Below are 131,306 nucleotides of genomic sequence, written 5' to 3'. Positions count from 1 at the left end.
CCCCTTGCCCTCACCTAGTGGGGAATAACGGGGGCGCTGACCTCACTAGGTTGCTATGAACATGGGTGACGTAATGATTCCTACGACAATGCCTGGCGCGGACAAAGCACTATGTGGATGGTCACTGTTATGATGCTGGATCCTGCTACTTCCCCCTCCTCCTCCCCCATTCTGTCTTTCATACTTCTGGAAGGTTCTGAGGCTCCTTCCTGCCCCATCCACTTATATATATATTTTTGCATCTCTCACAGCCCTCAAGCTCAAAGAGTCTGGCACGAAATGTGACGACCCATCGGCCCCCAGACTCCAACACCCCATCCCTGGGGCCTACTGATGTGAGGAGCAGGAAGGGTTGAAGGGTGCCTGGTGCCTAGGGAGTCGGGAACCTGTGGCAAGCAGCTGCTGCCCACTCAGCCCTCTCCGGAGGGTCTCCCTCCTCTGTGTCCTGCCCTGCCACCTCCCGGAGAGAGGGATCAAGAGGCAAATCCAGAAACGAGGGACCCAGGGACCTGGCAGAGGCAGCTGCAGACATGTGAGTGACCGGAAATGTCTCTCAGCTCCGTCCCAGGCCCGGGGGTATGCAGGAGTCAGGGTCAACACAAACACACCCGAGCCTGGCCTTGCGGGGCAGGGCCCGGTTCCCTACTGAACTCGGAATTCCGAGCTATTCTGACGACACAGAGCCTTGCAAGTGAGCTGAAGGCTCATGCAAACCACCCTAAGGCCCCTTCCCCTGGCCAGCAGGCCTGCTGCCTTGGGCCCTCTGGCAGCTGAAGGCTGGAGGGGCTTTGGGCTGTTTTTTTAAATCGTTTCTCTCTCTCTCTCTCTCTCTCTCTTTCTCTTTTTGTTTTTGTTTTTCTTTCTTTCTTTTTAAAAAATTTCATTTCAATCACAGCCCCAGCTCAGACATTCAAATTCTTGTGGGTTTTTCTGTGGATCTTTCCTAGGACTGGGGAATTTGGCGGGAGAAACCACAGCAGTGTGGTGGCCTCCCCCACCCTCCCCATATCCTCTGCTCCTGAGGATCAGGAAGAAACAAGCCCCTGTGTATTCTGGAAGAAAGTTCCCCTTCTCCACCCAGCCCGATGGAGCCAGTACTCTGAGCAGCCCTTCCCCAATTCAGCAGCTCCGTCTATGGCATGGGGTGGGACGTGGAGGGATTGGCAGGGTCTCGAAGGGAGAAAACCGTCTTGAGAGGTCATGGGGTCCATCGTCCTGAGCGGAGGACGTGCTGGCCAGCCCTCAGCTCATGGAGACGGCTGCTGAAGACCTGCACACACCACCACTAAATCATGGTGCCTCCTCCCAAGCATCCTCCACTGGAAAGGCTGGAGGCTGGGATGAGAACAGAGACTGCCGGGCCTCTCAGGGAGGGGGAAAGAAGGGGCCGGCTGGTAGAACCTTCTGGAAACCTGGACTGGAGTTCAACACAAGGAAGCACGTCTCCCAGAGGTCACTTTCGAAACAGTGGCTGGCTGCCCGGAAAGGGAGAGTGCTCCCTGTCTTGGGAGGTGTGCAAGCCCAGGGAGCCACGTGGGTAGGGATACCAAAGGGTGGGTAAGTACAGTGAGGAAGGAGAGCACGACCCTGTAAGGAGCATCCCCGCTGAAAGCCCCTGGGTCCTGTGAAAGAGGCTTCGGCAGGTCACGGGTCAAAGATGAGGCCCGAGGACCCATCCACCTAGGAGGGGATTTGGTAGCGGTAGGGGTAGGGGGTCGGTGGAGAGTGTGGAACCCCGGGCAGACCGAGGCACTTCGTGCAACAAGAGCCAACCTCCTGATCATGGGGGAAACTTGGCCATGGGTCCCAGCAGGGCCTCAGCCATGTGTCAGAACTTGGAAAACAGGTTGGAAAATGAGGCCAGTTGACAGGCACTGGCCCCACTGTGCCAGGGATGGGCTGGCAGGCAGTGGAGGCCAAGGCAGCCAGCTGCGTGAGGCACCTCAGTCTGTGCAGTGGGCACAGGAGCGGACAGCCAGCCAGCTGCCTTCCCCCGATGGCCTCCCTGCCCCGGAGCAGCAGCTGTTGGTGGGAGATGCGGGGCATCAGGCCAGAGGAAGGCCCCGGGAGCATCTCCACCGCAACGTTCCAGCTGTCTTTAGCAGCAGATCCCAGGGGTCGGGGGTGGGGGGGGTCTTAACCAGGGCCCCCCACCCCGCAGCAGGCATTGCCAATCAAGGGAAGGTGGAGTGCAAGGGTTTACCTCCCCATCAAGGAGCAGAGAGCAGACCGGCTTCCGCTGCATCCAGGAGGCCTTGTTGCCCATTCACTCCTGCCCCGACAGCCAGAACCGTCCAGGGACGAGGCTCCCTCCCCCTCCCACTCCCCTCACCTGCGTGGTTCCCCAGTAGGAAGAGGGGATGTAGGGACTCCTCACCACCTGCCCTGGTGAGCACCAATGCAGGCCTTGGAAGAAAAGGCAAGTGGCGAGTGCGTGTGTGACATTACAGAGGAAGAATTCACTCATGGAACAAGAAGCTTCTCCAGTCCGTGGGAGAAGTAAGAGGCCAGTCCTGACGTCAGGGGGGGAAGGGGGGACGAGACAGGGTAATGAGGTCAGGCTGAGGATGGTCTGAGGCCAGGACTCTCCACAGGCGAGGAAAAGCCTGCCTCCGGCTCCCCGTCCTCCTTCCCCACCTGCTCCCTCCTGCCCCTGACTGAGCCACCGCACTGAGCCATCGGTCACCATCCACCCTGGTGCCCATGACACGGTGCCAGCCAGGAGCCCACCCAAAGCCAGCCATCTTCACACAGATGGGAGGGCGAGTGGAAAACTGGGAAGGAAGGGCCGTGGCAGGGGAGACAGGAAAGCCACAAAGGCTGCCGAGACCCCGAACTTCCACATGGGCAATGAGGCCTAGAGGGTCCTCGGAACAAGAGTGACCCACCCACCTCAAGGCCCTGGGGACTGGTCTGGCCAAGCACAGGCTACTGGCGTCTCCTAAGTCTGGAGGGTGACAGAGCTGCCACCATGGGCCTGACAGATGGGGGCCTGCCCCAGGCACAGGCTTGGAGAGTCAGTCGGCTCCCGTCCGAGTACTGGATGGATGGGACTGTCAATCTAGGAGCAGACTGATGACAACCCATTCTAGAATGCTGTCCTTCTGGACCTCTGTGTGGACACTGGGAGGCTACTGGCACGTGAGGATGCAGAGGCTGTCCGGGGACCTTGGCCTCTTCTTCCTGTCACTTTTGGTCCCCATGCTGGGGCAGGGACCACGGCAACCTAAGGCAGGGCAGCTGGCTCCCTGCCCACGGGAAGCCTAAGGGAGCCTAGGCCTGGCCTGGGCCTCCTGCTCCAGGGCCCCAGCCTCACCTCCCGCCGCTGAGGGGCCCCTGGAGCCTGCGGGGACGTCAGCGGCTCCCAGGCCCCAACCTCCTGCGAGGGCACATTTCACAGCCTAGGACCCAGATCAGATCTCAGGCTACTCCCAGGGTCTGGGAGGGTCTGAGAAGTCCCTCCTCGCTGCAGGCATCTGTAGGGGTGTGGACAGAGCCAGGCTGCGGGCTTGGGGGTGGACCCACCAGTCGGCTCCTGGCCCCCATGGATCCCAGGGTGAGAAGGAGACAGGGGGAGGGACATGGTGAGGGGCTTCACTTGCCTTCTTGACCCAGGCTCCAAAAATGCCGTGGGGAGGGGTGCAGGCTGGGCCCCTGGAGGCTTCTGGGATCCCAGCTAAAGCCCCCCCCAACCGTGCTCCCCTAGTGCAGGGACTGTGCTGCACCCTGCAGGGTGAAGGTTGGGGGTGGCTGCGAGGTGCTGACAGGGGGCGCCGTGGGGCCAGGGAGGGGGCCGGGGGAGGGGGCTGCCGCACGTGTGTGCTGGGGCTCAGGCCGGGGCAGCAGGAGAGGAAACGGCGGGCGGGATGGCCCCCTCCGCAGGGAGACACTCGGGTCTAGACGGCTTGGCAAGGCCGGCAGGGCTGAGTCACATGCGTCTGGAGCTGGAGACGCAGGCGCCAGGACTGGAACACGAACGTGCCCACTCCTGAGGGCCCGGCGGGGGAGGGGGCGCTCAACCTGGTCTCCCCAGAGCCACGCCCCCAGCCGGCACCCAGCCGGATCCCTGCCCGAGCACCCCCTCGCGCCCACCCCGGGGCCCAAGTTATGGGTAGGATCCAACTGGGTTTCAGAGCCGGGACGGAGATGGGCCAGTGGCCCCCACGCACCCCCATTCCAATCATGGCCCTGCTCCCTCATCCCAGCCACAGCAGCCACCTGGGACCTTTGTGGCCCAAAGCCCCCCTTGCCGGACTCCACCCCCTCCAGGCCGCGGGCCACAGGACCTTCCCAGGGATGCCTGCGCCCCAGCAGCTCAAGGCCATGGCTCCTCTACGGGGACCACGGATGCACCTTCTTCTCCAACACCCCATCCCCAGCCATGGCTGGGCTGCTTGGGGTTCTGTGTTCCCCTTGCCTCCTTCCCCTTCCTCTGTCTGTCTGTCCGTCCATCTACCCCCTCCCCGGCTCGCTCAGGAACACCAGGTCTCTGGACGGGCTGATGCAGTTAGTGCTCACAAAAGCATCTGCCAAAAAAAGTTGTTTAATTGGGACCAGATCCTCTGAGGTTTTAATGGCATTGAAACAAGATGGGTTTTCTCTCAGGAAGAAACTGTGGGCAACAGGAAGAGCGCATAGAAAGTTTGGCTCTTTTCTTCTCAGAGCTTGAGGGGGAAACGGCCCGTACCCTTATTTACGCACTACAGATGGTTGAGTGCGCTCCCCGAGAGGCCCTCCCACACATCCGCGTGGGTAGGGCCAGCACCCAAGTGCATCGGCACCTGTGCCCGGGCACACAGGGACATGCTGGTGTCAGTGTGACCTGGACATGATGACGAGGCTCAAGAACAGGCCTGCTCCCTCGTTCGGCGTGGCTCCCGGCCAAAGGCCTGGCACACAGTAGGGCCTTGATGCACTCGCCAGATGACAGGTAGTGGGAGGGCGGGACTGGCAGCCAGACCTTGGCCCCGGGCTTTGGAGTCGTCGTATGCGGGACGACCCTCTGCACATCCCCGCTTGGCTGTCTCACCACCGCCCGCCCTCCACCTGACGGGTCAGGAGGTGGATTCCTGAGCTCGGCCCCGGGCTTACTCGGCACTCAGCTCTCGACTCTACTCACTCTCTGACCTGTGGCCTGTACCCTGCGCCACTCCCCTAGGGGGTGCAGCTGTCTCCACCCTGGCTCCCGTGTCCTCCCTTGTGTCCCCCCACAAGCCGGCCTTCCACCTCCGCCTGTGAAATCCCTTTACAACGTAAGTGGGGTGCTGCGAACCCTCTGCTCCGAAGCCCACGGTTGCTCCCCGCTACCCTCAAGGCCGCAGGCAAAATCAGCCCGCCACCCTGCCCAGGCCTGTCCCTCACTCAGCCTGCTCCAGCGCACCGTCCGCTCGCTGCTTCTCCCGCCCTTTCTGCCTCCCGGCCTTGCACCGGCCACCCTGCCCCTTGGAAGGGAGGACAGAGCTCCAGTGAAGAGTCTCCCCAAATGTCACTTCCTCACAGTCCTCACCTGAACCGCCATCCAAAGCTCCCCTCCGCCCAGTCACCATGATGAGGGGTCCCTGCGCTCCCCACCCAGTGCCCCTCATGGCGCCTGCCCACAGCGGGGGCTCAGGAATGTTCCCTGAGCCAAGAATCCATTTTCGATCCTCCCTTGATGGGAGGAGGGCTCTCGGCTGTGCGGTTCTAAGGAGGCTCGATGGATGAGGAGTGTTGCTTTGGCATCCTCCCGGCTGCCAATCAGAGCGCCCCACTTGTGCGGGTGTACATGTGCGCACGGGTGTGCATGAGTGTGTGGACAGTGGGCCACGTGGAAGGGCAGGGCGGGAGGAGGAGAACCCGGAGTCTGCTCCTTGCCCTTAGAGTCCTAGGACCCCGCGGCTGGAAGCAACCTTGGTCATCCAGTGTGACTCTAGGCCCCTTCCAGCTCTCAGATTCTAGAACTCTGCAGAGAGCGCACACCCACCTCATTAACATGGAGAGGCCGAGGCCCTGCGCGGGGAGACTCGCTCCCGACATCACATGGCCAGTCTGTCCAGGGCAGAGCTGTGAGCCCAAAACTCTTTCCAGCAACCCCCAGGCTGTATCCGTGGTTCCTGGAAAATCCCGACACCCCTCCCGCCCTGCGCTCCAGACACTAGGCTCGGGGTTAGTGTTGGCCGGGGGCCCTGCCTGTCCCAGCCCAAGTCCACGAGCGAGCTCTGTGTGCACGAAGGGTGGGCGTGGGAGGGTACCTCAAGTTCTGCTGAACCCCCACCCCCGCAGGCTGGCTCTGCTCCCTGGGGGGTTGCCTCAAGGTCCCCATGATGTCCAGGTGCCCCAAGACCGGACAAGCAGGTGGCCAGGTGGCCCCTGGGTCCCCAGCAGGAGGACAGCAGGACAGGACTCCATGGGAGCTGGGGATTCGACGGGGCCCAGGCCTCGCCCCTTCCTGCCTAGGTGGGTAGAAGCGGGGTCCCTCCCTCCTCCAGACTGCTGTGCCAGAGAAACCTGGGAGCAGGCTTCCTCCCACCCCCAGCCCAGCTAATGGGAACCAGATGGCAGGATGTTTAGTCAGCGCCTGGGGAGCGGCACGAACAGGGGAAATGGGTTGGGGGCCAGGATTCCAGAACCAGGCAGGGGGAGGGTCAGAGCAAGGGCTCCAGCCACAGTCCGGCTCCAGGGGCCCCCTCACAAAGGGTCCTACCCCTCCTCAGGCAATGCCCTGACCTGGGCAAGCCCTACCCCTGCCCCCTGCTTCCTTGTCTGTACTGGGGAGGCTGGGAGCACTCGGTCTTCCGGGATCCGCAGGCGAACTCCTCACAGCCTTCCCTTGCCTGAGTGCTCCCCGTCCCTGGGCTTCAGCAGCCCCGCAGCCCAAGACATCCTGTGTCACCCCGGGCCACACAGTCACACTGCTGGCTTCAACCTTGGCTCCCTAGGCCCTTGGTCGTGCTCACTCCACAGACTGTCTCTGATCTGTGAGTGGCACGGTCCCAGATTCAGGCCATAACCCAGAGCCCTGGACGGGACACAGGAGAGGGTGCCGGTGGACCCCGGGTGGCTCTTATGGGACTGTTCGCTCGCATGGGGGCTCCTTGGAGGCAGCAAGTCCCATGTCCCCGCCGCACCCTGCTCTCAGACCTGCGTGTGCAAATGTTGAGGAGCCCAGTGAAGACCCTCTTGCTGGGGCCTCCCCGCCCTGACTCTCCCCCAGCCGCCCCCTCCACCTGCATCTCACACACTCCCCTGTGCCCTGGACAGAGACCTCGAACCCCAGATGGTGGTGGGAAGCTCCATCCAGATGGCCCTTCCTGGCCCTGCTCCCCGATCCCTGCACCCTCCCCAAGCTTCCCCCTCTCCCCTCCACCCGGGCCTTGCCCACAATTAACTCATTTTTTCAGATCGCTTCCAAACATAAGTCAACGCTGGACAGAGCTGTAGGAAAAGCTTCCTCAAAGCTGGCCCCAAAGAGCCATGTGGTGAGACGGGGCCTCTCTGCCAGCCCCCACCCGCCCGCCCGCCCTCGGCTCCCACCGCGGGGCCTGGGGCTGGGGCCCTCCGAGGGTCGGCCGGAGGCCTGCGGTCAGACCCCCCCTGCTTCGCCTCTTGGTCCACCCTGCAGCCCCTTCCCTCAGACCCCTCAGACTGGCTTCCTTTCCACCTTGGCCCAAGCCGATCCTCGAGTGCCTCTGTGACCAAGAGGGCACGCCTGAGGCAAGGGGGCATCCCGGGACCGCCTCTGACAGTGGTCACCTGGACCCAGCAGCCCCGGTGCACGTGCAGGTTAGCGAGGGACGGTGGCGCAGCGGGAGAGGCTGCGGGATGTGTAACCCCCCACTACTTTTTCCAAAGGAGAAAATGGAGTTCTGGAGGGAGGGGAGCTGCTTAGGGGTAGTCAGGGAGCCGCTGGGGGGCCCAACCCGAGGGGCTCGCTACCCTAGCTCTGCCCAAGCGTGGTCGCCTCCGGAATCGGGAGGCCTCGGCACGGGCGCCCGTGGCAGAAGCCCACAGGCTTGGCGGCTCCTGGGCGGCCCTGGCACCTGCCCCCTAGCCCGACGGCCCATCCGCTCCTTTCCCGGCCGTGGACGGAGGACCTGGCAGCCCGGGGCGGGCGGCTCGCCCTGTGGTGGGCCTCACAGGTCCACTGTGTGCAGAGACAGAAACCCCATTCATGGGGGCCACTGGGCCTGGTCCAGTGGAGAATGCAGGCCTTCCAGCAAAAGACCGGGAGCACTGGAGTCCAAGAAAAATCAACATCTCTTTCTCTTCAGGTGCGAGAAGGGGACATGGGGGGAGGTTGGGGGCAAGGCCTAGGAGGTATTTGTTTGCAGGGGGGGGCGTCCTTCCTGGGGGAGGGCTGGGGCAGGTGGGGGAGGCTCCTAGCACTGCAGCCGGGGCCAGGAGCTTAGGGCACAGGACCGTGTGCACCATCCCTCTTGTGTCCCATCCCGCTGTGGCCACCGCTTCCACCTCTCCCAGCTCTTCAGCCCCTCTGCTGGCCCAGGAGGTCTGCGCGGCCCAAGCGAAGTGGCCATGAGGAGCATGATGCTCCCAGTCCTGGCTCTTTGGGTGGGGTGCTGCCCTGGAGGGGCCCTGGCCGAGCAGGGGCTGAGCCCGAGAGAGCCCGCGGCAACGCCAACCTCCCCGGGCATGCTGACCCTGCAGCCCCCACCGCCCAGCTGGCCTGGGCCCCCCAATGGTGAGTAAGTAGGTGGCACCAGGGAAAGGTGGCAAAGGTGGCAAAGGTGAGTAAGTAGGTGGCAGCAGGGAAAGGCTGGCAGGAGGGGAGCACTCTGCCTTGTTATTAGAATCCCCCCTCCGGGAGCAGGGGCAGAAGAAGGCTTGGTAACCCCAAGGCTGCCCACCCAGTGCTCCCCTTGGATAATTCCAAGGGGGCTAGGAGAGACCCTTGGGCCTCAGGGAACCCTCTCTGAGGGTAAGGGGGGTTTGCAGACTCTGGGAGGCCCAGTACCCATAGCCCAGGATGAGGGCAGGGGAGGGAAGGAGACCCCCTAGGAGGGGCCACTGCAGCTAGGGCTGGAGTTATGGATCCAAGTGCCCTAAGACCTCCTGAGGAGACTGGGAGACATGTGGGAGGCTGCAAGTGGGGGACCCGGAGCTTGGGAGGGGTGGCACAAGTAGCCCCGGGAGACCAGCTGTGATGTGACCATCTCACAGGCCAGTGGTTGGCTCCACATTTGCTTGCCCCACCCCAAGGTGCAGGGCTGGGATAAGAGGAGCTGGTGGGTGGGCCCAGGAACCCACCCTCTGCAGACAGCAGGACCTGCAAGGGATGCCCATGGATCGTTAAGGTGGGGCTACCATGTGTTAGAGGGGAGGCAGGCGGGATGACCCAGCCCAGCGGCCGCTGGCCTGCTTATGACACTGAGCAGAACGCTGCTCTCTCTCTGGTGCTTGGGGTCCTCCAGTCTGGGGCCATGAAAAGGCGGGCAGGAGATACTTGGTGACCTCGGGAGGTAGGGGTCTGTGACAGAAGGCTGAGATCTCCTGAGGACAGGAGAGAGAGGAAGAAGTGAGGCCTGGGCAGAGAGGGGAGGGAAGGGGGGCAGCCTGTGGCTGATCCCCCTCTTAGGACAGAGATGCAGCCTCTCAGCCAGGCGGGGGGCCCAGCCACCCCAGCCCATACTGGCTCCTTCTGCAGGTCAGGCGCGACCCACCCTCAGCAACAGCGGCCTGGACAGGCCTGAGGAAGGAGCCCATGAAGCCTGCACCCAGCCCCCAGGCCCCAGCCGGAAGGCCCTTGCCAGGCCAGGGCCGGCTCAGAGGGAGGCGTCGCCCCCAGCAGCCTGGGACCAGGAGTGGAGTCACTACAAAGGGCCCAGCAGCAAGTGGGCCCAGCCACAGGCCGTAGCCGAAGCCCAAGAGCGGGCGGTGGCCACCAGAGAAGGTCAAGGCAGGAAGACAGGAGGCCGGGGGGCCAGGAGAAGGGGCCCAAAGCCCAGGAGGCCCCCCAAAGGTGAGAACTGGCCAGGACGGGAGCCTGCAGGGGGTAACAGGGCTGTGCCCGAACCTCCGGTGGCTGAAGCCGGGTCACATCTCCCGCAATCATACCGGCATCACCCGCCCCTGGGACCGCGCCCGACTCTCAGCGAGCCCAAGCCGGGCGGCCCGGTGTACAGGCAGGAGAGGGGGCTCTCGAAGCCTGGCTCTCTTCCCTGGCCTGGGGGCCCCCATTCGTGCTAAGGGAAGGGGCCCAGCGGCCTGGTTCCGGCCAATTTGCCGGCAGGTCCAGGGGGCCCCAGGTGAGCTCCTGCCCCTCGACAGACCTCTGGTGCCATGTGACCAAGCTGGGGCCACGTCTGTTGTCCTCCAGGGGTCCTCCGCCGACCTGGCTCAGGGAGCCGGCATCAAAAGAAGGATGACAGCCAAGGCCAAGGTGGCGGCTGCACCGAGGAGACCACAGACCGTGAGCGGAAGAGGCCGAGGAGCAGGCAAGGGCACGGACACAGGTTTCCGGACCTGGGTGCCACCGAGCAGGCCATGCCCCCCCTGCCAGCCTCCTGCCTCCTGGCCCGGGCGGCCATCGCCTGCAGCAATGTCAAGATGAAACACATCCCTGCCCTGACTGACCCCGGCCTAGCCACGCTCTACCTGGCCGGTAGGTGACCCCTCTCCCCCACACTCACCCCCGTGGCAGGACTGAGAAGGCCACACACCTGGGCTTGCCCTCTAGTGGGTCCCCAGCCAGGGTGGCTGCTGCGCGGCTGTGCTGGAAGGCCCACCTCCCTGGGGGTCCTGGTTGGCCGTGAGAAGATGCCCCGACCTGGGACAGTGAGAGGAGCCAGCTCCAGGGACGCCCGGGTGGCTCAGTCAGTGAAGCGTCTGCCTTCGGCTCCGGTCACGATCCTGAGGTCCTGGCGTGGGTGCGGGGTGGGGGGGAATCCGTGCTCAGCAGGGAGTCTGCTCCTCCTTCTTGCTCTGCCCCCCTCCGCTTTGGCCCACTTTCTCTCTCTCCGTCTCTCTAAAATAAATAAATGCAAAGAAGAGCCAGCTCCTCCGGCCCAGGTTGGGGAGGTCCTGGCAAAGCACAGGGGGACAAGGCAGCGGGGACTACAGCCACCCTGTGTCTGCACAGAGAATGAAATCGCCAAGATCCCAGCGCACGCGTTCCGGGGGCTGCCCAATCTGCAGTGGCTGGACCTGAGCAAAAACAAGCTGGATGCCCAGGGCCTGCACCCGGATGCCTTCAAGGTGTGCAGCAGCTTCTCCACTTGTGCCGCCAGGGGGTCTAGACCGGGGGCGGCGGCAGGAGTTGTATATCCGAGATGGCTCCCGGTGTCCATGGATGTCCCCCTCACCCCCGATGCTGCCTGGGGTCTCAGGCCTGGAGGAGGCAGTGCTCGGAGTACCCAGCACGGTGGGCCTCAGTGGTTGCGGATGACGCGGCCCCGCGAGGGAGCAGCGGTTCTGGGAGACTAGGAAGCCACAGTGCAACCAGATGGGGTCCCCGGGGCGGGCTCGGCCCAAAGCCACGCCCAGAAAGCCTGGCCTGGCTGGTGGCACCCCAGTCCCCAGCCCCCTCTGCTCCCCCCCCACCCCCGCAGAATCTGACCCGGCTGAAACGGCTGAACCTGGATGGGAACTCGCTGGCCGCAGTGCCAGCCTTGCCCGCCTCCCTGCAGGAGCTCAAGCTCAACGACAACGTCCTGCAGGGCCTGCAGCACAGCAGCTTCCGGGGTGCGGGCAGGCCCCTGGGGCGGGGGGCCTGAAGGGGCCTGGGGGGCTGGGGAGCTGGAGGGCAGAGGAGGGAGCAGCGGCTGGGGAGGGGCACCCTGGAGTCTAGGGGCAGGGAGTCTCCGGAGCCCCGGCAGGTACAGGAGCAGCGGGGCGCCCAGAGCTCTGCGGTCGGCTCACATGGGCCTCGCCACCCTCACCCCCACCCCGCAGGGCTCAGCCGGCTGCTGACCCTGGAGGTGGAAGGGAACCAGCTGCATGATGGCAACATCTCTCCCCTGGCCTTCCAGCCCCTACACAGCCTGCTCTACCTGAGACTGGACCGGAACCATCTGCGGACCATCCCACCCGGCCTGCCAGCCTCCCTGCGGGTGAGCCCCAGGCCGGGGAGGCAGCGCTGCAGGCAAAAGCCTGGAGCACCTGCCACCAGCGGGTCCAGCTGCCTGGGAAGGGAGTTTCAGAGATAAACCCACAAAGCCTCTGCGCTCCCCGGCCTCCTCTCTGGCTGACCTGACGTTCCGGAGGCCCGGAGTTGAGCTTTGGGGGCTGACTTGGACCTTCTGGGTGTCCCTGGACAGGGCTCAGGCCCTCGCCGGGCCACATGGTCCCCCTGTTGGACGGTGCTCCTTGGGGCTGTGTCTTGTGTGGCTTTGGGGAGCCGCGGCACAGCTCCCACACGTTGCTGGGCTCCTTTGCACGTGGCCATGCCCCGAGAGGCACAGAGATGCTGACACCTGGGTCTCACAGACGGGGCCAGGTACAAGGGGAGAGGGAGCCAGGTAGGGCAGGTGGGCCCCTCACCCTCACTGTCAGCCCTGGCCCTAGGAGCTGCACCTGGGTACCAATGTCATCGAGGAGGTGACAGAGGGCATGCTGAACCATAGTCACAGCCTCAGCGTGCTGGTGCTCAGCAACAACCAGCTCCAGGAGGACCGGCTGGCACCCCGAGCTTGGACTGATCTCCCGTGAGTGCTGCCACCTGCCCTGGCACCGCCTGAGCTTTACCCCGACAGGTGCACGGAGGCCAGAGAGGGAGGATTCACCCAGAGGAACCCAGACAGGAGGAGGGGTGGCTCTGTGGCTCAGGTCTGGTGTCAGGTGGGTCATGAGCCTCCGTGCCCAGGGCTCAGGGTGGTCCTGAGCCCCCTATGTCCTCCTCCAAGATTTCCTTATGTCCCTCCCACCCAGCAAAATCCCCAAAGCCACAGGAACCCCTTCCTCTGCCCATACCCGGATTCACCCCACAGGCCCCCAGCCAGCTGGCCTGGGATGTGCCATGGGCCTGGACAGAAGGGCAGTTCAGCAGGGAGGTGACAGGGACAGGAAGGGCACGGAAGAGGCAGTGGGCATGGGAAAGCACAGCATCTGAGCTTCCTGGGGCCACACAGGGTACCAGACAAATACCATAAACTGGGGAGCTTACGACCACAGAGTTTTCTACTCCCACAGCTCTGGAGGCCAGAAGCCTAAAAGCCAAGTGGCAGCAGGGCGTCGCTCCCTCTTCAGGCTCTAGGGGACAGTCCTTCCTCGCCTCTTCCAGCTGCGGGCGGCCCCAGGTGTCCCTCGGCTCCGCTCGTGGCCACGGTGCTCCAGTCTCTGCCTCTGTTGTCATGTGGCCTTGTCTGTCCGTCTCTGAGTCTGTCCTCTTGTGTCTCTCATAAAGACACTTGTCACTGAATCTCAGGCCATCCCTAATGCAGGATGAGCTCTTCTGGAGACCCCTCACTTACATCGACAACGATCCCTTTGCCAAATAAGGTCGTGCTCACCGGTTCTGGGCAGACACATATTTGGGGGCCACTAGTCACCCCACTACAGGAAGGGTCCAGGATGAGTCCTTATGGTCTGGTTTGGATAGCAGGGTGGAGGCGCCAACAGAAGGGGTCCAGGGAGGAGAGCCGGCCGTGACAGGCGCTGCCTACCGAAGGGGCAAGGCTGCGGCCCGGGAAGCAGCAGGAGGGCTGGGGAGCGCAATCCATGGGGTCTGGAGACCACCATGGCCGGGCAGCAGGGTGGCAGGCCGAGGTCAACAGACACTCCAACCTGACATTGCAGGGACCAGCGCCTCCCGCCCTGCACCCTCACGTTCCAGGAAAAAGTTACCAGGACGTTTGGGTTTAATTATTCTTTTTTCCTCTCCCCCTCTTGCCAAGGGGGCAAAGGAAAGCAGACAGCGGCCCAGGGCGGGGCCACGCAGCCGCTCCACTCCCACCGCGGGGCCTGGGCAGGGGGCTGGCGGCCAGTCAAGCCCTGCTGGCGCCGCCCAGCTCGTCCCGGCCCGGGGAAGGGGAGGGGGCTGCTGGCAAAGCAGGCTCGGGAGACACTGGAGCCCCGACCCCCGGGGGCTGGGGGCCGCGTGGGCCCCAAGGCCAAAGGGCCGACCTCAGCCGCAGGAGCTGGGGGCATCGCCCGGGAAAGCCGCTTCCCCTGCTCGGCCCCGGGCTGGAAGCATCACCACCCTCCGTTCCTGCTCTTCCCCTGCCCGGCCCTGGTTCCGACCCGCAGCCCGCCGTGGAGCCAGTGACCCGGGCTAACGGCCACCCCAGCCCCACCGCCTGCTCGCCTGACCCCTCGGGGTCCCCGGCCCTGACCCCCGGGAGCCTGACTTCCCTTTCCCTCCCGATCTTTCTTCTGCTTCTCGGCCTGGGGTGAGACAGGAAGATGACAGGAGAGCGTAGGGATGAGAGGCAAGGGCCAAGGGGCCGAGACCCAGGCCGAGGAGGGCAGAGCAGAGACAGGCGGAGGTGGGCGAGCGCCTCACTCGTCCCGTGTGCACTGGAGGAGCCCCTTGGCCTCAGTGGCCCTGCGGTGAACAAGGAGGAACCCCACCCGGATCCCCTCTTCGCAGCCTCTTTAGACAGAGGAGGACGCGGAAGCCAGACAGGGCCTGGCCGGCCTCCCGGCCCTTCCCCACCGCTGGGCGCTGCCGGCAGGGAGCCAAACCCTGCTCTCTCGTGGGGTGTGCACTGGGCACCTGACCGGGGTGCCCGCCGGCTCACTGCACGCCTGCACCCCGGCCCGCAGGAAGCTGGAGGTCCTCGACCTGTCGCACAACCGCCTGGCGCGCGTGCCCTCCTCCCTGCCACGGGGCCTTCGGCGCCTGACGCTGCACCACAACCGCATCGAGCGCATCCCGGCCTACGTGTTTGCGCACATGAGGCCGGGCCTGGAGCTCCTGCGCCTGTCCCACAACAGCCTGCGCACCGACGGCATCCGCGGCGCCTCCTTCCTGGGCCTTCGCCGCTCCCTGGCCGAGCTGCTGCTGGACCACAACCAGCTGCGGGCCATCCCACGCGGCCTCCTGGGCCTCAGGGGGCTGCAGGTGCTGCACCTGAGCCACAACGAGATCCGGTAGGGCCGCCGCCTGCACCCCTCGCGCCGTCCCAGCCCCCCGCACTGCCGGCCGGGGGTGGGGGGAAGGGCAGCGGAGGCCAGGGGTTCCTGCCTGCCAGGTGGGCCCGCGGGAGAAACCGTTTGCTGTCCCCACTGTCCATCACGGTTGCCACCATGGGAGGCTGTGCCCGGTGCTTGGCAGGCCCAGGCAGCCAAGGGCTGCAGATGGCAAAAATCTGGCCGGGGGCTGGCAAAGGGGAGGTGAGAGGGCCCTGGCTGAGCCTCAGGTGAGGAGGTGGCAGGTGCTGGCAGCGACCTGCCTGACCCACTGCCCTGAGTCTGGTGTCTGTGCCTCGGTGGCACCGCCCCCTCCACGCAGAGCCCTCTGCTCCTCTCCTCCTGTGTGACACCTGCCTCCCCTTTCTGAGGTCTTCTCCCCTCCGCTTGACGCTGCCACCCCCACCCTGTAGGCACATGCCCCTGAATTCCATCTGTGACGCTCGAGTGGCTCAGAACTCCAATCTCATCTCCACACACCTGGAGAACAACCTTATTGACCGGCGCCGCATCCCGCCCACCGCCTTCTCCTGCATCCGGGTCTATCGCAGCGTGGTCCTCAGGCCTCAGCAGCGGGAGGGGGTGGTGGAGGGCTCCTAGGAGCCTCCTGCTCCTTTAGGACTGGTGGCAGGGGGTGGGCAGGCCTAGCTCCACTTGATCTTTGCACTACTAGGAGAAAGATCGAGAGGACCCGGCCACTTCAGATGCTCCCACTTCCCACTGAGGGCTGAGGCCCCTTCACTTAGTAAATGGCTCAGCAGGGTGCAGCGCTGGTTTGGACTCGAACATAATGAACATAATAAATGCATTTCATTCAAGCCCCGGAGCCCGCACCAGCCTCCCCCTCTCCCTCCTGGATTTAAGCTGCATTTGCATGCTGGCTCTCGGTGGTGCATAGAGCCCCCAGGTCCTGCATCCTGGACACTGCTCTATTAGCAGAGAGTTAAGAGGGCCTGGTTCCAGAAGCATCTCCAAGAGCCTCCCCACCCCTACCTGCCCTGGCCAGGGTACTGAAGTCACCCTTCACAAGGATGTGGCAGTTCAGCAGCTCAGCTCCGAGCCACCTGGGGGCCAAGCTCAGTGCGGCGGCTCAGGACAGCATCAGTACCTCTCTTCCAGGAGGCATCTGGGTCCCGGTGTGGACCCACAGGGCCTGGCTCTGCTGGCAGAGCACGCTGATGTGGAGGCCCAGGGTGCCCGCCCTTTGTCCTAAAGCCACTCACAGTCACACCAGGGACGCCTTGCCTCCCCCTCTACCCCTAATCCAAGTCCCCGGGTCCTGATCCTGGTTCCCCTCCCCCCATGTCTGGTGCAGGCACATCCCCAGGCCAGCCTGTGGGTCACCAGGGCCGCACCCAAAGTCCTCAGGCAGTGTTGCGGGACCCGAATGTACCTTCATGAGACCCGGTAGCAGGGAAGGGTGGAGAGTGCTTGGTCTGTGGAAGGCCAGGCCTGGCCCTGGAACCCAGCGGTGACTGTCCCCCGGGCCAGACTTGCTGCCTGTCTGCCTGGTGGAGAGGCAGACACGGACACCAGCAAGCTGTGAGAGCGCAGCCCGGCCAAGCCCCGAGGACGGGACAGGGCAGCTGTGCTGGGTGGGGACATGGGATCTGCAGAGCTCCCTGAAGCCACCAGGGCAGCGGGACAACTGCCCTAGTGGCTTCACGGGGTCAGCCTTGACAGCTCACGATGCCACCACACCCGATGCTAGGGAGGCTGAGGGACCAGGCAGGGTTCCGCAACCAGTGGAGAGCACAGCTGAGCCTGCCCCTGCCCTCCCCCTGGGACAGTGGGAGGCTCACAGTGGTGTGGGGGCCAGAGACAGAGCCCGGCGACAGGCATCAAGGATGTGGCGGGAGCAGGACCGGCCCTGGCTTTCAGTGTCGCCGGATGTGGGTGGAGAGAGGGAGAAAGGGCAGCGAGTACCCGCTGCAGAGACCCCGCTTGGCCACCGCCTCTGGCTGGGGTCTGGGCCTGGGAACTCTCTTGTGTGGGTCCCATTCTAGAGCCAGCCCCCCACCCCCCCACCCCCGAATTCTCAGCCCAGAAAGGGCCAGACTCGGGCAGGGGGCGGGGAGAGGCCTGGGAAGCTTGGGGAGTGTTTGCTTTGGACTCATCGGAGCATTCCTTCTCCTCCGGGGCCCAGGCCCACAGATATGGCACATCCTGTTTGGGCTGGGTCAGAGGTCAGCAGCCCTGGAGGCGCTGGCCCCCGATGGGAGGGAGGGCTTGCTGCTTTCCCAGCTCTCATGACCGTTCCACCCCAGCTGCCCGCCCGGCCGCTGCTCCCCTGCTCTGGTCAGCCCCCGTGCCCCCCTTCCCTGCAGTCGCGGAGGTCAGGCCCTGGGAGGCACAGAGAGTTCAGGCTAGGCGAACCCCCTCCCCTGCTGGCCTCTCCCCGCTGCTGTTCTCACCTCTGCCGAGCAGATGGGGGGGCGGGGAGTGGGGGGCGCTCAGGAGGAGTCTGGCCATATCCCAGGTCCCAGGGCCTGCAGTTTGTCAAGGCCACTGGCCTGGAGGCAGGAGGAGGGGCAGAGGAGGGCAGGGGACACAGGAGGTGGGCAGCCCCAGGTGGTTACTGGGGTAAATCCCACTTCGGATCGAAGCTGCTGGGCCCTTGGGGTGCTGTCAGGTGGGCTGAACCCAGGCCTGGAAGCCACGCCTGAGCAGACTGGCACCCAACGTGGCACAGATGCATCTAAGCCCCGAGTGGCTGTCTGCCACTGGGCCCCCCAAAACTGGATTTGCCCCCAGGAGGTTGACTGGGAGGCTCTTGGGGCCACCACCCCGGGGACGGGAGGATAGGAATAGCAGTGGGGGGGGGGGAGATGGCCGGTGACGGATGACGGCCACGCCAAGCCTCGCAGGTGCTCTGGAGCTGAGCGGGTCCTGAGGGGGGCAAGCGGACCCGGCCTGTGCGTAGCCCATTGTCATTACACAGGGGTGCCCGCAAAGGGGCCAGGAGCTCAGGGCAGGCTTGCCAGCAGCTAGAGGCCAGGGGCTTCCGGCCTAGAGGGGAGACTGCCCAGGCGGCATGGCACACCCCCAGGGAGACGTCCCCACGGAGCCCGGCAGCGAACGAACACGTCATACCGGCTGGCAGGACCGAGCACCCCGCCCCCCGCCCCCCCGCTGTTGCCCTGCAGCCGCCCCTTCTTCACCCACATCCTGGGTCAGCCTTGACAGCTCTTGTGCCAGCATGAGAGAGGCCACTGCCCTCCTCTTCAGGGCAGCCACTGACCCCACTGGAGGGTACAGGGGTAGGCAAGGCCCAGTCAGTCACACCCAAAGCGCTGGGCATCTGAGGGGTGACTACAGTCAGATGGCAGGAAGGGAGGCCGTTGTCAGCCCTCCGACTGAGACAGGAGTCCCATGTAGGGGGGAGGCGGAGGGTCAGGACAGTGGGGGCAAGTGGGGACCAGGAAGGGGGACACATAAGCCAACAAGTGCAGTGGTAGGGAACGGGGACAGGGAGCAGAGGTGTAGCCCTTGGGGCTGGACCGATGTCTCCTCCCCAGGACCTCCGTGGAGCCACGCACCTCTGCCCGCCCCGCCCAGCCACAGTCCCGCTGTCCTGCCCATCGCCTTCCAAATCTTCCGACCTGCCTTCTCCTTTCTATCCCCAGCACCCCCACCTGGGGGCCAGGCTCCCTGCCGACCTCTCTGCACATCTGGTTCCAAGCCTTTCCCCTGCCTCGTACCCCAGGTGGTGGCAAGCTTAGCCCAAGGCCCCACCTCCAGGACAACAGGCCCAGGGCGGAGCAAAGCGTATGTGTTGCATGGTGTGCCCCATGCCCGTTCCACCGCCCCCCAGGCCCTGCCCCGTAACAGTTGCCACCATGGCAGGTGAGCGGAGCCAGTCGGCCAGACACGGGCTGCCCAGGCCCCTCCCCTGTGCTGCCCTCACCCACTGTCCCCACCGGAGCCGCCTGGCCCTGCAGGCAGCAGCCAGATGCAGGCACTGCTCCTGGGGGCCGGCCTCCCCCTGGCGGAAGACCAGGGGCTCCCGGGGTGCCTCAGGGCCTCCCTGTGTCGCACCGGCCTGCCGGGCAGCCCGCAGACGCCTCCCGGTGGCACAGCCCCCTGTCCACCTTCCCTCATCTGGCCACACCCCAGGCCATGCCTCTCTAAAGATAGCCAGACACAGGCCCAGCCTCCGTGGAGACCCCTTCGGGCCCTGAAATTACAGCCTGGCGGCCTGGGCCAGAGAGCCGCTGTGTGATTATGTCCTCGGGGGAAGGTCAAAAAAAGCTCTGGCATACAGAGTGCCAGCTTTCACTGGCCACACCTCGGCTATCGGCGCTGGGAAGCTTCCAGATAGTGGAGGCTCGGCTCACTCTGCACTAGTCGGCTCCCTCTTGGGTGCTTAATGTGAGCCTCGGGAAAGGTTCCCAGGCTCCCACACCCAGGGGGCCCCTGAGCTCCATTAGGTAGGCCACGTCTGGGCTCCAGAGGGTTCCGACGCTAGCCTCTGGGGTGGGAGGGGTGGGAGGGGCTGCCCCCCAGTGGCTCGCCCCCCCCCCCCCCCCCCGTCACTGCCCAGCCCCCGAGGCCGTGGAGATGGGGAGTGCAGGAAGCCAGCAGGCTGAGTGAGGCCCATGCACGACGACGACGTGAGCTTGGCTTTGGGGGCTGCGGTGCCCGAGATCCTCAGGGCCCTCTCTGGGATCTCGGCTGAGTTCTGGGCAGGGTCGCTCGCTCAGGATGTGACCTCCGTGTGTGCATGTGCTGCGTCCCTGCCTGGGCATCTGTCCTGGAGGCTAGGGCGTAAGGGGCTCCTCCCTGGGGTGAGAGCACTTGCTCTGGGCTGGCTTTGCAGGAGCCCCGTGTGGCCACTCCAGGGAGAGGCTGGAAGGCAGCCCAGGGGGCCACTGGAGAGCCACCCCTATCCCCAGGAAGCCCTCCCTGCACCCCCAGTGGTGCTAGTACCTAGGCTGGTGCCCCTCCCTCTGTAGCGCTCATCACACTTGGTCACCATCGTGCTTCCTCAAGCACATCCTGGCTTCTGGTCCAGGAACACATGTGCTCGGCAGGGCGGAGAACAGTGAGGCTGGCTGACGCGGTCCCCAGGGAAGGGACAGAGGGACAGACGGGAGATCTGAGGAAAGAGTGAGGAACCGGGAAGCACAGACAGGGAGGACAATGCGTAGAGGCAGAGACGAATGAGCGAATGAGCAGGGGCCCAGGCAGACAGGGCTCGGCAGGGAGGCCAGAAGGGGGCTGGCGGAGGGCCCCTGCAGCTCGGGCCATGCCGCTCCTTCCAGGCCCCGGAGGCTCATGGGACTAGCAGCTGGGTGGGCTGGAGCTCAGAGGGAGCTCCGTCAACTGCTGGTACCTTGGTGGGGGCCCCTTGGAGCCCCTGGGCCTTGACCCACTGGGCCACCTCCCAGCCTCCTCCCCCCACCCCAGGGAGCGCCAGCAGCAGCAGATGGGGGGTTTCAAGTGCAAAGGAGACTCGCAGCCCGCCTGCTGGGTGCCCTGCTTCCTGCCCCGCGTCCCCCTCCGACTCCGAGGGCCGGGCACACACAGCTGCGAGCCAGCTGTCGGAGGACAGGCTGCAGCTGAGTCCAGGCCCTTCGCACACAGGCACACAGGACGGCGGTGGGCTTGGCTTAGACGGCCCTGCCCCAGGAGCCCCTCGCAGCTGCTAGCAGCCCTGCCTTCCCTTCGTCCCAGCCCCCCTCCCTCCTGCACTCGCCCTCGGCCTGGCCCCTGTCCTGTCCCCTGCCTGCCGCCCCTGCCCCGCTCCCTTCGAGCGCCTCGCCCGAACTCTGGGGCCCGGGTCTGGGTGCGGGGGGAACGGGCAGGACAGCCAGGTGAGGGAGCGGCCTGGAGCCTGGAGCAGCAGGCTCAGCCAGCGCCCTGGAGCCCTGGCGGGAAAGCGTGCGGGCTCGGGCGGGAGAGCGCCCTCGTCACCCAGCCCCCGGACCCCCAAATTGGCCAGCCCTGTCCACCACGTGTTCTGGGGGAGCTAAGACAGCTGCGCATGGGCCTCCTCCGCAGCCCGGGGCCTCAGGAAATGCCTGCTCTTCCTCTGGCCTTGCCCCCGACGCCTGCCCTCCTCTGCCTCCTGCCGCCTCCTCCCCGCGCGGGGAGGCCAGAGGGCAGGGGCCCGCTGACTCTTGTGGGGCCGCAGGGACGTGTTGTTCCCAGCTGGGGGGCAGGTTTTTCCTGGGCTCCGGGAGGAGCAGAGGCCTGGGGAGAAAGAGGGGGAAGGGGAAGGCCCGGACTGAGGTGCTGCCTGGCTGGGCTGGGAGTGGCCCCCAAATTAGAGGGCCCGGCCGGCCGAGTGATTCAGTGGGCCTTGGGCCGGGCGTGCAGTCCGGCCTTATTGCAGACTGCAAACCACAGACACGAGAGCCTTCCAGGCGCAAGAACCGTATTTACAGAGGGATTGCTCCAGATGCGTCCCCCAAGTGCAGAAAAGAGCTGCAGGACGCGCAATGGGCCCTGTGCGGGGTGCTGCCCATCGTCCCTCCCCGCGGCCCCTGACAAGCACCCTCCAGGAGCGGGCCTGGCCAACACCCAAGGCTGTGCAGTGTGCAGGGGACACTGAGGCTGCTGGGTGCCACTGTGCCGATTGCCCCCCACCCCGCTGCTCCTTGCCATGTGCTACTCCTTCCACTACCAACATTTGTCTTCCCTCCTCTTTCTCTTGTCTACTCCAAGTCACCTCCTCCAGGAAGCCCTTCGGAGCCTCTGGTGCTGTGTGTGGCCCCGGAGAGGCCGAAAACAAGAGTGCCCCAGTCCCATCCCCACAGGATGCAGGGCTCAGTTCCCGAGCCCCCAGAGTGGCGTCCCCCAGCAGAGCTCCGGCCACCATACTCAGGGCTTTTTGCCCCACCGCGACTCCTGGGGCCAAGGAGCTGAGTGATGGCTCCCGGGGCCCAGCCCCCAGGACGGTGCGGGGTGCAGTGGAGGGCGGCCCGGGGGCCTGAGACCAGCTGGGGCCTCAGGCGCAGCTACAGGCTCCTGGGGCCACAGGTTTGTCTTACGCGGGGTTTTGTGGGGTTTTTTTCATTTTTCAAAAGAGCTTTATTGAGATATAACGCACATGCCATAAAATTCACCGATTTAACACGTCCAGTTCAGTGGTTTTTAGTATGTGTGGTGTGCAACAGCGCCACGGTCCACTTCAGAACACTTCCATCACCCAGAAAAGAAAACTGACGCCTTCAGCCGTCACCCTCTATCCCCGCTTCCTTAGAAGCCGCTCATGCACCTTCTGTCCCTATAGGTTGGCCTATTCTGGATTTTTCGTGTGGAATCATACAATATGTGGGGCTTTGTGACCGGCTTCTTTCCCAGAGCACAGTGTTCTGTGCACGGCCAGGAACTGTGCGTGGGGATGCCGAGGCTCCGTGAGGCTACGGGGGCTTCTACGATCTCGTCTTTCCGCTGCCAGAGAAGTTTCAGGATGTTTCCGAAAAACGTTAAAAACACCAACGAGCAAGCAGACCAATGGCTCCCCCTCTCTAGAAGGGCTTGTGTTCTCGCCAGTCTCTGGCCGGGTCCGGGGATTTGCAGCCATCTCCCCCAGGGAAATAAGAGCTCCCACCCCAGACCCCGTTTTGCCCACGTCTCCCTTCTCCATGGCCTGGAAGCTTCTTGCAGGTAGGCGCCACGGCTTGATCAGGCCACCATGTGTCTCAGGTCCTCAGCGGGGGGCCCTGAACTGACACCGGTGCACATGGAAGGGAGGGGCTCTGGGCCCAGCCACATCCCCAGGCAGAGCCTTCTAGAGCCCACCTGCACGTGGCCCTGGACAGCTTGTCCTCTCTCCATGCACCTTCGTCTCTCGATCTCGGGGCCATGCCCTCCCGTCTTGTTGCCTGCCTTTAGCTTCTCCGGCTGTTCCCTTAGTGGGCCTCCTCACCTCGGTTTCCAGCTGTGTCTACCCTCACCTCGCCGGTGGGAGTCTCCCTCCAGGCCGTGTCAGCCGGTGACAGAGGCTGGCTGTGGCCCCGCTCTGCTGCACGTGGGGTACACGGACCACGGGAGGAAGGGGACCCCACAGGACAGGGAAGACGTGTGCTAAGGCCCTGGGCTCGGGACCGAGGTGGAGCTGGGCTCCTCCGGGCCCTGGGGGAGCAGCTGAGCTCCGCGCGACCACGTGGGGTGGTGGCCGCTGGCGGCCTCTTCCTGGGACCCTTGGCAGGCCCGCCCGGTTTGCCCCTGTACGTGGCCAGCGTGGGGCTCAGCCCCGAGGAAGTGCCCACCCACAGAGCATTCACTGCCTCCTGGGGGACCGCACGGACCGGACGGAGTAAAGAAAGATGACTCACTGTTCCACTCTCAGCTTGCCCGGGCCTCTGCGCCTCGGGGCAGGCAGGCTGGGGAAGCCCCCCAGAGTCTGGGACGCCTTCTCGTCAGGCCCCAGCTGAGCCCCGGGGTGAGATCACGCAGAGAGGACCAGTCCTGCTTTGGAGGGGGGACAAAGACTGCCGAGGGCTGGGGGGCTGGGGTGTCCAGAGTACCTGGAAGCCTGCATCAAGGCCTTCCAGAAAGCCACAGCCGCTACCCCCCCACCCCGCCCCGACTGGGGAGAACCACCTCCTTGTTCAGGCTGGGCTGCTGGAGGTTCTGGGCGGGCTCAGGCCAGAATTCCGGGGGCCACTCACTGGACCGGCAGCCCGAGGCCGCCTCCCCCTCGCCGCCCTTCCCCTTCTGCCCTCCGCCTGCAAGTGCCAGCAAGCCAGCTCCCGCCCCTCTCCCGGCCTCAGTGTCCCTATCTGGGCAGTGGAAAGTTTGAGTGTCTGAGGCTGTGCCGGCCCAGAGACACGGAGGGTCCTTGTGTGAGTGAGAGCGTGTCCCTTCCCCACGCGCCTGGGGTGGGCGGGCGGCAGGGGGGTGCGCAGCTCGCCCAGCCCAGCCGTCTACGAGAAAATTGCTCCCTTTGAAGCTTCCAGGGGGGCCCGGAGGCCGGCCCCCTCCCTGCGTCTTCCCTCCCGCCGCGCCTTCCCTCTCCGCCGGCAGCCCCCTCCCTCCTTTCCTCCCTCCCCGCCCCCTCCCGCGTCCCCTCCCCGGCGGCCAGCCCGCCCCGCCTTTAGCCTCCCTCCCACCGCCGGCTCCCTCTCTCCGCGAACTGCCCAGGAGCGAGCAGCTGCTCTCGGAGGGCCCGGACGGACGGACGGACGGACGCGCTGACTGCCAGACACCCGAGCCTGCCAGCCAGCCTGTGCCCAGCCGCTCGCCCTCCCCAGGTAGGGTCCCCACCCCAGCGCCCCCCACCCCGCTGTGCCCACTGTCCCCCCCTTGTCTCATCCCTGCTGCCACTGCCCTCTCGCCGCCCTGGAGATGCCCACGTCCCTGCTGCCCCCCGCCAGCCCTCCGCATCCCTCCCCTCGGCCCCGCCACGTTACCTCCGTGTCCTGCTCCCGGGCTCCTGTGATTCCCACGGCCCCGCCGTCCCTGGCCCTTCCTGCATTTTCTGCCCAGCCTTCCTCTCCCCTCTGACCTCACGCAGCTCCACTCTCCCTGCCTCCCTCGCCCCCTCGGGTTCTGCCCCTTGCCGCCCCCCCACCCCGAGCATGGCCTGGGCATGGCCCGGTGGCCGGCATCCCAGCCCTCTTCCTTCACTGCGGGTCCCGAGGGCAGCCTGGGGACAGGGCTGGCAGGGCTCCGCGCCGGGGAGCGGTCCCCGGCGGCCAGGACCAGTCCTTGGCGTGGGCTCAGAGACTTGGTTTCCCCGGCACACCCCAGGCAGCCTGCCCAGATATTTCTCCCTTACCCGCAGGCTAATTCCCTTCCTCTGCCTCCTCCTGAGAGAGGGGTGGCTCCTCAAGGCCCTGGCCACAGGGTCCCCTGGGTGCGGCTGCCTGGGGGGCTCGGTCCTGTCTGTCCCCGGAACCCCGTTGGATTGAGACTCAGGATAGGGAGGGGTGGGCACAGAGAGATGCAGGCGACTGTGCCATGTTACCCTGTGAGGCCTGGCTTGGGGCCCTGGAGGGCCCCTGGGGACCCTGGGGAGGAGTGAGGCCACAGGCCCACTTCCAGACTCGGACACCATGGTCCCAGGATGGGTGCCTTTAACGACCGGTGAGGCTCAAGAGCTCGCTGACTAATTGCTCTGTCCCCCAAAAGTAGCCCCCGCCTACTGGTGCATGGGACGCCTCCAGAACGGAGGGTGCACCCCAGGTCTGAAGCAAAACTAGCTGCGAGGTTGCCCCCAGAGTTCTCGGGGAGGGGAGGAGGGGCCCCTGCTGGTCTCACCCTCACTCCTTCCATTGTACAAAAGGGACAACCGAGGCCCAGAGACAGGCAGGCACGTGCCCGCAGTTGCACAGCGAGTCGGACACAAAGCTGGGGCCACGAGCCAGGGCTCCTGACCCACAAGCCCTGCCTATTGACACCATAGCACCCGGGGAAGCCTCGGGGTCACTGGGCCATGGATACTGACAATTGTGGCACCGCGTGGGCATTGGAGAGGGATGTGACAGGGCCCCTGGCCGCTGTCCTGCAAGTTCCCAGGATGGCTGGAGTGCTGAGGGGCCGCCAGGGGACCCAGGACGGGAGACAGGCAGAACGGAGCTCTCTTCCCGGTCGCGGGGTCTCCTGGGAGGTTGGGGGAGGGGAGCGCCCCCCCCCCACTGCTCCGTGGGTGGGGCTGGGCCTGGGCCTGGGCACTGGTTAGTGGGGGCTGCCCAGGTCGGTTCTGCTGGGTGCAGCAGGAGGCCCGGGGTACCCCAGGAGAGGGTGGGGGGCTGGGGCGGGCAGGGTAGACTTCGTCCCGGCCAGGGAGGTTGTTCTTGAATACTTTTGGTGAAGGGCCGCTGGGGTGGCAGATAGGGCCAGCCCCATCCTCTGTGTGCTCCTGCATCTGTGCCCTCCCCTGCTCCCTGGCCTGCCAGGTCTCCGCCCTGGAGGGACCGACTGGCCCGGGGACAAGCTGGACATGCTCAGCTTCCTGGGGATCTCCCTCGGGGGCGCGGGTTGGCCCGCAGTGAGGAGCGCGCAGGTGAGCGCCTCCTGGCGCCCCGAGGCCGCCTGTGCCTCCCCCAGTGGGTGCCTCCCTGGGGAGTTGCCCTCTGCCCCCCCCCCACAGCATGGGGCGGCCTTTGAGGGCGGGACTGTGGGGTGCATGGAAAGGAGGGCGCCCCACGGGACCGCGAGAACAGACGGAGAGCCGGGGGGCAGCTGCCGAGGGGCCCGCCCGCCCAGGGGCCTACCCGCAAGCCCCGAGACCCCGGGCCACGGTGGGCATTAACCGTCCCAGCGCTCTTGTGCCCTGCCCCGGAGCAGGGCCCCGAGTCCCCGTCGCGTGTGTGGGGAGTCTGAAGCCCAGCTGTGGCTGCTGGCAGTTCTCTGCAGGCTCATTTCAGGGGCCCAGAAAGTTGGCATGCCATCCTCTGACCGAACCCGCCCCAGTCCTACCAGTGGCCCTGGCTCATTGGGGGGCGTAAATGAGGAGAGACCCCAGAGTGGCCTTTCCGGTGCCAGTGCCAAGTCCCCAGAAGACGGCAGAGCCTTCAATAGGGCCTCCCATCTCTCCCAGCCGCCCTGCTTCCCGGGCCACCCACTGCCATCCCTCGCCTACTCCCTGGAGAAGCCCCGTGGAGACAGCGCAGCACGGGATCGTCCCAGCAGTCAGTTGTCCTTAGTTGCCCGGGGACACAGCTGAGGCACGAGAGAGTGGCAGTCCCCCAGGATCTCCCTGGGACACACAAGCAGTAGGCTGTGGCCCGGGCACCGTCCACTCTGCACCCCCTCCCCGCCGCGCCCCAAGGATGGTCCCAGCCCTGGCCCCAGCCCCAGGGCCTCTGAAGCCTCATCTGCTGGGCCGCGGGGTCATTTGTCTCACACGTCTCTGCGGAGCTTCCCAAACCCCTGATTGTAAGAAAGCTCTTCCCACCCCACCATGACTCCCTCCCCACCCTCCTCATCAGTCACCCCAGGGTGAGAGAGCTCAGTCTCTGCCCGGAGCTGTCTCCCTCTACATTGGTGCAAGGGAAGCACACCAGCCCAAGGGCTCGGCTCAAATCGAGAGGCTGAGGAGTGATGGTGGCTGTCCCAGGGCACCCTCCCTCCTGTGGGCCTCCGTGTGCGGCACTGGGTGGTGGCGGTGACAGTGAGCAAGGGCTCCCCCTGAAGGCAGAGTCGTGGCAGCTCTGTCCCCTCCTGTCAGCAAGCCCCTGTGGCAGTCAGTGCCCCTCCTCTCCCTCCTGTCCCCTGCTCACACGCTGGGGCCCACACCTTGATCACCCACAGAATGGCCTTCTGGAAGTCCCACCTCCCAGGGAGCAGTAGGAGGCAGGTAGAGGGGCTATGCTGGGGGCGGGAGGGTGTCAGCTCCGCCGCGTCCCCCGGGCCTGAGACCCCTGGAGGCTACACGGCCGGGCCCTTCTTCCGTCTCCCAGAACCAGTCTCCCAGTGGCCCCGGGGGTGGGCGTGGGGCCCGTGTGGCCACCTCCTCTAGGGATGGGTGACTGCGATTTGTCCCCCCTCAACTGGAGCCCCCAGCCCGAGCTTCCCGGGGCCTCCTTCACTCCCTCCGGGACTCCAGCTCCTGGGAGCTGCCCAGAGCCCCCCCATTTGGCTTCTCCTGTCCCCGCCCCCCGCCCCGCTCTGGGTCAGGGCAGATTCTGGGGTGGCCGTGGAGGAAGCCTTCTCGCCTAGGGCCCACCAGCCTCAGTTCCCACGGCAGCCTACAGAGCAGCATCACTGACATTCCCCAGCCGGGAACTCAGATGACTCACCGGCCCCTCCCTGTGGTGACACATCTCTGGGTTTCAAGGGGCTGGGGTCTCTGTCCAGCCTCCTTGCACCCGGCGTTCCCGGTCCCTGGCACCTGAAAGCCAAACTCCACAAAAACACCAGCCTGGGCTGAGCTGCAAGACTCACCCTGGTTTCTCCTCCACCATCCACCCCTTGGGAGACAGATGGCTCAGGGGGACCCAGCACACAGGGCTGGGGATTTGGGGAACTGAAGTGGGACTTGGAGGAGAGAGGGAAGGGGCAGGGAGAGGCTGGCTCCAGCAGCTCTGTCCCAGGACACCAGAGGCAAAGGTGACTTTGATCATCCTTCAGTCTGAGTCCCTGCTCACCCCTGATTATGGTCCAGCAGGGCCATGGAGGCCCCCGGCTGCAAGGCGGGGTGCACTGGGGGTTGCCCAGGGCCGGGTGCCGAGGGCTGGCTCCCACCACCAGCCGGAGCCCCTGGCTGACAGCCGGTGCGCAGAAGGAGCTGCAGGAAACCCTGGGCCCAGGAAGGGCAGGGCCTCACTCCTCACTCCCAGGGGTGCCTGGCCACCGTCCTGCCCGGGAAGCGGGGCCCAGCCCCCTCGCCTCGGCCGGGCTCAGCCAGGGAGCAAGGCGAGGGGGGCGCCAGGCTCTGGGAGCCAGGCTGAGGACATCTCCCTGTGGGGGCTGCTGCCAGCTGGGACCTAAACGGCTCCAGGGAAGCTCCCTGGCTGGCTGGGATGATGGCCTTTCCATGCCCCTGCAGACCCGGGGCACGCCGAAGCCCCAGGCTTGTGGCCAGCCCGCTGGGGGTGCTGGGGCCAGCGGGGGCGGCTGGCCCGAGGCACCCGAAGACCTACCATCAGTGGCGGTCAGAGCCAGGGGCCGTTGTGCCTCAGGAGCCACGATGGGCAAAGGGCCCACAGAGCAGGGCCCTTTGACTTTCCAACAGCATCACCTCCCAGCTCGGGTGAGGGAGCTGCCGGGGAGCCTCGCCAGGGCCCCACAGGCTGGTCCAGCACCCCCTGCACAGCCCAGGGAGTATAGGGTCTCGTGGCTTTGGAACAGCAGAGGATGGAGCCAGACACACAGGCAGATAGACAGATGGACAGACAGGGAGCCCCAGTCCTACCGCTTCCTTACTGTGTGGCCTCGGGCCAGAGTTTTGGGCAAAGTGTGAGCCTCAGTTTACCTTTTCATCAAGTGGCAAAAACAGCACTTTCTTCTTTTGGTCATTGGGAGGGCTACGTTAAGGGATCATTTGAGTCCCCTGCCCCATCCGTGGGAGGCGATAGCATCCACCCTCTTCCTCAAACATTCTAGAATGAGGTGAGGCGGAGCTCAGGATTTCTTCAGTGAGTTGGGAGGAGGAGGAGGAAGGACACCGGGCCCAGGTGTGAAGGGACTGGGAACCTCAGGACCCCCAGCTGACCTGGGTCATCAGTTGCCTGGCCCCTGGCCGGCAGTTTAACCCCTTCCCCACCCCCCCCCGCCCCACCTTCCAGAGGTTTCCCGACAGAGCGGCCGAGGGGCAGAGGGGTGGAGGGCTCTCCCGAATGCTGTGGGGACAGAGGTCTGGCCTCGCCCGCGCAGCCACCCCGCCAGCTCCCCGGTCCCAGCCCTCTCCCGCCAATGGGCCGGCTCCCTGCCAGCTCCCCACGGCCTCCGCCTGCCACGTCCAGTTCGCATCGCTCCCTGAATACCCCGCGGTGCCAGGGCCATGACGGGAAGGAGCTGCCCTGGCCGGCCACGTGCAGGCGTCTGCTCGCCCTGCAGCCTCAGGAGGCTCGGGCACAGGCCTGCGCCCTCGCCACCCCAGCCGCCAGCCCCTCACGCGGTCCCCCCACACGCACACACGCGCACGTGCGGGGGCCCCAGCAGGCCCACGGGTGGCCCCGAGAGCAGGTGAGAGGCTGCCAGAGGGCGGGCGGGCTGGGGCCTGGGGCAGGAGGAGCGGCTGCGCACCCACCTGCGGAACGCAGCTCTGGACGGCGCTCCCGCCCCCCGCCGGCTGTTCGAGGCCGGCCTCCGAGGCCTTTGGCGGACAGAGGGGTGCGGAGGGAAAGGGGACCCCGTGTTGCCCGTCCCCTCCCGCCCCTCCTCTTCCACGCAGCCCCGGGGACCCGGCAGGCTAGGTAGACGGTGGCACCCGCGCCAGAGTTCAGGTCGGGTTGCTGGGGGGGGGACACGCCGGGCTGAGGCCTCGGGACGGTGCCCGGCGTCTCCGACTTGGCAGCTGCAGGCCACACATTCGCAAGCAAGCTCCCAGGGCATGCCAGACCTTAAGTCCTGCTCCCGCCGCCCTTGGCCTGGCCTGAATGCCTGGCACGGCCGCTCCATGTTCTCAGAGGCTGCCAATGCGTCTTGTTTGGCGCGGACCGGGAGCAACCTCGCTCGCAGGACTGCGCCTGCTTTCAGAGAGCGAGACAAGGAGGCCCTATTGGTCTGGGGCGCGGGCTCCAGGAAGCCCGGCCCTTTCCCTCGCTCACACCTGTGGGCACTGGGCCGGAGGCCTCGGCGCCGCAACCACTTCTTGCCTTTGCTGTCAGGGCCAGGGGTCCAGCGAGCTCCAAGCACAGCTTGACAGGGCTCGAGGCCCTCCCCGGAGTCCTCGGGGACACCCTGCCCGGCTCCTTGTCCGGCCAGCCCTCCCCTCCCTGTGCAGTTCCACCAGCTTCCAGAGTGGAAATGAGGCTCTGCTGGCAAGCCCGCCCAGCCCCCACCCTGCCAGCCTGTCCACTGCCCGGGCCCAGCCGGGAGCGGGCGGCGGGGGAACCAGCCACGCCTTGTCCTCGGCCTCGGTCACAGGGCCCTGGTGGAGGGCCTCCCGGCCGTCAGCCTCCGTCCCCCCACCCCACGCCCCGAGAGTGAGCCTGCACTAGAGCCCAGGGCCCCTGCCTGTGGCCCCCAGATGCAGCAACATCAAGCCTGGCTGCTTCGAGCCGAATCATCTCGAGCCCCCACTCCTCCAGGACACGTCCCACGAGCCCACGTGGAGCCTGGGTGGCCAGTCTCACCCCGGTTGGCCTTTCCAGTGCTGTCCTGCTCTACTCTGGTGGCCGGGCCAGATCTGGGGGCGGAGGCTCCCCGGGAGACCCCTGGCCCTTCCCAGCCCCCGGCGGGCTAGAGGAGGCCTGGTCTTGCCCACCTCCCACCACAGCCTCCCCTGGGCCCCCAGGTGAGCCGTGGATCCCAAGGCCTTCCCAGGCTCCCACTGGGCGTTCCAGCCCTGACTCATCCCCCCTGTGAGGTAGCGGCTTTGGCAGGGGTGCCAGGCAAGAAGACAACAGTCTCCTCCCTCTCTCTCATTCCATCTTGCTCTCCTGCCTCCATCCTCCCCTTCCTGTTCTCTCCGACCACTCGTCCTCGTCCCAGCCCCGGGCTTCCAGTGGTTCCCAAGCAAGGGTCCCAAGCAGTGGCAGCAGGCACCCAGGGCCTCGGCCTGTCCTGTTCTGCGCTGGAGGTTGCAGAATCAGGGGAAGAAGGAGGGACACCTTGTCAGGTAGGCAAGCACAGGGCCTCCTCCCTACTCGACACCAGGACCTCCCGGGGGCTCCGCTGGGTCCTGCCCGGCCAGTCTGGGGCTGGCAGGACCTGGGGTGTGATCGTGGCGTCTTGGGGCTTGAGGGAGCCAGGCAGACTGGGTGCTCCCCTGACGTGGGGGACGCTTACTTTGCTGTGTCACCTGGGACAGGCAGGCAGCTTCTCTGAGCTTGCCACTGGGGGCCATGCACTCAGGAGGGCCGCTGGGACCTGCTGGGGGCACTCTGGGGCTGGCCCTCCAGCCGAGTCCACTGAACCATGTCCTGGGTCTGTGACCTCGGCCTGCCCAGCACACTGCACCCCGGGTCGCCAGTGTCCTCGGGGATAGTGGGAGCCGGGGCAAGCTACATGACCCACTTAGGGGATGCCTGGGGAGCATGCAAGGGGCTGGCAGGACTGGGATCGATGGGAACCTGGGGCACAGAGTAGTTGTGCCCTGGCCTGCTGGTGAGAGGGCTCCAGGGGGCTGCGCAGCACCCAGCCCAGCCCCACACCAACTGGGCTCACCCAACAAAGCAGCAGACCGGGCCGAGATGCTCTCGAGGCTTAAATCCAGCAGAGCCCTCCAGTCCCCGGGGACTCCTGCCACGTTTATTTGCAGCAGTCAGGCTCAGAGGTGCCCCGGGCCCCACTGAAGCCCGTCACGGCCCCAAGTGAGGAGGGTCTGCAGGAAGCCCCAGGCCCCCGGCCAGGCTCACTGCCCACAGATGCACGCGGGGCAACCCCGGACACCGGAGCCCGGGAGCGGAGCAGGGCAGGCACACGGACGCCTGCGGAACACATGGGGAAATGAGGCTGGCTGGGACTTTCTGGGGAAATCCGGGAGGGTGAGGGTGGTGGGAGAGGCAGGGGCTCGGCCTTTCCCTGTACCGGACCTTCCAGCAGAGGAGCCTCTGGATGGGGGAAGGAAGGAGGTGGTAAAAACGGGCCCCTGGGGCAGGTTCGGGCAGGGCAGCTTCCCCCTCACGCCCACCCCGCTGCCTGGCCTGGGGGAGACTTCGGACAAGCCCGATCCTGCCTGCCACCTTGGCAGCAGCCGGCTCCCCTCTGGTGGCCTCTCCGGGGGGCTGGGCCACGGGCAGAAGGAAGGCAGGAGCCGGTGTGGGAGCCCCGGGGCTCTGCAGGCCAAGCCAGGGGGAGTCTTGCGGGCCAGGAGAGGGTGCCGAGGCCCTGGGGGGCCTTAGGGAGGGGAGCTGGGGGCCGCGCCCCCTCCCCGGCAGCGATTGGCCGGGAGGCCGCCCCTCTCTCTGTCCGCAGTGCCTCCGTGGCTCCCCCAGGCCTCAGCCCAGCGTGCCCAGCAGGGTGTCTTGGCCTCTCGACTTTTCTTCAGAAAATGTGGGTGTGCTGCAAGGGGGAGCTCAGGCAGGAAAGGAAGTGACTCATGGTGGTCTAGCTCAATGCTGACTGCACCACAGGGCCCGGAGCATGTGGGATCGGCCCTGGCCACAATAGGTTATTCAAATCCCAATTCTTCAAAGCCTTTATGGGGCAGACAGCTGCCTTTCCCTCTCTGCCCCCTCCACTCCCTTCGCTCGCCTCACTGACCCCTGTCCCCAGGCAGGCTGCCAGCTGAGGGGGTGTGTGGGGGGCAGTGGGCGGGGGGGGGGGGTGAGCGCGACTCACTGACCGGCAAGACGACCCATTGCCCATGAAAGCCGTTGTCCTGCCCAGGATCAGAGGGGAGTGGAAGGAGGTGTCTCCCGCCTGCCCACGCCCTGTCCCTCTGCCACCTTCCCCCACGCCGCTCCCGCCTTGGGGTCCGGCTGGCCCCACGTGAGGGATGGTGAACACGGTGCCAACACGTGCGGGTCCTCAGCTCCTGGTGTTTGGAGGTTTTCGGGAAAGGGCCCAGGGGGCACGTACGGGTGCCAGCCGGGCCCTCCTGACCGCCCCTCCTCACCCCAGCCTCCCAGGCATGCCCACCATGTGGCCCCTGTGGCTCGTCGCCTCCCTGCTGGCCCTGAGCCAGGCCCTGCCCTTTGAGCAGAAGGGCTTCTGGGACTTCACCCTGGACGACGGGCTGCCCATGCTGAACGACGAGGAGGCTTCAGGCGCTGAGACAACTTCAGGCGTCCCGGACCTGGACGCCCTCACGCCCACCTACAGCGCCATGTGTCCTTTTGGCTGCCACTGCCACCTGCGGGTTGTTCAGTGCTCCGACCTGGGTCAGTCCCGAGACCAGGGCGGGGCGGGTGCAGGAAGGCGCCGGCCGGCCTCGGTGCCCTACTGGGGAGACACACACCTGCCCGGCGGGATGGCACGAAGGGGTGGGGTCAGGGATGGGGTGACTCCAGCGCGCGGGCGTGGGGAGCCTGGTTTCAGCATGGAACGGTGTCCGGTTGCTCGGCTGCCGGCGAGCGGAGAGTGAGAAGGGCCCTCACCTGTGGCAGAGCCCCTGCACGAGCGCGTGTGTGCGTGTGTGCGTGTGTGTCCCCTGCTCGGAGGCGCTCACGCTGGTGACGGCGGCCCCGGCCCCCAGGTCTGAAGGCCGTGCCCAAGGAGATCTCACCCGACACGATGCTGCTGGACCTGCAGAACAACGACATCTCAGAGCTCCGCGCCGATGACTTCAAGGGCCTCCACCACCTCTACGTAAGGCTGCCCGGGCCGCCGCGGGGCTCGGAGGAGGTGGCAGTGTCAGGGGTTGGGCGCTTACGGCTGTGGGGGCAGATGTGTGCAGTGCGAGAGGGGGCGGGGGCCGTGGAGTCTGGACGAGGGCTCGGTGGGAGTGCCCCAGGTCCCAGGTCACATGTGTGGATGTCAGCAGCCACAAGCACGGGACACAGTCGCTCAGCCCCACTCCCTCTCCGGCTGAGAACTTGCTGTACTGCTGCATCCCAGCGACACGAGAAGGAAACAGTCTCTCACGGCCCGGGTGCCAGCCAGGAAACCGGGGTGCCGCGAGGCGGTGGGCCATGCGGGCAATAATGACATGGCCAGGCCCGAGCGCTGGCTCCGGGCTCTACACGCTGCCCGCAGGATCCCCTCGAGGCCCCACTGGCAGCCCCACTGATCGCCAACCCCGGGCGGCCAGGGAGGGGGAAAGTGGTGAGGGCAGGGCGGAGTGGGGAGCCGGTGCCTTCACGTCCCACGCCCTCCCTGCCCCAGGCTCTCGTCCTGGTGAACAACAAGATCTCCAAGATCCACGAGAAGGCCTTCAGCCCCCTGCGGAAGCTGCAGAAGCTCTACATCTCCAAGAACCACCTGGTGGAGATCCCTCCCAACCTGCCCAGCTCCCTGGTGGAGCTCCGCATCCATGACAACCGCATCCGCAAGGTGCCAAAGGGCGTGTTCAGCGGGCTGCGAAACATGAACTGCATCGGTGAGTGCGGCCTGGCCACCCCCGTGGCCGGCGGGAAGGGCGCAGGGAGAGGGACCTCTTCCAGCCGGCGTGGCCGGGTGCCATGGACAAGCCTGGTGGGCCTCATAGAACATTCCAGAGGCTGGTCTCGGGGCATGCCCCAGGGCTGCCATGGCAAGATGAAGAGAAACCTGGGGTCCGTAGAGAGAAGGAAGGGAAAGGGCCAATGCAGCCAGACGGCCAGCCGGGGTCCACCAAGGGCCCAGCCAGAGGAGCTGAGCAGCTGATCTCTGGGTCCCGTCCCTTTCCTCCCGCCTCCCTTCCTCCCGGAGGCCGATGCCTGGGCCAACACCCTTGGGAGGTCACGGTCTTGGACAGCCAGGAGTTCGCGATCAGCCCAGTACATTAGCAGGGCTGCTTTCTGGGGGAGCTGGGGGAGCCGGGCCCGTCAGGCCAGCCCAAGCCAGGAGGCCAGCAGGACTTGGGGCTGTGCGGGCGGCCACCGAGCGCCGGCGCTGGGGCTGAGCAGGGCCTCTCTCCTAGAGATGGGCGGGAACCCCCTGGAAAACAGTGGCTTTGAGCCTGGAGCCTTCGATGGCCTGAAGCTCAACTACCTGCGCATCTCTGAGGCCAAGCTCACCGGCATCCCCAAAGGTAGGAAGGCAGCCCTTTTCCCCTGCTGTCCAGCGTCCATGGCACAGGTGGGCGCCGGTGGGGGGGCCCGGAGATATCTGGAATCACCAGTCAACTCAGGGAAGGCTTGGGGAGCCCTGTGCTCCCGTCGTCACCCCGCACTCAGACCCAGCCCACACACCTGGCCTCCCCCCCACCTGCATTCCCCTGCAAGCACCCTGTCTTCCTGGCAGACCTCCCCGAGACCCTGAATGAACTCCACCTGGACCACAACAAAATCCAGGCCATCGAGCTGGAGGACCTGCTCCGTTACTCCAAGCTGTACAGGTGGGCTGGGGATCCAAGCCGGGCGCCCTGCCCCCACTGCTCTTCACTCCTCTACCTTTCGGTACATGTCACGTGTCCTTTGCAGGTTGGGCCTGGGCCACAACCAGATCCGCATGATCGAGAACGGGAGCCTAAGCTTCCTGCCCACCCTGCGGGAGCTGCACTTGGATAATAACAAGCTGTCCAGGGTGCCTTCCGGCCTTCCGGACCTCAAGCTCCTGCAGGTGAGAGCCGCCCGCCGCCCCCACGCCGGCTGCCCTGAGCCGGAGGGGCCTAGTAGGGCCTTGCTGTGCCGCTGGCCAGCCGCTCCTGCTCTCCCTGCGCCCCCTCGTCATCTGGAAAGAAGCAATCACAGGGATCCGTGCTGAGGAAGCAGGGAAGGCGAGCGGGGACTGCACTGGGGATGGCGGGCTGGGGGTGCGTGGAGAGGGGGTGCGAGGCGCCTGCAGGAGTTGGCCTGGTAGATTTTGCAGCTGAAGTTTTCGTAGGCGGTGGGACCCCAGAAAGGCACGGCGGAGCTTGGGGGGTCAGGGAACAGCCTGGGCACTGGAGGTGCACAGATCTGCGGCTGGGGGGGTTCAGCTCAGGGCAGGAAGTAGGTCGAGGTGGGAAGGGGGGTGCAGGGTCTTGCCTGGGGTTCTTTCAGGGACCTCGTCCCTGGCTTGGCTTCCAGTCTCTTCCTCGGCCCCATTGGCACTGGCCAGGAGACCTGCCCGCTCACAGGCTGTCCGGACGGGCCCTGCCCCGGGGAGGGGGGCTGGGGGGGGCGCCCAGATGCTGCCTCACGGAGGCCCGTGCCCGGCTAAGCGCGCCCTCTAGCGGCCGCTGTCCGCTCTGCCTCTAGAGGGCGCTGCTGCAGTCTGAGCACCTCCTCGCTTGGGGGTTTCCTCCGACCCCCCATCCAGAGTGGGGCTTCGGGAGGTTGAGGGCTGCCGGAGAGCGAGCGCCCCTGGGGCCCGGAAGGAAGAGGAGGTCATATCCAGGCTCCTTCTCCTCTCGCACCTATGCCACGGGGTCTCCGGAGTGACCGGCTGCGGCCCAGGGGCAGGCCTGGAGTTTGGGAAGCCCGGGGGAGCCCCAGGTGCCCTCCTTCCTGCACCCGAACCCACGTCCCGTGCCCCTCACTTCCCACCGCCACGCGCCGCATCCGGGCCCCGCATCCCGGCCCCTGGCCACGCACCTGTGCCTCCACATCCCAAGCAACACCTACCGGAGAGCCACCCCCAAGCCTCGGTTGGCTCCTCCCAACAATGGAAGGACCACGTCCTGGCCCTCCAAGGGCAAGCGCGGCCATGAAACCCCACCCGTGGGGCGGCCCGGCGGGACTCAGCCAGGAGGGAAGGCCCGAGCCCTCTGCCGTCTGGTCTGCCCGCCACTGGGCGGCCGGCTGGACCGGGCTGGGAGGGCAGGCGCTGGGCCTGAGCCACCCCCTCTGCCCCCAGGTGGTGTACCTGCACACCAACAACATCACCAAGGTGGGCGTCAACGACTTCTGCCCTGTGGGCTTCGGGGTCAAGCGGGCCTACTACAACGGCATCAGCCTCTTCAATAACCCCGTGCCCTACTGGGAGGTGCAGCCGGCCACTTTCCGCTGCGTCACTGACCGCCTGGCCATCCAGTTTGGCAACTACAAAAAGTAGAGGCAGCGGCAGCCGCCGTGGTGGCCTGGGCCGGGTCTCTGGGGAGCACAGCAGACATCCCGAAGGGGAGGGCAGAGCCAAGGAGCCGAGCCAGCGCCCAGCTGCGCCCAACCCAGCCCCGCCCTGATCCCGGACCCCGACTCGCTGCCTCCTGACGCCCTCATCCTGGCTCCCAAGCACGCAGATGGGGCACAAGACCCAGCCGCCCATCACATGCCTGTTGGCCTCAGAGCTGCCCCTGCCCGCCCCCCACCGTCCTAGCCACTCAGAGGCCCCCTCATAGAGCTCTCTTCCCATTCACCCTCGAATCAAACGGCCCAAGGCTCCAGTCCAAGAAAGACGGGCCCTGGGTCTAGGGGTGGGAAGGGGCTAACAAGGATGGACACAGCCCACCGCACCTGCCGGGCGCACGTTCCTCCTTCTCGTGTGCTTCCGGCTCCCAACCGTCCTTGGCCTGGCCTGCTGCTCCTGGCCTCCCACGCCCCCCCCTTCTGCAAGTTCATGGCCTGGCCCGTCCATCCAAGCCCCTTTCCTCTACTGGCCTCCAGACCAGGATCTTCCTCCCTGGCTCGCTCTCTCTCCCTGTCCCTCTCCACGTGTCCGTCTCATCCTCCCTCTCCTCTCTCACATCTCCCAGCTGGGTCCGCTGTCTGTGGCGCGGGGCCTCTGCTCAGCCCCTACCCAGGCAAGCCCCGGGGCAGAGGGCAGCTGCCCCCAAGCCTGGACAGTCCTGGAGGAGGTCAGCAGGTGGAGACGATGCACCCTGCATGCACTCCGCACTCCAAAGGGGAGCATTGGCCCCGGAAAGGGCCCAGCCTCCCACTGGAGCCCCAGCCAGCTTTCATCGTCCCCCTCTCCCCACGAGATGGCTAGCTCTCCCCTCCCTTCGCCTTCTGGCCCCTGGTATGGTGGGGGTTTCTAACGATCACACCCAGCTTGAGGAGGGGCTGCTTCTGAGGTCGGTTGTTGTCTTTCAATTAAAGAAACACTGTGCAATATGGCTTTGTGTGCTGCCACTCGCGGGGTGGCACCGGGGACCGAGCGGAGAGGGGAACCGGGGTGGGCCCAGGCTCCACCTCCTCGTGCCCTCTCCGAGCCGTGGGCTTCCCCTTTGCTGCTTTCCCTGCCCGCAGGCCAGGGTCCTCAATTCCTCCAGGTCTGACTCCGGACAAGGAGATCCCTTCCGCTTCTTTCTAGGCACTTCCATCGCCCCAGCGGTCCTTATACTGGGCCCCTAGAGCGGGCCTGGCTGAGGGAGCATCCGCCCTCCCAGAGCGGAGCATTTGCCAAGCACCTGCCACCTTCAGAGCACCCAACCAGACCCTCGCTCTGAGAGGGGAGCCTGTCCTGATGGGCTGGGGGAGGCTGCGAGCAACGCTACATCCCGGCTGTGGGGGGACCGTGCGCAGCACCCCAGTCAGCACCAGGGGGCGCACACCTGGGCAGGACAGGCCTCAGACGGGCCGCGAGCGCGCACCTGCGCTGGCCTCTCGGCCCAGGAGCCTGGCCCAGGAGCCTGGCCCAGGAGCTCGGCCCAGGAGCTCGGCCCAGGAGCTCGCACCGTGCGCCCGCAGAGCCAAGCCCAGGTTGCAGCGCTCTGCCACTGGCTCCCGACAAAGGATCCAGGACACGGCCTGAGAAGCCTACCCGCTGGGGACACTGGTCTGCCCCGGAAAGGGCAGCACGGGCAGGGGAGGGACGGTCCCCAGAGCAGTGTGCCCTCAGTTGGCAGGCCCAGCAGACTGAGGTGGTGGCGGGCCAGAGCCTGGCCGCTCTTCCTTCATCCCCCACGAGGGCCCTCCGCCTCGGGTGGTGGGGGGCCAGGGCTTCCCCAGAGCCACCGGTCACCCATGAAAATACAGCAGGCGGAGCCCATGACGAGTGCCAGCCCAGGACAGAAGGAGCTCGGAGGCTCCACGTGCTGGCTCCCAGCACAGAGCTGCGTGCCCTTCTGCCTGGCCTGGCACCAGGGTGCCCGGCGTCCCTGAGTTTCCCGTTTTGGGGATGGGAGGCGCCGCTCAGCATGGTGGCCCTGTGATAGAATGTCACCCGTCGGCATCATAGCACTATTCTGGGCCATGTGCTGCACAGCCCAGCAATCTCTGCTGAGCTGGGCAGGCTCAGGGCAAGGGCACTGGCCAGGGGCCAAGAGACAGGGCCTCAGTCAAGTCCCCTCACTGGCTGTGAGGAGGGAGAGCCAGAACTGGGGCCTGCAGGAGCCAGGGACGTGGAGCCCTCAGGCCATTTCTCTGTGGGCCGGCCCGGGGCACTGAACCCTGTCGTGCAGGTCCAACGTAGTCCCCGTAGGTCTCGGTCTTCTCTCCCAGCCTTCCCGCCCTTCCCTTCCTCTCTGCCTCCCTCTCTCGCAGGGACAGAGGTGCCCTGACAAACCAGTGAGACGAGTGGGGCTCAGTTGGTTAAGCCGCTGACCCCTGATCTGAGCCCGGGGACGGGGTCTCAGGGTTGTGAGGTAGAGGCCCCCCTCGGGCTCTGCACTGAGCATGGAGTCTGCTTGGGATTCTCTCTCTCTCTGTCCCTCTGTCCCCCCCCACCCCAGCCACTCACACACGTGTACTCTCTCTCTCCCTCTCTCTCTAAAAAAAAAAAAAAAACTAGTAGGACAACTGTAATAATGCTGCTAGGCTCAGATAAGATCCCGGTGGCTGGGCTCCAGGGAAAGCATCCGTGGACCTTGTGGGTCACCCTGCACAATAGGAGACCATGCCCTGAAGTCGGGACGCACACTCTGCCAAGACCAGAGGCCTCGAGGCACCCAGGGGACCATCTGGGCCCGTGGCGGGAGCCCAGCGAGGTGAACAGGGCCTCACCCCACAAAAGCTTGTGAGTCGTGGTTGGAAAACAGGGTTCTATCCTCAGAGCAGCTGGTCAGAGATGGAGGACGTCGTCTCCCTGTGCTTCAAGTGTGTCGCAAGCTGTTAGGTGGTGATGATGACGATACAAAAGTGGGGACTGATTGGGCTTAAAAATAAAACCCAGGGGGAATCCCTGGGTGGCTTAGGGGTTTGGCGCCTGCCTTTAGCCCAGGGCGTGATCCTGGAGTCCCAGGATCGAGTCCCACATCGGGGTCCCGGTGCATGGAGCCTGCTTCTCCCTCTGCCTGTGTCTCTGCCTCTCTCTCTCTCTCTCTCTGTGTCTCTAATGAATAAATAAATAAAATCTTTTAAAAATAAATAAATAAATAAAACCCAGGGCAACATGAAGGTTACCCCTGCCAGCCGCCAGCCCCCACCTACGGCTCAGGCCATGCAGAGTGCCCTCCTCGTGGAGCTCAGGGCCTGGCCGAGGTCACAGGAAGCCCCAGAGGGCTGGGGTGCCCCACTATGAGCTGTGGGTACGCAGATGGGCTCAGGGGTGCCCGTTTTCAAAGCCTCGGCTATGCCCAAAAGGCGGCAGGAAGGATGCTAGGAGGGACCAGGCTCCAGCCCCTGCACTTGGGGATAGATTGGATGTGGGGTGACAGGAAGGGGGTGGGATGGTGACAGGATGGGGGTGTGGCACCCCCAGGTCCTAGGCCTCTGGAGGCAGAGGAAGGGGAGGCCAGGAATATCACATGAGGACCAGGAGGCCCCCCGGCGCTTTGAGTGTATGGATGCGGCTCAGAGGGACCTAAGGCAGAGAGTGAGCTGAGGCGGGCACAAGTGCGTGCGCGCGCACACACACACACACACACAGACGCACGCGCGTGCTCGCGCATGCACACAGGGCCATAAAAGTCACGGGAGCAGCTCAGTCGCGGGGAGGGCTGTCCCGTGCAAGAAGTGGCTGCCAAGGAGCATTGTCAGTGACACGGGGCCCGGGTGGGGGACATTTCCAAGTACTTACTGCGGGTCAGGTGCCTTCTGAATGCAGCGGGGCCCAGCTGGAGCCTAAGCCGAATCCACTGCTCGGGTTTAGACAAGCTGGGGCTTGTCGGAGGGGCAGCCAGCCAGGCGTCCACAGCCCATGGCCGGGGCTGGGGGCAGGGCGCCTCCGAAGGACAACCCCTCCTTGAAGGACCTGAACGGGCAGGTGGAGGGCTTGCTTCGAGAAGCTGGGAAGCGGGGCCAGTGTTCATTCACTTCTGCTCCCCCTGTGGTCTCCAGGCCCGTCCCCGTGGGCTCTGGGCTCGGGTCTTGGGAGGGCAGGGGCCGCCACCCTGGGCAGCCCAGAGCCAAAAGGCCACCTCCCCCCAGCCAGCCCCGAGCCGCTCCTGAGGATGGAGAGGAAGCCTGGCTCTCCAGAACCTCCGGGGTATCATCTACTGAGGCCAAGCACCCGCGAGGCCCAAGGGGAGGTATGCTGCAGGCAGGGTTCAGGGGCACCCAGGACTTCTTGGGGGCCGGGTCAGGGACTGGTATGAGTTTTCTGCACCTGGCTTCAAACACTGATTGTCTCAGGGCTCAGGTCAAGGGCCCTGCTCCCCCTGAAAACTCCAGGGGAGGATCCTTCCTGCCTCTCCCAGCCTCCGGTGGCCCCGCTCATCCCTTGGCTTGCGGCTACCCCTTCAGTCTCTGCCTCTGTCTTCACGTGGCTTCCCCCTCCGTGGGTGCGTGTGTCAAATCTCTTTCTGCCTCCCTCTTATGAGGACACCTGTCACTGCATCTCAGGCCTGCCCAGATAAGCCAAGATCATCTCTCCACGTCAAGATCCCCAACTCAATCACATCTGCAAAGTCCCCGTTTCCAAATAAGATCCCAGCCTGCTTCAGGGGTTAGGACATGCACAGCTCTTGGGGGGCATGGCAGCCCGCCGCAGGGCCGCAGGGGAGTACCGACCCGGGGACCCCAGCACGATAGTGGCCCCCAAGGCCTTGGGGGTCAGGGAGAGGAAGGGTCTGTGATCTCAGCCAGGGAGACAGGGAGCACTGAGAAAAGAGAGGGCCCCGGGGCCCAGCCAGAGGCCCCCCATGTCAGGGCTGGGCTGAGAATTGCCCTCCCCAGAGGTGGCTGCGGAGGCCCCAGCGAAAGTAGCAGGAGAGAAACCAGGCAGGGGAGGAGGGGCGGCAGCTGCTGGGCCCAGGAAGAGGGGAGTGGGGGACGGTTGGCTGAAGACCTGGGAAAGAAAGCACCCGGCGGTGGGGGAGGGGAGCTGGAGGCAGGTGACAAGGAGGGGGTGGTCAGCAGGAAGGGGGAGGGTGGATTCCTGTTACACGGAGCGTGTGCGGAAGGGCTGGAGGGAGCCGGGCCTGAGGGCGGGCCTCCCGTTCTTGGCTTTGTTTCTTGGGCCAAGAGTGCCTTTGAGACGTCCCAGGAGGAGAGCGGGAGTGAGGGGCAGTGACCCAGGCCCAGGCCCGAGGCTCCCGAGGGGGCAGGAGGGGGCTCGAGCACAGTGCTGACAGGTGTGGGGCTGCAGGAGCCACCAAGGGAGGGTACAGGGAAGCAGGGAGGCCCGGCCCGAGCCCAGCGCCTTCCCCTGCTCACACCCCAGCCGTGGGCCTCCCCTCGGAGCTGCCCCCTAAGCATTTCCAGTACAGGGGACAGGGCCTGATGCAAAGAAGAACTTTCTAGAGAAGCTCCCCCCCACCTCTGTAGAGACGGAGAAGCCAAGAGGGGCTGGCCAATGAGCAAGGGCCATCGCTGACGACGGTGGGACAGTTTCCCTGGCACCCAGGCCCCCTCACTGGCCTGAGACCTCCCTCTTGGCCTCGGGGCCACAGGCTTCGGATCAACTGTTCTGAAGCACAGAAAGGGGGCCATCCCCTCTCCTGGCTCATGAGCTGTTTGGGGCTGGCTGTTAGCCAGAGACTGGGGATTTTCACGACACCCCGTGGAGCTGTGGCTCTGTCCCTTGGGCTCTCCTGAAGGCCACATACCTTGTTCCTTGGCCAGCTGACTTGGGCCACAGCAGGCCTCATCACAAAGGCGTGTGGCCCGGCCAACTCTGGCCTGGGCTAGCCCTTGGCAGTACCCCTAGGAAAGAGGCGGAGGGGTGGTGGTGAGTGCGCCCCGCCTCTCACTTTCTCCCCTTGACTCCTTTCTTCCCCCTGGGTGTTCAAGGGCAACCCCATGCAGAGCAAGGAGGGGGGCCCACGTAACTGTCCAGCTGAGGTGGCTGGCTCCAAGCTCTCGGGGACTTCACGTGCTGGTGCCACTGCCCCCATGGCGACAGCAGCCAGCGGGGAAATGAACGTGTCCCCAGGGGCAATCCATATGTCCGCTGGTCCCTGAAGGAAGGCAGTGACGCGGTCCCAAGGGAGTCTCAGCCCTTCTCTTCAGCCACTCCCAGGCCTGCACGCCAGAGAGCCCCCCTCCAGCTCAGCACCCACTTCTCCCCCGCACACCTGTGCTCAGAGGCTGACCAATAACCGAATGTTTGCTCGGGCAGAGTGTGCGTCCTGCCCCAGGGAGGCTCTCGTAAGGGCCACCAGGGCCTCCTCTGGCTCTGGAGTCAGGGGCCTCGGGCGTGGGACGGAAGGACATGCCACTGGGCCAGGCTCGGTGGCCTGCCACGCTGTGGGGGGCTGAGCAGGGGACCCAGGGCGAGTCTGTGGGGTAGAGGAGGCCACAGGCTCTCAGGAGGCGCTCGCACCCCTCAGGGTTCCTCTTGCCTCGTGTGGCTGCCCCGGGGCTGGGCTGGCACCCCATCTCCTGGCCCCGGGGGAAGGCCCACCCAGCTTCACAGCCGGCTTCAGGTGGGGCCCGGTGGGCGCCCGCTCGGAGGGCGGCACAGCAAGAACAACTCCGAGGCCGCCCGTCACGTGGTGGGAGGCTCCACGGGCAGCCCCGGCCCGCCCCGCCTCTGACGGGCCCTATTCTGGGCACCGTGCGGCGGCAGGCTGGGCTCTGGGGCGGCGGACAGCTGCAGCCGTCTGGGGCAACCCCGGCCGGGGGCCGCCTGCTAGCTCTCCAAGAGCAAACAGCCAGGAAAGGCCCGCAGGAGGTGTGCAAGAGTGCGCGTGAGCGCGTGAGCGTGCGTGAGAACGAGGGTGCAGGAGCAGGGCTGAACGACTGTGCGCAGCCGTGCGTGGGAGAGCTCTCTGTGTCGGGGTGTACGAGAGTGTGCGTAGCTCAATGGGTGTCAGTGGGTGTGCCGTGTGAATAGATGCAAATGATTGTAAGTGTGGATGTGTCTGACTAGATACACGTGTGGATAACTGAGCGTGTCCAAGTGTGTGAGCGCGACAGTAGGTGAGTGCATGTGAAGAGCCGGGTGTGGGTGTGCGCAGGTAGGTTGGCGAGTGCACAGGAGCACGTGTCCGCACGAGGGTGTGTGAGTGACAGAGTGTGGGTTGTGGCAATGTGACCTTGCGTGTGAGTGTGTGTGAGTGCGACTGAGCAGGCATGAATGTGAGCGAGCATCGGTGTGTGTGAGAGAGCACATGTGAGCGTGAGCCTCCGCCTGTGGGGAGAGGTGCCGGGTCTCCAGGGCCACCCTCGGAACCCCACTTTGGGGAGGTGCGACAGTCCCCGGCCCAGGGCAAACCCTCTGTGTCCTTTACGTCTCTGCCTGCCGGCTCCCTGTTTTCTGCGCCCCGCTGTGTCCCCGGCGCCCAGCATGGACCTTGCACACCCGGGGCCCTGTTTGTGCAAGGCAAGAAAGACCGTGTGGCTAGGTCCAAGTGTCTTCCAGGGGCCACATTCTGGGGCTCTGAGCCCCGCCTGCCCTGAGGTGGTGGCGCATACTGTGGGCCTGTCGCTTCTCTTCCCTGCAGACCCGGTCCCCTTCCTAGGCCACCCCAGCCCCCTTGCACTTCTGCGCGATGCTCCAGGAAGGTGGGGAAGGCCTCCTCCGGGTCTGGAGGCGCCCACTATCCCTGGACCTGGGGAAGCTAGGGACTCTCCGGAGGAGCCGCATGGGCCAGCCAGCACCCCCCCCCCTCCCCCCGCTGCTAGGTGTCCGTGGGCACACCCTCGGGTCCCTGGCCGGGGGTGTGCCTATGTGTGTCGGTGGGTGTGGGTGTGGGTGTGGGTCTTCTCCGAGTTGGGGTCTGTGTGTCTGTCTCGGCCTCCGTCTGGAGTGTACACGTCCCCGTGCATGTCTCTGGGTGTCCACCTGCGTGCAGTATCTCGGTGTCCTGTGTAATGGTGTTTCTGTGATGACCTTTTGGGGTCACCAACTTTGAGAACGGGTCATAAGCTCCAGTCGCCTTCCCAAAGACGCCTTGGATGGTCATGCTTCCAACAGCAGGCAGGTTCTAGAGTATCTCCGCCCCCTGGAAAACCACAGGCGCCCAAGCACCCCAGGCTACCGATCCGTAACCCAGCGCCTCACTCCACCTGACTGTTAGGGCGAGGACCCAGAGGACGGGGTCTTGAGGGGGAGCAGCCGCCCTGCGCCCACTCCCACGCTCAGCGCTCTTTCTGTGCGCTCCCAGGTGCCAGGGCCCCCGGGTTTGCAGCCAAGCCCACCTCTCAGCCGCCGGCGCCCTGGCGCCCTCCGGGGGCACGGGCAGGCCAGGAGGGACAGACACCCCCGCGCATCCCGGGGACCGAAGGGCGCGCGCCAGGAGTGTGGCTCCGGAGCCCCGCGGCCCCCGCGCAGCGCGCCGCCCCCCGCGCCCGCTCCCTCCTTCCTCCTCCCTTCTCCTCCCCCCCCCCCCCCCCCCCCCCGCTCGCTCGCTGCCTCCCTCCCCTCCCTCCTCCCTCCCTCCCTCCCTCCCTCCGCGCTCAGAGCTGCGGCTGGAGCCGAGCGCGCCGCGTCGCCCGCCGCCGGTGCGGAGCGTGGGGAGCACTCGGCCGCAGCTCTCGCCTGCCGCGGAGGGTCGCGCCCCGCGCCTCCGGCCAGGCCGCCCTGTGCTCGGGCCTTTCCGTCCTTGGAGCGGATCGCTGCCCGCCGGGCCCCCGCCTGCAGCGACAGCAGCCGCTGGAGCCGAGGCCGCGGCGTTGGCCGTGCCCAGGACCGGGTGAGTGGTGCCTGGGGCGCGCAGGCAAGGGCGGGCGGGGCGGGCGGCCCGGCAGGTGGCGCGGCCGGCAGGTGGGGGACGCGGGTCCCCGCCCACGGCACCTGCGCCCCGCGGCCGGCCTGCGTGTCCTTGCGGCGCCGAGCGTCACCCCGGGGGCCCTGGGCCGGCGGGCAGCGCCCCGCACCCCGCGCCCCGCGCCCCGCATCCCGCGCGCACGCGCATCTGCGCCGCGGTGGGGGGGAAAAGGCGCTGGGGGCTGCGGGCGGGGTCCTGGGCGGGCATAGCCTGGGCGCCGGGGCCTGGGCTGGAGCCAGGCTGCGCCCGAAGCACCCTCCCGGAGTCTCTTGACACCCCCCCTCCCCCCGTGCACCCTCACCGTGTCATCTTCCCCAGCACACCGAGAAACCCCCCGCGTTCCCACACTGTCCCCAGCACGCCCACACAGCTGCCCAGCAGACCCCGCCGCTGGCCCGGGCAGCACCGACGACAAGCCTCCCAGGCCACACTTCGGTAACTCCTTTTCCATCCCTCCACGCACAGCTGTCCTCCCCCTCCTCACCTGTGTGACCTTGGCCAGATGGCTTCTCCTATCGGGCCTCAGTGCTCTCTGGGCTTAGGATTCTGGAATTTGGAGCCTGGTGCGAGCGGCATCTCCCAAAGGAGGGAGCCCTGGGTCTCCGCCTTTGACAGTTAGATCCTCTCTCTAGGACCTGGTCTCCCTCCTTCTGCTGCCCCCCACCCCCCGCAGGCTTAGCAGCTGGCCAGGCGAGGAGGGGTGGCAAGCAGGGTAGAGGCAGGGCCCAGGGCTGATGTGTTGGCAGTGTTGGGGTGCGAGCCTGTGAGGGCGTGGAAGACCCTGGGGAACACTCCCTCAAGGGGCAGGGCAGGGCAGGGCCAGCATCCCTCAGCTGGGAGCGTGACACTCCCCAGGTCCGGGCAGGTGAGTGCACCCTCTCCCACTCCGTATTTCAAAGATGAGGTCATTGAGCCTGGGACCGAAAGTGGATCCCTGCGGGCCACAGAGTCGAGTCCAGCCTTGACCCTGGCCATCCCAGTCTCCCCTGGCCCCCAGCCCGGAAGACATCCCCCTCATTCACCCACGAGATCGGTGCCCTCTCCACGGCCATCACCCTTCACTCCTCTGGGAGCCCTTTAAGGCAGGGAGCACTGGAGTGCCCAGCACAGGCCTGGCTCACAGTGGGCACAGGTGTCTGTGTGGCACGTTGGCGACCTTGACCTCACTGAATCTGCAGAATCACCCAACAAGGGAGGCAAGGCTGGGCTCTCTGTTCCCATTTTTCACCTGGGATCATTGAGGCCTCAGGAGGGGACGGGCCTCGGCCCTGCATTGACTGGTTGGGTGGATGGCTGGGGACACTGCCAGGCACCTGGTGGGACAGAGCACCTCCCACGTGTCCCAGCACCATTCAAAGCAGGTTCCTGGACCCCCCTCACCCCCACCCCACCCCGAGGCCGACTCTGTCAACACCACAGGCCCGCGCTGTTTGCACTGCCCCCTTTCAGGCGAGCCATGTGGTTGCTGAGCAGGCTGCTGGGAGCCCCCACCGACTGGCCCACAGAGAAGAGGGCCGCGGGGCTGCCAGGGCCTTAGCCTGGCGGCGCGTCCGCGGGTAGAGCTGGCCCCTGGAGAGCCAGCCGGTTGGAAGGGGCCGGGCAGCGTCGGTCCCAGGGCATTGATTGTCCCCACTGCCGGCCCAGAGGAGACGGACGGCCAAGGACACGGCTAGTCTTGATCAAATCAACCTGGTCCCTGCCCAGCGCTGCCAGGTGGTTCAAGTGAAGGGGCAGGCAGCTCTGGCACAGAAGTGTGTGTGTGTTGGGGGGGGCGCAGGCAGATGGAACTGGGGTGGCGTGGGAGGGGGCTTTGTGCAGAGCCAGAAGGAAAGCCATGCCTTGGGGATGGAAGCCCCCGAGGCTAAGAGCGCAGGGGAGAGCGCAGCAGAGATGCTGCAGGGGACCCAGGGGCCAGGGACGCTGGTCGGAGGTGTCCTGGCCCGCGGGGAGCTCCACTTTGCTGCCAGCTCCCGGCCTGATGGTCGTCGTGACCTTGGCCAAGTCCCTTCCCTGCTCCAGGCCTGGGGAGGGCGGGGGGGGGGTCTCAGAGGCTCCCCTGACATTTCAGGCTTCTGAGCCCAGAGCTCTGGAGGTTGAATCATTTGTGAGCGAGTGGGGAGAGGCCGGGCCCTGAGTCAGTGCGTGCTCGCCACCCCAGAACATCTCCCAGCCCAGGAAGGCAACCAAGGGTGCTGGGGGCAGCTCCGGCCCCTCCCCCTCCCCCAGCGTGGCTTGGAGAGAGGGGCCCCCTGCCTTCCCGCTGGATGGGACCGGAGTGCCCGGGCCCCTGGGGGCTTTGAGGGCTGAGCTTCAGGCCCCACTTCCTGCTTCCACTTACGGATCAAGTTGTCAGCACGCACGTGGGCTCTGCCCATTGCACTGCCTTCCAGTTTTAAACTCGGGGCTGCCATCTGCGTCGGAGGTCACCGGCCCGCTCAATAAAGTCAGTAGTGACAGTCGTCATAATGGCACTCGTCTTTCCCTGGAGTGCTTCACGCACATTCCCTCACTCCGTTGAAAGGACAACCAAATGAAGCAAGGGCTGTGACTGTCCCATTTTTCGGATGGGGCCCAGAGAGGTTAGGTGACTTGCCCAAGGTCGTGCGGCCGGCAGGTGGCAAAACCAAGATCGGAGAGCAGGCCCTTAGCTGGACGGGGGAGCGGATGATCGAGGGCCCTTCCGCCCCGGGAAGGCCCCGCCGCCCCGAAGCCACTGAGGCAAACGGCCGACCGTGGGTGGATGTCAATCCCAAGCAAGTTGGGGGTCGATCTTCAGCAAGTGTGCTGGCCCCTCCGGGTCACCTCTAGGAGGAGCGTCTCCGCGGGTGTCCGCGGCAGCTGGTGGACGGCCCGGCTGTGGCTTGAAAGGCGGGTGCCTGCCTCCGACGGCGAGCTGCGCGGGAGCCTCGCCGGTGCCATCTCCGAGATGGGCCCGCGAGCCAGGCTCGGGCTGCGTGCTTGCGGGGCAGGGCAGAGGTGCGGCGTGCGCAGATGTGGCCTCCCCTCCCGGGCGCCGTCATTTCCCGGAGGGCCGCGTCCTGGGCTGGGGCTCTGGCGCCTCACCGCGCCCCTCTTCCCTGCCCTGCCTAGGCTGGCAGAAGCCGGGCCAAGTGGCGCCCGGCTGGCACGCCGTCCCCTGCCTGTGCACCTTCTGTCGGGTGGGAGGCGCTGGAAGGCGGCCGGGGTACCGCCTGGAGAGCGGGATCCGAGCCCACGCGTCGCCGGGATGGAGGGAAAGGATCTCGGATGCGGGAGTCAATCAAGGCTGGGTGTCCTGGGCTGCCGAGGTCGGGAGGGGACAGAGGTCGAGGTCACATGGCCGAGTCGCTGGCAGAGCCCGGGCCAGAGCCACAGGATCAAGTGGAAAGGCCCGGGGGGAGGAAAGGGCTGGAGGTTTCTCCCGATTCCCACCTCCGGGCACTGGCGGGGGCCTTGGAGCACAAGAGGTTTCCAGAGACTTGGCTCGGAATCGGAGTTGGGCGGATGGGGTGCCGGGCCCGTGTTATCGGGGAGCGCCTTATTTGAAATGGTCCTGAGCCTGCCTGAGGTTCTGTAGGTGGGTCCCTCAGTAAAAGGGAACCCCTTATACAAACGGGACGTCCTTTCCTGCAGCAACGATGTTGAGGCGCTGTCCAAAGAGCCTCGCAGTCCACTAGCCACAAGTGGTAATTTAGTTCAAATTAAGTAAACTTAAAAATTCCGTTTCTCAGTCTCAGCAGCCACATTTCAAGTGCCCAGTAGCGACACGTGGCTGGTGGCTACTGTACCGGACAGCCCACAGACAGAGAACATTTCCATCATTCCAGAAGCTTCCGTCACATTGCGCCACCGGAGCCAGTACAGACTCCAGTCGTCACCCGGACCCCGAGCTCACTGCCCTGCCTATCCCCCCATGGTTCCTTGCAAGGGACTGGGTCAAGGGTGGTGTGGAGGCCTCTGGGCAGCCCGCCTGCCCCCTGGGGAGCCTGGGGACCTTTGCCACCACTGCGGAAGGCCAGCCCAGGGGCCCCCACAAACATGGCGAGAGAGCACCTCATGCTGGGAGCACACGTGCACGAGGCCCTGGCACACTGGCTTGGGGGCAAATGTGGATCTGGCCCTGCCCTGCGCCTCAGGCTTGCTCACCTGGAACATGCTGGCGGCCCCGAACAGCTCTGCACAGATGGGCGAGGTTCTTGGGTCTAAAAAAAAAATTTAAAAAAACCCATTTATTTCTTTCCATTTAAAAATCATGCTCTTAACATGCATGCTCTTTATAGAAGATTCATAAAACACAGAGACGTAGACGACGTAGGAACCCCCTCCATCCTATCACCAGAATGCAAGCCAGGGTTTCCATCTTATTGGACTGGGCTCCTCTCCGCTTTCTTTGCATAGGCCGTTTATTTTCACATTACTGTAATTATACCGTGGGCACAATCGTGTAATCTATTTTTTACTTCACATAAGCATTTTCTTTATTAATATAATCCCTTCCTAAATGAATTTTTTTTTCCCAAAATGGATATGGTTTAATTTTTTGAAGCTTTCGAAAGCAGTAAGTGCTTCTTGCAAAAATCGGGAAGGCATTTGAATCGTGCGAAGAAAGAGCTGCGAATGCTCATTTGCCCATTCAACAGCGATTTACCCGGCACCCAGGATGTATCAAGGCAGTCCTCAGGGCTGTAATTACAATTTTTAATGGCTGAATAATATTCTCTCAAGAGATTATAATTCGCTTAATTATTTGGCTATTTGTGGAGATCCAGGCAGTCAGATCCGTTTTGCTGTCATACGTGAGGCTCTGCTGAGCATCTTGGTGGGTAATGCTCATCCTGTCCCGAGGAGAGAGTGCCCAGACAGAAGCTCGTTCTGCCAAATTGTTCTCCAGAAGGGCTCTTCAGCACATCCGAAAGACTGGCTCACCGAAGCCGTGCCAGCATCAGATATTATAATCAAACAACCTGGCAGAAATATCCAGGTCCAAAATATCGACTTCAGTATCCATTTCTTTAATTGTCTGTGAGCGTGAGCGTTTTCCCACGTTCATTTAGTTGCGTCTCTCGCTTTTTTAGGGGTTTGTCCCTGCCCCGCCTTTATTGCGACCCTAGTGGTTTTCTCGTGGGTTTGGATAAACTCGACACATGAACGCTGTTGACAATTGAGCGTGCCTGTTGCAAGTGATTTGGAAAATCCTTTGTTCCTTGCCTTTGAATGTTTTCACGTACAAGATAAACACTTTCTATGTCACGGGTTCTTGTGATTTCTTCCACTGCTTCTGGGCTTACAAAACCCCCGACAAAAATCTGAGAGCTAGCCTTTCTGGGGTTTGCCCTGGGTGTGCGTGTGTGCGTGCGTGCGTGCATGCGTGCGTGTGTGTGTGTGTGTGTAGTTTGCACTTCGAAGATGTTCAACCCTTTGATTCAGGGGTGGGCAAGCTTTTCCTACAGAGGGTCAGAGAGTGAATATTTTCCCCTTTGCAGGCCACACAGTCTCTGTCCCAAACGCAAACAGGACAGAAATGAATGGATGTGGCCGTGCGCCAATAAAACTTTATTCACAAAAACACTTGGCTGCCAGCTTTGGCCCTTGGGCCATAGTTTACCAAACCCCATTTCATCCAAAGGAAACCTGCCTTGGGGACTAATTCAAGGTGAGGCTCTGGGGTGCGTTGTCTCCCTGAGGGCCAGCCCGTCATCCCCGTTTCTTTTCTCGGATGCTTTGGCCCCAGCTAACGTGGGGGCCTCCTAAGCCCAAGGGTCCTGATGTGGAGTAGGGCCCGTTTCTGAGCTGCCCGGCCCATTCTGCGGACCTGTGTGTGGCCCCACACCTTGTATCTCTTAATACCCGACCTGCAGGTCACACCTTAGAAATCTTAAAGCCAGACGAACGTCCTCTGCTGTCCACAGACACCGTGGGTTTTCCTCACAGAGATGCCCAGGGGGAGGCGGGTGTGGGCAGGCGAGTGTGCGCAGCAAAGGCTCACAGCTGAGGACGGCCAGACAGCCCAGGAGCACCAGGGCCTCTTGATTAAGAAACAGGAAAACAAAGCTGGCAAAGCCGGGAAGGGGCAGGGAGAGGTGGGGATCGCCGCTGGCCACCTTCACCCGGCTGGGGCGTGGGACTCGACCACAGGGCTGAGTCACGTCGCTGGCTTGCCCCAAATGAAGGAGAGTCCCAAGAGCCACCACCGCCTGCTTTCCCCCCAAGTGGCCTGGGGACGGCGTGGGTCCCTGGACCATCCGGACCCTGGGAATCCCCGCACGCTGCCGTTTGGGCACAAACCCCGCACCGGGGTCGAGACGCGTGGGCAGCCTGTCTCTGCAGCAGCTCCGTGGGCAAGATTGCTGGCACAGGCCTCGAGGGTGGCACGGGGCGCGACCGTGCGGGGAGGGTCCTTCTCCACAGTCGACCCGGCCGGCAGGGAGTGCTCAGCGCCCTGGGTGCATAGCGTGGGGAGGTGCCCGGGCGAGTGCTTCCTGGGCCCCGCTGGTGCCTCGGGGCCCGATTTTCCCATCTTGCCTTGGAGCCACAGGCCCATGAGAGAGGCACGTGGCCCGGGGACAGGCAGCCTGGGCTCCCTGGGCTGCTGGGGTCCCCGAGTGCTGCCCCGTGAGTGGGGCGCCCCCGCGGTCAGAGGAAGGCCCGCACCTGATCGGTCCAACACCTGCAGGAGAGGGGCGTGGGCACATGCCCGGCAGAGGCCAGTGCAGGGTGCCCCCACCCCCGCCTGGTGCCTCCTTGCCGAGGCTCCTGGTCCTTGGCCGATGGGCCGTGGTGTGGGGTATGCCGAGGGGGGAGGCTCAGCGCCCGCCACGTTGCCATCACGTCGAGGCGTCCCCACACGGGAGGGGCCCTCGCGCCTCTGCGCCAGCCCTCCGTCCCTCTCGGCACCTCCTGGGCCTGCGAGAGCTTTGCAGTGTCCTCTCAGGGCTTTGCAGGAGATGCTTCTGGCTTTGTGTCCTGGGGTCCTCTGCCAGAAATAGGCTTTCGGGACGTGGCGGGGCTTGATCTTTCAGGAGATGGCAGCCAGGCCCTCGGTGACCTTCCGGTGCTTCCTGCCACAGTGGCCGGCCGGGGTTAGTAAGGGTGCCAGGGCCGGGCCTGGAGGCGTTGCAGCTAGCCCTCCCTGCCCGTCACTGGCTCCTCTGTCACCGCCGTTAGCAGCAGGTACTCCTCCAAAGTCAGCCCGGAAAGGTGGCGTGAGCGCTCTGGTGTCTGGGTCACGGAAGGCCAGCTAGAGTCAACTGCCATCTGCAGTCTGAACACGGCTTCTCCGCTTCGGCCCGCACCCTTGCCACTCCCCTTGCAAAGCAATGGCCAAGGCCCAGGTCTTTCCTAAGTGCTCAGAGTGACCTGTGCCTAAGTTCCCCAGATGGTGATGGCCCCGGTCAGCTCCTTCTCCACGTCGAGTTGGCTCTAGGGACCTGCCCCTAACCTCAGCCAACTGGGGCCTTACAAGGCTTCACCCTTTTGTCTGTGGGATGGGACATGTGTGGGAGTTTGCACCTGGTCTTCCAGACTCTTACTGGCCACCAGGAAGTGGGTCTCCTTCCCTGACAGTCCTCCTGGCCCCTGACCTTGACCCACTGAGTCTCCCCAAGCCCGTCCTCCCAAGGGCTTCAGCCTGACTCCAGAAACCAGATCCTCTCCTCAGCAGGAGCCACAATGGGACCCCCGTGGAGCCTGACCCCAGGGGGACACGTGTGTTTCCCGGCAGCCTCCTTGTCTGGTCACCCGTGGGCCTGCAGCGTCCCGTGGCCTTCAGCGGCCTGCCATTTCCTTAATTTCCTGTCTGGGCCTTGGGTGCTTCCAGTGGCTCGCTGCTGGCTTTGGGGATCAGAAGCTGGCGGGGCGGCCAGTGTGTGGTACCACGGACAGAGCTGGGGAGACGGGAGAGGAGTGGGATGGGGCACCCCTCCTTCTGTCCGTGTGTCCTCTACGAAAGCCTGGGAAACAGGGATCTGCTACCTCCGAGACCCCCCGTGTATTTTCTCGGCCCCTTCGTGGGCTGGAGGCAGGTCCCAGAGGCCAGCCGTGGTGTGCCCGGGTCCCCTCCCGCCCGTCACTCCTGAGACCATAGGCCGGGCCCGGCTCAGCGCTCTGTGGGGCAGGCCCGGGACCTCACTACCTGCCAAGTGCTCGTGGGATAGAGCAGGAGGGGCGTGGGCCACAGTGTGCCAGGCCACGAGTCCGGGGGGGAAGGGGCGGCTGGCTCGGGCTCCCTGCTGCAATGCAGCTCTGTCCTGAGCAGCCCGCTGTAATTGGATAATTAGTGTCATTATGCTTCCTGCCCATCAGCTCTCCTCTCCTGCTCTCTCGCACTCTCCTTCCCCAGCTCTCGCCTTCTCTGGCAGGAAACAAATGACTGCCTTCCCCAGGGTACAGTTGTGACCCCTATAATGACACTTCAAGGCCCCAGCCAGAAAGGGGCTTCCGACTTCCCTGTGGGACCCAGGGGCACCTGGTGCTCTGAGAGGCACCGGTGTGGGGGTGTGGGGGTGTGGACTTCCCTCCTGAAGCATCGTGGGGAGCCAGCTGTCCCCGCAGTGTCTAGCACTCTCCAGGAGGGATCCGTGGCCCCGGCCGGCTTGGGGCATGGCCCCAGGAATGGGGAAGCGTCCGAGCGCTGCATGGGGTTGGCGTCTGACCAAGCAGAATGTTCTGGTCTCTCTAGTGGAGCCTGGTTCCGACCTCTGAATTCTGGGGTCCACATGGGCTCAGAGAGAGCTCAGGGCTTCCGGGCAGGTGGGCGTGGCAGAGGGAGCAGCCAACAAGGGGCGGGGCCTTCCTCATCTTCCCTCCGGGGAAGCAGGCGCCCTGGGGACCTGGCTAGGCACGCGGGCCTGCGGGACGTCCTCAGAGCTCACAGCCACCCAGCCGGGAGGAACGATGGCCATTTCCCAGATGCGAACGTGGAGCCCCAGAGAGCTGCTGCTTACTGTGCCTTGAGCCGCCTGGGACAGCCAGGCCTGGCTCCGGTGGCTGCACTCCCGAGCCCTGAGGTTTATGGGAACAGATTTCCTGTCTAGCCACTTTGTTGAACTCTTTTAATTGGTTTTAATCATGTGTTCATTGCTTTTCTGGGGTTTCCTGGGCAGTCACTTGGCAGAGGAGCGATGTAGAATTCTCTGGAGCCAGACCACTCGGGTTCACGTTGGCCTCTGCTCCTTGCTGGCTGTGTGACCTCGAGGGAGCTCCTCAACCTCTCTGGGCCTCAGCTCAGAAGTGGGGATGACCCCCCTTCCTGGCTGAGCGGCCGGCCGCTCGGAACAAATCCGTTCCTGCGTGCCTCCGTCAGGCACGGGGAGCGGCGCTGCTCGTGGCCCAGGCCCAGGCGCAGGGCATCGCCTGTCACCAGACTGTCCTTCTGTCTGTCTTCAGTACTAGCGCGGTTGCGTCTTCTGCTTCGGCTACAACTTCCGGGACAGGGTCCAATACACAGGTGAGCGGGAGCCCAGCTCCGGGTCGTCGCGTGTCCCAGGGAGCGCGTGGACGCGTGGGCCTGGGTTAGGTGGCAGAGACTTCGGCGAGCCGCGGGGGGCATTCCTGCCCTTTCCGACGCGGCCCTGAAGCTGGCCCTGTCCCCCTTCTGTCCCGTGTGCCATCCCACGTGCAGTCCAAGAGTGAGCTGAGGCCCTGTCCCTGTGCCCGCTGCCGTTGGCCAGGACCGAGTCACGTGGTCACAGGGAGCTGCACCAGAGTTGGGGGAATGCAGTCGTTCTGCTGGATGACAAGACGCCTGATTAAAAATTAAAATACAACATTGGAAAAGAGGCGCAGAGATCGGGGAATGTCTAGCAAGTCTCTGCCACAACCTCCTGGGGGTTCGTTAGCACTTCCGCAGGCCTCTTATGTAAGCAGAATGCAGAGGGGGAGGCCCGGCCTTCCCCAACGGCTCTGGCCATCCCTTCTGGTCCCTTCTGAGGACAGGGTGGGGGGCGCGTGGGAAGTGGGGGGCCACACTTCCGGCAGGTAGGAGGGCAACAGCCGGTGCCAGTGGCCGCCAGTGAGCCCAGCTTCCCGGCTTCTCTGCGTCTCTGCCACCTAATAGGGCAACCACCCAGCCGAGGCAGGATGTGGGCGGTGTCAAAGGTCACGACGAGCCAGCGCAAAGGGTGGGGGTAGGGCCGCCCAGACGGCTCGCCTTAGGTTTCCACCTCAGATAGGGGATGGATGCTCCTGAAAGTTAAAATTTCCGTGGGCACGACCACCAGCCCGCCCGCCAGTCAAGGCGGTGGGACTCCTGCGATCCCTGGACACAGGGCAAAGGGGGCGGTGAGACCTGTTTGGTTTCTCAATTGTGGTTAAACCCCGAGGACCTCAAATTCACCATGTTAACCACGTGCACGGCGCGGTGGCACCAAGAGGGTCCCTATTTTGTGCAGCCGCCCCCGCCACCCTGCCCCGGCACCTTTCGGGCGTCCCCACTGAAACCCTGTCCCGTGAGACACGGACGCCCCCTCCGCCCCCCCCCCTAGCGCGCCCACCGTCCCACGTCCCGTCCCTCCGAATCCGACTGCTCCGGGCACCTCGTAGACGCGGACTCCCGCGCATCTGTCCTTTTGTGTCTGGCTTCTCGGGCTCAGCAGGATGTCTCCCGCGTTCACGCGTGTCGTGTCGTAGCAGGTGTCTGAAAGTCCTCCCTCTGGGGGACCGCACGGCGTGCCATTGCACCGCCGGCCACATCGGGCTTATCCCCCCGTGCCCCCGGGGCCCTGGGGCTGCTCCTGCCTTTTGGCTACTGGGCATCAAGCCGCTACGAACACGGGTGTGCGAGTCTCTTAGAGACCCTGCTTCCGATTCTTCTAGGGCTGGACCCCGACACGGAATTGCTGGATCCCACGGTGATTGTGTGTTTCGGTTTTTTGAGGAGTGGCTGTACTGTTTTCCGTAGCAGCTGCACCATTTTACATTATCCGTCGGGGCGTGTTTTAGCTGGAGGCTTCTGGGCCCTCCCCGAGCCACGAAGGCAGGCCAACGTGGGGCATCAAAGCTGGCTGGGCCCCGGGGCTCCGCGGGCAGGGGCTTTGCACGCTCCCAGGGCCACCCTCTCGCGACTGCAAAGCCTCGGCTGGGGCTGTGCATCTTTCAAGTCCCTGTGGAAAGGGGGCCCTGCACGGCTGGCATCCACCTCTCTAGAATAGTCCTGGGCCCTAGTAGCCAGGGCTACTGTAGAAGTTCACGCACCTGTAGGCCGGGGCTAAACCCCAGGTCCCTGCCGCCTCTAGGAATCTAGACTTGAGTTTCTCCGGGTTCCAGAATCCTCCTTGGCTCGGCTCTAATTAGCAGACTTCCAATGTCTGGCGTCTGTGCATCTGTCTTTCTGCCGGCCTCAGACGGTCGTGTGAGCCTGGACCAGGCACTGGTAGGGAGCATCCTTTGCCCTTGCTGGCAGCCCCCAGTGGGTCCCTGAGGTGGCCCTCGTGGCCTGGTTGTGGCCTGGGGGCGGCCCTGCGGGGGCGGAGGTGCGGGGACCTGCAGATGGGGGGCGTGTGTGCGTGAATTTGGGAAGAGGGTGCGGCGGGGTACAGGGGTGTGGGGGGAGCGGGGGGCTGGCCCTTCTCTGCTGTTTCTGTTTTTGCCCAAAGCCGTTCCCGTGAGAGCCGCCTGGCTGTGCACAGATTGTACCAGGAACAAGGAGGAGGAAGGAGCGGAGGGGGGACTGTCCCTTTAAATCTGTTTTCTCTGTTTGATTTCCTTCTTTCTTCCCATCCTCCTCCCTCGGCTAGCACCAGTGCTGGGGCTGCGAGGGCCCAGGAGCTGCAGTGACGGTGCCTCTGAAATATTAATGAGGCTGCTCTCGGCCTGGCTCCCCCCTCCCAGCGCGCTCCCTCCCTCCTCGGCTGAATGCAGGCCTCATCCCCGGAGCCCTCTTTCCCCCTACCTGGTGGCCAGCCAAGGTGTGTCAAGCAGAGGGGAGGGGCGGGGCTGGGCAGGAGGAACAGGGACCCCCGCAAGGGAGGGGGCGGCCAGGGGTCCCGGGGGCGCCCAGCCACCTCTTCACCTGCCTGGGACAGGAGAGGGCAGGGCTCTGGCAGCGGTTGCCGAGGGCCCCTGCACCCACTCCCCACCTGCTCCTGCTCCCGCTGGCCACGCCCCGCCTCTGCAGGTGCGAGGGAGGCCCAGGGCCAGCCTGGGGGGCCTCCCGCTGTCCCCCCTCAGGCTCCGGGGGCCCAGGAGGTGGACAGAGGAGGGGACAGTTTTTCCAAGGAATCCCCACAGTGAGTCACGTTGCTGAGCCATGGGTCTTTCTGGAAAGCGGCCCGGCTCGGTGGGTCTGTCGGGAGTTGGCGGCAGGCAGTGTGCCCCAAGGAGGCCGGTGGTGGAGGGCATGTGCCCGGGAGGTCCCTGAGGCCCGTGTCCTGCCCTCCGACCCCACTTCAGAGGTGACTTGGCTCTGCCGGATTCTGCTCCTTTCTTGCCTTGGGCAAGCACAGGGGGGATGTTCTTGTCACCAGTTTACTGACCACAGGGTGAGGACACCGTGACTTGGAGTGATGCAGGGACCTGGGACTTCCTGGCTTTTAGTCTCTGCTGCCAGCCAGGCCCCATCCGTCCTGGGGACACCTGTCCACTCAGACCCCGGCGGCAGCGGGCAGGGGCTGCAGGGGGACCGTGTCGCCACAGTTGAGGATGGGCTGAATTCCTTGGCTGCCAGGAGGGAGACCCCCCCCCCGGTGCTCCCCCAGGGGGCCTGGTCTCCCGTGGGGGCTGCCCACGCTCGCCTTCACGGAGGGGACAAGGACTGGAGAACGAAATCCCACAAGTCAGAGGTGGAGACGCGTTAGGATTCAGCCTCAGTTTTTGCATCCGTGAAACGGACAGCTGTGTTCTTGCCCCTTGCTTATGAGGTACCATGAGGGAAGCATCTGGACTGGGGTCCCGAGAGAAGGGAGCCTGGGAACAGAGGTGCCCCCACCTCCTTCAGGAAGCTCCTAGCCTCCTGCCGGGTGGTGGGCTGCCCAGAGCCTTGAGGGAGGAGATCCAGGAGGCCAAGTGGGAGATCAGGGCAGGGTAAGTCAGGGGTGCTGGGAGACCCTCCAAAACCTAATTAGAAGTGGCCAGGGAGGGCAGGCACAGAGCAGACGGGGACTCCCGGGTCTCTCATCACATCGCCGTGAGTCCCTGGGCGGGGGGACAGGAGGCCTCAGGGTGTTGAGGCCCCACAGGAGGGAAGGGTCCAGAAGGTGACAGGCCCGAACTTGACCTCTGGCAGCACCCTGTTGAAAGTGACAGAGCAGGGGTGTGGCGGGCCGGAGGACCCGCCACAGGTCTCTGCTGTAGTCCCCCCCTCCCCGCCCCACAGTGCTGGCCAACTTGGGTCAGGATGGAGCAAATATCAGAAGGCGCGAGTCCCTCTCTGTGGAGGTTTGCAATTCAATTAAACCAATTAAGGTCTGAAAGATGAAAGTACCAAAATGGTATGTTCCCTGCACTTTTAGTGCCTACAGTCCGTTCTAGGCAGCCAGCCCAGGCCAGAAAGTCTCCGTCAGGCCTGCAGATAGGCCCGGTCGCTTCTGTTCTCGGCCCTTCCAGCGACGGTTACTGTCCTTATTCGGAACGAGGGAATGAATTGCCCAGCTTACAGAGAACCCCCCAGAAAAACGATAGTATTTGCCTTCAGTCTCTACAGGAGCCAACAGTCACGCAAGACAGACTTCGATTTAACTGATGGCTCCTGTCTGCCCTATTGCCTGTAGAGTTAATGAAGCCGAGGAAGGTTAGCATGAGCACGGTCTTGGACTCGAGGGGCCCCCCAGACCCGGGCGGAGCCCCTGGGCACACTGAGAGGGATGTGCTGGGGGTCCAGGCACTCCTGCCCTTCATCCTCGTGCTCTCGGGATGGTGACCCCACCTCACACAAAACACTCCCAGCTCTTCCTCGCTAGCCAGGCCCCAGGTCACGCACGCCTCCAGGCCCCCGTTCCCGTTCAGGGCTGGCCACGGGGTGGACTTCCTGCCGGTTCAATGACCACGTCTCGCCAACGGCTTACGACCCCGAGAGCGGGGAAGACGCGCTCACCGGTCACCGGCGAGCACAGTAGAACAGGGACGGTCGCCGGATTACAGACTCAGCAGTGATCAATTTGGGCAGAGACTTTGTGGAGAATGTTCCCCTTGAATTGCCACGCAGATGTGTCAGGGGTCATCCGGTGGAGAGGGGACGGAGGGTGTGCGGGGCGAGGTGCCTGTGGAGCGAGCGGGGCGTGCGGAGCGGGCAGGGCCGTTGGGGCAGGGCGCATGATGCCACGGTAGGCAGCTGCGGTACCAGCGGAGGCAGAGAGGAGCTGGTTTCTGTTTCATGGGGGAGGTGGACATTGAAACGGGGGGCATGGCTTCCCAGAAGGCAGCGCAGAGGCAGAGAGAGCGGCAGCATCTGAACCGGGGAAAGTGGTCTCCCAGAGCAGGGCGGTGACAAGCTGCCCAGCTGGGGGCAAGCTGTGAGGTGGCAGGTGGAGACGTGGGGCCTGCGCGGTGGGCGCTGAGCGAGAGGGAGCGGCCACAGCTGCAGGCGGGGAGCCAGGGGATACTGAGTGCGGAGGAGCGGCAGGACCAGCTGAGAGGCAGCGGCGAGGGCAGGAGCGCGCTGTGTCCCGCCGAAGGTCAGGCCTCGCCTCCCTGCCCGGTTCCCTTACATGAGTCACCACAGGCCCAGTAGGCCGCAGTGATGACAGCACACCAATTAGGAGCGGCTCAAGGACCCTGTGTGGCTGTCTGGGCCACCGCTGTTGCTTAATCAAAGGCGGGGCCACCCCAGGGGGCAGGCGTAGGAACAGGAGGGGAGGCCAGAGCTCACCTTCGGGGAGCCCTGTTGGGGGGGCTGTGCCTCCGCTGTGAGCAGGTGTACGGAGGGGTGCCCTCCTCCAGGCTGTGCTGCCGTCTCCCAGCACCTGCCCCTGAGCCCGCCCGCCCCTGGACCATTCATTCTGTCACCCCTGAAGCCCTCTGACGCCATCTGGGTGGGGTTGGGTGCCTTCCAACCGAACCTTCTCCAAGTGGGTGTAGAGGCCAAAGAGATAAAAGGGTTCCGAAGGAACCAAATAATTCACCTGGCTTCCCTTCTAGAAGGAGCCCCGTGGAGTCCCTAGGCAGCTCTGGGGGGGCCGTGCAGACACATAGCTGGCCCCCGGGGCCCGGGAGCCCAAGTGGAAGGTCTAGGGTGCTGGCCAGTGGCCCGCCTGCCAGAGGCATCAGAGCCTGGGGTGAGTGCCGCCCGTTCCCCTCAGCCTGACGAGGGGACCTACCAGCCGGCCCGGACTGACATGGCATGGGGACTCTGCTCGGGGACAATTGACTCACATCTTTGCTAAGTGCCGCCCTATCCCCCCCCCCCCGACCCCTGCCAGGACTCACACCTCCCACAGCCCATTGGTTGGTCTTCTCGCAGCAGCCCTGCCCGCCTGGGGCCTGCTCGCGGAGGCATCTGTGCCCATCGGCGGGGTGAGACCAATGTCTGCACAGATGAGCCAGACCTGTCCCTTGTGCCCCACGGCCGACAGGCTAGAGGGCCGGGACACGGAGCCCAACACTGCGGGTTTCCCCCTGGGGTCGCCACATACTGGGAAGGGAGAGGCAGACCGGCGGCGCTCAGGGTCCGAGAGAGGGGGGGACAAGGTGCGCCCAGTAGGGGCACTGTCCTGAGCAGCGGGGGAGGATCCTGGGGGTCGGGGGGCAACAGGCAAGGCATCTAGAGAGATCCAAGGCGGCCACGGCTGCCTCCTTAGGTTCCGGAAATGGCCTGCGGTCAGAGTACCCAGGTGGCCCACTGCATCCGGCCGACCTCTGTTCCCGGTGATCCCTCCTGCGCCCACCCAGGCGAGGGGGTGCCCTGGCATAGCACCCCGGAGGGAGCCCACTCTGCCTCACACGCCCTGAACATGAAAGCTTCACTTCCTTTAAATTCCGCCCCTCCAGCCTGTCCTCAGCCGGCAGCTCCTGCTTGGTGACGCCCGGGTCCCCTGTGGCCCCGCGGGGTCTGCAGCTCCCGCCCCCCAGCCTGTCCCGGCCCCCGCCTTCTCCCTACTATCAGAGCACTCCTCCCTCCGGAGGAATGGCTCACTCCTCCAGCACGTTCTGGTCTTTTCTCGAATGTGCCCCCTTCCAAGAGGCCTGCCCTGGCCCGGGCGCCGACTGAAGCCGTTTTCTCCGTCAGCCCCCCGGGCGGCCGGGCCCCAGCACCTAGTAGGTGCTCAGTAAGGACCCCTCAGAGGGCAAACAGGGAGGCGGGCAGCGGGAGGCCGCGTGGGAGGGCGGAGGCCACGCATCCTGGGGGGGCCAGATGTTCCCGCATCTTCTGGACGGAGGCTGCTCCCTGTGCAGAGGCTAGAAGATTAACACTTCGGTGCTCGAGCTTACAGAGTGTGGAAGGCGCCTTCTGAGGTGCCTGTCTGCGCCCCACCGCAGGGGGACGTCACGGGCGGGGACCAGCCCAGGGACCTGCGCTGCTTCTTGACGTCGCAGGGCCAGCGTCCGGAGGAACCGAGGCCCCTCGGGGCTGTAGGCACGGGGGCTGGCCCTTTCCTCCCAGGGACCCTGGCCTTGTCCCCCGGGGCCTGTGGTGTCTGCTGGGCCCGCAGTAGGAGGCGGGGGCTCTCCCGGGAGCAGAGGCCGCAGGGCTCCGGGCCCTTGGGCCTCCACGGGCGGTCCTAGGTCAGAAACCTGGGGCGCTGGCCACGATCTGCTTCCCAGAAGATCCCTCGGAGCCCGGAGCCTCCCCGAAGGCAAGGGTGAGGCCCACCTGGGCCTCGCTGTCAGGAGGCCGCCCGCGGCTGTGAAGGCCAAGGCCGCGTGCACCTAGCCTAGTGCAGTCCTGGGAGTGTGACCTTCGGGGACGCTTGCACTCACGCTGGCAGTATGTGTGTCTGTGGCGGCTCCTCCACCCACCACGTGGAGGGCAGGAGGCCATGCACGGGGCGGGTGGCACCGAGCCGCGGGGGGGCTGATGCGCAAGTGGCCAGGGCCCCGCGCTGCCCTCCGCTCTCTCCTGTGTGCCCGCCCCCACCTCTCCCCTTCCCCCCTCCTTCCCCCTCCGCGCTCCCTCCCTCCGGGCCACCTCCCTTCCTTGCCCAAGCCGCCCAGGTGCCCTCAGGGCAGCCGAGACCCCTGCACACTAAGCCCGGGCCTGGCCCGCTCCCTGCCCGCCGCCCCCCCTCGGCCCCGAGCCTGAGACCGGGAGCCACAGAGGCTGGGCTGGACCAGCGCCCCCGCCGCCGTGGGGCTTGGCCACGGAGAACGGTGGTCCACGCACCCCCGCCCGTGCCGCCGTGCCCCCCAGCACATCGCCTCCACTTCGCTGTTGGCTCCTAGACAGATTGGGAAGCAGTTAGAGCCCCCGGATCCCAGCTGGGCTGTGCCGGCAGCAGCAGGTCCCTTCCAGGGGACACTAACGCTGGCTCCCTCCGCACTGAGGCAAGTCCTCCTGCCCCAGCTCATGCTGCGCAGGACTAGGGGTCGCCCGGCAGTGGACCTGGCAGGGCACGAGGGCCACGGGCCCAGGCTCGGAGGTGAACCTTGCGGTCGGCATCTCCGTGGCCCCGACGGAGTGCAGAGCTGCGGAAAATGGCTGGGAAGCGTGGACCCCAGTTTTGTCTCACCTTCACCCCTGGCTTCTTCTCACCTCTCCCCAGGTGTCCGTGCTCAGCCGCGTCCCCGTCCCCGGCTGCAGCTCCCCGCACCCCTCCTCACCCGGACCCTGGGACCTCGGGTGGCCGCCCGCCCCTAGCCGAGGCTGCACCTGTGAAGAGGTCGGGCGCCCTGTCCTCCCAGCGCGGCAGGCAGGATGGGCGACATGGCCAACAGTTCCATCGAGTTCCACCCCAAGCCCCAGCAGCAGCGGGAGGCCCCCCATGCCGGCGGCTTCGGGTGCACACTGGCTGAGCTGCGCTCCCTCATGGAGCTCCGAGGAGCCGAAGCGCTGCAGAAGGTCCAGGAAGCCTACGGCGACGTCAGTGGGCTTTGCAGGAGGCTGAAGACCTCGCCCACAGAGGGTAAGGCTCCCGGCAGGGCCCCGGTGCAGGCCACGTGGGCATCAGGGACGTACGGTCACGGGCCACCCGACACCCCCCATTCAAGGGGTCCTGAGGGTGCTCCGTACCCCCAGGGCAGGCCTGGTCAAGGCTGGGTGGGGCTACTGCAGCCGCTTCCTAGAGGCAGTCTTGACCCTGACTGTGCCCTCCCACGGTGGCTGCCCACCTCCCCCCCCCCCCGCCCTCCAGCGGGAGCTGCTGTGTGTGGGGTGTGGAGGTCCTCCTCTCGGTGACCTGGGGTCCTCGAGGAGCTGTGGTCTGATCCGCTCCATAATCAGCAGCTCTCTGCTCTCGCCTCTCTGGACTCGGTAGAAATGGAGCAACAGAGAAGGGGCAGGAAGAGGACAGTACAGAAAGCCCAGAAGCTCTTGTGAGCAACAGGATGGGCACCCTCCCGCGCACGGCGGAGGACGTGGGCAAGGCCCTGTCTATCGGCCCCAGGGCTCCCTGAGGGCGCAGGAAGACGAGGAAGGGGTGCAGGGCCCCGGTCCTGTGAGGGCTTTGGTTATGGGGGGCCTCTCTCTGGAAACCGAGGGGAGCAGGGTGCTGGGTGAAGGTGCCACTGGCCGCAGGCCGTCCCAGAGACGCACAAGCCTGGTGCACGGGAGGTTCGCTGGTAGAGTTGGCGCCTGCCAATGGGGTGCAAGCCTGAGGCGGCGTAGACCTGAGGAGAGCTGCCGCACAGAGCCTTAGGAAGGCTGAGGAACCACTTCGAGAAGGTTCCAGAGATAGAGGCCTGACTGCCATCTTGGGGCCCAGTAGCCCTTTGTCCCCGCTTTGGAGACAAAGCTCTGCCCTACCCTGCACCAGCCTTCCCCAGTCCTGCTCGCTGGGGCTGCTGGGAGGCTGGGACCACCAGGAGCCAGGTTGGCCCCAGATTCCAGCAGTTGGAGTGTTTTCTGGCCCAGCTGGCACCTCCCTGGCAGGGCCACTAGGCCCGTCCCAGCCCAGTGCCAGGCTTGTTCTCAGCCAGCACTGATTGATCTCATCAGCTCGCATCTCAGCTGTCACACCGTTGTCGACCCAGGGCTCTGGCCGTCACCCCTGTCCCCTGCTCCCTGGCCCTGTCCATCTGTGGGGGGTACATGGCTGGGGCAGGGGGCAGAGGTGGCCCACCCAGGAGGCAGTGGGCCCGAGGGCTGGGTGAGAGGGTGCCCACCGCGCCAGGTCAGGAAATTCCAAGCCTAAGTGGCCTTCCCCGGGCCGCCTGGGTCTCTCTTCTTTGTGCTCCAAAGGGACTCAGCCTGGTGTGTTGTGTTATCAGGGCAGATGGCCTGGCTCAGGGCCAGAGGGATCTCTCTCCTTCCCTCCTCCTTGCCCCCCCCCCCAGGATTTGGGGCTGGGGGGAGGCTGGGGTGGAGGGCCATTTAGCCACAAGGGCTCTGGCCTCTCCCAGATAAAAGGAAGCAGATGGGCTTCAGCTGGCAGCTCTTTCCTCTGCCTGTCAGGCCTTGTTAAATATTTAAAATGTCAAGGCCCCTGGGAACCTGCCTGATTCTGCCACAGTGGCTCTGGAGCCTGCCCGGTGCCTGTGGAGGGTGGGTGGAGGGAAGGGCAAGTGCCCAGGTGGGTGGCCAGGCCGCGACAGAGGGAGCCAGCCGGGCCTGATCTGCATCCTGAAGCACCAGCAGTGTGAGGACTACCCCTCCCCTCTCGAGCCCCGGAGCCCTGGCCCCGTGCACCCAGGCCGACTCGGCCCTGGAGCCCGTCACCCAGATGTCCCCGCTCCTGCCCAGACATGGTGGCCTCGGCGTTGGGCCCCTCTCAAAGCCGAGGCCACTGTGCGGCTTAGCTGCACCCCAGGCCCCACATCAATGCCCTGGCAAGGTGTGCCAGGGGGGCGGGGGGCGGGGCGTACCGGGGCAGGAGGCCTAGTCTGTTCCCGGCAATAAGCGCATCAATGGGCTCGGCCCTTGTAGCTATTCTAAGAGGATTCCAGAAGCTGGGGGAACTGGGGTTTGGGCCAAGCTCGGTGGCAAGGCGACCGGAGGGACCCGAGTCCCAGCCCTCCCCGGCCTGGCCTTCACCAGCAGCCGTGGAAAGGAGCGGGCGGGTTATGCAGGAACCGCACGGCGTGGTCCTAATCCAATTCCGATGGCATCTGGCCTCTGCTCTGGGTAGGGCCCTCATCTGTGTCCATGCCAACCGGCCCGCCCCTGCCCCGGCGCTCCGGCCGCTGCTGGGGGCCTGCCGGGCAGCCACATGCTTGGAACCGGGCGGCCGCAGCTCCCTTCTGACCCCCACATGACTACCGGGAGCAGCCGAGACCCCCAAGCCCGACAGGAATGCCGTGGCCTCGGGCTGCGGTAGGGCAAGGGAGAGGAAGCATGGCTAGAGCACCAAGGGCAACCCAAGGCCAAGGGACAGGCTGAAGGTGGGGGGGAGGGGGGAGGGGGAGGGAGGAACCGAGCCAGCTCAGTCCTGGGAAAGGGGCCCCAAGGGCCTGGCCTCCCTTGGGAACAAGCTGGCGCGGGAAGTGAGGCAGGCAGGATGCAGACTTAGGGCGCCGAGGGGATCCGTGGGCTCTCTCTTGAGGGTCTCCGGACCTGTGGCCTCCTCAGGCAGGCATCGTGGCAACTCTGGGTGCCCGTGAGGGCCAGGGTGCAGGGGCCTCCAGAGTCCTGACCCCACCTGTCACATGTCTCGTAGCTTAGAGGCCCGAGCCTCAGTGGGGAGCGGGGCCCAGGCCCTCAGCCAGGCCCCCAGCCCCCACGAGCCGAGGTCCTGAGCTCCCGGGCACCCAACTGGAAAGTTGCAGCCTCTAGAAACTTGAGCCCCTGCAGGGCCCAGCTCCGGGAGGCCCCGGGGAGGAGGCCAGGGACAGCTGGGCTCGGCGAGGTGGGGGGCCCAGCTGGGGAGGCGCGCCGGGGCTGTGCCGCCCGCCCGCGGCCTTTGGCTCTACTCCCGCCTCAGGTGGGCCCCACTGCGCCCCCCCAAAGCCAGATGTCCCTGCCGGGGGACACCCACCCTCCTCCCTCCCCAGTCCTTCCGCGCCCCCACGTAGCACTTCACTTCCTTGCTCTCAGGGTGCCTGGGGGCCACGTCCTGTGTGCCCGCCCGAGCCAGCTGGGGACACCCCAGAGGCTGGGGATGGGGACCCCCACCTCGCGTCGCCCTGCCGCTTGCTCCCTGCCCCCTCAGGAGGCCAACGGAGTTGCAACTCCTCTGGACCGGGAGCGGCGAGCCGCCGTCCGTCCACCAGGTGTCAGTGTGGGACTGGACACCCAGGGGACAGGCCTAGAAGGAAGCCGCGTCCTGAGGGCTGAGGGCGGGTCCAGGGGACTGTGTCCCGGCTGCCCGCCTCGGGGGGGAAGATGGCCAAGTGGGCATCTGGCCTTGGGGGGCGGTGGCCTGGGTGTCGGTTCCCACATGGAAGCTTCTGGTAGCTTCAGGCATGGACCGGACGGGGCTCGTGCTCTAGAGGCAGACCCAGAGGGCTGGGTGCCGGCCTGGGTAGGAAGTGGGCTGTGGCAAGAGTGAGAAGTAAGCTAAGGGCCCACCTTCCAGACGCCGGAGCTCGCCCCTCCGTGGGCGTCGATCCTGAGTCCTTCATCCTGCCTCCTGCGCCGGCACAGCAGCTTGTCTGGGATGTGGACGGGGCCTCCCGGGCCTTGAGCGCACGGGGTCCCCACTGGGACTGGCTTCCTCATCCTTCACCCTCCTTGTCCTCTGCCTGGTGGCCCGGGGACACGGTGGCATCAGCATGAATCACCGGCAATCCCATTAGCCTCATACATGTTCATTCACCAACTGCCACCTACGCGGCCGCCCAGGCCGGAGCAGGTGCGCGTGCGCAGGGTGTCCCGCGTCCCATCGCCGCCCTTCTCCGGGGCGCCCAGCTCGGAGCTCAAGGTTGGCACGGCAGCGGGGTCTAGAGAAGGCGTCAGGGAGGAGCCAGCTGTGTCCAGAGGGCAGGCCATGAGGACACAGGGCCGGGGATGGTTCCTGCGCACCTCCTAGGCGCCATGGGTGCGAGGCCCACGCTCGAGTGCTCGGGTGAAAGGGTCTTGGGGCCCCTAGCCCGACCCTCCCCCATGTCCTGTCAGATGATAAAGGCTCCGGGGCCCGCACGCAGTGATTGGCCCTGCCCCCGTCTCGGTGGCTGCGCATCCGTGAGGCCCCTGTCGTCCTGACCTGGAGTCCTGGGCTGCCGTCCAGAGCTCCGACTCACGGGTACAAGGCCCCTTCCCTCTCAGGCCTCAGTTTCCTCCTCTGGACCCTGGAGGGACGGAGCGAGCCCTTTGGCCGGCTCACGGCCCAAGTGGGACCAACCACTGGGCCCAGTTGACGGTGGCCTGCTGCCCCCGGGCCGTGCACCCCAGTCTCGTACCAAGCTCCGTTCTCTTCTGTGTCCAGGTGACACTCGGCCATCCCGGGCCCAGCTGGGTTCCCTCTGCCCACCCCACCCCCACGTTGTGTGTTATTGCTCTCCTTCCTATCAGCCCTTTGGGGGACCTAGCGCAGCCCGGAGATGTCCCCGGGCCCCTCGGGGGGATGGTCCAGCCCCCCGCACGCCAGGGGCTCCACGTCGCTCGCTGCATGTTGGGTGCTGGCGTGCCAGGGTGGCCCAGGCAGCTGGGGGGCGTGCGCCCCCGCATCCGTGCCCTCGGGGCTTGCAGAAGGGCTGGGGTGCGGCGGGCTGGGGGGCGGGACTGACGCCTGGGTCGAGCCGGGGCGGAAGGGCAGGGCCTGGTGCTGCTGGTCCCCCACGGTCCCCCGTGTCCCCGCTCTCCGTCCCCGCGCCACACAGGCCTGGCCAACAATGCCAACGACCTGGAGAAGCGCAGGCAGATCTACGGGCAGAACTTCATCCCCCCCAAGCAGCCCAAGACCTTCCTGCAGCTGGTGTGGGAGGCCCTGCAGGACGTGACCCTCATCATTCTCGAGGTGGCCGCCATCGTGTCCCTCGGCCTGTCATTCTACGCGCCGCCCGGAGAGGAGAGCGAAGGTGAGCGGCGGGCCCAGCAGGGGGCACGGAGGGGGCCTGAGCCCAGGGACCGCGGCGTGACTGTGTGCCACCCCGTCCCTCCCTGCCGCCCTCGGGCACAGCGTGCGGGAACGTGTCAGCGGGGGCAGAGGACGAAGGGGAGGCCGAGGCGGGCTGGATCGAGGGAGCCGCCATCCTGCTGTCGGTCACCTGCGTGGTGCTGGTCACGGCCTTCAACGACTGGAGCAAGGAGAGGCAGTTCCGGGGCCTGCAGAGCCGCATCGAGCAGGAGCAGAGGTTCTCCGTCATCCGGGATGGCCAGCTGCTGCAGGTCCCCGTGGCCGCGCTGGTGGTGGGAGACATCGCCCAGGTCAAGTACGGTGAGTGCACCCCGAGCTGGCCTTGCCCCCCAGGAGCGCCTGGGCCTTCACCCGCCGGGTCGGGGGGCCGAAGGTGGGGGCTCGGGCGGAGACAAGGCTGGGGGTCGGGGGAATCCGGCCCGGAAGGGAGGAGCCCGGGGACAAGGGCCCCACACTCCAGGCTCGAGAGCCCTCCTGGGGCAGCTGGGAGGCGGCAGAGAGGAAGGCCACCTGAACCTGGCTGGCCTTAGGAGACCTGCTGCCTGCTGACGGCGTGCTCATCCAAGGCAACGACCTCAAGATCGACGAGAGCTCCCTGACAGGCGAGTCAGACCACGTGCGCAAATCAGCTGACAAGGACCCCATGCTGCTCTCAGGTGAGGCCCGGGGCGCCGGGCCAGGCTGTGGGGAGGCCAGGACGCAGGCTGCCGCTGCCCTGGGGGCCAGCTCAGCACCCAAGAGCCTGGGAGGCCATGCGGCCCCGCCACCCCGCAGCCAGGGGTCCCCTGGTCAGAGAGTCTGAAGACGCCCCCCGCCCAGGAGCCAGAGCGGCCTGTGGCAGGCATGGTGGTGGTGGCTCCAGCCACTGGGAACGGAAATGGGCACTCCAAGCCCCAAGGGCCCCCCGATACCCAGACGAAAACCCCTAGAGGTGGGGAACTGGCTGAGTCAGCATCCTGCGGTGGGCCGCCCCAACCCAGACACTCAGGAAGAACCAGGGCGGGTAGCGTTCCCTTTCCAGAAGGTTTTGGCTAAGCCCAGTGCTTATCCCAGCGGCAAATGCAGGGGGAAAGATGACAGAGAGGCCGGAGACCCCAGGTGGGACCTGCGAGGACCCCGCCTTATGCTCCTGGGCAGGCAGCTGCTCCCGTGTGGGCCTCCAGGTCCCCTCGGAGCCAGAGTCAGCAGAGCCTCCAGGGGCCTGCAAACATGAGTCCCTGCTTCTGGGATTCGTAGGAGAGAACTGGAGGTGTCTAGTGCGCCTCCTACCAGCGGTACAAATCCCTGTCCTGGTCCCTCTGTGTTGCCAGGTACTCATGTCATGGAAGGTTCTGGAAGAATGGTGGTGACTGCCGTTGGTGTGAACTCCCAGACAGGCATCATCTTTACCTTGCTCGGAGCCGGTGGAGAGGAGGAGGAGAAGAAGGATAAGAAAGGTAAGGAAACGGCGACGTCCGTCCCCAGCGGCGACGAGGGCCTGGCCGTCTGTGTGTGCAGCCGCCTCTTGCTCCTTTCATCCCCTGTGGCCTCATTCCATGCTCCAGCTCCAGCCCTCAGGGGTGGAAGGCTACACCCTCTCTTCTCACTCCTTTCGGGGACCCCGTCTTCTGGGGTCTGCCCAGAGCCAGCATGGGGTAGAGGGCAGTTCTGCATAAGGGCAGCTTCCCTCGGGCAGCTATTCCCCAAAGGCTTTGGGAAGTGTGGGCCAGGGTGGGAATGGGGTTGGAGGGACAGGGGCCAGCCACCTGGGCTCGGGACGGTGCTGCCGGGGACCTTGTGCCCACCCTGGGTGCGCTCATCCCAAGCGGAACGGACCGCCCCGCCCCCAGAGGACGCGCAGGGCCAGAGGAAGCTGGGACGGGGTGGGGGCCGTCACCCCCAGGGAAAACAGTGTTGAGGGACGGATGTGTTGTGAGAGCCCAGCTCTGTAGCCACCGTGGCCTCCCCGGCACACGGCCCTCCTGCTGCCTCCTCCCGCCCCTGCTCTGAGCCCCCGGTGTGGCCAGCGTCCTCCTCTCCAGTCCTCAGAGCAGCGCCGACAAAACGACAGAACTGTCCTCGGCACCAGCCCCCTCCCAGAGTCCCAATCCCAGGGTCAGGACCCCATTACCTGCACCAGCTCAGCGCTCACCTTGCTCTGACCTGGGTCTCCCCTCAGGCTGCTCCTGCAGTCCAGCCAGGTGGGGAGCAGAACTTTCTAGATGTGTGCCTCCGAGAGAATTCACTCGGGTCCACTAGAAGCACAGAGAACCTGCACGTGTGTGCGGAGAGCGTGTAAAAAGCCTGCAGCTGGGGCCTCTGGGGCAGTGGGACATCGGGGTGCCAGTCCCTGGCCGCACCTCAGTCAGGGCCCCTAGGCCCAGAAAATAGGCAACAAGGGGGCAGGTCAGCATGGGAAAGGGTGTGCTAGCGTCCCCAGCCCTAGGCTACTCTGCTCCTGGAGGCGGTGAGGAGGGGACGGATGACCCGCTGTGGCCTAGAAGCTTCCGCGGGCCCTGTCCACCTTGGCGGTGCCAAGCCTCTCCCCCTGCAGGGCTCAGCCTAGTGGCTCCCACGGTGAGCCCCCTGGGGTCCATAGGCAGGTGGGTGGGTGGCCCTGGGCCTCGGGCTGGGCCGGAGTCCCCACCCCCTCTCCAGGGAAGCCTCGACGCGGCGACGGCTGCTTGGCAGGGCGCTCCTTCTACCCTCCTCCCCGGGCTCCCCGCCTCCAGCTCTGGCCCCTAAGTGTCCGAGGTCTCCAGGACTCGGTTCTGGGCCCCTCCTCGCCCAGCTGGGCAAAAGCCCGCCGGTGGCCCACCCCTGATGCCCTGGAGAGACGGGGCCGGAGGAGCTGGCTGCAGAGCCTGACCCTGAGCGCGGTGCCGGACTCGCCGCCAGCACTGTTGACCTTGGCCTGGGGAGCCAGCCACTGCCACGGTCCGCAGCACCGGCTTTGTGGTCACAGAGCGTGTTCGTGAATGACCCCCCCCGCAGGCCCCCCTCCAGGGCCCCCGGGCGGGCACCCAGAGCTGGCAGGTTTCTAGAGCCTCGCCCTCCTGGAGCTACCTGCTGGCTGTGCGCAGAGCCGATGTCGAGGCCGGTCGGGGCTAGGGGCCCCCTGGGTCAGCCGCTCGGGGCCCTGCTCCACGTCGGCACAGCTGGCAGCTCTAGCTCCCCACAGTGGCGGCCTCTTTGGAGACCTCCCACTGCTGGCCACGCATGACCCACAGTGCGTCCAGGGCCGGCTTTGAGGGATCACTGGAGGCCTGGGGCGTCCGTCAGGAAGCCCAGAGCGGGGCGCCCACGTGCCGGGAGGCCGCGATGGGCCGCCGGAGTGTGGCTGGGGGTACGGAGCCGTCGTCCCCTCCCTCCGCACTCTCCACCGTGCTCTCTGGCCTCGCTGTCCGTGTCCCGTTGTCCCGTGTGCATGGGGGTGTGCCAGGACCATGTGGGTGTTCTCAAGTGTTCGTGTCTGTCGTTCCTCTTCCACTGTAGGCAAGCAGCAGGACGGGGCGATGGAGAGTAGCCAGACCAAAGGTAATGTGCGCCCTGTGCTCAGGGTGGGGTGGCGGGGGTGTGGCACGGGGTGGGGGCCGCCCGCCTCAGTTGCAGGAGCAGCACCCAGGTGAGTGGGGTGGCGGGGGGAGGGGGGCATCCGCAGACCCTGCCAGAAGTATGCAGAGATCACCTGTGAGTGGGCTTCCGGGTGAGGAAACTGAGGCTCAGGCCTGTGGGTTTCCCAGTTCGGCTGCAGCTTTGAGGCAGGGTGACTGGGTGGCCATCTGGCGCCCGCTCTCCTGTCAGCCGAGTGTCTGGTGGGTGCTGCTACTCTGGGGCCGGATGAGGCTTGTCAGTGGTCAGATGCAGGTGCCGGGGATGCACAGGTGGATAAGCACGGTCCTGGATGTTGGGACGGTGACGGTGCAGAGGAACGGACCTGGGGCAAGACTCCAGTGCATTGTGGGACCCAGGGACCCAGAGACCAAGAGGAGGTCAGACAAGGACACTGGAGTTCAGAGGATAGCTAAGGTTGGGAGGGCATTTGGGTCAGGGGGACAGCCACCTGTCCCAGAAGACAGCAAAGTGGCTGCAGGAGAGTAGCGAGGGCCCCATGAGGAGAGAGAGGGGCGAGGCTTGCCCGTAGAGGCCTGGCCCGTCCCAGCGGCAGCCACCTGCAGCCAGGGACTGGGCCGAGGGGGCGCCCAGGGCGGGCCCGGAGCCTGATGGAAGTCAAGGCACCCACTGGAGAAGCAGGGAGCAGGGGAGAAGGGTGCAGGGGGCCCTAGGCCTCCTGGGGAGAGCAGGGAGGTGGCTTGGACACCGGAGGACCAGTTGGTCAGCTCAAGGTTCTGGAACTTTCCCTGGGTCCCGGGCCTCTGCTGTCAGGTGTCGAGATTTGGGGCCTCATGGGACCGGCCACCGTGTGTGTGTGTGTGTGTGTGTGTGTGTGTGTGTCCCAGTGACTCATGCTGGTGCGTGTCCTCTGCGCTGAGAGGGCCCGAGACGGCCACGTCCACCCCGGCCAGCGCGGCCCTGGAGCCCCCGCCCGCGTCAGGAGGGCCTGGGCTGCCGGGCAGAGAGGAGGGAGAGGACAGCGCCCCTGGGCTGTGTCACTCGGAAATCACAGACAGCCCCTGAGCCCGCCAGCCCCTCGCAGCCGCCCCGGGGCCCTAACTTGGGCTGGGGGGCTCCCCTGTGCGCAGCTAAGAAGCAGGACGGGGCGGTGGCCATGGAAATGCAGCCCCTGAAGAGCGCGGAGGGCGGGGAGATGGAGGAACGGGAGAAGAAGAAAGCCAGCGTCCCCAAGAAGGAGAAGTCGGTCCTGCAGGGCAAGCTCACCAAGCTGGCGGTGCAGATCGGGAAAGCAGGTGCGGCCAGGGGAGGCGGGGCCGCGGCGCCACCCGTGGGTGCCCACGCTGGGCTCCGGGCTCGGGCCGCAGGTGGCGGGGGGGAGCCAGGCAGCCAGGGGCCCGCCGGGGCCGCAGTGGCCATGGGGTCTGGCGCAGCCCCAGGCAGAGAGCGGGGCTCCCGACCTCCTCCGCGAGGCCGGGCGAAGGGAGTGCCCCCCAGCCCCCCTGAGCCGGAGCGGCCCCTGCTGCAGCCCCCCTTACGTCTCCTTCGCTCTCCCCCGTCCCTCCCTCACCCCGCTAACTCCCCTCCCCCCCACCCTCGGTGGCTCCCGTGGCCCGCAGGGCTGGTGATGTCTGCCATCACTGTCATCATCCTGGTCCTCTACTTTGTGATCGAGACCTTCGTCGTGGACGGCCGAGTGTGGCTGGCGGAGTGCACGCCCGTCTACGTGCAGTACTTTGTGAAGTTTTTCATCATCGGTGTCACTGTGCTGGTCGTGGCCGTCCCGGAGGGCCTGCCTCTGGCTGTCACCATCTCCTTAGCCTACTCGGTCAAGGTAATCATAATAATGAACAACACAGTAGGAGTGAGAATCCCTTGATACCAGGACACAGACCCAGAAGGCGGAGTTCGAAGCCATTAAGCAACTTGGCGCGGCGGGGATTGGAGGAAATTTGGGATCAGGTCGGGGTGGGGGGCGCGGGGGCGCTGAGCAGGGGAGCCGTGAGATGAGCCGGGAAGCGGGGAGGCCGTGGGATAGCCCTGGCCTCTGCAGGACGTTGAGGGTGCTGGTGTCACTCGCAGAAGAGGGCTCGGAGACAAAGTGGGTGACCAGGAGGGGGCTGAAGACACTGGGAGATCATGGGGGGCGGGGTGGGGGGACCACAGAGACAGCGGGTGATCTGAGAGGGGGCTACACGCAGGGGGGTGTCCTGGAAGCAGGGAGGCCCCAGGCGAGCTCTAGGGAGAGCGGCTGCCCAGAGTTGACCGCTTGGCCAGCTGACCGAGGCCCTCCGGGCTGTCAGTGCCACCCAGAAGGCTGGCACGCCCGAGCAGACTGGCACGGGACATGCTGACAACCTCCCGCTCCCCCACCCCATGGGCCAAGCTTCCCGGGGACAGCTGGCTACCCAAGCCCCCGTCCGTGCCCTCTACAGAAAATGATGAGGGACAACAACCTGGTCCGCCACCTGGATGCCTGCGAGACCATGGGCAACGCCACAGCCATCTGCTCGGACAAGACCGGCACACTCACCACCAACCGTATGACCGTGGTCCAGTCCTACCTCGGAGACACCCACTACAAGGAGGTTCCAGCCCCCAGCACCCTGACCCCCAAGATCCTCGACCTCCTGGTCCACGCCATCTCCATCAACAGTGCCTACACCACGAAAATACTAGTGAGCGGGCAGCGGGCAGCGGGCCGCGGGCCGGGCCAGGCTGGGGCGGGGCGAAGGAAGGGGACCAGCCGGGAGACGGCAGCGTCAGCTGGCACCAGGGCCGCCGTGGTCTCCGGGACGCTGGTCGGCCTCCACTCATCCCTGGGCTCCGGTCCTGGCTGCGGGGCGGGCACCCGCAGCTTCTGGAAACCCCTTCCAAGCCCCGTGCGCGGTGGGCAGCCTGCCCATCTAGTCCCCGCGGAGGCCCTCGTCGGCTCCCTGCCAGCACCCCCAGAGACAAGGCGGCCACAGCCAGGCGGGGCCCCGGGGGCCACCAGGAGGGCAGACGCGGCCCCCGCCCCGGTGCCATGCTGGTTCCCCTTGCCTCGTAGCCTCCAGAGAAGGAAGGCGCGCTCCCACGCCAGGTGGGCAACAAGACGGAGTGTGCCCTGCTGGGCTTTGTCCTGGACCTGAAGCGGGACTTCCAGCCTGTGCGGGAGCAGATTCCAGAAGACAAGCTCTACAAAGTGTACACCTTCAACTCCGTCCGCAAGTCCATGAGCACAGTCATCCGCATGCCTGACGGCGGCTTCCGCCTCTTCAGCAAGGGCGCCTCGGAGATCCTGCTGAAAAAGTGAGCGGGCGCCCGGGGGCTGGCGGCCGGCCACGCAGGACGGGGGCCCTATGGCGGTAGAGTGCCTGTGACGTCAAGCCCGGCCACTTGAATTGAGGGTTCCAGCGTCTCCTCATTCTCGCCAGCATGGGTCCCTCTGCGTCCCTTAGGACTGTCACGACTGCTATCATCCTCGTAGCCATCCCAGTAGCTGTGATCTGGGGCCTCTCGGTGGTTGTCTTTGCGCTTCCCCGACGACTCGTGATGTCGGCACTTTCCCATACCCTCCCTGGCCATTTGTGTGTCTTCTTTGGAGAAAAAGCTAGTCCAGGCCTTTGCTCTTCTTCGATTTGAGTTTTTGGGTTTGATGTCGCTGAGCTGGAAGAGCTCTTGCTGTACGCCGGGTACCAGACCCTCACCACACCTGATTTCTAATTACCTTCTCCCCGGCCGAGGTCCGTCTTTCGCTCTCCTGATTGGCTTTTTTTTTTTCTTTTCATCCTCTTGACTCATCCCTGGATGCACAAGTGTCTTCCAATGGCAAAGTCCAGTTCATCTCTTTATTTCTTGTGTTGCTTGTATGGGGTTTCTCTTAGGGGTGATGAAAATGTCCTAAAATCGACTGTGGTGACAGTTGCACGACTCCACATTTTTCTTAAAGGGTTTTATTTAATTATTCATGAGAGACACAGAGAAAGAGGTAGACACACAGGCAGAGGGACAAGCAGGCTCCAGGGAAGCCGATGTGGGACTCGATCCCCGGACTGGGATCACGCCCCGAGCCGAAGGCAGACGCTCAACCACTGAGCCACGCAGGCGGCCCACGACTCTACATCTTAAATGGGCAAATTGTGTGGTGTGTGGATTAGATCTCAATAAAGCTGTAATGAGAACTAAACTGGGGGGAGCAGGCAGCTCCACCTCCAGGCCCCCACCCCGCCCTCCACTCTGCCCACCTAGCTCCTCACTTCCTCCAAAGCCACCTTCTAAAACAAGAATATCCTCCCCCAAAACTCGGCCCAGGCACAGACTCCCCGGGTGCAAAGGCCCCCCCCTTTGCAGCAGTTGTTGCTGCAACTGGGGGAGGCCCGGGGTTCATCTCCTCTCCCTGAAGCTGTCCTGCCGCATCCCAGTGGGTGTGGCAGCTGGATTTGCGGGCCCAGCCCCCTTCGTGTGCTTCCCTTCCCCTCCGGCAGGCGCAGTACCATGCCCAAAAGCCCGATTCCTGTAGTTGGGCGCTGGGCTCCAGCCCGTGCTCTGCTCTTAGCCGGCATGTGAACATCGAGTTACTCCTCTGCCACAGACTCAGTTTCCCCTGCACGGAGACACCACAAATACTTCCCTCCTGGGAATGTCGTGAGATTTACGTGACTGAATCCACAGAAAGGCTGGAGTCCCCACCGGCTCTTCCTGTGATGGTGACTTCCCGCCCTTCCCCAATCTGTCTGGGGCTCCCGTTCGCCCTCCGCCTGCTTCTGGTGTCCTTGGTGCCTTTGCCCCTTCTTTTCTGCACCTGAGTCCCACCAGTCCCGCCATCGTGGCCTCACCAGGGCTTACGCCACCATGGCTTCTTTGTCATGGCCTCACTCCATGGAGTGACAGTTCTGCTGGTGTCCCACACTCTCGCCCTAAAGCCTAGAGGGGCAAGAACAATGTGCCTCAACTCCCAGAGTCCCTGTGAGGCTGGGGTCAGCCTTGCCTACACAGGTCTATGAGTTTCCGGCTCCTGGAGCTGCCAGGACAAAGGACCATAAACGATGGCTTAAAAGCATAGAAAACTGTTCTCTCAGAGTTCTGGAGTCCAGAATTCCAAGACGAAGGTGTGGGCAGGTCCATGCTCCCTTCGAAGCTGCCAGAGGAGGATCTTCCCTGGTCTCTCGCAGCTTCTGGCGACTGCCAGCAGTCCTTGGAGCTCCTCGGCGCAGAGATGTGTCACCCCATCTCTGCCTGCGTCCTCACGCTGCCCCGTCCGTGTGTGTCTCTGTCTCGATGTCCTTTTTATGAGGACACCAGTTAGTGGACCAAGGGCCCACTGCAAACCAACATGACCTCATCTGAATTTGCAACAACCTTCTTTCCAAATAAGGTCACATTCTGAGGGGCTGGGAGGAACGTGAAGGCGTGGGGGGACCCCGCTAGGCCCCGCAGAGGCAGGCCGCGTCCTCCCTGAGAAGCCTCTGCCATGCAGGACGGACGGCTCACTGAGTGGCGCCCGCTGAGACCGCCGGCTGGTCCAGCTCCCCTCGCCTCATTGGCACCAAGCCGTGTCGTTCTGTCCCCCGCCTCCCCCCAGGTGCAGCAACATCTTAAACAGCCACGGTGAACTGCGTGGCTTTCGCCCCCGGGACCGGGATGACATGGTGAAGAAGATCATCGAGCCCATGGCCTGCGACGGCCTGCGCACTATATGTATTGCCTACCGGGACTTCGCCGCCGCTCAGGAGCCCGACTGGGACAACGAGAACGAGGTCGTGGGCGACCTCACCTGCATAGCCGTCGTGGGCATCGAGGACCCCGTGCGGCCCGAGGTAGCCACCCGCCTCTCTGCGAGCGGCCCAGGTGGTTGGCTGGGTGGAGGGGCAGCCCTTCTTCCCATCCGGCCTCCGCGGCATGGCCCCTTTCTCCTGCCTGCCCTGCCACCGCACGACATCCTGCTGGAGTCCAGAAAGGTCAGGAAAGGCGGGCGAGGGCAGGGCCTCGGAGTCCCCCAGGTCAGGCCTCCCCGGCACACTCGATCCCCCTTGCCCTCCCGCCCTTGCTCATGCTCTGCCTCCACCAGGTGAGAGGCGGCGCCGGTAGGACCTCGAGGGCTGTGACACCCGCAGGACTGATGGAGTCAGGGAGAGGGAAGAGTCAGGCGCCACTCCCAGGGCTCTGGTTCAGACACACGGGTGGATGGCAGTGCTGTCACTGGGCTGGGAGTCCGAGAGGACACAGGTCTGGGGGGCGGGGGGCAGTCCTCAGTCAAGGGTTCGGTTGGGGCCAAGTGAGGTTCGGGGCATCCCCGTAGAGATGTCAAGGGGTAGGCATCTGTAGGAGTGGGGAGCTCAAAGCAGAAGATCCTGGCGGGGGAGAGATTCCGGAAGCATCCTTATCTGAGGGATGTCATGGAGTGAGCGTGCAGCTGGGACAGATGGGGGAGGAGGCTTCAAAGAGACTTGTAGGAAGGGTCCAGATGGGAAGCTGGTCTGCGTAGATGGCTCTACCAGCAGCTTTTCTGCAGAGGGAACGGACAAACTGGGCGGGAGCTGAACAGGCCGTAGAACAAAGGAACACAGGGGCCACTTGTCGGTCCCCAGGGACAGGAGGTCCCTGAGATAGGGAGAGCCGCAGGGCTGAGCCCAGGGTGGAGCGCCCACGGCAGCACTAGGACACCAGGCCCCATGGGGACCGTGCAAGGTGCAGGCGGCGCGGGTTGCCAGAGGCACGGAGGGACCCTCTGTCTCCTCCCGAGGCCTCTCCGGTGGCACCCACGTCGTGTCAAAAGCAGGGCCACCCCTGGGGATGCACGGTCTTGGGCCTTTCTCCTCTTCGACCCAGAGGGGAGGGGAGGCACAGACGAGGAGGCCGAGTCACACCGCTCTGCTCCCCTGGCATAGACCCGAGGGCCTTCGCCTTCTGGACGGAGCTGCCCACCACCGCCCCCGCCCCCCCACAGCCCTGCACGGCCACAGGCCCCTGGCTGGCGTTCAACGGTGCTCCCAGGCTGCTGGGTGTGGGAACACCCCCGGGACCCAGGGGGGCATCGTCCCTGTACTCCCAGGACCCTGGCCACAGCCATCTCTGTACCGCCGAAGGCAGCCTGCCCCCCTTCCACCTCAGCAGCTCGTCCACTTGCTCCGTCTCCCCTAAGGAGGAGTGACAGGACCTTGTCACGTGAAGCCTGTGGCTCTATGTGTCTCAGATTTTGTGTTGTCGTAAAAACGAGCGGGCTGGGGCGGGCGAGTGAGAGCTTGGCCACAAGCCTGCTGATGCCCAGGAGCCGGCCCTGAGTCAGGGCCCCAAAGGGACAGGCCTGCCGTCAGCCCTGCCATCTGGCAGGGTAGCTGGGGACAGAGGTGCCTTCTCACTCTCGCAGAGCTAACTGACACAGCCACCTTGCCAGCCAGCCTGGTGACCAGGGCCCCTCCTGGCTCGGCGGCTCTGCGTCTCCGTTTCCCAGTGGAAAATGGGGTTGACGGAGCCGGCCGATTTCTCTGGTCACCTTTCCAGACACGACTCCGGTGGTGCCCCCTCGACAGCGCAAAAGCTTCCAGTGCCATCTCCTAGCCCTCTTGGTGCTTGGAGGCCTGGGTCTGAGTCATCGCCGGTCCTGGGGCCCAGCACCGTGAAGCAAGCACCAGGGTTGGGGAGGGGTGCTGGGGGCCTGAGGAGGCACCCTGCCCGCTGCGGACCAGGCAGTAGAGGAGACAAGCTGTGTCTTCCCCAGATGCCCTCCTTGGGGACCACGATGGGGGGAGGGTGCCGCACATCTGGATGGCACAGAGGGAGAGGGAACAGCCCAGACACAGATGGGCCCGGCCTCAGTGACTCTCTCGTCTCTTCCAGGTCCCTGAGGCCATCCGCAAATGCCAGCGTGCTGGCATCACGGTCCGCATGGTGACTGGAGACAACATCAACACGGCCCGGGCCATCGCGGCCAAGTGCGGCATCATCCAGCCTGGGGAGGACTTCCTGTGCCTGGAGGGGAAGGAGTTCAACCGGCGGATCCGCAATGAGAAAGGCGAGGTAGTCCCGGGCTCGGCGGCGCCCCGGCCTCAGTGCAGGGTTCTGGCTGTTTGTCCCCCCACCTCTGCCCGGCACCCCCCGCCCGGGCTCTGCAGCCTCTGTGTGCTTCCCCCTCCCAGATAGAGCAGGAGCGGCTGGACAAGGTGTGGCCCAAGCTGAGGGTCCTCGCCCGATCGTCTCCCACCGACAAGCACACCCTGGTCAAAGGTAATGGGGCTCGCCCCGCCACGCCCCACCCCTCCCCGAGGTGCCGCCCCGCCAGACTCCCAAAGCCCAGCTCCAGGGCCTGCCTAGGAGGTGGGGTCCTGGGCTGCTGCTGGACATGCCCGCCCCCCGCACTTTAGTCTCCTCGCCAGGAAAACAGGGGGTAACGAGGGCTGACAGGCCAGGGCTCACTCCTCTGCCCCTCCTGGCTGACAACCTGGGTGGAAGACGCCAGGACAGGATGGCCTTTCGTTGTAACACATGGGGAAACTGAGGCGCCGGGGAGGGAGACGCTTTTCCAAGTCCCCCGGTGCTGAGCCCCCTGACTCTGCCCCTTTGCACCATCCTGTCTCATCTGACGGGTGTGGGGCCGGGGCCGGGGGAGGGGGCCGGGCCGCTGTCAAGGCACAGGGACTGGACCGCGAAGGTGACAGAAGTGCAGAGGCCGGGGGGCCGTCGGCACGGTGGCGAGCCCGAAGGGCTTCGTGAGTCACCAGCCCCCCACGGCGCCCAGGCAGGAGCCCCGGGCACAGACGCCCCACTCTGCATTGCAGGCATCATCGACAGCAACACGGGCGAGCAGCGGCAGGTGGTGGCCGTGACCGGGGACGGCACCAACGACGGGCCAGCCCTCAAAAAGGCAGATGTGGGCTTCGCCATGGTAAGCCACCCCGCGCCCACCTGGTTCGCCACACCAGGTAGTGTCTTATGTCCCGAGGATGTGAGCTTCGTGCAGGAAGGTGGGAGCTGGTGTCGAGGCCTCCTCCTCTCTCATCCCGGCCACTTGGGCCCCCACAGGCTCTGCGGGGCAGGGGACAAACGTGCGATTTGTTTAAAGGCACTCGGTGTGGGGATGCTCGAGGCGACGCGGGGGGACTTGGCACTTGTGCACCCGCCTCGGCCGGGCCTGGGTCATTTGAAGTGACCTTCAAAAAAAACAAAAAAACAAAAAAAATAAAAATACATTAAAAATAAATTTAAAAAAATGAAGTGACCTTCAGAAAAAATAATAATAATAAATTAATTAAAATAAAATAATAAAATAAAATAAAATAAAATGAAGTGACCCTCAGGCCCAAGTGTGATCACCACAGCCCCCCAGACGAGCTTGTCCTCTGTGTTGCTCTCCTGTTGCTTCTGTGGAGCCAGTATTGCTGTAAAGCCCTGAGCCCGCTGCCCGGGTGGCAGGGCGACGAGGCGCGCTCGGTGGCCGAAGGCGGAAACCCTGCGAGCCCCTCTCCCCGCCTGGCACCACAGTGGTTGCAGCGCGCCGTGGGCGGGCGCCAGGGGTACAGGCCAGTCCTGCTCAGAACCCCGGGCCCAGAAGGGGACCAAGCCCCAGCCCCCAGGCTCGGTGAGAACCAGCCTCAGGGCAGCAGACGGGGTGTGCAGCTTTGCCAGGCCGCAGCTGTCCGGGCACCCGGGGCTTTGAGCAGCAGGGACGCAGGTCCTCCTCCAAACAGCTCCGTGCAGGCCGGACAGCCATGTCCCTGCTCTGCCGAGGCGCCCGGCCCAGCGCTCCCGGAGCTCCTATGGCAAGCGGCCCTGGCACGCTCACACCGCACGGAAGGCTGGTCGGCGGCCACGCGCTGGCAGCTGGGCCCCGCACGTGATGCCACAGCGGTGGCCATGGTGGCGGCACCCTTTCGGTTTTTGAGCCAAGACCCTCACCTTGCCGTGAGACCACCTGCCCCGTAGGAGAGGCCGCGATGCGCGACACAAGATCCGTGTCTAGCTGGTGGGGAGGCTCGTTTGGAAGGGAGGCCGGGCCGGCGGCCCAGGTGGGGGGCTGGGGAAGGGGCCCGTGGACACTGTGCGTGTCTCCGCACCCCCCAACCAGGGCATCGCAGGGACTGACGTGGCCAAGGAGGCCTCGGACATCATCCTGACCGATGACAACTTCACCAGCATCGTCAAGGCGGTCATGTGGGGACGCAACGTGTACGACAGCATCTCCAAGTTCCTGCAGTTCCAGCTGACGGTCAACGTGGTGGCCGTGATCGTGGCCTTCACCGGCGCCTGCATCACTCAGGTGGGCACTGGGGGGTGCCGTGCCCGAGGCCGACACCGGGCTCGCCCTCCCACCAGCCACGGGGTCTGCAGAAGGCGGCGCTCCCCCCCTGCCAGTGCGACCCCCCCCTCCCAGGAGCGTGCGGGCGAAGAGCCCTGCCCGAGGGCTCGCCGGCGACAGCCAGGTCTTTGCTCCGCTGCACGTTGTTTTTAACTGACGTGGAAATCACATGCTAAAAAGGTCACCATCTGAGAGCACACGCCGTTCAGTGGCATTCGGTGCAGCCACAGTGTGTGCAGCCCCTGCCCCTGTCTGGCTTCTGGACATTTTCACAGCCCCTAAGAAGACCCCATCCCCGTGCCCGTCCCCCAGTCCCTGGCACCTTTCCATCTTTACACACTTGCCCGTTCTGGAACCTTTCGTGCAAATGGGACCAAATAACACGTGGTCCTCTGTGTCTAGCACCTTTCGGTGCGCATCATGTTTTCGGGGTCCATCCATGCGATGGCTTGGATCGGCACCTCGTCCCTTCTGGTGAGACCCGTGCTCCGTCGCATGGAGCGAGCGCCTCTCGTTTGTCCCTGGCTCCATCGATGGGCACTGGGGTCGCTTCCACCGTTTGTGGGCTGTGAACAGGCGCGTACAAGCGTTTGTGGGGACCTCTCCCTTCTCGTGGGGCTAGATCCGGGAGGCCAGTGCCGGCTCCGATGGGAGCTCCGTATTTAAACCCACGGAGGAGCCCCTTCCCCGTTTTCGATAGTCCAGTTCTCCCCCGTAGCGAGTGTCCAGAATCCGCGTCCCTCTGAAAAGTCTTCCTCAGGGAGACAAAGTCCACATCGCATACGCTGCCCTGTCGTAGCCACTGGACGCGCACCGCCCGGCAGCACCCGGGCCACCACCTTTGCCTCACCCCGATGCCAGCCTCCCTGCCCCCAGCTCCCCACACCCACTCATCTGCTTTCTGCCTCTGTGGATCTGTAGTTCTGGAAGTTTCAGAGCAACACAATCATCCAGAACGGGGCTGGTTTCTCGCCAGCACAGGGGCAATGAGGAGAAAGGTGCGGGGGAGACCCTGTGTCTTCCTGCCCCTTGGGTGCGGGAGGTCGGGAGAGCGCCCGTTGCAGTGGCCGGGGCTGCCAAGCTCCTGCTGACAGTTGGGACCGCACCTTCTAGACCACTGCCCCCAGGTGACACAGGGAGCGGGACTCCGAAAACACACCAAAAACTCGCCGCCAACCTTAACGACAGGGACGGAGAGGTCACGTTTGCTTTTTTAATTTAATTTATTTATTCATGAGACACAGAGAGAGAGAGAGAGAGAAAGAGAGACAGAGACACAGGCAGAGGGAGAAGCGGGCTCCATGCAGGGAGCCCGACGTGGGACTCGATCCCGGGACCCCAGGGTCACACCCTGGGCTGCAGGTGGCACTAAACCGCTGAGCCACCCGGGCTGCCCCAGGTCATGTTTTTTCTGGGAGTCAGATTTGCCGCATGTCCTGCCAGGGACGCTGCCCCCAAGCCGACTTGGTCGCCGGGAGTGGCGCCGGCGGGCCTCCCGCCCCGCGCTCGGGTGACTGCCTCCTCTCCACAGGACTCTCCCCTCAAAGCCGTGCAGATGTTGTGGGTGAACCTGATCATGGACACGTTCGCCTCTCTGGCCCTGGCCACGGAGCCACCGACCGAGGCGCTGCTGCTGCGGAAACCGTACGGCCGCGACAAGCCCCTGATCTCTCGCACCATGATGAAGAACATTCTGGGCCACGCAGTGTACCAGCTCACCATCATCTTCACGCTGCTGTTCGTCGGTAGGTCGCCCGCGGAAGGGACGGATGAGCACCTCGGAGCCCCCTCCCTCACCTCCCTGCCGGCCCTGTCTGTGTGCGCCCCCCCCAGGGGTCACAGGCCCCTGAGCAGCCGAGAAACCGTCCACTCCCCAGAGAACAGACAGCATGTGTCACCCTCCACCCAGAGCCAGATCGCGCACACCCGTCCACGCGCCCCACGACCATCTCTCCAGGGGACAATGAGCAGAGCCCTGTGCGAGGAGGGGGATGGGGAGGAAAGAGAGGGAGGAGGAGGGAGAGCAGGAGGGGGAGGAGGAGGAAGAAGAAGGCGGTAGAGGAAGGCAGAGAGGAGGAGGAGGGGAGAGGCACTAAGGGTCAGGAAGCGGGAAGGGGGGCGAGGGCAGGAGGGGAAGGCAGTTGCGGGAGGAGTCGGGAGCCCGAGCCTCAGCAGTGGCAGCTATGCCCCCCTCCCGTCTGCCTCTGTGTCTGGCACTTCCCCTGATTCGCAGCGGGGCTGGGTTTGCTGGTCCTGGCCCCTGTCCCTCATGTCAGGGCGCCCTGGGCAAGTCCCCAATGACAGCTTTTGCTGCGGGACAGCAGTCCCGGGGAGGGGGGCGCAGGGGGTCTCTCGGGGGGCCTTCCTCTGATGTCCTGGGAGCCCAAGCGCCCCGTGGGCTGGCTGAGGGCCGTCGCCTGGCCCCCGGGCTTAGGGACAGGGCAGAGAGGAGGCCAGGCCTGCAGCCTGCTTCCTCCCGGGCCCACCCGCGGCTCAACCTGGCCTGAGCGTCTCCGTTCCTGCCCTGGGGAGGGTTTCTCACCTGGGGTTTCTCACCTGGCTGCGAGTCAGGTTGTGGGGTGAGACTCCTTACTTGCCCTCAGCCGTCCCGCCACAGGGTTGGGGCTGCGTGTGCCCCCGGCACGGCCCCCCGGCACCCCTCAGGTGACGCCGGCAGGGAGCCGTGTCCGCCCAGGGCTTGGCTCCCCTCACGCGCCCCTTGGCTTGCAGGGGAGCTCTTCTTTGACATCGACAGCGGGAGGAACGCACCCCTGCACTCCCCACCCTCCGAGCACTACACCATCATCTTCAACACCTTCGTCATGATGCAGCTCTTCAACGAGATCAATGCCCGCAAGATCCATGGTGAGCGGAACGTCTTCCATGGCATCTTCAGCAACCCCATCTTCTGCACCATCGTCCTGGGCACCTTTGCAATTCAGGTAGGAGGGGCGGTCCCACTCTTACAGCAGGTGGGGGCGCAGGGGCTCTGCCCCGGGCCCACGAGGGGCCCGCCCGTCCCGTTGTGCTCTCCCAGCCCCTGCCCGCGTTCCCTGGGACCCCGTGTCCTCTGTGCCCATCTTCAGAGCGTCCTGGCCTTGCCCTGGCTTCACCCGCTGGGTCCCAGAGAGCCGGAGAGGGCCTTACTCAGGATGAACCCCCTCACCGTCCTCTCGGAGTCTGCCGCTCCCGTTTCCAGCATATGATTCCTTGGTGGGGGGCCACCAGAACCCCGGAAAGTTCCTCGGGATGCGCTTCCTAGCTCCGGTGCTGACACACCAGCCTCTGCCTGCCCCGTGCTGTGGACAGGCTGGCCAGTCAACTCTCGAGGAGAGGCTGAGCCTTCAGAAATGGGGTGTATTAATAGAAAACACGAGGCGTGGTGAGGGCAACAGGCCAGCACAGTTCGCTCCTTACAGGAGCTCCTCGCTTCCCGAAGGAGGGGGCCGCCCTGCCGTGGGGGGGCTGCCCGCGGAAGCACCTGGGTCAGTCAGGAGGCAGAGCAGGGAGCGGGGAGCCTTACGGAGGCTTCTTGGGAGAAACTGAGGTGGGGTGAGCAGGCTGAGGACTCACGGTATGAATGATTTCAGGGCTCTGGGGGCCACAGGGCTGCCTCTGCTGGTCTGGGCCCTGGCCCTGGGTCAGGCAGGCAGGGGCAGTGGCCTGGAGAGGAGAGCACAGTTATAGGGGTGGCTGCGGCGTGGGCCCCGGATTGGTTGGTCTGTATTGAAAAAGCTCACCCCACGGAGGGCTGTTCTTCCCTAGGAAGGGGCCGCGGGGCATCAGGTGGCCCGGGCAGGGCTAGCGGGGCATGTCCTCGGTGTCCGGATCACGGCCTGCCAGCACGCGCGCAGGGCAGGTGTTAAAGCGTCGGGTCTAGAGAAGCTGGAAATGCGGCCCATCCGCTGAGCCCCGCCAGAGGCCCGTCTGCCTGGGGAACCAACAGCCCCTGTGACCTCTGACGGGGAGGGGGGCTGGAGGGCGGGCCCTGAGTGCTGGAGGAGGGGCCTCAGTAGCTGTGCCCGGCTGGACCTGCCTCCCTCCCACCCCACCCCTGCAGATTGTCATCGTCCAGTTCGGTGGAAAGCCCTTCAGCTGCTCCCCCCTGTCCACGGAGCAGTGGCTCTGGTGCCTGTTCGTTGGCGTTGGGGAGCTGGTCTGGGGACAGGTGAGTGTCTGCCTTGTCGCCTTCCCCAGCCCCACGCCTTAGCTGTGTCCTTCACAACAGCACCAGAGAGGGGCACGATGCGGGGGGATCGTGGCGCCTCGGGGCCCTTGCACCCGGTGGGTTCACAGCAGGGCTCAGGGCTGGGCCGTGTCACCACTCGGGGGCAAGGCCGCAGGTGACAGTGTCAGCACAGGAAAGGCAAAGGGCCATGGCTGGGATGTCACAAAGCCCCAGCAAAATCACCCACCACTCCCCTTTTCATGGTAGAAGCCAAAAATCGTCCCCTAAAATGGGGGTGGCTTGGAAAGTACCCATACATTTGAAACTAAACAACCCTGTGAAATTCTCCGAGGGGCAAAGAGAAAGGGTCAAGGGAAGTGAAGAAACACTTTGAGATGATGGAAGGTGAAAGTCGGACACCTCAAGCCCTTGGCAGTTAAAGCCACGTGCGGCGGGAGGCTGGTGGCACCCAGCGATTACGTTAGGAAACGGCCCAGGCCACAGCGCACAGGAGGCTCCCGAGAGCGTTGCTCTGCAGTTCTAGAACACTGTACAGGAGGCCAAGTCCAGGATCCACTTTGTCCCGCGTCTTAGTCCCCTCAGGCCACCCCAACCAAACAGCACAGCTTAAACAGCGGATGCCATCCTGTCACAGCTCCGGCAGCTGCAAGTCCAAGATCGAGTGTGTGCAGGGCAGGGTCCGGGAGAGAGCAGGGGCGAGCCACCAGGTCCCTTGCCGGGGGGGAACCCCCCGCGGTGAAGTGTGACAACACGCACGGGGCGCTGCCACCAGGGCCACTGTCCGGAGCCTCGGGTGCAGGGTCGGTCCCGGAGGCCCGGAGCTCCCGCGGGGTGACCTCGGATACCCAGGCCCTGCCCCCCAGACGTGAGGCCGAGAGGTGTGGCCCAGGGCCCCGCCAGGAATCACGCGTCGGCACAGACTGCCTGGCGGGCCCTCGGCCCCAGGGAGACGGAGACCCCCTCGTCAGGCAGGACGCACCGGGGGCCTAGAGGTCCCATCGGGAGCCGAGGCCCAAGGCCACACCTCCCCTCGCTGGAAACCACTCCTTGCTCCCGACGGCCTCCACGCCCCGCTCCCCCAGGACCGCTCCGGGTCAGGGGAAAGAGGCTGGCATCTCTCTGGAGAGCAGCACTTGGCAGCAGGCACAGGTGGCCCAGGCAGGCAGCCTCGGGGACCAGGAAAGGACGTCCCGTCCCCGGCTCCACCCGCAGGGAAGAGCCGTTGGGGAGACAGTGGTGCACGAGGCCGGAGCGCAAGGGGCATAGACGCGGGCCTCGGCCTGGGTCAGAGGGCGGCGGGCGGGCTGGGGCCTTTCCCGGGCCCAGCAGAGCCCCCACCGCCTCCACCCCCACACACCCCGGAAAGGACCAGCGCTGCTCTGACAGCCACCTGTGTCCGCTGCCCTCACCTGTGGCCCCGCAGGTCATCGCCACCATCCCCACCAGCCAGCTCAAGTGCCTGAAGGAAGCAGGGCACGGGCCCGGGAAGGATGAGATGACCGACGAGGAGCTGGCCGAGGGGGAGGAAGAGATCGACCATGCCGAGCGGGAGCTCCGCCGCGGCCAGATCCTCTGGTTCCGGGGCCTCAATCGGATTCAGACGCAGGTAAGCCGCCGTGCCACTCGGCCACCCTGGCTTTCCCGCCCTCGGAGGGTGGCAAGCAAGCAAGAGGCAGAGAGCGGGCGACCTGAGCCCCCTACCAGTAGGGAAACCCTTGGGTGTTGCTGCCTCGGCGACAAGGGCCATCCCCAGGTGCGCCTGCTGGCGGCTGCGGTGTCTCGATGGCCTGTCTCTGTCACGTCCCTCAGAGCCCGGGGGCCCTCCCCCGTGCCGGGTGCAGGTGTCACCGAAAGGTATCTGTTGTGACCGATAGTTGTCTCTTGGGGGGCACAGACCAGCCACCGTCTGCGTGGCTGCGGGGCCTTGCGTCATTTGCCGGACACAGCCGGGTGGCAGGGGGGTGACAACCTGGAGGAGCCAGATGCCCATTACAAACAGCCTTTGGCGAGCTCGCCGTTCACGGCCTGTGTTGTGAATTCTGTGCAAGCGGACTCTGGCCACAGGGTTGGGCCTTTCTGTTCATCTCAGTGTCCAAATATCAGAGCTCGGGGAGCCCGGGGTCTCCGGAGTCACCTGGTCACGGGGACCACTCGGCCTCGGGCGCTTTCCCAGGCTTCACGAGACTCGCTTGCCCGAGGAACCCCTGTTCTTTGCCCCCAACCCTTCCCAGGTGGCCTTCCTGCTGGAATGTTCTGTACTCGCTGTCTCTCCACATCCTCTCCTCGCACTCACTGGTGGTCCCACCACAGCCTGGCCTCTGCCCCAAAGTCCCAGAGGCAGTTGTCACCAAGGGCTGTCCCTCCATCCTGCGTCAAGGCTTCTTCCCAGCGCCCTTCCATGAGTGCAGTCGGCCCCGCTCTCTGCCGTCCCCTCCATCCCACTGTCTGCTCCTCAGCCTCGCTTGCCTGGCACCCCCACTTCCCACCCACACCTTGGTCCCCGCTGCTGCGGCCCTCACACGTGCACAGTCCCACAGAGCTGGGGGCACGGGACCTAGTAGGGGCGGAAGGAAGAGCGGGTGAGAGCTCACCCCACCCTCGGCTGCCTCAGCTGCAGTCCCCCTCCTTTTACCCTGTCCCGTGGCCTCTGCTTGGGCCCTGTGGACGCCTCTTGGCCAATTCCCCGCTGCCTGCCCCTTCCCTGGCAGCCTTCGCACGGCGCCCCAGTGCCCCCCACTCCCCGTCTCCTCCTCTGCCCGACCCGAAGCCCCCAGAGTGCCACACCTGAACCGAGACGCCCACAGTGGCCTTGGCCCGGACCACAGTCCCGGAGCCCAACTCCTCCCAGCCCCTGAGCTGCTGGCCGATGGCTCCGTCACCTCCCCTGAGCCAGCCGGGGCCCCAGTGCCATCCCAGACGCTCTTCCTGTGTCCGCACACAGCTGGTACGCCAGCCGTCCCCCTCGAACGCATGTCCCCAATCAGCCACCCCGGCCCCCATCCTCCTGGCCTACCCGCCAGTGTCTGCCTGGCTCAGGTCTCCCAGCTGCCTCTGTCGCCCCCGGTGACACCGGTCTCTCTCCACATTCTGTCCATTCTGTCCAGGACGCCCAGCCCCGTGCCCCTGACCTGGCTCCCACTGCTCTGCTGGGGGTCCCACCTCGCGCCCAGCCCCGCCCTTCTGCACATTCCCGCGAGGGCCCCTGGGCCAGGGGCATGACCTGAGAGCACACCTCTCCCCAGTGTGTGCCTCCGGGGTGTCACACGGCCTGTCACGCAGCGCTATGGGCTCGTCCCAAAGAAGCTCACACAAAGGTGTCCTCAGCAGCCGTGCCTACCCCGCCCGGGCCTGACGCTCCTGGCGCACGCAGCTTGCCAGCTAGTGCCGCACGGTCCCCGGCAGTGTCCCGGGCCCCAGCCTCAGCTCCGGCCACAGGCTCTCGGCCTCCCGCCTGCCCCTCCAGCCTCTGCTCGCCGAGCCCCTCCGGTGACCCCCGTCCCCGCCGTGGCCGTGTAGCCGCTCTTCCTGTCTTAAGGGCCGAGTCCCGAGTCCCGACCGTGGCCTTCCAGCCCCTGCCCCTTGGCGTCGTCATCCCACGCACCCTGTGTTCCTGTTACCCCGGCTGCTTTTCTAGACATGCATTCGCTATGCGTCCATGCTGGCCACTCGGGGCCCCAGGACTCCCCGGCTCCCACGTGCTCCCTCGGGGCCCCTCCTCCTCCTGCAGCCTTCTGAGTCCACTCCCTCCGTGCTCCCAGCCCAGGGCGCTAGAATCGGCGAGGAGCACAATGCCCCAGGGAACTTACCGACACTGCAGAGTCCTGGGCTGCTCCCAGGGCTGGGGATATTGTAGGGCTGGGTGAGGCGGCCCCAAATAAGTCACCTTCAAGGAGCTCCCCAGGGATGCAAGGGGCTTCTCCAGCGGAGAAGCAGGAGGCCAGTTCTCTGGCTCGTTCGTCTTTGCATCCCGAGCACCTAGGCCAACGTGGCCAGGGACGAATGTCTTAGGTCCAAATGGACCGCTGAGTGCCCAGTAGAGGAACAGGAACGACTCCGTGGCCAGATGTCCAGGTCTCCCCTCATTGCCTTGCAGCACGCCGTGAGCCCCTGCCCAGCCCATCCTGGCCCCATGGGCTCCCATCTGTCATGCCCCAGTTCAGCGGCAGAGCCCAGTCAGCCTGAGACGGCGGGGGGCAGGCGGGGGGTGACTGCAGCAGCACCCCGCTCCTCCAGGCAGCCCCCTCCACTTCCGCTGATGAGCCCAAGGTGATGGTGCTTTTCTAGCAGCTGAGACAGCAGCCCTGCCCAGTGTGAGGCATCTGGGGGTCAGCGGTTCCCGGCCAGCTGTGTCGGTGTGCCCATGGGCTCCCGGGCCTGCCACCGCTGCCTGGCTAGTCAAGTGTGTCCCCTCAATCAGGGTCTTGGAGTTACGGGCCGTTCTGATAATCACCGCCCATGTAGACGCTGACCAGTCACTTTATACATGGTGAAATGGGACCCAGACAGAAGGGACTTGTCCGAAGTCACCCAGCAAGAGTCTCCCCTCCCCATCCCCTAGCGTACTCCTAGCCCTCCCCATACAGCCACTCTTGCCTCCAGAGGTCACACTGTCACCTCACATCCCCCATGCTCATCAAGAGTGCCAAACCAATTGGCTACTTGATACTTGAGCTCATTTTCTTAAAGAGCATCTGTTCTTTGTGATTCAAAATACCTGCTTGAGAAACAAATCAAGTCCTCCAGCTGTAGGCATCCCCCAAGCCAAGGGAAGCATCGCTCCAGGCAGCCGGCCCTAGATTTCTGGATTTTGCGAACCACAAAGTTGCTCTCTGGATTTGGGAGGCCAGCGCAGCATTTTACGTTGCTAAGTGAAGGCATTTTGTAACCTGCTACCTGCTGTCACCATCATTCCATACTAACGTGTTAATACACCCAAAGGGTTGGGGACCGGGGCGGGGGGGGGGGGGTCATTCCAGAATTGCTAAGAGTCCTTGAAATGGAGACCATGGAGCTTTTCTGAAGCACTCATGCTGCGGTCTACTTCACGTTGCATTATGGGCCAATGAGAAGCTTCAGCAGCAAGTGGGCTTTTGGGGGGCAGGGGGCCAGTGTGAGGTATTTTGATTGATACCATCATCCCATCAGGCCACCGTGAGGAGAGGTCAAATCAGAGGCAGGAAAAGCATCTTTTCCTTCCCTCGTCGCCTCTGCTGCCGTAGAGAGTGCCCTCTTGAGACAGACCTTAGACACCTGTTGGCCATCGAGGGAGGAGAGCCTCCCTGCCCCCAGGGAGAGGGGGCCCTATGGCCTGGGTCGTCTTCCTTCCGTGCCTTGGGGCACACTAGACGCCGTGCCAGCCCCCCGTGGCCACTCAGTGTGCCTTATGCATGGGTGTCCGTCCCGGCAGTGAGGTGCCCTTGCTGAAGAGCGGGCTGTGTGGGTGGAAGGGGGCTCGGCGGCAGAGTACACGGCAGTAGCCTTTTCCACTGCGCGTCTAGGAATCGAAATCATGCACATCTTCATCTCGGTTGGGGTGGGGGAGTCTGAGCACTCAACTGCCTTCTTCCGAGAAGCCTGGCCCCGTGTCAGACACCCCGCTGGACCTAGTGGCCAGCACAGAGCCACCGCAGGACTTGGGGGTGGCATGGGGCCCCTCGCTCTGGGCCAGAGTAGGTAGCCAGTGTGCATCAGGTCCAGAATTGCATATTTGCTTTGCTGCTCACATCATCCAGTGAACTGTATGGCACTTTCCAGAAATCAGAGCCACCCTCGAAGGCCAAAACGGCCTGCCCCCACCCCAGCCCTGGAAGGCATCCCCAAAGAGGCAGCCAAAAGCGTGCCGTGCTGGGCCGGCCTCCCCTCCCGGAACCCAGGCACACGGTCTCCGACGGGGCCACATGCAGCGAGGCCACTGAGCCACAGGCCTGATTCACCCCCAGGCCTCCAGGCCGGTGAAGGGCCGCGGGCGGGAAGTCGGAAGGCCCGGGGACTCCGAGCAAGCTGCCACGTGGCTCTCACTTCCCATAGACCCACCTGCCTTTTGACGCCTGGGAGGCTTAAAGGGCGGAGGACAAAGCAAAAGCCGTCTTTGCTCCCAGGCCCCTCCGGTCTCTCTGCTGTCCCTCCCGCCACACCTGTGGCCCTGCGGAAGGGGTCCGGGAAGACAGAGCGGGTGCTTTGGCAAAATCCCCCCCCTCTTTTTAAGTCCAGTCTTTCACCGAGAGCGCCCACGCCCACGGGGGAGCCCCCTGAGTCACTGCAGGGCAGGGCGGGCCAGGCCAGCGGAGTGCCAAGCGGTCGATGCGTGTCGCGTAGACCAGGGCAGGCCAGGGAAGGGCCCCTGTACCCACGCCACCCCACCCGCGAGGATGGCCGCAGGGGGCCTCGTCCTAAGGGGAGCTGTCACATGCCCCCCGCAGCCGGCCGACGCGGGGACCTGTTGACACGCGGCTTGCGATGAGCATGCGGTGAACGCAAGCGGCTCCTTCCCCGACGGTTGCTTGCGGCGCCCCCCCCACCCCGCCCTCCCGGTCTTGTGGGTGCTCGTCATTCGCTCAGCAAACCGTCCCTCTCTTGCTGGACGGCGCGGACGCACTGTCGGCTCCCAGGGAGCGGGGCGGCCTAGATGAGGCGTCGCGGTCACACCCCGAGCCCAGCGTGGCGCCCCGTCCTCACCCAGCCCCACCCCCGCGCGCTGGCAGGGACAACAGTGCAAGCCAACCTTTATCTCATTTTCTCTCCCACAGATGGAGGTAGTGAGTACCTTCAAGAGAAGCGCTTCATTTCAGGGTGCCGTGCGCCGGAGGTCCTCGGTCCTCAGCCAGCTCCATGACGTAACCAATCTTTCTACCCCTACTCACGCAATTCTCTCCGCCGCCAATCCCACCAGTGCCGCTGGGAGTGAGTCTTGAGTCCCCTTTTCTCTCATAAATGGCATCTCGGGGGGAGAAAAGCCTCCCCGCCTCTTCCTTCTCTTTTTTTCCAGTCTTGCATCCTCCGCTCACCGTGGCTTTTCCGTTCTTCCTCCACCGCCCTGTCCAGTCCTTCCCGCCCAGACGGTGTGTCTCTCCAAAGCCATATTCTCTTATGAAATGTCCTGAGTCCATGGCACTGCTGGACCTCCTGTTCTTTGCTTTGTTTGGTTTTTTTTGGTTTTCGTTTAGCGCTCCTTCTGTCATCGGTCTTTCTTTTCTTGAACTTGTCTGCACTTGCCGATGGTTCTTCATGAACTCGGGCCGCTTCTGGTGCTGTCTGGTGTCGGGGCAGGGCCTTGCTCAGGTTCCGTGGGGCGGCCCGTGGGGGGGCCCGCGGGCTCGGGGCTGCCCTCCAGGGCCGGACGGGGAGGCAGCTGCCGTCCCGGGCATCGCTGGCAGCGCAGGGCTCCAGCCCACCTACGTGGGGCGAGAGCGGCAGTTTCCAGAACTCCCCCTGCGGAGGTGTCACACTGGAGGCGGGCTTCGGGAGGCCCCGGCACCGGGTCCCGGGCGGGCTCCGGGGTGGCCAGCCGCTTGTGCTCACGTGCCCCGAGCCCACGCCGCTAGAGGCGTCCAAGGTGTTCCTGGGCCCGGAGTCCTCCTCACAGCCCGAGCCTGCACCCTGCCACCTTTCCACTTGTCCCCCAGGCACCTCCGCTCTTTCCGAACAGGCCTCAGCATTGGCAGGTCTTACCCCGATCCGGTCCACATGCCCTGTCCTCCTTCCTCCGAGAAGCTGGGAGAAGGAGGCTCCCTCCTCTGTGCTCCAGGGCAACCCCCCCCCAAGGGCTGCCCTAAGCGAGGTAGAAGCTTCCACCATTGCTCACATCTTTTTACAAAGACAAAAGGAAAGCCACTAGAGCCCCCCCGAACCCGCCACGGCGGGGTTTCCCCAACGAGCGAGAGGGCCGGGAACCGTGTGAGCCCCAGCTCCTCCCGGGCCTCCTGCCTCTTGTAACAACCTCGAGATGTCAAACACCAGACAGTGAGCCTTCGAGTATGAGCCCAGAGCCCCCCGGGATGGTTCGATGCTACCTCTTTCCTTTCCTTCCAGTGAGACCCGGCAACTCTCACCTCCGTGAACACATCGCTTCCCCCCAGACGGGAGCCGTTAACTACGCTTTTTCCCTCACCAGACTCTGGGATTTTCTTTTTGCTTGATTTCTTCTCTTTCTCTTTCTCTTTTTTCTTTTGTCTTTCTTTGTCTTCCCTCCCTTCCCCTTCTTTGTTTTTCTTCTTTTTTTTTTTTCTCGTTTTCTTTTTTCTTTTTTAGGACTTGGTGAGAGGTCCCCAGTGGGGGGAATCCCTCCTCTTGCTTACACTATCGTTTCAGGCCACTCTGCCCTTTAAGGAAGGGATGTGGGCCGCACCAGTCCCCGCCGGACCACCTTGTCCCCTCCGGAAACAGCACGTGTGCATGCACGCACGCGCACCCACACACACATACACACACACACACCCCTTCCCCAAACCACGGGCCGCACACACCTCCAGCTCCCTTGCACACTCAATGGGTTCCCCACCCGGGCCACAAACATTAGCCAACAGCCATCACGTAGGCGGGAGCTTGTCCCAGAGGGGTCTTGCCACCACTCCACCCAGAGAGGTGTGCAGGAGGCTCAGCTCCAGGTCACTTGAGGACAGAAACGGGTCTCGGCCCCCGGGAGCACCTCAGCTAGGGCCTGGCTGAGGCAGCAGCACCCCCCTTCCTGGAAATGAAGGGACAAAAGGGGGCGTGGGTCGGCCCAAGGGGCACATACTGACCTGCCCCTGTTCTTCCCTCTCCCTTGACTTTTTTCCATACGTTTCTTTGCCAGCTCTCTCTGCACTTCCTGTCTGTCTGTCTGTCTGTCCATCTGTCTGTTGACTTGCGAGGGAGGGGAGGCAGCCGACAGAGCCCCCACTCGTCACACCCCTCAGGCCTTCTCCACTCCAGGGCCAGCCAGGGCCACCCTCTGGGAACCTGGCGAGGCCTGCTGTCTCTTGGCTCCCTCTGGATTCCTTGGGCTTCCTCCCTGGCGGTAGGCTCTTTCTCTCCTGTCTTCCTAGCGCCTTCCTTCCTTCTGCAGCCATCTATCATCCCACTTCCCACTCTGGGGAGCCCAGCAGTGCCTGGTAAGAACAGTGCGAGAGACACCCCCCGCCCCCCGGTCACGAGCTACTCCCGGGGGATTGAACTCGTGCCTGACCAAAAACAGGGCCACCGTCCCTTCCACCCACGTGCCGCCGGGTGAGGAATGGGCCCCAGTGAGAGCGGAGCACCTTCTGTCTGAGGAGGGTGCTGCTGTGATAGCGAGGGGGTCCCCAGGTCCCAACCTACGAGCACCAGCCTAAAAGGCTCATCCCACTTGAGCGGCCGCACCTCAGAAAGGACCCCCCTGTGGAGGAAGATGCTGGCAACACCAGGGGACATGCCTGCTTCTGGAAGCCACCAACCAAAAGCACTTCCCGCCATCATCACTGTGTGGCAGACGGGTTTGGAACTCAGAACCGGCCCCCAGTGCAAGCTGTGAGGACCTAGAGAAATCATTAAGCCCGGCACCCTCTTTGGACGAATCAGGACAGGGCACCGGGGACGGGGAGGGGGGCTGGGCACTGGCCCTCACCCCCTCTGGGAACTTACCGGAAGGAAGGCCGGGCGCAGCTCACAACAGCTCCTCGCCTAGCCGAGAGGCAGCCTGGCAGAGGCTGCAGTGCTCACAGGCCGCAAGGTTTTCCCCAGGAAAACCCAGCCCTTTCTCACGGGAAGATTCCTGTCCCCTGCGCCCACCGCCCCGCCGGTCTGCCCGTGATCGCACAGGCCGGGGCAAGTCTCTCCAGCACACTGGGCCCCTGCTCTGACTCACTCCCGCCGAGAACCCCGGGCTCTCCCGGCCGAAGGCCCAGGGCCGGGCGAGTGCAGGAGCCCCGGGGCCGCAGGGCAGGGGACGTGGCTCGACACAGGTCCCAGCGCGCAGCGCGGTGCAGGGGGAGCCGGAGGCAAGGGACAGCCCCCTGGAGGGGTGAGCAGGACGGTTGGCGGCGCAGAGATCCTTGGGGCTCAGCACACCCACGCTCACACGCACCCAAGCTTTCCAGCCAACCTCCGGGCCCCCGGGCTTTCTACAGCCACGTGTCTTTGCGGCTTCTGGATCTGGGAGCCCCACTCGGCCCCCACTGCCCTGGCCACACACACGGCGACCTCGCAGCCCCAGGACGGCTCACTCAGCCTTCTCGTTCTTGGCCGGGGCATCACACCTGCCCTTCACGGGCCGCCACCTCCAGGCCACCCCCCCCGGCCCGCACGGGACCTCGGCCGTCGTCGTCCCTGCGATCGTTGACCAGCCCTGTCCGTCTTCCGGAAGCTAGCAGGGACTGCCATCCCGTGCCCCGTCCCCAGGCCCGTCAGGCCCGGCCCGCTCGCACCCACTCGCGCTGCAGGACGCCCGGGCCCACTCCCCGGCTGGCCGCGGGGGCCCGAAGGCCTGGCCCGACGGGGTGTTGTGCTCACTCGGGTTCACTCCCGGGCAGCAGGCGGGCGCCAGGTGGCTGCCCCCAGGCCTGAGCGCCCCGGCGCCCCCTCCCAGCCACACCTGCATTCCTGCTCCCCCCACCCCGCTTGCCCCCCTGGCTCCCCCAGCCCCCCGCGGCGGCAGAGCGGGCTCCTGACCCAGCCGGGCCACAGCGGCAGGGGCGGCCGGGGAGTTTGGTCAGATGCGGCCCAAAGGGCTCCCCGGGGCTGTTTGGTTCCGACCCTCCGTGCCAGGAACAGACCGTAGCAGTTGCTTTGTTTGAATTGCCTTTTGCAACACGAAAGCCTTCCATCCAACTTGGCAAAGCCGATGCCAGGTAAGCCCCCCCGCCCCCCGATTTCCTGGGACCACCCTCTGGGGCCTGGGGAGCCGAGCTCATCGCACACTCGCAGGGCAGCAGCCCCGCGGAGGAAGGAGCCTTGCGGAGGGCAAGCAGTCTTGTTTGCTGGAGTTTGCGCCTTTCTCGGGAACTTCGTTGATTCCAAGCCAAGTCTCTCCACTTGGGCTTCTGGGAACAGTGTGCTGGCATCTTGTCTCAGCTATTCGCCAGCGTTGTTTCCACATTAGGAATAGCATCAGCCGTGCCCTGCCCGAGCCTTCCCGTCACCGAGGGCCCGACCACAGGGAGGGACCTTCCGGCTCCTTCCTAACGTGCCGGCTGGCTCGAGGCCTGAGGCAGACCCAGAACCCCTGCTCCCAGCCCTCCCCAGTAGGCACTTCCAGGCTGACTCCCGGGGCTGGGAGCCAGAGCCCGGGAAGCTCAAGACTTATTCAAGGCCCTGCAGCCGGACGTGGCCGGGATGAAAAGCCAGGCCGACCACCCGAAAGGCCCGGGACTCACCGTGCCTGGGTCAGCTCAGTGCAGCAGCTTGTTGACAGCAGCAGCGTGAGTCTGGACTCTCCCAGGCTGGGCCCAGGTGCATGCACACAGGACGGGAGGTAAACTTCACGAAAGGTGCCGGCCGTTAGCATTTTTGACTTGCCAACGCGCACAAAGCCCTGTCTTTAGTTTGGTTTGGGGTTCGATCCCTCAGAAAGGAGTTTGCATTTTCACATGTCCTGATTCCATGGTGAGGAAAGGGAGCCTTCCTCTTCGATTGTGGGTATGTCACCCCACGCCTCTTGGTGTCCCATCCAAGCCCCGAGACACCCCCTCATGCGTACAGGGATGCTTTGGGGCCTGGGAGCCCCGAAGTTCCTGGAAAGCAGTCCCCCTGGCTCTCCCCAGCCGCTATGTGCAGAATGTGCTATAAACCCACAGCCTGGATGCCAGGAGAGCAGAAGGTCCCCTTCCTCCCGCAGAAGACTCTGGATGAGTGGCTGGTACAGAGGCAGGCGTGCCCATCAGGCATGAGGGGGCTTTGAGGGAGCAGCAGCAAGACAGAAGCAGGGGGCGGATAGCATGACGACCCCTCCCCATCCGGGGTCTGCGTGTCCCACGGTACAGAGCAGAAAAGGCCAGAAGGTTGTCGAACCCAGTTTCTGTTGTTGCCGTTGTCATCATTGTTCGGGGGCCTTTGCTTTTCTTTTTCTCTTCTCTTCTTTTCTTTTCATTCCCTTTTTGCATTCCTTTCCTTGGGTGGGTGTTCCCTCCTCGCCTCGCCTCCCCGTTTCCACGTCCCCTCTCCACCCCCATCAGCACCTGCATTGCAAACTTGAGCGATGGGAGGTCAGACCAAAAGCGGAGCACGTCCACTTGGAACCGCGACCTTCAGCCCCGCTGCTGCCCCGTCCCCAGCCATCCATCAGCAGCATGGTCATGTGTCACAGTGTGACATAAGCACCCCTTCTGCTTTGGCTCCGTGTGGCTGGAGCAGTGCTGTGGGTTCGAAGTGTCACCCTGCCTGTCCCCGCTGACGGAGCTCTCGGCTCGGACAGCAAAGCACAAATCGAGAAGTAAGCTTCTGTTAAGTGTAGATGGTCACAAGCCCCAGGAGAGAAGAAAGCAGAGCAAGAGAAGTGTCAGGGGGGCTATTCTGGATGAAGGTTGTCTGGGGACGGCCTCTCGAAGGATGGATATGTGAGCCGGGTTCTGAACAAAGAGACAAGGCCAGCACGGGACATCCTGGCAAAAGAATCTAGGCAGCGGAAAGGGCAGGTGTCATGTTGCCGGGGGGACCCGAGCTAGCTGGTGAGAGGTACCTTCAGCAGCCGCCCACTGGGCCCCGGCCGCGCGGCCACCGTGCTGGGTGCTGGGAGCGGGGTGGTCAGTGAACCAGACAGACCCCAGTGTTCAGGGGCCTGCGGAAAGGAGGCGGAGGAGAGAACAATGGGCAGGGGCGGTGAATTGAAAGTGAGCCACGCCGGGGAAGAAAGGAACAGGTGCAGGGTTTCTGAGGGAGCCGGGAGGTTTGAGCCTGGAAACAGAAAAGGTGAGGGGGGGCCAGGAGGCTCCCTGGGGAGGAGGCTTCCCAGCGGAGGGAACAGCTTGTGCGAAGGCCCTGAGGTAGGAGCGTGGGAAGAGCCAGGAGGCTGAGGCCGGAGACAGTCAAGGATAAGAACTGAGGCAGGCCCTGACCCCCGCCTATTGAAGGGTTCAGACGGGCGCAGGGTGTGACAGGCTCTGGCTTCGGTTTGACCGGCTTCCTTGGGCTGCCATGAGAGGAGACCGCAGAGGCCAAGGGCAGCAGCAGGGAGACCGAGGAAGAGGCGTGGGGTGGGGGGTGAGGTTACAGTGGCAGGCCGAGCCCCGAGCCTGGAGATAGAGATGTGGGGCTGGTCAGCAGACAGATGCCATTGGGGTCACAGCAGCTAGGAAACGTGGGGGGCGGGGGGAGGCCCAAAGATGAGCTCCGGGGCCCTCGGGTGTGGGGGGATGGGGAGAGGATGGAGAACCTGGGGCCCCGGCTACAGCCAGGCAGCAGGGGTGTGGTGTGGGGAGCATTGAGTGCCCAGCTGGGGACGTCCCTGGGGAGCAGGGGGCCAGGAAGGAGCCACTGGCAGCGGCTAGAGAGGACCACGGCACCGAGAGGGTCTCTTTTTTCAGACAAGATGTGTGAGCAGGCAAGGGAGGGGGGCAACATGCTTAAGTGGGTGCAGGGGCCGGGGGAGGGGGCACCCAGGCAGTGCCAGGGCAAGCAGAGCTGCCTCTCGGGCCTCAGGAAATGGGGGGCACAGCGGGCCCCGACCTGATCCTCCTCAGCCTTCCCAGACGCCGTGGCCGTAACCCTAGGAGGCATCTTTACTGGGAAGTGCTTTTCGTGTCTGTCTGTAACGTTTACAGTCACTGGACTTTTGGGGGGCTCGGGGTCCAGCGGGGTGAATGCCGCCACTGCTCAGGGTGGAGCCAGGGCAGCCCCATCGCCTGCTGGAATGCTGGGCGTCCCCACCAGCTAGGCTGGAGGGCAGGGCGCGGTTCGCTAGGCAGAGGGGAAGGAGGCTGCCAGGGGCCCCAGAGACGTCCGCCCCGCGGGCGGGAGGCAGGGAGGCTCAAGAGGCCGGGCAGTCAGGGCCTCTGGCCTTGGGGGCCGAGCCCCAGGGGCCGCCAGGGACTCAGGGGAGCCACGGAGGGCTCTAGGGTGGAGAGGCCGGGGAACCGGGGGCTGCGGGACATGCTGAAGCGCGGCACTGGGGTCGGGGATCGGCGGCCCTGGGACCGGCAGCCCGGGGTGACCCTCAGCCCCTTCGGTTGGACAGAGCCGTCAGCCACCGCGTGCGCTGGGACGGGCCCGTGCGGCTGCGGACACGGGTGGTGCGGTGGCACGGACAGCCTGGAGGGCGGCAAGGTCCCTTTGGAGAGGTGACCCGAGGGAGCCCGCCCTGGGCCTCGGCTGGAGCTTGAGGAGCAGGGCAGGGCGTGGGGGAAGGGCCCTGTTCTGGCTCAGCCTCGCTCCCTCTCGTGCCGGGACACGCTGAGCTCTGCCGTGGGGCGGTCCCAGGTCCCCCCAGCACCCCACCCCGCGCGTGAGCTCGGGTCTCTAGGGCAGGCCTCTCTTCTCGAAGCGTTGGCTGGTTCTTACCCAACCAGCATCCCAAGAGGTTAGTTCTTCGGGGCTCTTCGGGGTTGGGGGGCCTGAAAACACCCCATCAGAACACCAACACCGAGCACCTTGATGACAGGCTGAGGTCTCACGCGGGGAAGTGGGACGTGGAGGAAAGCTGACTGTCCGCCAGCTCTCAGACACTTGGGGTGACACAAGCCTAGCCTCGAGCCCCCGGCCGCGTGGGTGCGTGAGCAGCCCCGGCGCCACCTGCCACCTCGCTCCGTCGAGCTGGTGGCAAGAGGGTCATTAGACCGGGAGGAGCGCCCTGAAGGAACATTCCAGAACTGCAGAAGCTAGAGAGGGAAGGGCTGGCTGCCATTTGGGGGCAGGCTTTGGAGTTGAGCCAGGCACGGGGAGACCCAAAGATGGGTTTCAGCAGGGGTCCAGCCGTCAGGGGACCCCGGTCCAATTGAGGGGAGCCGCTCAGCTACAGGAAAGGGTGTAGCCAGCGTGGCCAGGTCACTGCTGCCAGGCTTACCCCCCAGGCCCCCAGGCCCCCAGGCCCGGCGGCGTTGGGGTGCGGTGACCTGAGGGCTGTGGCCGACAGCTGGGGCAGACACCGCAGCACCGCCACGCAGCCGCCACAAATGTCCCGGCAGCTCCCCCACAATTCTGGCACCAGAAAAGGCCCAAAGAATGAGGCTGCATCTGCAATGCCTCCAAAACGTGAATTCTGTTTCTTTGCATTAAAGTGTCAAATGAATCTCACCTCGATTTCTGGGTGGCTCCTTTCTCAGAGGCCAGCCTGGGGGAGTCAAGGGAGTGAGGGCAAATAGTTGGCCATCCGTAACCCAGAAGATGTGACTTCACCAACTTCCGAGAAAATCCTCACCAGATGTGAGATCTGGGGTTAGGAAATCCCAGTTTCCCGAGCTCTGGCTGACTGTCTTTGCTTCAGGTGACTTAGGAGCCCTGTGCTTGGCCACGCGATGGCAGTGCCGGGATCCAGACAGCGGAGGGTCGAAAGGGACTCGTTGGGAGCGGTACGATTCACGGTCTAACCTAGGGGCCGCCGACTTTTCCTCTCAAGGACCTTCAAGTAATCAGGGTTAGCTTTGCAGGCCAGGTCTTGGTCACAACTAGCCAGCCCTGCCCTGGGATCTCGAAGACAGCCGTAGACGATGCAGAAGCCAACGGCGTGGCTGTGTGGCAATAACACTTTAGAAGACCAAGCTGAGGGCCAGCGTGAGCCCTTGGGCCACAATTGGCCAACGCCTAGTCTAGACCACAAACACCAAGCCCTAGAACCTTCGACCTGGAAATGACTTTAGAACTGATGCCATGTCCACCCTCTCACGTGGGGAAGAGCTGGCTGGTCCATCTCAGCACCAGGCCAGCTGGCTCCTGTGGGGCCCAGAAGAGGCCTTCCCAGCAAGTCGGGCTTCTAGAACCAAGAGGGAGCCCAGGTGGGGGCACCAGGGAGGGAACAGAGAGAGGCAGCGGCTCTGTGGCTCATGGGCCCGGCGACATTTGAGCACTCATGGAGGCGAAGGTGTGATCGCACAGACCGACGGGCTAGTTCTGGGAGCAAGATCCCGCAGGAGGGGAGGTGCGGGGGTCAGAGGGTGCCTGAGCTCGGCTGGGGCCAAGGGCCACCATAGCCGGGGCCCAGGGCACTGTGGGAAGCTCTTCCCTGTGGAGTTATGCTGATCCGAGGTCTGCCAGTGACCGTGGGACAGCCAGGGAACAAGACGTAGAAAAGCCTGAGTAGAGGGAGAACAGGGCAGATTCCAGGAACTAAAAGAAGTTGTCTGGCTTGGAAAGTGAAGAGGAGGAGGAGGAGGAGGAGGAGGAGGAGGAGGAGAGTGCAGGCCGGGGAGGGCTGGAGAGGCAAGCGGCACCAGATTGCAAAGTGCCTGTGAAGGCAGGAGACACGGAGGCAGCGGGGTCTGCGAAGGGAAGTGACCACCAGTCAGAGGCACCCAGCCACGGGCTGGGGGGGCTTTAGGAGGCAGGAGCAAGCATTGCGGGGGATCAGGGCACCCAAGCAGGACAGGTTTAGTGGGTGCATATCAAAAGTAGGGCCATTTTCAGGGTCGGATGCCTCCAGACGGGAGAGTGGCATGGAGCTCTGGGGCGGGGGGGACCTGGGCCACAGCCCCCGGCTACAGCCAGGTGAGCCCCGTGGTAGTGGTCAGGCCCGGAGGCGGGCCCGGGCTTATGAACGGAAAGGAAGAGGAGGACCAGGGCCAGGCCAGGGCTCTGGGGCCCCGTGGGACAGAGGAAGGAGAAGTGGAGGAGACAGGGCCAGAGCGGCCGGTGACGTAGGAGGAGGGCCAGGCCGTGGCAATGTCAGGGAAGGCGGGAGGAGCTTCCAGAAAGAGGAGCAGTCAGCTCTGTTGGGTGCCCCTGAGAGACCACATAAGACAGGGACACAAAAGCAGCCACTGGACTTAGCAGCAAGGAAGGCTGATGGCCCTATGGGTCTGGGCATGGCGGGTGCTGGCGACAGTCACAAGAGCTGGCGGGACAGAGTGGAGGACTATAGAGAAGCCAGGGAGGGAAACCCCACTGGAGAAAGGCCAGCCACGCGCCCATAGGCCGGGGACCTTCTCTTACCAGAAAGTTCTGCCGCCTTTCTGGTAAGAGGAAGTGGAGAGTCCACTCTGTAGCATTGTCCCTTTGTGGGGTCACCTTTCTGTCCTCCCAAATTGGAGTTCGCATGTGGCAGAGGGCCCAGGGGCCGCCTAAGCCGCCCCCCCCCCCACTTCCCAGTGCTGGGAAGCGGGAGGCAACAGCCAACAGTCCTGCGCAGTGGTCACTCTCGAGTTCCTAATTACCTGCCCAGGCCGGCCCAGAGAGAGCCGCTGCCACGTGTCCTGCAGAGGGACCGGTTGGTGGGACGCGGACCCCAGCCTGAGGGCCCTTGCCACCCCCGCCGTCCCGTTCCCGCGGATGAACATTTGTCACGCAGCCTAGCTTGCGCTCTTGGTGTGGGTGGACGTTGCCAGCACCGGCCAGCCACTGACTGTCTCCTTGTTTCCTTCTTTGTCTCCTCCCTCCGTCCCTCCGTCCCTCCGTCCCTGCTCCCGCCGCGGGCCCCTGGGCTCCCCCGTCCCCCTCCAGATCCGGGTGGTGAAAGCATTCCGTAGCTCGCTCTACGAAGGCCTGGAGAAACCCGAATCCAAGACGTCCATTCATAACTTCATGGCGACGCCCGAGTTTCTGATCAACGACTACACCCACAACATCCCACTCATCGATGACACGGACGTGGACGAGAACGAGGAGCGCCTGCGGGCCCCCCCGCCCCCGTCCCCCAACCAGAACAACAACGCCATAGACAGCGGCATCTACCTGAGCACGCACGGCACCAAGTCAGCTACCTCGTCAGTGCTTTCTTCCAGACCGGGGAGCCCCCTCCACAGCGTGGAGACGTCCCTCTAGGGGAGCGCTCTCGGCGCGCCGCACACACGCGCACGGACGGCTCGGGCCTGCAAGGACGTGGACGTGGACGTGGACGTGGCCGAGGCGGCTGGAGACGGGGCTCGCAGCACGGCGCTGGCAAGAAGCCTCCCCACCCGGGGCTTCTGACCTGGGACCCAGGACGAGGACGGAGAAGCCGGAGCGTGAGAACAGCTGTGTTTCCCTTTTTTCTATCGAAGCTTTTTTTTTTTTTTCTAATGAACACGACAATTCCACCAGATGTTGGCTGCTGGGGCTGTGCGGTGGGGCAGGGGGCTGGTGTCAGGTTTTGGTTTTTTTTTTTTTTATTTCCCTGCACCCGCCGGAGAGCGGTGGGCCCGGTAGGTTCAGACGGAAAGAGAAAGGATGAACGTTGCTCCGCAGGGCCGGGGGGGACGGCCCCGCCCGGACAGCCCCCCAAAAGCTGGGAGCCGCCTGCAAATGTACCCGCATCACCGAGCGCCCCTTCCCCAGGACCACGTGCGGTCTGTATGTGTGTGCGTGTGTGCGTAGGTATGTGCGTGCGTATAGACATATACGTGCACAGATGACCAGATGCATATTTAAAGAATAAGGAGCTATTTATCAGCATGATCTTTCCATTCCTCTTATCAGGTGTTTTGATTTTGAAATTTCATTATTTATTGTGGCAGGTTTTTTTCAGGGAACGAGACTGCGAGAATATCTTTTTGGTTGCTTGCCCGCCCCCCCGCCCTCCGGCCTCCCCGATCGCGGCCCCCCCACCTCCCGCCCAGCCTCCGTTCTCCACCCCGGGCCTCTGTCTCACACAGTCCCGGGGACCGTCGCTGTGCAGACCCCTGGGAAGGTCGGGGAGAGAGACACGAGGCCGGGGCGGATCTAATTGGAACTCTTGCACTTTGAGACCCCTGCCTATAGCGGAGAAACAAACCCTTTCAATGGAATTTTTTATTTAAAAGGAAAATACCAAAGTATTGACGAGAATGATCCCCTCCAGTAGGTGGAAAGGGGAGTTTCGCTCTCGGTTTCCGTCGGTTTCAGCTCCCAGTCCTGAAGTCGGCCTCGTGGACTCTCTGTCCGCAGCCCAAGTTCAAGAGCATGAAGTGCCGCCCCCCCCCCCCCACCGCCTCGTCGACCCCTTGGCAGAGCCCAGAATCCCGGAGCAGCCCCAGGGCCCCGAGGTAGGGGGGTGGCGGGGAGAGCAGCACGAGCCAGGTGGAAGGTGGCACAGGAAGAGGCACCATCCAAACCCAAGAGGAGCGGACGCGAGTGCAAGCGAGAAGGTGGGCTGAGGGATCTGTCGAGTGACTGGGCCAAGGTCTCAGTCGCCACCCGCCAAAGCACTCTTCCGACCCGGGTCTTCTCGTTCAAGGACAACTCTGACCCACGGAGGCATGGCTTCGTGTCTGCGGCCACCTGCGGCGACGCAGGGGACGCAGATGCAGAAGTGCAGCCCCTGGGAGCAAGGGCACCTGGGAGCAAGGGCACCTGGCTGCTGCTGCTCCTGCCACACCTGTGGCTCCTCCTCGCGCGCCCCGGAAGGCTGAGGAGGTCAGCTTCGCCGAGCCGGCGGAGCCCCGTGTCTGCGGGTGGGAGAGCTGGGCCTGGGCTCCCCAGACGGTTCCCTCGGGGACCTCTCCTTGCCGTATGGGCACCGCTGGTGCCAAGCCTCAGTTTCCCCCGAACGCACACTAACCAGGGAGGGAAATGCAGGAAAAGCAGAGGCTCCTTTACCTTCTGAATTCATCTGTCTCACGTTTTGCAGAGAGGCCACTGAGGCCCGACCACAGCTTGTACATGTGCCTATCACTTGGGCCTGAGGCTGAGCCACTGAGGGACAGCGGGGGGCTGAGGGACACGGGTCAGAACGGAAACGCAGGTGTGGATGGGCAGCGAGGCTGGCTCACCCGTCACGTCCCCTGTGCTGCACCCACCGGCAGGGGACTCGTCTCACCTCCACCTGCCTGTGTGAGCATCCGGGTCGACATCCCAAACACGCTCGGTCCCTACCGTTAACGCGAATGCCATGTCACCCCTGAGCAGGAGTAGTCCAATCTCGGGCAAAGGAATTTCAGTTAGAAAAGAAAATCCCACTCAAAATGCCAGCTACAGATAACTTAAAGCCATCCCTTTATTCCAAAGGGCACATCGAGAATGTTACCCATTTGTAAACTGTTCCCTAATGTCCTTGTTTCAACAACAAAAAGGGCAACTCAATTTGTTGAGGGTCTGTGTGTTCTTAAACTAGAAATAAAATCGGAAATCTTTCAATTGAAGAAGATAAGCTGCATACGCTCTGCTCATGGGCTTCTTTTCATTCTCTGTTAGAGACACTTCGGTAGAACAAACGGTCAATATATATTAAACAAAAACCCTCACTGCTGCTGTACAAAGTTGCCTACTGTGTGTGTCCATTGTTGAGTTTCTACGTTGCCTTTCCTCGGGGTGTGGGGTTCAGAAAAGGGGCGCCGTGACCTCGGATTGTCGCTCTGGTTTCTGTACAGTCTTCGGGCCGAGGGACCTGTCTCGTGAGGAAGCCCCTCTCTATAAAAGCATATTATACGGAATGGCTTGGTCAACTGTGTTCAGTTCTTAAATATGTTTTACCTTTTTATTTGCCTGTTATAAAGTTGAACAAAAATTATCTTCGTGAGGAAGACCAGATGCATAATAATTTCGAGTCTGTAGTTGAATTTCCTAAAGAATAGACCAAAATTTCTGTGTATTAAAAAAAAAAAAATGAAAGGCTGCTACAGTCCCAGTCTGGGTAACATGTGTGATTTATTAGTTGGTGAATTCTCGTTTGTAATGAAAAGGAGGTGTCTTCATCCGCTTCACCAAGCTGCGACGAGCCCCAGGAAGGGTGTGCGGAGCGCCCCCTGGTATGCAGCCACCTGCCCAATCCTTCTGGAAGGAAGAAAGGGCTCGGCTGCCCTGTGGGGTCGGAGGCCCTGCTAGCCGAGGTTTGCATGGTGGTCCTCTAACTGTCGTGGCCTAGAGGCTCCCAGCCTGAATGTCCAGGCCGGGGTCCTCAAAGGAAGGTGAGGGCAGGGGCCACCAACCCAAATGTTAGAACCCTGGCACACATGCGGCCTCCCTCTTTTTTTTTTATTGTGGCAAAAGATATAGAACATAAAAGTCACTGTCCTGACCGTTTTGAAGCAAACAGCTCGATGACATCAAGTACTTTCACAGCGCTGCGCAGTCATCCCCACCATCTGTCCCCAGAATATCTTTATCTCCCCGAACTGAAACGTGTCCGCATTAGACATTAATCCCTCATCGTGCGCCCCGAGGTCCCCGTGCCCAGCATCCTTCCTGTCCCTGAATCGACTGCTCCAAGAGACGCTGCCTAGTGTCCTCGAGCTTCACGCGCATTGTAGCCTGTGTCAGAATTTCCTGTTTTTATTTTTTTTATTTATTAATTTTTGTATTTCCCGCCTTTTTAAAGCTGAATAACATTCCACTGCGTGGATGGACCGCAGTTTCCCTACCCGTTCACCCGCCAGTGGATCGTTGGGTTCCTTTCTGCCTTTCGGCTACCGTGAACCATGCTGCCGTGGACACGGGTGTGCAGATGTGTGTTTTGAGTCCCTGTTTTCAATCCTCCTGGGTCTACATGCACGAGTGGGGTTGCCGGGTCACTCGGTAGTGCTAGGCTTCATTTTTTGAAGAGGTGCCACACTGTGTTCCACGGCGGCCGCACCATTTTAAACTCCCGCCAGCAGCACACGAGGGTTGCAATCACAGACTTCCCCTTTAAGCCAAAGCCATGGAAAGAAAACCCATTATTTCATTCACTTGTTCGCCGGGTCATTCCCCTACCCGTTCCTTCGCACACTTGGTGTCTCTGAACACCTGTGGGGAGGGGGGCCTCTGTGCTCTGCGACCCAGCCCCTGCCCACAAAGGCAGCTCGGGTCCAACCCTTGCAAATGACGACCACGGTGACAGCCAAGACTACCCACATCTCCTTTCCCTGTGTTTCTATTTTTCCACTCCACACATCACCCTTCCAAATTTGGCAATGCCAGCGGATGCCTTTTCCAGGGAAGCTGCCAAGAAAGGAGAAAAAGCTCCACCCTCCTCATAAAAAAGCTCCCTCCCCACCACCACGAGCCCATACTTCTAAAAAAGGCAAAAAGACAAATAACACAAAACAGCAAACAAATAGCAAAGAGCCCTTGCTTCACGGATGTGTGAATCCACCTCGAAGCACAAGGCTGAGCGAGTTTAGATGGGGCCGGATGCCACGTCAAGACAGCTGGCACCTTAGGGAGCGATGCCGCCCCCCCACGTTGCTCATTCCTGCCTGTGGACACTCTTCCGCTCCCGCTATCAAGGACACCACAGGTTCCCGTGCACAGATTGGTAGCTAGCCAACTGAGGGGGCGCAAGGAAGCGCTCCGGCGCTCATTCCTTCACGAAGCCCGCCAGGGTTTCACCATTTTCACCAGCAGGTGTGGGAGTCCAGGGAAGGCCCGGTGTGAGCTGCCGAAGTTCCACACGCTGGCGGGTGGGGCAGTGGTTAAAGTAGCAGAAGTTAGCGTCCCCCAGCTCCGGGGGCCAGGAGTCAGGGACGCAGGTGTGGGCAGGGCGGAGCCCCCTCCCAGGGCTCTGGGCACCCAAGCTCGTCTCGTCCAGCTGCTGCCCTTGGCCTTCCTTGGCTGCCAGACGCACGGCTCCCATCTCTGTTGTCACACGGCCGTCTCCCTCTGCACACTCCACCACTGTGTCTTATAAGGTCACCAGCCACCCTGGCTTCGGACCCAGCCGACTCCCATAGGGTCTCATCTTACATTGACAATTCCTACAAAGACCCCATGTTCCAAGGGTTAGGACACAAACACATCTTTCGGGGGCCGGGTCCACTGCACCACAGCTTTCCAGAGACTGGCCCAGGTTGTCCTAGAACCCGGATTGCCCCCACCCCACCCCACCCCACTCCTTCAACCAGTTCAACAGGCCAGGCAAGGCTCGGCGATTTATCACTTTCCAGTAAGGAAGACGTGCTCTGAACCGAGAAGCTCGTGGAAGCTTGGGGTTTCAGAACATCTTATCTGCCTCCTGCATTGCTGACCGGTGCCTTCCCTGCTTCTCTGTTCCGAGGATGGCACACTGAAGGTACAGCTTCGGGCCCCAGCCGCAGCGAGGCAGACGGATGACCCCAGAGCGCCCGGCGCTGACAGGACAAGACCCAGGGGCCAGCCCGCGAGGCCTGCAAGTCCCGCCGGGCAGCAGGACAGGCACACAGGCAGGCCAAGGGCTCTAAAACAGCAGTCAGAAAAGAGTGAAAATAAAAATAGCAACCAGCAATCCCAGTCTGACATCATCTGGTCCAACCTGCTCAATTTACCAAGTGGGAAACCGAGTCCCACAGAAAGAAAGGAATCGGCCTGCTATGCGGCCTGCTATGCGGCAGGCATAAAAGGAAACCTAGAGCTGCATAATCTCCACACAGCGCCGCTAGCCCCGAGCTATGCTTTCCCAGTTCAGCTCGGCGCCTCACAACCTGGGGTGGGGAGGGTCACCAATCCCTCCAGGGCTTGATCCAACCATCCTCCCTTCCTTCTGGTAGGCCCCGGGGCAGGGGGTGGCGAGCAAACAGATTGAACAGGTGCAGACGGAGAGAACTCGCCAGAGGGCTGGCCCGGACCCCCCCACCCAGCCCTCCCAGCCCTCCCATCCAGAGCAGGCGGTTCTGATTTCTGAGAGCTGAGAAAACAACCTCGCATCCAGCGGGGAGGGGTGGAGGGCAGCTGCCTCACGGGAGGCTGAAGCTGAACAGATCCAAAGAAACTGAAGCTGCTCTAAGAGCCTGTGATCTGGTCAGGGGAGAGAAGACAGATTCCAAAGGTGAAACAGCCGTGGCCCAGTTCCATGGAAACCGACAGTAAGCAGCCAGTATCCAAAACCCGTGCTCCCCTGGCAACAACGTCACAAATCCGGGGAAGCACCTGGGACAGTCCCCGGGCCCCCACACCATCATGTCTTGAGGGACAGTCCCACCTCGATGGCATGTGGAGCCCAGTGGGGATTCCCAGGAGAACCACCTAGGCTGCTCGGTTTCTCTAACGCACCCAAAAGCAGGTCTTCTGGAAGAACTGCCCTTCAAGTGGGTCAGGAGGGTGCCGTGGCCCCGAGATTCCCCAGGCTCTCCATCTAGAGTCACAGTCTTGACATTAAAGAAAACTCCATCAATTACTTTCCAGTTACATTTTGGTCAGATCTGGGTTTGGGGAACCCAAAGGATAGGCCCTCATCCCTCTCTCCAAAACCGATGCTCACCCACCGAACAGGACGAGCGCCAAGCTCCACGAACGTCCCAGTAGTGGAGGAGGGAGGACACGGGGACTCCGTCGGGGGACACCACCACGGTGTGAGTGCACGCCGGGCCGCCACGCCCTCAGAAGGCAACAGAGGGGCCTGCCTCCAGGACGCCTCCGGAGCACAAGGGGCGATTCCACGCGAGGAGAGCATTTCAGGGGAAACTGAGGTTGGACGGCACCCCCAGCAGCCAGAGCAGCCTCGGCCACAGAGCAGAGACAGGGCATCTCCATTGATTTGCATCATCTTTTATTACACAAAATAAAATTCCATCTATGTTGCACATTCATACTTCCTATAAATCTGGCGTTAAAAAAATCCCCAAGAGTGCAGTCTCATGTGTTCTTTGATTTTTCCTTCCAATGATTCCACATTCAACTGCAGTTGGTGTCCTCTCAAAGGACAAAAGCAGACACGGATGCCTTGGGGGCCCCTCCCCTGGCGCACCCCGGCCTGCCCGCAGGAGGAACAGCTCCCGTCACCGTCCGGACCGCAGCTGCCAGGGACAGTCAAAGCATGAGAACCAAAGCGGCTGCAGGTCATCGCCTTCGCCAGCCCGTCTCCAGCAGCACAAAACCAGTCCTCCCAGCTGGTCGTCTGGGGACCAGCCGTCACGGCGATGCGGTGGTGCCGTCCCCAGGCAGCCGAGCATCCCGGGCTTCTCTTTGGGCAGGCCTGGCCCAGGGCCTTAGGGGATCTCTGTGTCCATGGTATAAATCTGAATGAGATCAGACACAATGTTATCAATGATTGGCTGGGTAAGGTCGTCACTAAACACCTAGAAAGGAGAAGGAAAACAGGTGCTGATTAGACTCCCTCTGTGTTAAACGAGGCACCCACCACTAAGCAGAGCATCCCATCACACGGGGCGGGGGGGGGGGGGGGTGGCTCTCAGATATGAGAGCGGCTCTCTGCAAAGCCAGTTCGCCTCCAGCCTGCTGAGGCTGATCACAAAGCAGAGAACGTTCCAGATGGAAGAGGCCTGGGTGATCATCTGACCCAAATAGGACAGGGACTTGGTGACAGAGCTGGGCCAGGAGCGCGTTTCCAGAAGTAAACAGGCTAGACTGCTGAACCCCACCCCACCCTGAGCTGGCCCCTGGAGAACAGCCGGGGCCTGGTTCTATAACCTGGACCAGCCATCCTCCAGACCATGCTGGAGAGCTTATAAAATTGTAAAGTAAACCCCCAGGGGCCCAAACCAACAGGGTTGTACAGCTTAGGGCCAACCCCACATGTCCCCAAAGGAAGCTGGGGCCCTTGCCCAACCCCTGGGAAAGGACCTCTAGGCCCCTGGCGCGTCCTGCCTGACGAGAGGGTCTCTGTCTCCCTGGGGCCGAGGGCCCCGCCAGGCAGTCTGTGCTGACAGCGTGATTCCTGGTAGGGCCCTGGGCCACACCTCTCGGCCTCACGTCTGGGGGGCAGGACCTGGGTATCCGAGGTCACCCCGCGGGAGCTCCGGGCCTCCGGGACCGACCCTGCACCCGAGGCCCCAGACACCAGCACACGGGGAAGCAGCCCTGGTGGCAGCGCCCTGTGCGTGTTGTCACACATCACTGTGGGAGATTCCCCCGGCAAGGGACCTGGTGGCTCGCCCCTGCTCTCTCCCGAACCCTGCCCTGAGCTCCTTTCGTCCTTGCTGGTTCCAACCCATGTGCTTTCACCGTGAGTGACCACAACCACCATAACTGTGAGCCAATCTACGGCTCTTCTGAGTCCTGGGAGCCCCCCTGGTGGAGCACCGAGCCCGAGGGTGCGCTAGGGGAGCCCTGATACCACAAATAAAAAGCAAAACAAGGAGATCTTGGTTAGATGCTGTGGCCCCTTGGGCCGGGGGTTGCTGCCTGGGGAACCAAGGTACCAGAAGGGTCAAGACCTTGGGCCAAGCCAGGGCAAACACTAGACCTGAGTGTACCCCCTCCACGGCCCCCGTAGAAAGCCAGGGCCCTCCATAAGCTACTGCTGCAGGTAGGAAACAGCGGCCCGAAAATCCCCTAAGCCCTGGCTCAGGAAGATGGGCCAGCTCGCCCCAGACTCTCGGCAGAAAATTAATGCCTCGGAAATATGGGCTTGGGCTTGCTTGCCAAGGGCCGCTACTTGCATGTTCCTGGGGAGCCCAAGCCGAGAAAAGACTGTTAAAAAGTAGTCCAGGGCCAAAAGGTGGAAGCAATCCAAGAGTCCCCCCGAGGAGGAAAGCACGGACACGATGTGTCGAGCCGTAGCGAGGAACAGCTTTCAGCCTTCGTGAGGGCAGAGATGCTGACACCTGCCACAACACGCTACTGCTTAGAGTCGGTGCCTCGTCCGCCCAGGGCCCGACCCAGCTTGGCACGCAGCCTGCCTCGCCACTATCACGCTCAAGTGCAGGCAGGCTCCGGGTGTGGAAGCACAGCAAGCTCTCCCAGGGCTCCTGACCAGCACGGCGAAGCCCCAGCCCCCGGCAGACAAGAGACGACAGAGGCAGCTGCGAGGAGTGGCGGGGAGCGAGCGCAAGGAGGAAAAGTATTTCCGAGCTCAGGCGGCAGCGCCCACGGCCGGGCAGGCGGGGGGCGTCATCCAGAGCCGTTTATCATAAGGTGCTGGGCCTGGCGCGGCACAAGCCCAAAGGCACCCAGATTGTGGATACTCCGGGCGCCCGAGGCCCGGAGCCACCCAGGAAAGGTGAAGCGCTGAGTGAGTATGCCACCCCGCTCCTTGCAGCCGTCACAGGTCCCGGGTAAGCCTGTGAAAGCAGGCTGGCGGGGGAGCTGCCTCCCAGCACCCTCCTCTGCGGAGGGCCGGGGGTGGGAGGCAGAGGCGGTGAGGTGGCGCCCCGGGAAGTTCAGGAGCAGGCGACAAGAAAGGAGAGTGGAGAGGAAGACACGGGCAGAGCAGAAAACGTGGGAAGCAAGTGATGACATCGCAGACCCAAGCAGCCAAGAGACAGGGGCTGCCCACCAGATGCCCTCGGAGAGCAGGGCTGGCAAGTGGCAGCCCCTCCTGCTGCCACCCGGCTCCAGCCGAGCAGCGACACTATGGTCACAGGACCTGGAAGTTCCCTGAGAAGCCCAGCATGGAGCAGTACTTGCTGTCTATGCAGATGGCGTTCGACCCCATGCTGCCAGAGGAGGGGCGTCTCGCCGGAGACCAGGGCGACAGACGTGTTTGCTCGAGGATGCACGAGCACCTACTGTGTGCCAGGTCTCGGCGCCGGACCCAGGGCAGCTGGTGAAGCAGACAAGAGCCCTAACCTCCCGGCAGCCACCGTCTGGTCAGGTGGAGGGGTTCCACAGACAATAAAGGACAAGAGAACAGAAAGCAGAAGCTGGGTGTCCGCGGAGGGGGGCTGCAGGAAGGGAGGGGGAGCCCGGAGCGGCCCCAGGAGGGCGCCCAGGAGGCACGCTCTGTTCAGGAAACAGACGGCACATTCTAGAGGACCTCTGGCCTCGGGGTTTTGCCAGGGAGGGCGGGTGCACAGGACGAGAAAGCTCCAGGTAGCGCAAACACTGCTCGCAGAGAACGCGTCCAGGGCAAGGCCAGACAACGAGGCGATAGAAGAGGAACAGCAAAGTTCGAGCGTGGGAAAGGGAAAGCGGGAAATGATCTCAAAACTCCACCCTGGGAAACAGTGGGCACTCCTCGGGGCCAAGCCAGAGGACTGCAGACGTCCTGGACGGCGGCCCTTCCCCCACGCTCGCGCTCTACGAACCGCGCTGTGGGTTCAGCAGGCCTGGGCCAGGCCGGCAAACCTTTGGACCGTCAGCCTCACCATCTGCCGTCTAGCCATCCACCCGTCCCTCTTCTGTCCTCCATGTGTCTGTCCCGCACCCCGCTCCCCCTCTGTCATGTGTCGTTCTAGCTGTCATCTATCTGCCTCTCCAACATCGATGCATCTTTCTAGAGGGCTCCCTATGCCTCTTCTGATGTGACTCCAAGTCTGTTAGCCTGTGATATGTGACAAGCTTGCGCTCAATTCAATAAAAGTGCTTGGCTGAACAAAGTGGCTCTCAAGTGGGGGTGATCCCCACCCTAGGACACTTGGTAACGTCCGGGGACATTTTTGGGTGTCATGACCCGGGTGGGGGATGCTCCTTGGCATCTACAGCGGACGGTCCTGCCACAGAGAATGACCTAGCCCCAAAAGTCCACAATGCCAAGGGGGACAGCCCCCGCCTGAGACGACTATGACGGGGTATGTTCCAGCCTCTACATTCCAAAGCAGCCCGTAGCCTCCTTCGTGGACAGTTACTACAGAGAAACATGGACATCTGGGTACTAGGACATCTGGAAATCCTTAGGCAAAGGAAAGGGGGACAGGCCAGTATACTGAGCAGTCACCTCACCTGCCACCACGGCTTCTCGGCCTCGGCCTCGGCGGGCACCTCGACCCCGTAGGCCTGCAGGGCCAGGTGGATCACTGCCACGGCTATGTGCTGAGCCCGGAAGCGGAGGCACAGCCCCCCATGGTAGCTGTCCCGCAGCAGGGCCCAGGCAGTGACGGAAACGGGGGTCCGCTGCCAGCTGTAACGATTCAGCCAGTTCTTGAGGGAAATCAGGTAGTGGAGCAGGTACTGCAAAGACACACCAGTCAGCCAATTGGCCTTCGGGGCTCCAGCCCCCGAGACACCTGACTCCTCGCTGAGAGGTACTGTGCCCCCCGCACCGCCCACCGGCCACTCTCCCCCTGAGCTGTCTCAGGAACCAAACACAAACTGGATCGAGTCATCTCTCTGTCCTACCCTCCAACAGCTGCCCGCGTCACTTGGATAAAGGCCCTGGTGTCTTCCTCGGGCCTCGGGGCCCCGCCCCACCCCCGCCCCACCCGCTGGAACCTGCCAGGCAAGCTTCCCCTCGGGCCCTGGCGTTCGCTGCTGCTCCCTGCTGCTCCCTCGGCCCCAAATCATCTCTCTCTCCGCCCCAGGGCCCATGTGCCCACCCGCTCTCAACTCCTGGCCTGCTCCCCGACCTGCCTGAGCCACTCTTGGTGGCCACCCCTACCACGGTCCCTCTCTGTCACACAGCCCTACTTAGCCATCGTCAAAAATCGTTCTGTGTATGCCCTGGCCCAGCTCAACATAAGCTCCAGGAATAGCGTCCTCATCTTCCAAACAGACCATGGCACCCCCGTGCCCGGCCCGAGGCCAGGGGCTGCCCAGAGACAGGACGCCCACTTTCGGGATCGAGGCTGGTGACTGTCTGCCAGGAGCGCTGTCCTCAGCTGGAAATTCTTTACTGGCTTTACTGGCTCAGCTGCCTGTGAGCTCCCGCTCTGGGAAGCCGGCTGCTTTGCTTGAACCACCCGACCTGCCAACCCACCGAGAGGCCCGCTCGACGGGCTCGAACACACACGCACGGGACTGCAGCACGCCCCGGAAGAGGGGGCTCCTCGGCGCCGTATGCCCCGTCCCGACCTGATGGAAGCGGGGGCCGCGAGGCTCCAGGCACCGACAGCCCCCTTGGCAGGTGCCCTTCTTCCCCAGACCCAGCGCCTGGCACCGTGACTGCCCCACAGAGGCAGGGCGGCTGCTGCCTTCCCCCTGCGTCGTGCAACCAACAATCCGACAGACCGACCGACCGACCGACCGGAGACACAACTATTTCAAAATCTCCACCAGGGGTTTCTGGGACTGGAAAGGCAGTCTGGAAGGGTGGGGTGTGATTATAAGGGCCCCTGTGCCGCTGGACCTTTGTACGTTAACTGCGGTGGAGGATATACGCAGGTGCTATGTGATAAGTCCTACAGCACCACGCGGTACAGGTAACAAGCAGGCAAGACCCGGAATCCCTGGCAGGGGCGGGGCTGTGTCGGTGCCGACACCCTGGCTCGTATATGGGTTGGAGTTTTGCAAAATGTTTCCGTTCGGGGAGACTGGGCAAAGTCTCCAGCTCAAATAGGATCTCCGGGTTATTCCCCCCGACTGCTTGTAAATCTACCATTGCCTCAATAAAAATGCCAATTAAAAAAAAAATCCTGTTCGCAGCCCATGTCCCAGCCCCGCACGGCTCCACATCTTTCCCTGCAGGCCGTGCTTCCCAGCTGCCCATGTGGGGGCCTGGGGCCCTGAAGGTATCATGCCCAAGGGCTCTAGGGGTGTCACAGGTCCCTTTTGCTGCTGCCTGAAACAGTTCGATTGGGACCTAGGTGTTCCTAGTGGTGAAAAGTGTGCTACTTAACTTTGTGACTCAGCTTTTTGGTGGGTTTCTGAGCGCAGCCAGGCTGCGTGTGAGCTCTGAGGCAGAGCAGCAACTCTGCGGGCCAGGGCGTCTGGGAGGTCCTGAAACCCGTCCTGCTTCCCTGTGGCTCACTGAGCACACAAGCCATATGGGTCACGGGATCTGCAAGGACTTCAAGAGTCGCGCGGATCCCGGCTGGTGGCCTCGGCCGAGCAGGCGGGGAGGCAGAAGCAGAAATCGGAACTGTCTGAGAAGCCCCGGTGAGTGGGACAAGAGAGGCCGCCTGAGCCGGTCACTGGGCGCAGTCAGGAGCCCCGGTGCCCGGCGGTGGCGCCTCTGCTGTCCCGCACATATCCCACATGTTCTTGAGGGTTCGGTGGGCGCGCTTTCTGGATCAAAGACGGAAAGGTTCATGCCTGTAGAAATAGTTGCCGATTCCCCAGCAGGTACCTTGTGTGGGTGTTGGAAGGAGACTTGGAAACGCAGGACTCTGAGCATGAGGAGCTCGCACTGCACTATACTGTCCCGGAGCGCCCAGAAGCGGGAGTCCAGCTCCAAGGGTTCACTGCCTGGGTGAAAGTACCTGCGTGGAGAGAGACACAAACTCCAGGGGGTTTCGGCCATAGATCGGGCCAGTTCTGCTGGTGCTTTTCAACTCATTCGTCATCTACCTGCCTAGGCTTTAGGATAAAACGGTAACCAACAGCAAAAAGAAGCCAGCTTCTAGTCTCAGCCCTCATGGGCTGTCCCGTATCACTCAACAGGATGTCCAGGGGAAAGACGAGTTCTGTGCAATTGTTCCAGAAGCCCTGGAAGCTCCAGTACCCTGCACTGCTCGTGCTCCCGTTACGGTCGGCCCGCTGTGAGGGACAGTCTGGATCACCTGGCCCGGCAGTGCCCAGGGCTCTTACTCTGGGCCCACGGGAGGTATTTGAACATGTGGTGGCGATGCTCTATGCAGAAGAATAACTGTATTTCAGCTTTACGTTTCCCAGATCGTCCTTCCTTTGTTCCAGATCCTTCTGTCCTTATTTACACCATATATATCCACAACACTCCCACCTAAGGAGGATCACCAAGATGCAGGAGAACAGAATTCACACTCAAGTGATCAAAATTCCCTGCTGATGACTCAGCCTTCCTAGTTCCTCACTCCTTTTCCAACTTCCCCCATGGAATCCCACCCAGGTGCTCATGTCCAATTAGCGAGCCACACAATTTCCCCTCTGCCGGTCCTCCCTGCTGGGGACCTGGCAATTACAGGTGGACTCCGGCAGCTCTCCCTTGCTTCCCTCTCCGGTTTTTCTCTCAGCCTTTAGCGGTACACCATGAACCTGTCATGCTTAGTGGGGGAGGGAGTGCTTTTTCCGTTACCTGTTTATTAAAAGAGAAGCAGCACAAAACAGGTTTCTTTCCTAATGACTGGTTTCTAGAAAGGTTATGCCATTCTGCTGGTCAGTGACTTTCCACAAGTTGCTTTCTCCTGAGCCCCCTGGGAGTCGATGCAGCCTGGCTGGCTGGACCCCCATACCCTTCCCCAGTGGGAATACGGCTGCTTGCGCCCAAGGCTGCTACGCGCAGAGCACCATAGCCACAGCAGGGCAAGAGACGCTGGTTAGCAACTCTGACTCGCCTTCTCACACCATCGTAATAAAATCATTGCCCAACTGGGTCCACGCCCTCCCCCCACATGGAAAGGTCCTATAGGTCCCACCAAACACAGCTGGTTTGATCCATCCTGCCCCAAAACTCCAAACGATCCACTTGGACACATCTCACCAAGCTCCCTGTGCTCTAGCCAAGCTCCCCACGCCATGAGCCTGGCTCCACTACGCTCCCTCTGGCCTTCTAGACTTCCCTTCATCTGGCCCCAGCTTCTCTTCCACTGACCCCCGGGGGTTTCTGACACTGGCCTCATTCCTGCCCTTGTGGCTAGTGCCTCTTGCCCTGGTTCAAGACCACCCTGGCGCTTCCTTCTGAGCTTGGCTGCTGGCACCCGGGGGGGTCAGGGCCCAGCAGGACCTCTCTGCCCTCCCATTTGGGTGGACACCAGTGAGTCCTCCCAGAGGCCCAGGCCTGGAAGCCATTACCTGTTGGATACGTTGATGATGTCACGAGTGCGCAGGTGCTGTTCCTCCACTTTGCCGGCCAAGTAAAGGGAAGACATGGCAACCAAGTAGGGGTCGTAGGCGTCCAGGTCGATCTCACAAAAGAACTTATGGTAAATGGTACAAGCAGTGGCGATGGGAATGGACTGCATCCCCAGCTTGACACCTACCAAAAGAAAGCAGGCAGGAGGCTACTTTAGTCCAGTGCTCAGCGTGTGCTACCGCGTGAGTGGAGCTGCTGTTGGGCACTAAGGGGGTACCCCACTGCTCAGACAAGACCAGGAGCTTGGAGCCTAGCTGGCCTTGGGTGCTGAGTCTTTCACTGGGCCCTCTACCTGAGCGGTTTGCAGCCAGGCTTCTCAGGTCCTAATGGGGCAGTGAGGCCCTTGGGGGGTCGTGTGCAAATGCGGTGTCCCCTCCAGCAGCACTGTGGATTGCACACTTCTCCCAAGCCACCCGCCCCCCCACCACCCGGGGTCAACCCCGGGTCACACCCAAGCTACAGATGTGCAGACCACACTAGGAGAGGCAAGGCTTCAGACTAGTGCTCCGTTAGCAGCTGGCTTGTCGGCTTCTGCACCACATCACGGAAAGGGCCACACGCTGTCGTGTGTCTGTGGCTACCTTAGGGGGCATTTAACTAGAGGCCGCCCCACCCCCACAGCTCACCTAACAAAAATCCTGCCAAGATGACAGCAGAGGGGAAAGCCTCCGCCCCGGCCCCGCCTCTGGACAGCTCCTAAGGAAATCACGGCATTGGGTCACAGAACCAATATAAGTTCACAATGAGAAGATTAAATGGCATCCAATAGACTGAAAGAAGGTGGAGGACAACCAACATCATTAAGATTACACTCGTTAGCCTCTCCCAGAGGGGCGTTAGTCCCCTGGGGCTGCTCTAACAGATCGCCACAGACTCTGGCTTCAAGCAACACGCATCCTTTCTCTTACGGCCCTTGTGGTCAGGAGCCTGAAATGGGTCTCAGGGGGCTAAGCTGGAGGCGTGGGCAGGGTGGATTCCTCCTGGAGCCTCCACGGGAGAACGTTTCCTTGCCCTTTGCAGCTTCTGGAGGTGGCTGCAGTCTTTGGCCCGTGGCCACTTCCTCCCTGGTCAAAGTGCGGGGAAGCATTTTCTAACCGTGCTTCCGTCCTCACGTGGCCTTCCGCTCTGCCCATCACTCCTGCCTCGCTAAGGACGTGGTGGGTGGCATCATCCTGGGCCCGGGGAGTAATCTAGGGCAGTTTGCCCTCCACATCAAGATGCTGAATGTCATCTGCAAAATCTCTCCTTTGCGTGTCGTTACGTGGGGTAAGAACAGTCACCAGTGCGGGGGCTTGGGATGGGAACACCTTCGGAGGGCCAGTGTTCAGCGTCCCACGGGGGAGCAAGGGCATATGCAGGCCATTGTCTCAAGAAGTCCTCCGAGAGGGACCCGGAAGGGCTTTCGGCCTTTCAAGCTTTGAAATTCAGTTACACGTTGGGACGAGGGTCCCCTCATTCCCAGAGATGTCAGAGAAGGCGCTAGAGCTGCGCATGCCCCTCCAAGTCCTGTTTCGGTGGCGAGTGCTCAGAGGGCCGCATGCTGCCCTGCGTTACGTGGAGCGTCCACGCGGGAGCACGGCAGCCTCCGAGAGGCCCCGCCGTCCTCCCTCCCGCCCCGGGCAGCGTCCGAATCCCGGGGCTCAATCGTCCTGCACCATTTCCCGGGCCCCGCTGAGCTGGCCTGGAAAGCGGACCCCCCAGAGGCCGCACGCGCACGGGGCGCACAAAGTAACAAAGATCGGAAGTAACTGTGTGGCCGCCAGAGCCGATGCAAGGGCCGGGGAGAGACAGTGTTTCTACCGGAATCCGCTTCGCTTCATTGTCTCCACTGGGAGCCCGGGCGGCCGCCGCGGCTGCGGACGCGCCGGCGGAGCTTTCGAGGGGCGCGCGGGGCCCCGGCCCTCGGGCTCGTCCCGGGCCGCAGCGCCGGCGGGCAGGTGCGGCGGGCGCCCGGGCTGGGGGCCGGCGCCTCCCACGTCCTCTCCTCGGGCCCCCGCCCGTCCGCGCGCAGCTCAGAGCCGAGCCCCGGGCGCGGCGCGACGCGGAGGCCCGTCCCCGGGAGCCCCCCCGCCCGGCCGGCCGCGCCGGCTCCCGCCCTGGCGCCCCCTCCTGCGGGCAGCGGGTCCCCGCGAGGCCGGCCCTCTCCCGAGCCGCGGTTACCTGCCTCCATGATGAACCTCGTCACTCGGAAGTGCACCCTGGCCTCGGGCGCCGGCCGCCCCTCTGCGCCCCGCGCCGCGTCCCCCCCTCCGCAACCGCCCGGGCCCCGGGCCTCCATGAGGCCCCGCCCCGCGGCCCCGGACCCCCCGCCGGAAGGACAAGGGGCCCCCAGCGCGCGGCGGCCGGCTCCGGGGGTCCTCGCGGCGGGCGCGGCCACCGCCCCGCCCCGCCCCGCCCCGCCGGCCCCCGCCCCGCCCGCCCCGCCTTTCGGGTCCCTCCCCCCGCGCGGCGGGGCCGGGGGGGGGGGGGAGCGGGCGGAGCGGCTGCGCGCAGGCGCCGGCGCAGGCGCAGAGGCCCAGTCGGCCGGGTGGCCCGCCGGCGCCCGCCTGTCGCCGAGCAGCGCGCGCCCCGCGGGGGGAGCTGGCGCCCCGCCCCCGGGAGGCTCCCGCCCCGACGGCCGCGCCGCGCTCCCCGGAGCCCGACCCGCCGCGCTGCTTCCCGGGCCCCCGGCCCCCCGCGCACCCCGGCACCCTGGCTGCGAGGGCCGGCGGCGCCACGAAGCTGCGCTGCGCTCCAGGCCCCGGAGAGCTGCTGGCGACGGGCGCCTACGGGCGCTCTCGCTGGGACCCGGGACTGGGCGCAGCCGCCCTAACAGCGGAACCAGCTCTGCCCGAGCCCCAGCGCGCCCCCGGGGGTAAGGCGCGGGGAAAGAGCGCCTCGCGGGGTTCGGCCGGGCACTGGCTCTGCGTCCCTGGGCGATCGGGCCTTGCTCCCCTTCCTTGCTCCCCTTCCGGCGCTGGACGCTGGAGGAGCCTCAGACCAGTGCGGGGTGTTGACTCCCCAGCCCGCGGTGCCACTTCACAGGCATTAGGGATGCAGCGCACCAGGCCCTCCCTCCCCCGCCCCAGCTAACGACCGTCATCTGCGTCCTTCTGGTACAATCGGATGGTGGCCACGACTTGAGAGACTTGGGAGCTTTGAGACGAAAAAGCCACTGCTCCCAAGCTCTTCCACCAGGATGACCGGACCCTGGTGACAATCCTGATGTCTCCTGATCCACCCAGGACAGCCTGATCTCCTTCCTCAGCTCCCCCATCCCTGCCCCAGCCCAGCTCCCCCCAGTTCCCTCCACGCCAGCTGTGATCTGTGCTCATCTCCGCTGCCCGCTGTGGCAAGTGACCACAAAGTGAGACACCTAGCACCAGGAACTCCTCGTCCCCCAGCTCCGCACACCAGAAGTGTGACAGCAAGATGCCGACAGGCCCATTAAACCCCTGCAGGCTCTAAGGCACAATCCTTCCTGCCTCTTCCAACTGTGGGTGGCCCCAGGCGTCCCTTGGCTTGTGGCCACCTCACTCCAGTCTCTGCCCCCTTGTCCCGCGGCCTTCTCCTCTCTGTGTCTCTGTGTCCGTCCTATTACGGGCCTCCACCTTCAGGGCCCACTGAGGAAATCCAGGATGGTGTCAACTTGAGATCCTTCACGTCACCACATCTGCAAAGACCCTTTTGCCAAGTAAGGTCACATTGACAGGTTCCGGCGGGTACAGCAGAGGGGGCCACCATTTGGCCCGCAACACCAGCCACCAGCCAGAGCCACCTTCCTCGGATGAAAGCCAGAAGGGGCTCGGTCCTGGATTCCCTCTTCCAGCACCCCTCCAACTCAGGAGAAAGCCGAGGCCTTAGCCTCACATGCCAGTTCCTGGGGAGTCACCCTGTCGGCCAGCCAGCCTCGGGTCTCACCACTTTGCCACTCGTGGCAACACCCTCGAGCAACTCCCTGGAGGTTTATGGTGTCCCACCTAAGGGTCTTTGTACACGCTCGGCCCCAGTGACAGGATTCCTGCTCCACAAACCCTTCTCCCCAGCTCCCTCCGTCAGGGGCAAGGCACGGGCCCTCTGGGCTGAGTACCTCTGTGTGTGCATGTGCGTGTACGTGCACGCATGCCCATGTGTGTGGGTGTGGAGGGACTCAGGGCCCAAGGCCCCTGTGCTGCTAAACCTGTCATGCCCATCACCGCTGTCTGCCCCCCCGTCCGAGGCCGAAACCCAGACACCCAGGCACCCAGAGCACCAGCCTGAAGGGGTGGTGCACACACCCACAATCACCCAAAACTGTACAGTACGCACACATATGCACACATCCAAATCGCATCACTCTCCCCTCTGGCCCCTGGCCCGGTGGCCTGCCTGTCACCTCCCCATCCCCTGTGTTTGCCGGTTAAACAGCATGGCTTGAACTCCTCCTTCCCCCCCTGGGCCTTTTGTGGTGTGAAGCGTCTGGGCTCAGCAAGTAATAGGTGCCGGTGAATGTGAGTCAGGGGAATGACTCAATGAACACATTAATTTTTAAAACCCTGGGTCACAGGGCACCCTCCTGGCAAGCAGCCTGGACACAGTGGTTGACAAATGAATAATTCACTAGCCACCAGTTGGAGCCAGCAAACCTCTAGGCAGGGCTTGGTCTCCCACCATCAAGCCACGCCCGCCGCCTGGGCCCTCCCTGTCACCTGTCACCAATCTGAAAGGTGGTGTCCCTCCTCTCGCCACCCCCACCACCCCCTGACCTTGCCCGGGGATTATCTCCAGACCCGGTATGGAGAAGATGGTCAATAAAGGAGGGGCGGACAGGCGAACCAGAGGAGGAGCCTGTGGGATTTGCCAACGCTTCCTTATCTAACCTTTGCTGCGGGCCTGCACGCTGAGGAACCGCAGCCTCCTCCTCACAATGGCGCTGTCAACTACTGAGTGAGCGAGTGAGCGAGTGAGCGAGGGCTCAGGCTGCAGCTCAACCGATGAGCCAGGGAAGGGGAGAGGCATCGGGGTGCAGAGGGAAGGCCGCGCCCAGGCAGGGCCGCTGGAGAGCCCGGCTGGCGTCCGCAGGCAGGAGATGGTTTCCAGAGCCCTCGCGCCCCACCCACGCCCTCGCCAGCGGCCTTCGCCCTAGGAGTGGTCACTTGCAGGGCAGCCTCATCTAAGTGCAGTCCCGTCACGTGTCCTTGGAACCTTCTCGCAACCCGAGAACCTCAGCCCACTGTCACCCCTTCTCCCCCACCTCTGCCCCTGTCCACAAGCACCTTCTGCGCCTCCAACCCCTCAGCACGAGCAAGCCCGACGGCCTCCCTCCTGGCCCGCCTGCCCGTCTCTGCTACCCTCTGCCCTCCCGTCCTTCTCACTATGCGACTCTGAAGCCACGTGTGTCCCCCGATTCCGCAGCCTCCTGGGCCCCACATCCGGCCCTCCCACACCATCCCCGTCCTCGTCCGCTCAGGCTACTACAGCTCAACACCAGCCTAGGCGGCTGATAAACAACAGACATCTCTCTCTCTCGGGTTTCTGGAGGCTGGGGATCCAAGATCAGGGTGGCCGCATGGTTGGGCTCTGGGGAGGACCCTCTTCCCGGTTGCGGAAAGCCAGGTTCACACGGTGGGCAAGGAGGGGGGCAGGCCAGCTCTCTGGGGTCTCTTTTCTTTTTTTAAGATTTTATTTATTTATTCATTAGAGACACAGAGAGAGAGAGAGGCAGAGACACAGGCAGAGGGAAAAGCAGGCTCCATGCAGGGAGCCCGATGTGGGACTCGATCCCCGGACTCCAGGATCATGCCCTGGGCCGAAGGCAGATGCTCAAACGCTGAGCCACCCAGGCGTCCCTCTGGGGTCTCTTATGAGGTACTGACTCCGTTCCCGGGGCTCTGCCCTCCCGACCTAATCAGGCAGCCCCACGCCCTAATACCATCACCCGGGCGTTCCGGCTCGCCACGTGAGTTCGGGAGGAGGGACACGTTCAGACCATAGCACCCACCAAGGTCAGGCGCCGCTTGCCAGCGGCCTCCTCCCAGCAGCCCTGGCTTCTCCGTGCTCTCAAGTCTGACTGCTGACAGCCCTGGAGCTTCATCGTCCCTGTCCCCTTGTGCCCCACATCTGGGCAAGTGCTCCTTCCTTGGCGGCAGAGGAGAGTTCAAACCACATGCAGGAGCCCTCACCCCTGCCCTAGCTCCAACCGTAACAAAGAACCCTGCCAGTCTCCTCTCTGTGCCCTCACAAGTCATTTTCTGACCAGCTTGGGGACCTGCCCTGCGATCCCCAGAAAGCCTCAGTATGTGAGTAAGGAACCTTTTCATAACCTCCCGGTGGATGTGGTGCCATCAGTCTCTGTCCAAACCAAATTTGGGGGTGGGAGGTCAATCCTGTCTCTGAAGACAGACCACGACACACTCCTTCCTGCCCCGAACATCTTCCGCTTGTGGATTCCTCGCCCCCACTCTCCCGGCTCCCTGCCTCCTTCCCTCAGTGACCGAGTGCCTGCATGAGCCAGGCTCAGGCCTGGTGCTGGGACGGAGCAGACAGGGTCTCCCTTCAGTAGCCTTGCCCTCCTCCCCCACCCCCTACGCTCCAGACAAAGCCACCTTTGTAAAACCAAAGTCTGATTGCAGCCCTTCCCTCTCTGAGCCTGCAGGAGCTACACAAGCTGCCCGGACACAGCTCTATTTACCTGGCGGGTCAGGGTTCACTTTTATTAAAGAAGGTGGAAGTTTCCTTACAAGTGGAGACACTGTGGGGATTATAGGTTTTGGTTAATCTACTACCTGAGATTATTTCCTTTTTTCAAAGTTTTGAGTAAAAACAGGCTCAGTAGAGAGAAAGATTGAGCAAGCTCTGCACACCCGCGAGATCTGGTGTGTGACCAAGTTGGACCTCAGAAGTGTTGAGAGTCGGCACGAAGGTTCGAAAACCTACCCCAGCGCTAGATATGCACACATGGCTGCTACAGATCCAGAGACAGAATGTCGATTCGTGGGTGCCAGGGGCTGGCTGGGGGGGGGGGCTGGGGGAGCGAGGGAAGTGGCTGCTAATAGGGACAGGGATTCTTCGGGGAGGTGATAAAAAATGTTCTGGAATTGGATTGTGGTGATGGTGGCACAACTCCGTGAAGGCAGTAAAACCCATTGCCTTGTACCGTTTAAATGAGTGCATTTTATGACATGTGAATCGTATCTCAATAAAGCTGTTATTTTTTAAATTCCCATGGACAATTGTGCCACCGAGGACCAAACCCTTTCACGAGGAGAGGAGATTTCATAAAAAAGAGCCAGAAGACTGGCCAGCACAGAGAAGCAGAGGGCCAAGCAGCGGGGGGGGGGGGGGGGGAGCACGAGATACGTATGTAGCCAGGGGGGTTCTTCGAAGGGCTGAGGCCCTGCGCGGACAAGTGAACACACAGACCCGAGGAGCAGAAGCCGAGAAGCCGGGGGCCGTCAGCAGCGAGATATGATGCTGAGCTAGAGAAAGGCCCAGGGACCCTGGGTAGCAGGAGACAGGAGTTCAAGGAAAGGCAAGGAGGCCCCGGAGGCCCTGAAATGGGGCTAACGGTGTCAGTTCTGAAACCCAAGACTCTGAGATGTGAGGCCCCTGGGCAGGGAAAGCTTGAGTGGATTGCTGGGATGGGGAGCGCCCAGGCCCGGGGGTGCTGGCGGAAAAGTCCACTCTAGCTCTGCACACAGGAGGCCCACCTGCCCGACTGGAAGTTGCTGGAAACATCTTGACCCAAGTCCATTTCATGGGTGACCTCCTTAACCCATAGGCCACTTGAAGACAGAGGCAGGGACCAGAGTGATAGTCACAAGTCAAGGGGTACCCGGGGCCACGGGAAGCTAGGAGACAAGGAAGGATCCTTCTAGAGCCTCCAGAGGGAGCGCAGCCCTGCAGACACCTTTATTTCAGATGTCTGGCCTCCAGAAGCATGAGAGAAGAACTATGTGTTGTTTAAGCCACCCCGTTTGCGGTCGTTTGTGACAGCAGCCACAGGAGCCTCCTGCAAGGGGGAAGGGGGTGCCTGAGACTTCCCCTTGATGTCCGCTGATAAACTCGAGACGGAGACCGCAGAGAATAGCAAGACGGATGTTGCCGCCCATGCACGGTAACCCTGTTGTCGGAGGGAAGAAAGCCCGAGGAGGCATAATTCATCCGAGGGCGTTGAGAAATAAAAGATGAGAGGAATGCAGATGAAGACATCAGATCCAAGAAGGTCAGGTGGCTTCTCAAGGTCACGCAGCACAGGGATGCCGTTCCAAACGCAGGGCTTTTAGCTCCTGGCACAGTGCTTTCTTTGTCATCCCAGATGTCCCCCACTGAGGCTGGGAAGTAAAGTCCTGGCTAGTTTTGTCATCCTTGCCGGTGCCCCCTCTCTCAGTGCTTCCACAGGACCCTCTCGGGGTGACTGCCCGCAGAGCCTTTCCTGTGGTTGGGATCACTGAGGCCCGGAGCCAGAGCCACCGGCCTTCCTCACTCCCCCCTGGCTTCCCTGCTCCCGTGTCCTTGGCCACGGGGCCAGCACAACCCAGCCCGTCAACCATGTGCCCACCATCATTTGACCAACTCTGTCTCCAGAGTCAAAGTCCAGAGGGAGAATCTGATTGGATGAGCCTAGTTAATGAACACGTTGTCGTCGCTGTGAAACAGGGAGCCGACTTTGGTCCCCTGGGGGCAGGCCAATGGACCTACTGGGTCTCGTGGAAGGGACTGTGTGAAAGGAGTCAGTCCAGGAGCCCAGGGACATCCATTCAGCAGGGCCACTCCGGGAGTACCTGGGGCCATCGCTTTGTGAACCATTCCCTTCCACCCAGAAGGGGACTCCGCAAAGGACAAGTGAAGCCAGTCCGAGATCTTGTCTTTGCCATTTGTTTACTGGGCAAGGAGGTCAAGCCCTCAATCCTCCTGGCAGGCAGTCAACAGAGAAGGTCTAACTCGTTACATGAAGAAGTAGCTGTGGAAAGCACTTGTCTACTGATAGGGAGCCGCTGTTAGAGGAGTTACAATGTTACGGTGAAGGTAAGTGAGTGAAATGATAACAAAGTGCTTCTGGAGTGGAAAGGGAGAGATAAAACTTTCAATTCACAGGCGACACAATCTCGTATAGAGGAAATCCGAAGGAATCCACAAAAAAAAAAAAAAAAAAACTCTCAGAGCTAATAAACAAGTTTGGCAAAATTGCAGAATTCCAGAGCCAATATACAAACACCAATTGCATTTCTGAACCCTACCAATGAACAACCCAGAATGAAATTAACGGTTCTAGTTATGATGACGTCATAAAGAATAAGACACCTAGGGATGAGCGTAACAAAAGGACGGCAAAACTTGTACAACCATCTACTATTGAAAGATGTTAAAGCTATATATAAATAAAAACACATCTCTCGGTATGGATCAGAAGACCTATTGTTACAGTGACAATACTTTCCAAATTGATCCACGAATTTGATACTATCCATATCAAAATTCCAGCTGGCTTTTTTTTTTTTTTTTTTGCAGAAATTGACAAGCCGATCCTAAAATTCATATGGGAATGCAAGGGACCCAGAATAGCTAAAACAATCTTCAAAAAGAACAAAGTGGGAGGACTCACACTTCCCGATTTTATTTTTATTTTTTTATTTTTTTTACACTTCCCGATTTTAAAACGCACCGTAAAGCTACAGGAATCAAGACTGTGTACTACCGGCACAAGGATAGACATAGATCGATGGAATAGAATTGAGAGCCTGGAAATAAACCCATACTTACTGTATGGTCAACTGATCTTCAACAAGAGTGACAAGCTATTCAATGGGAGAAAGAAGAGTGTCTTCAACGACCGGTGCTGGGACAACTAGATAGTTTCATGCGGAAGAATGAAGTTGGACACCCCCCTTTTGTATTCCCAAGAGGGAATACAAAAATTAACTCAAGATGGATCATAAACCTAAATGTAAGAGCTGGAACTATAAAACTCTTTCTTAAAAAAAAAAGTAAATAAAAACCCAGGCATGAATCTTTGTGACCTTGGATGAGACAATGGTTTCTTACCTATGATAGCAATAATACAAGCAACATAATAAAAACTAGATAAACTGGGCTTCATCAAAATTAAATGGCTCCGTGATGCAAAGGACACCACCGAGAAAGCAAAGAGACAATCCATAAAATGGAAGAACCCGTCTGCAAACCGTACAGCTGATACGTGACTTGTATCTAGAATATATAAAGAACCATTACAACTCAATAATAAAAACGCAAATAACCCAACTAAAAGGGCCAACAGATCTAAATAGACATTTCTCTGAAGACCATCTACAGCGTGCCATGAGTTTACGAAAAAAATGCTCAGCATCACCAGACAATCAGGGAAATGCAAATCAAAACCACAAGATACTACTTCCTCCCCACTAAGGTAGCTATAACTGAAAAGACATAATAACAAATGTTGTCAAGAATGTGGAGAAATTGGAACCCTCATACATTGCTGGTGGGAATGTAAATGGCGCAGCCACTATGGAAAAGTTTGGCAGTTCCTCAAAAGAGTTAAATATAGAGTTATCATATGGCACAGCGATTTCACTCCTAAGTATATACCCAAGAGAAATGAAAGCATATGGCCACACAAAATCTTATCCATGAATGCTTATAGCAGATTTATTCATGATCGCTAAAAAGTGAAAACAACCCAAATGTCCATCAACAGATGAGTGGATACACAAAGTGCGGTCTTGCCATACAATGGAGTATTATTTGGTCATAAAGAGGAGTCAAGTCTTAATAGATGCTACAACACAGATGACCTCTGAAAACATCACACCGAGTCCAAGAAGCCAAGCCCCAAAGGTCGCATGCTGTATGATCCCATTTTTTTTAATTTTTTTTAATTTTTATTTATTTATGATAGTTACAGAGAGAGAGAGAGGCAGAGACACAGGCAGAGGGAGAAGCAGGCTCCATGCACCGGGAGCCCGACGTGGGATTCGATCCCGGGTCTCCAGGATCACGCCCTGGGCCAAAGGCAGGCGCCAAACTGCTGCGCCACCCAGGGATCCCTGTATGATCCCATTTTTGTGGGAAAGGTCAGAATAGGCAAATCCGTAGAGGCAGAAAGCGGATTCATGGTTGCCAGGTGCTGGGGAGGGGAGTGACTCATTAGTGGGCATGAGCTTTCTCTGGGGGTGATGAAAATGGCTTGGAATGAGACAGCGGTGGTGTTTGTAGAACAATACGGTGATAGCGATGACTATTCTAAAACCCGTTGACTTGTACCCTCTAAATGGGGGAGTTGGTATGCAGATCATCCCTCAACAAAGCTGTACTTTGAAAGTGAAAGCCAGAAGGAAAGGCTTGCATTGTTACTGCCCCGAGCAACTCTAGCTAGGAGGTGAGGGAGGTCGTCCTGAGCGAAGGCCCTGGCGTGGGAAGAAGCCAGGCGACAACCTCGAGGCCGGGTTTGATGCTGCGCTGTAGGTGTGTTAGGTGCCACCATTGGAGGAAGCTGGGAGAGGAGCACCCACGTGTCCCTGTACTGTCCTCGGAACTTCCTGTGACTGTAATCATTTCAAAACCGAAACAAAACCCAACAAAGATGTCAGGTGGGCGGGGCTCTTATGTGAAGGCTCCCGAAGACTCTACATTCCGGCTGTTGGCAGGACCCACGTCCTTGAGGCTGTGGGATGGAGGTCACCGTTTCCTTGACACATGGCCTCTTCCTCTTGCCGCCAGCCATGGTGGGTGGA

The 131,306-nt window shown here is 63.4% G+C and overlaps 4 protein-coding genes across 17 annotated transcripts; 3 read left to right on the top strand and 1 right to left on the bottom strand.

Annotated features, from left to right (window-relative positions):
* The first annotated feature begins 8,428 nt into the window (after nucleotides 1-8,428).
* LOC144307775 (extracellular matrix protein 2-like) lies at nucleotides 8,429-15,859 on the top strand. The gene is made up of 9 exons (XM_077887767.1): nucleotides 8,429-8,677; nucleotides 9,641-9,955; nucleotides 10,313-10,597; nucleotides 11,075-11,190; nucleotides 11,544-11,676; nucleotides 11,887-12,044; nucleotides 12,499-12,638; nucleotides 14,698-15,024; nucleotides 15,477-15,859. Exons 1-9 carry the CDS (start codon nucleotides 8,512-8,514, stop codon nucleotides 15,661-15,663), a joined length of 1,827 nt encoding a protein of 608 aa, XP_077743893.1. The 5' UTR covers nucleotides 8,429-8,511; the 3' UTR covers nucleotides 15,664-15,859.
* Nucleotides 15,860-23,735: 7,876 nt separating this feature from the next.
* Nucleotides 23,736-38,183, top strand: BGN (biglycan). Of its 4 annotated transcripts, XM_077889921.1 has the most exons (10): nucleotides 23,736-23,858; nucleotides 24,157-24,266; nucleotides 31,117-31,243; nucleotides 33,190-33,449; nucleotides 33,764-33,876; nucleotides 34,393-34,606; nucleotides 35,129-35,239; nucleotides 35,452-35,545; nucleotides 35,631-35,769; nucleotides 36,988-38,183. In XM_077889921.1, the coding sequence occupies exons 4-10, from the start codon at nucleotides 33,200-33,202 to the stop codon at nucleotides 37,183-37,185; spliced, it is 1,119 nt and encodes a 372-aa protein (XP_077746047.1). In that variant the 5' UTR covers nucleotides 23,736-23,858; nucleotides 24,157-24,266; nucleotides 31,117-31,243; nucleotides 33,190-33,199; the 3' UTR covers nucleotides 37,186-38,183. The 4 variants fall into 4 exon arrangements, with proteins under 4 accessions (XP_077746047.1, XP_077746045.1, XP_077746044.1 ...); XM_077889919.1 differs by lacking the exon at nucleotides 31,117-31,243 and having other exon boundaries at nucleotides 23,738-23,858; XM_077889920.1 differs by lacking the exon at nucleotides 23,736-23,858 and having other exon boundaries at nucleotides 24,122-24,266.
* Nucleotides 38,184-45,845: 7,662 nt separating this feature from the next.
* On the top strand, nucleotides 45,846-107,745 carry ATP2B3 (ATPase plasma membrane Ca2+ transporting 3). Of its 5 annotated transcripts, XM_077889695.1 has the most exons (23): nucleotides 45,847-46,027; nucleotides 63,712-64,071; nucleotides 68,861-69,058; nucleotides 69,160-69,417; nucleotides 69,648-69,773; nucleotides 70,428-70,553; nucleotides 72,592-72,633; nucleotides 73,800-73,964; nucleotides 74,289-74,503; nucleotides 75,105-75,347; nucleotides 75,719-75,960; nucleotides 78,233-78,467; nucleotides 80,488-80,667; nucleotides 80,787-80,874; nucleotides 81,426-81,532; nucleotides 82,712-82,903; nucleotides 84,474-84,687; nucleotides 85,673-85,884; nucleotides 87,003-87,110; nucleotides 88,555-88,737; nucleotides 93,878-94,031; nucleotides 102,499-102,583; nucleotides 104,667-104,819. In XM_077889695.1, exons 2-23 carry the CDS (start codon nucleotides 63,864-63,866, stop codon nucleotides 104,677-104,679), a joined length of 3,594 nt encoding a protein of 1,197 aa, XP_077745821.1. In that variant the 5' UTR covers nucleotides 45,847-46,027; nucleotides 63,712-63,863; the 3' UTR covers nucleotides 104,680-104,819. The 5 variants fall into 5 exon arrangements, with proteins under 5 accessions (XP_077745823.1, XP_077745821.1, XP_077745819.1 ...); XM_077889697.1 differs by lacking the exon at nucleotides 102,499-102,583 and having other exon boundaries at nucleotides 45,846-46,027; nucleotides 93,878-93,991; nucleotides 104,667-107,745; XM_077889696.1 differs by lacking the exon at nucleotides 102,499-102,583 and having other exon boundaries at nucleotides 45,849-46,027; nucleotides 104,667-104,832.
* Nucleotides 107,746-111,541: 3,796 nt separating this feature from the next.
* CCNQ (cyclin Q) lies at nucleotides 111,542-121,929 on the bottom strand. 7 transcript variants are annotated; one of them, XM_077890309.1, is made up of 6 exons: nucleotides 121,778-121,906; nucleotides 120,240-120,309; nucleotides 119,553-119,736; nucleotides 117,913-118,045; nucleotides 115,632-115,859; nucleotides 111,542-112,087 (listed from the first exon to the last, which is right to left on the bottom strand). In XM_077890309.1, exons 1-6 carry the CDS (start codon nucleotides 121,889-121,891, stop codon nucleotides 111,998-112,000), a joined length of 819 nt encoding a protein of 272 aa, XP_077746435.1. In that variant the 5' UTR covers nucleotides 121,892-121,906; the 3' UTR covers nucleotides 111,542-111,997. The 7 variants fall into 7 exon arrangements, with proteins under 7 accessions (XP_077746435.1, XP_077746436.1, XP_077746439.1 ...); XM_077890310.1 differs by having other exon boundaries at nucleotides 111,542-112,027; XM_077890313.1 differs by having other exon boundaries at nucleotides 120,240-120,383; nucleotides 121,774-121,885.
* Between the last annotated feature and the right edge of the window lie 9,377 nt (nucleotides 121,930-131,306).

This window comes from Canis aureus, chromosome X (assembly GCF_053574225.1).
Source record: "Canis aureus isolate CA01 chromosome X, VMU_Caureus_v.1.0, whole genome shotgun sequence".
Lineage (NCBI taxonomy): Eukaryota > Metazoa > Chordata > Mammalia > Carnivora > Canidae > Canis > Canis aureus.
This window is presented reverse-complemented; position numbering and strand designations above follow the sequence as displayed.

What these genes read in the sequence shown, in the direction of transcription:
- ATP2B3 (XM_077889697.1), top strand. Translation starts at nt 63,864, where the DNA reads ATGGGCGACATGGCCAACAGTTCCATCGAGTTCCACCCCAAGCCCCAG. An exon ending in GGAGAGTAGCCAGACCAAAG is followed by an intron (nt 72,634 to 73,799) that starts GTAATGTGCGCC and finishes CCCTGTGCGCAG; the next exon opens with CTAAGAAGCAGGACGGGGCG. An exon ending in GGTGCAGATCGGGAAAGCAG is followed by an intron (nt 73,965 to 74,288) that starts GTGCGGCCAGGG and finishes CGTGGCCCGCAG; the next exon opens with GGCTGGTGATGTCTGCCATC.
- CCNQ (XM_077890309.1), bottom strand. Translation starts at nt 121,891, where the DNA reads ATGGAGGCCCGGGGCCCGGGCGGTTGCGGAGGGGGGGACGCGGCGCGG. An exon ending in TGACGAGGTTCATCATGGAG is followed by an intron (nt 120,310 to 121,777) that starts GCAGGTAACCGC and finishes TGATTTCCTTAG; the next exon opens with GAGCTGTCCAGAGGCGGGGC. An exon ending in CCTTCCAACACCCACACAAG is followed by an intron (nt 115,860 to 117,912) that starts GTACCTGCTGGG and finishes GTGTCTTTGCAG; the next exon opens with TACCTGCTCCACTACCTGAT.
- BGN (XM_077889921.1), top strand. Translation starts at nt 33,200, where the DNA reads ATGCCCACCATGTGGCCCCTGTGGCTCGTCGCCTCCCTGCTGGCCCTG. An exon ending in TGTTCAGTGCTCCGACCTGG is followed by an intron (nt 33,450 to 33,763) that starts GTCAGTCCCGAG and finishes CCCGGCCCCCAG; the next exon opens with GTCTGAAGGCCGTGCCCAAG. An exon ending in GCGAAACATGAACTGCATCG is followed by an intron (nt 34,607 to 35,128) that starts GTGAGTGCGGCC and finishes CCTCTCTCCTAG; the next exon opens with AGATGGGCGGGAACCCCCTG.
- LOC144307775 (XM_077887767.1), top strand. Translation starts at nt 8,512, where the DNA reads ATGAGGAGCATGATGCTCCCAGTCCTGGCTCTTTGGGTGGGGTGCTGC. An exon ending in TGCACCCGGATGCCTTCAAG is followed by an intron (nt 11,191 to 11,543) that starts GTGTGCAGCAGC and finishes CCACCCCCGCAG; the next exon opens with AATCTGACCCGGCTGAAACG. An exon ending in CGAGCTTGGACTGATCTCCC is followed by an intron (nt 12,639 to 14,697) that starts GTGAGTGCTGCC and finishes CCCGGCCCGCAG; the next exon opens with GAAGCTGGAGGTCCTCGACC.